This window comes from Spinacia oleracea, chromosome 1 (assembly GCF_020520425.1).
Source record: "Spinacia oleracea cultivar Varoflay chromosome 1, BTI_SOV_V1, whole genome shotgun sequence".
Classification (NCBI taxonomy): Eukaryota; Viridiplantae; Streptophyta; class Magnoliopsida; order Caryophyllales; family Amaranthaceae; genus Spinacia; species Spinacia oleracea.
The window spans coordinates 125911809-126042783 of NC_079487.1; the positions used below are offsets into that span (position 1 = coordinate 125911809).

Here is a 130975-nt window from a genome sequence, read left to right on the forward strand (position 1 = left end):
CATTATTATATATATGAGTCATAGGCACCCGTATTAGGGTAAGCCGTATCATTATATTCACAATTTTAATTTGTGCACCAATTTTTATTTTATTTTTATTTTTATATACAATCGTTTTTTTTCTATATATTATGTATTTTGCGTGTATTCGATTCCATAGAAGTATACTCCCTCCGTCCCTTAATACTCGCACCGGTTTGACCGTTGCGGAGAGTTTAAGACACTTGAATTGACTTATTAATTTAATGGATGTTACTACCTCCGTTTTAAAAAGATCTTTACAGTTACTATTTGCACGTACTCCAATGTAATATTTAATTATTAATATATCCAATTTCGTATGTGAAAAAATTATAAAAATTTGATATTCTGAAAATACATTCCGAGACCAATCTAACAAGATCTTACATATAACGTTTTGATGTATATAATGGTGAGAATTTACGATCAAAATTTTTATATTTTGGACACATTTTCCAAAGCGTAAAGAACTTTCTAAAATGGAGGTAGTAGTTGATAGTGGGGTATTTTTTTAATATAGTTAGTGGGAAATTGTAAGGGATGGGGAGTGGTGAGTGGGAGATGTGAATTTTTAAATGATTTTTTGTAGGGAGTAGGGGTGTAGGTGGGTTAAGTGTGAGAAATAATATAATATTGGTAAAGATTTCCATTTATAGAAGCGGTGTAAGTATCAAGGGACGGCTCGAAAAGGAAAGCGGTGCGAGTATTAAGGAACGGGGGGAGTATCAATTTGTAATAATTCATGCTCATTAAAATAGGGACAACCTTTTCACCAAAACTTATCCTTAAAACATACTCCGTTCATTTTTAGGATGTCCTTCACTACAGTCCAATGACCTGTGACCCTCACATGGTTCGGATACGATCAGGATTGGTATATATGTTCATCATTCTCAAACTATGGGAGTTTACAAAAGACGACTATGATTTAACCCAAAAAAACGACTATGATGACTCAAATGTTAACCTAAGTTCAAAAAATTCAGAAAAGTTAATATAATGTAAGTTCAAACAAAATAAATCGAATAGAATAAGGCCATCGTACGTGTATATGTATTACAATACTTTACAAAATCAGGGTGTGTTCTCTTTCAACTTATAAAACCTGAATTTATCTGAATTTATATGACATTATTTAACTGTATATAAGACTTTATAGGACCCTATAAGACCTTATTGAACCTTATTATAACTTGTTTAAGTTTATTAGATTATTTATACACTTCAAGCAATTAAAATGTTTATAATAGTTGATTGCAAATATTATTAACTATAAATTAATAAATTAAATTATTATTTATTTCTTATATTAATAATTATATCTTTATATTATTATTAATATAAATTATTACCCCATCTAATAATACTATATTTTTAAATCCGACCAAATTCGACCCGTTTGTAAGATACTTGCGATTAGCTCTTTGATAAACATAGTAATTAATACTAACATATTATCGATAATAATTAACCGTAATTTAAAAACCACGATTTTTTTTATATATTAATAAAAGTAGTATGATTTATTTAAGCTCCGTTCTATGAAACTTATATTGTTTGAACTTATATTATCTGAACTTAACTGAACTTATCTGAATTATTTTATCTGAAATAAACTTATTTGTATGTGAAAATGTCTGGAAAAAAACTTATTTTTTGTGAACTTATATTATCTGAAATTAACTGAACTTATTTGAACTTTACTGAATTTATGTGAAATAATTCAAAATAAGTCGAACAGAACATAGCCCTAATATAACAACGTAATAATAGTCAAATACCTCATCAAAAATAAATAAAAAATAATAGTCAAATATATAATAATAGTACGTACTAATAATCATAATATATTATATTTTATTTATTGGATCTTATAAGACTTTATTAGAACTTATAAAACTTTATTAGAATTTTTTAAAAGTAATTATTATTATATTTCTAGTAATATATATCATTATTGTTCTTCAATAAAATTCAGCTCAAAATAAGAGGTCTTACATTGTAGCAATAGACTAAGATGGATTTTGTGACAGGGCAAAGAAGTCCCAGAAGCAAGTTTCAAATTCAACATGATTCACGTACTACGAAGGCACCTTAGTTCAACACTACGTATACCGTATACATACACTTATTAGCAATAATTATAGAAACAAAATAACTTCCTTCAAATTGGGTACAGACTACAGAGTACATTTAAGGTGCATCCTTTCGTATTTTCTATAACGTCAATAATTTGAAAGGATATGCGCAGTATTACGTACTTCCTCCGTCTTTTAACACTCGCAACGTTTGTTAGTTTCACGTATGCCAATGCACAACTTTAATAATTTATATCTTAAATTCACTTTATGCAAAAATTATAAAAAGTTGATATTTTGAAAATACACATTGAGACGAATTTAACAAGATCTCACATGACTATGTTTTATCTTATATAAAAAGCATTAAGAATAGTTAAAGTAGATTATATGAATAGTGGCAAAAGTCTAAACGTTGCGAGTATTAAAAGACGGAAGAAGTAGTATATACTCCGTACTACATAAAAGCAAAGATCGATTGATAATAAATGGGATGGTGAGCAACAAAGGACGCAACCGATTTCTTTCTTAAATTAGTAAATAAGATGGAGACAGCATACCACATTTTTATCTAGCCTTTATATACTTCAATTTGATTACTTCGTATTTGATGTGAATTTTTGGCATTTTTGAAGCGACTTTTCTACTGGAACTTGAATATGATAGAGGTCAGTCCATGGAATCAGGCAAGGTACATTTTTGCTAGGTTAAACATTAACTTCAGATCGAGGATAATGTCATAATTTTAGGTCTAGTATGTACATCAGATCATGAAAAGAAATTATCTTATTACTAATTTCAGCAGTATAACAATACAAAAATGTATTTAGAAGAATAACCCTTATGTGAGTTTGAATTAATTGTCGCTCATTGAAGAAAGAGAGGAATGATTGACGTATAAGATGAGTTACTCCCTCCGTCCCAATATAATTTAGAGTGTTCATTTTCTGTTATAATCAAATACAATAGTTGCACTTATGACTTATGAGTCGAATATTAAAGATTTTATATATATTAGTTTGTTATAAATATATTGTATTGTGGATGCCCATTAGACCTTGACATCATTATCCTATATAATGTACATATGTGTACATATTATATTAATGGGAATAAGATGATAACCGCCAGTTTCTCTCTTCCTCTCTCCCCTTTCTCCCTACTTTCATAATACGTTATCAGCACCATTGCAAACCGCTGACGGAAATCAAAGATATTCAATAAGGAGAAAGATAACAACAAGAATTACAAACGAAAAACAAGGAAATTGTCTACATAATTTTTGATGTTAACATTGGAAACGAAAAACAAAGGGGAATACAATCACCAATTCAAATTAAGCGAAAACCGTCATTCGATGTGAGTATTATGTTTGAGATTTGCTTACATAATTACTTTGTTTTTGTTGAATTTGTATTATATTAATTGGATATTGGTGTTATATGATGTGGCGCTACTTTCTTGTTTCAATGACATCTATATATGTTTGAAGGAATTGGTATTCGTGATTTTATTATTATTACGGTTGCAATTGCAATTTGCAATTATTGATTATACTTTTATTTTCTTAACCGTTTTAATGTTTTAACAAATTGCTTCATATTTTCCTTTTTATTGTTTGTCACATCCTCGCATGCATACTGTTCGTTGTAAACCATGTTTAAGTTGTGAAGTAATTTAATGGTTTGATTTGTTTAGACCCCTTGTATTGCGTGTGAAATATTTGTTTTTATTCGTTACTAGAGTGAAGCAATTAAGGATATTGTTGTTTGTTTTTATGGAATTATCTTTGATTGTCGATGTTTGATTTGTTGACATAATTCCCCTCTTTTAATATTTTGTATGATTTAGACATGGTATTATTTTGGATGGTTTATATTATGAAAAATCCTGTTTACAAATTTGAAGAAATTGGTTTTAGACAACCATTGGTATATGGTTTTTTCTTGATCACCACCCTTGGAGGAAATAAGTGGTTATTTATGTTATCAAAGTCTAAGAATGTCGGTCTCTCATAATATAATGACAATAGATTATGAAGAGATATGTTTAGTGGGTAGATACGATTTCTCCCATAATAGTTAAGAACATAATATGGATCAAAATGATACATTGATGGTAAAAGTGGTACACGTATTGTTCATATTTCATTAATTTTTTTTATGAACACGTGTACAAGTTTATGATATTATTATTGTTAGGTTATGATACATATGACACTTACATAAATCATGCGGAAACAACCATTAACCCAGAAAACATATTATTTACACATAATCATTTAGCATAGTTTAGATGCATACTCTTTGTTGCGTGCCTTCCCTAGCTGCGCCCGAACCGAACAAGAACAAGTCTTTTAGGACTCCATGTGTCGTCCCTCCGTAGAAAGTCCACAGCACGTCCGGATCCGCCTTAAGATTGACCAACTAGAATCGCCCTTAAGGTACTCAGAAAATTCGGCACTTTTGGGGCAAGATGGGTGTTTGAATTTTCTCTCAAAAACTCACTTTTGAATACTTTGAAACTTGTATGTAAATTATGACCCCTAGGCCTTTATTTATAGAGTTATGGAAAAGGAATCGTAATCCTAGTAGGATGCGAATTAATTGGAATTAGAATTCTACATGAATTCTTAATCAATTTATCCAATAGGAATAGACATTTAATCATACACTGACTCTTGCAGATTCAGGAATCTCGCATGAGCTCAAACTCACACACACACGGCAGCCACAAGGGCTGCCCACGCATGCGAGCAGCAGCCCACGCAGCGCGGCCCACGCATGCGCGGCCTTGTGCGCGCTGGGCTGTGGCGTGCGTGCTTGCTGGGCGATGGCCTGGCTTCGTGCTGGGCCTTCGTCCGGCAGGCCTCGTCCGATGCTAATTCGTACGATACGCTTCCGATTAAATTTCCATTTCCGGAATCTATTTCCGATACGAACAATATTTAATATTTCCGATTCCGGAATTAATTTCCGTTTCGAACAAATATTTAATATTTCCGTTTCCGGAATTATTTTCCGATTCCGGTAATATTTCCGATTCTGACAATATTTCCGTTTCCGGCAATATTTCCGATTCTGGTAATATTTCCATTTCCAACAATATTTTCCGATACGTACCATGTTTCCGTTTCCGGCAACATCTACGACTTGGATAATATTCATATTTCCGATACGATCCATATTTCCGTTTCCGGCAATATCATCGTTTCCGGAGTATTCATTTCTTGCCTGTGACGATCTTAGCTCCCACTGAAACCAAGATCCGTCGGTTCCGAATATTCATAGATGGAGTATTTAATGCCATTAAATACTTGATCCGTTTACGTACTATTTGTGTGACCCTACGGGTTCAGTCAAGAGTAAGCTGTGGATTAATATCATTAATTCCACTTGAACTGAAGCGGCCTCTAGCTAGGCATTCAGCTCACTTGATCTCACTGAATTATTAACTTGTTAATTAATACTGAACCGCATTTATTAGACTTAACATAGAATGCATACTTGGACCAAGGGCATTATTTCCTTCAGTCTCCCACTTGTCCTTAGGGACAAGTGTGCATTTCCTAATTCCTTTGTCGCTCGATGCTTGCTCTTGAACATAAGGTAAGAGTTGTCATCCTTATTATGTCCAGAGGTGTTCCTCGGTTTCAGAGTTCAACTGATCAAATAAACAGATAATCATAGCCTATGATTCATCCGAGCACGGCCATGCATTTCACAGTTTCTAGCTCTCCGAGTGGCCTTGTACAACTTTTAAGCATCTCATCCCGATTTATGGGAGGACAATCCCAATCTTGCGATCTTGAGATTAGACTTCGTTTGATAGGTGATTACCTGAGCGTTGCCTTTATAGCCTCCTTTTACGGTGCGACGGTTGGTCAACGTCAAAGCAACCAGTTCTCAAACAAGTAATCTCAAATCACTCAGGTATTGAGGATTTAGTGTCTAATAATTTAATGAAATTTACTTATGACAGACTTTCATCTCTTACAGTAAAGTTTCATAGGTCTTGTCCGATACTAGTCTTCCCAAAGTAAGTATCTATGCAAATGATTATGACATTGCCATGTCCACATAGTTCAAGAAACAGAACTACTAGTCATCTTGCATTCTAATCGTCTAACGTTTTCTATGCGTCCAATTTTATAGAAAACTCCGACTAGGGACCATTTTCAACCTTTGACATTCAAGTTCACTTGATAGACATTTCTTAGTCACAGGACTGGTCCTGACAGTCTATCTTGAATATATCGTCAAGTTGAAGGGACTCATCATTTAATAAACCACAAATTAAATGGAAAAATGAATTCCTTTCATTTATTGTGAATGATTAACCAATAATGTTTTACAAAGATTTAAACTCTAAAACTTTAAAACATTAAACAGAGACATCAAAGCCATTCTCCAATATGCTTGATTCCCATAGCTGCAGTGTGCGAGTTGTGCTTCGCTTGCGGCAGAGGTTTAGTTAATGGATCTGATATGTTGTCATCAGTTCCAATTTTGCTTATCTCGACTTCTTTTCTTTCAACGAACTCTTGTAGAAGGTGAAATCTACGAAGTACATGCTTGACTCTCTGGTGGTGTCTAGGCTCTTTTGCCTGTGCAATAGCTCCGTTATTATCACAATACAGGGCTATTGGTCCTTTAATGGAGGGGACTACACCAAGTTCTCCTATGAACTTCCTTAGCCATATAGCTTCCTTTGCTGCTTCATGTGCAGCAATGTACTCCGCTTCAGTTGTAGAATCCGCAATGGTGCTTTGCTTAGCACTTTTCCAGCTTACTGCTCCTCCGTTGAGGCAGAAGACAAACCCAGACTGTGATCTGAAATCATCTTTGTCGGTTTGGAAACTTGCGTCCGTATAGCCTTTAACAATTAATTCATCATCTCCACCATAGACCAGGAAGTCATCTTTGTGCCTTTTCAGGTACTTCAGAATATTCTTGGCAGCAGTCCAATGCGCCTCTCCTGGGTCTGACTGGTATCTGCTCGTAGCACTGAGTGCGTACGCAACATCCGGGCGTGTACATATCATAGCATACATTATTGAACCAATCAATGATGCATATGGAATCCCATTCATTCGTCTACGCTCATCAAGTGTTTTTGGGCACTGAGTCTTGCTTAGAGTCATTCCATGAGACATGGGTAGGTAGCCTCGCTTGGAGTCCGCCATCTTGAACCTATCAAGCACCTTATTGATATAAGTGCTTTGACTAAGTCCAATCATCTTTTTAGATCTATCTCTGTAAATCTTGATGCCCAATATGTACTGTGCTTCTCCTAGATCCTTCATCGAAAAACATTTCCCAAGCCAAATCTTGACAGAGTTCAACATAGGAATGTCATTTCCGATAAGCAATATGTCGTCGACATATAATACTAGGAAAGCAATTTTGCTCCCACTGACCTTCTTGTATACACAAGATTCGTCCGCGTTCTTGATGAAACCAAAGTCACTGACTGCTTCATCAAAACGTATATTCCAGCTCCTGGATGCCTGCTTCAATCCGTAGATTGACTTCTTTAGCTTGCATACCTTTTTAGCATTCTTTGGATCCTCAAAACCTTCAGGCTGTGTCATAAACACAGTTTCTGTTAAAACGCCGTTTAAGAAAGCAGTTTTGACATCCATCTGCCATATTTCGTAATCGTAATATGCAGCGATTGCTAATATTATTCGAATAGACTTTAGCATTGCAACTGGTGAAAAGGTTTCATCGTAATCCACACCGTGGACTTGCCTGTAACCTTTCGCAACCAATCTAGCTTTGAAAACTTCAAGTTTCCCATCCTTGTCCTTTTTCAGTTTGAAAACCCATTTGCTTCCAATGGCTTGGTAGCCATCTGGCAAATCGACCAAATCCCATACTTGGTTTTCAGACATGGAGTCTAATTCAGATTGCATGGCTTCTTGCCACTGCTTGGAGCTAGGGCTCGTCATAGCTTGCTTGTAAGTCGCAGGTTCATCACTTTCAAGTAATAGAACGTCATAGCTCTCGTTCGTCAAAATACCTAAGTACCTTTCCGGTTGAGATCTATATCTTTGCGATCTACGCGGGGTAACATTTCTAGATTGACCATGATTCTCACCAGATTCTTCTAAAGATCTCTGAGTTTCATCCTGAATGTCATCTTGAGCATTCTCTAGAGTTTGTTGTTCGACTCGAATTTCTTCGAGGTCTACTTTTCTCCCACTTGTCATTTTGGAAATGTGATCTTTCTCCAAAAAGACACCATCTCGAGCAACAAACACTTTGTTCTCAGATGTATTGTAGAAGTAATACCCCTTTGTTTCCTTTGGATAGCCCACAAGGATACATTTGTCAGATTTTGGATGAAGTTTGTCTGAAATTAATCGTTTGACGTATACTTCACATCCCCAAATCTTAAGAAAAGACACATTTGGAGGCTTTCCAAACCATAATTCGTATGGAGTCTTTTCGACAGCTTTAGACGGAGCTCTATTTATAGTGAGTGCAGCTGTATTTAGTGCATGTCCCCAAAATTCTAATGGAAGTTCGGCCTGACCCATCATTGACCTGACCATGTCTAGCAAGGTTCTGTTCCTCCGTTCTGACACACCGTTCCATTGTGGTGTTCCAGGAGGAGTCAATTCTGATAGAATTCCACATTCTTTCAGATGGTCATCAAATTCATAGCTCAGATATTCACCGCCTCTATCAGACCGCAGTGCCTTGATCTTCTTGCCTAATTGATTCTCTACTTCACTCTGAAATTCCTTGAATTTGTCAAAGGATTCAGACTTATGCTTCATTAGGTAGACATAACCATACCTACTGAAGTCATCAGTGAAAGTGATAAAGTAGCTGAAACCACCTCTAGCATTTGTACTCATTGGTCCACATACATCTGTATGGATTAAACCCAATAGTTCATTTGCTCTTTCTCCAACTTTAGAGAAAGGTTGCTTTGTCATTTTGCCAAGTAAACATGATTCGCATTTACCATAATCCTCTAAGTCAAATGGTTCTAGAATTCCTTCCCTTTGAAGTCTTTCTAAGCGTTTCAAGTTTATATGGCCTAATCGACAATGCCACAGATAGGTGAGATCTGAATCATCCTTTTTGGCCTTTTTGGTATTTATGTTATATACTTGTTTGTCGTGATCTAATAAATAAAGTCCATTGACTAATCTAGCAGATCCATAAAACATCTCTTTAAAATAAAACGAACAACTATTGTCTTTTATTATAAAGGAAAATCCCTTAGCATCTAAGCAAGAAACTGAAATGATGTTTTTAGTAAGACTTGGAACATGGAAACATTCTTCCAGTTCCAAAACTAGCCCGGAGGGCAACGACAAATAGTAAGTTCCTACGGCTAATGCAGCAATCCGTGCTCCATTTCCCACTCGTAGGTCGACTTCTCCCTTGCTTAACTTTCTACTTCTTCTTAGTCCCTGTGGATTGGAACATAAGTGTGAGCCACAACCTGTATCTAATACCCAAGAAGTTGAATTAGCAAGTATACAGTCTATAACGAAAATACCTGAAGATGGAACGACTGTTCCGTTCTTCTGATCTTCCTTTAGCTTCAAGCAATCTCTCTTCCAATGCCCCTTCTTCTTGCAGTAGAAGCATTCGGATTCAGAAGTGGGTTGACTGACCTTCCTCTTTGCAGATTTGGCGCCAGTATGCTTAGTTGGGCTGGCCTTGTTGCCACCTTTCTTAGCATTCCTCTTCTTTCCAGATTTCTTGAACTTGCCCCCACGCACCATAAGCACATCCTGCTTATCACTTTTGAGCGTCTTTTCAGCGGTCTTCAGCATACCGTGAAGCTCAGTGAGCGTTTTGTCCAGACTATTCATACTGTAGTTCAGTTTGAACTGATCATACCCGCTATGAAGAGAATGGAGGATGGTGTCTATAGCCATTTCCTGAGAAAATTGCTGATCCAGCCGACTCATATTCTCAATGAGTCCAATCATTTTGAGAACATGTGGACTTACGGGCTCGCCTCTCTTAAGCTTGGTCTCAAGAATTTGCCTATGAGTCTCGAATCTTTCGACTCGAGCCAGATCTTGGAACATGTTCTTCAACTCACTGATGATTGTGAAAGCATCTGAGTTGATGAACGTTTTCTGCAGATCCGCACTCATGGTGGCGAGCATTAGACATTTCACATCCTTGTTGGCATCAATCCAACGATTGAGGGCTGCCTGAGTGATCCCGTCGCCTGGAGCTTCGGGCATCGCCTCATCTAGGACATACTCCTTTTCTTCCTGCATAAGAACTATTTGCAAGTTCCTTTGCCAGTCAAGGAAGTTTTTCCCGTTCAACTTCTCCTTTTCGAGAATTGATCGAATGTTGAATGAATTGTTGTTTGCCATATTAAAAACTACAATTGAAAAGAATAAACAAATAAATAACCATTCACAGTTTCTCTTAATAAACTTAAATTCTAGCATTCATGCATAATTCAATGTTTATTAAGCATTTTATTCAAGTTATGTGTTCCGGCAGGTGTGAATAAAATGATTCCAAGATCCTAAAATCATTGAAGAACTAAGCACAGTTTGTCGACTTAATCCTAGAACATCTTAGGTAAGCAAAAGCCTTTTGCTAATAGTCTAGAAACTATTCTTGGTTGATAGGTACGTCTAAGAACTTATTAGGTAAACCTATCGAATTTGCCACGACATAAAAGGACTCCTTACTTATATCGTTGAGTTTCACCAAAACTAACATGTACTCACAATTATTTGTGTACCTTGCCCCTTTAGGACCAATAAGTAACACCTCGCTGAGCGAAAACTATTACTAGATTGATGTAAAGGATATCCAAGCAAGTGTATATTTTGGCATGGCACCTTTTAACTCAATTTTTAAGTTTGGAACTTAAGGCTCTTACTATGTTGGTTAGATTTTAAGTGAACTAAAATCCTTAATCATGCAACATAATCAAGCTTTTGATCTCATGCATTTTAAGACATATTTAAAGCAATAAATAACTTAAAACATGCATAAGATATTTGTGATCTAGTATGGTCCGACTTCATCTTGAAGCTTTGACTTCAAAGTCCGTCTTGAAAATCTCCGTGGGAGGCACCATTTTCTTCAAATAGGATAAGTTATAACTAATTACAACTATTTGATGGTACGCAGACCATATTTGAATTGAAAAATAACTTTGGTGCTTTAGACCAATTACATTCAAATTAATGGTACGCAGACCATATTTTCTATCCTATTTGGGCCATACTAGTCACTTCATAACCTGCAAAACAGTACATATACAATATATACCATTCACCCATTCATTATCATGAATGGCCCACATAGCTGGTTAGTTAAAACACATTATGCATCACGTAAACATTTGCAGCAATTAATCAAGGTCACCAATAATCTACCAATTATTCAGTCCTTATTAATTCTAATCGAGTTGTTTTAACCTTAAGGATTTGTAGACCTAATCAAGAGTTTATGACTAAAAGCACTCCCACTCAAACCAATAAATTCATATGCTTTACTAATTTTAAACATAAAATTGTATTTCTAGTCTAACCGGAAACATACAAATTTAATTAAAATTTAAAGCTCATATAAATTTATAATTGAATCCAAAAATTTAATTTTAATTTCAGTCACATTTAAATTAATTTATGATTTTAATTTTAGTAAAATAATTAGAATAAATGCCATTTATTATAATTATAATATTCAAAATTAAAATCCAAGAAATTAATTCAAATTATTAATTTTAAAATCAATTAAAATTACGTGAACTGAAATTTTCAAATTAAACATTCAAAAACGATCTAATCGAAACGCAAACATCCTATGCGTTGCACGCCCATGGGCTGTACGCACACAGCCATTGCTGGCCATGTGCGCGCAGCCCATGCGCTCGTTGCATAGCTGCTGCTGTCCCATACGCAAGCCTCCGCACAGCGCCCACCGCACGCGAGCTATCGCTCGCAGCGCGCGCGCGTTACCGCGCTCGCTGGTGCGCGAGATCGCTCGCTGGTGCGCGCGAGCCATCGCTCGCTGGGGCGCTGCATCGCTCGCTGGTGCGCGCGAGCCATCGCTCGCTGGTGCGCGACATCGCTCGCTGGGCGGGCGACGTCGCGCGCTGTGCGCGCGAGTGATGCTGTGCGCAGCGCTCGTGGCACGCGAGCTTGCGCTCGCTGCGCACGAGGTTGCGCGCTGTTGTGCGAGGCAGCGCGCGCTGTGGCGCAGCTCGCTTGCTGCCCACACGCGACTGCCTTGGCTCGCCCCTCGCCCATGCCCATCCGTTCATTGCTCGTGGCACACGACACAAGGCAGGGCTGCTGCCTTGCGCTCGTGCACTACGCCCTTGCTCATTGCATTCGTGCCGCACGGGCGACGAGCTCCCTTGCTCGTCGTCGCATGCCCGCATTATACAACACCCCTTAAGGGTAACACGAAGCGTCCATTGCTTCGTGCGTGCAAGTTATTTGAACGAATCGCATAAAAATTTAAAATTTATATTTAAAATTAATGACAAATTAATAAATAATATTAATTTCATAATTTTAGGGCGAAAAATCGAAAATTTATTATCCAATTGATTTCCGATTGATATGGATTCAAGTCTAGGTCATAAAAATTTAAAATTTATCGTAAATTTACAATTTTTATGGTGGTTTTTAATCATAGGTTTCTAATTAAATTACAATTAATTATGAAAATCAAATTAATTCTAAATTATTCTAATTTTCAACAAATTAATCATAATTACAAATTAGATTGCATAATTAACAAGACTAGGCATTCAAACTTGTTAAACATATGCAGTAGGTCAATCAAAAATTCAAGATTTATCAACAAGAATCGCAAATATTTAATTTAACATCTTAAATTTACGAAATTTTGCATCCGAAAAACTAAAACCTTCGAAAAGTCATAGTTAGGCTTCGAATTTGAGAATTCTGGGTTCGGCAGAAAAATACTATTTTTGTCAAAATTTTAGAATGCCTTTTACATGCGGAATTGACACAAAAATCACTCAATTCGGATGAGTAATGAAGAAACTGCCGAAAAACTGCGTACATATAATTAAATAAACGCAATTTGCAATTAATTAACAATTACGAAAATTAATCACCCCTTTTAATTCTTGCAAATTTGTAATATTTAACCATGTTCATGCAATTTAGATTATGAAAATAATAAGGGGCTCGTGATACCACTGTTAGGTTATGATACATATGACACTTACATAAATCATGCGGAAACAACCATTAACCCAGAAAACATATTATTTACACATAATCATTTAGCATAGTTTAGATGCATACTCTTTGTTGCGTGCCTTCCCTAGCTGCGCCCGAACCGAACAAGAACAAGTCTTTTAGGACTCCAAGTGTCGTCCCTCCGTAGAAAGTCCACAGCACGTCCGGATCCGCCTTAAGATTGACCAACTAGAATCGCCCTTAAGGTACTCAGAAAATTCGGCACTTTTGGGGCAAGATGGGTGTTTGAATTTTCTCTCAAAAACTCACTTTTGAATACTTTGAAACTTGTATGTAAATTATGACCCCTAGGCCTTTATTTATAGAGTTATGGAAAAGGAATCGTAATCCTAGTAGGATGCGAATTAATTGGAATTAGAATTCTACATGAATTCTTAATCAATTTATCCAATAGGAATAGACATTTAATCATACACTGACTCTTGCAGATTCAGGAATCTCGCATGAGCTCAAACTCACACACACACGGCAGCCACAAGGGCTGCCCACGCATGCGAGCAGCAGCCCACGCAGCGCGGCCCACGCATGCGCGGCCTTGTGCGCGCTGGGCTGTGGCGTGCGTGCTTGCTGGGCGATGGCCTGGCTTCGTGCTGGGCCTTCGTCCGGCAGGCCTCGTCCGATGCTAATTCGTACGATACGCTTCCGATTAAATTTCCATTTCCGGAATCTATTTCCGATACGAACAATATTTAATATTTCCGATTCCGGAATTAATTTCCGTTTCGAACAAATATTTAATATTTCCGTTTCCGGAATTATTTTCCGATTCCGGTAATATTTCCGATTCTGACAATATTTCCGTTTCCGGCAATATTTCCGATTCTGGTAATATTTCCATTTCCAACAATATTTTCCGATACGTACCATGTTTCCGTTTCCGGCAACATCTACGACTTGGATAATATTCATATTTCCGATACGATCCATATTTCCGTTTCCGGCAATATCATCGTTTCCGGAGTATTCATTTCTTGCCTGTGACGATCTTAGCTCCCACTGAAACCAAGATCCGTCGGTTCCGAATATTCATAGATGGAGTATTTAATGCCATTAAATACTTGATCCGTTTACGTACTATTTGTGTGACCCTACGGGTTCAGTCAAGAGTAAGCTGTGGATTAATATCATTAATTCCACTTGAACTGAAGCGGCCTCTAGCTAGGCATTCAGCTCACTTGATCTCACTGAATTATTAACTTGTTAATTAATACTGAACCGCATTTATTAGACTTAACATAGAATGCATACTTGGACCAAGGGCATTATTTCCTTCAATTATACCATCCCGAAGATTAAGAAAAAAGAATATGTTTATTGAAATTGATATGTACCACAAAATTATAATGCATACTCCAGAAGAGTACAAGCTATATTTTAATAAGTTTGTTGGATTGTCTTGCCATTACAAATGAGACACCAGTTTGTGTCGTTATATCACATCACAATATGTCCAAATTATAGTATTTATAATTATAGTGATCACTTTGGTAAGATAACCAGCAGTTATCTAGTGAAATATTTTATATGATATTATATAAGTATATATGATGTGATAATTCAGGCCATCCGGGTTTAAGAACACCCGTCATGAGAATTTGAAAATTCTTGTTTAATAAAAGTTTATGTGCTGACACTCCCTCATATGTTGTATATATTCAAAGGCAAGACATAATGATGAGGTTGAGTTGTATTTCAATCGAATAGTTATAATGAATCGATTGAGAAAATAAATACAAGAGATATTAATTACTTTGAAAACTTGTATATTGATATTATAGGTGATTGAAAGTTCACCATGATAGTAACTGGCCTGAAGTTCACCAGAATGATAGTAGGTGACTTGAATATCACCAAGAAGTTTACAAATGTTTTGTGATTGATTTAAGTATTATAAATCTCTTGATTGGGGCAATCATATGTCAGCACGAAATGAGAAAATATGAAAAGAATACAACTGCATATTGCATCTACTCCCCATGATCAATGTTAATCTCCAGAAGAGAACGGAAGTATGAAACATTTATCAAAATACACGTTGAAAAGTGTATTATTAGTTGGTGAAAGATTTTATGCCCCATAATATATTGAAAATATTTTCCCAACTTAGGGGGAGACGAGCTAGAATAAGTTGGCAAATTTGAAGATAATATATTGATCCCCATATGAGTAAGTGTAAATGCCAACTGTATGTCCTCGAAGTATGTTTGGACATAAATATCTATGACTTGATTACATTAAATTGTTACATGTTCAGATGCATAAATGTGTATAATGGTCATAGTGCTCGATGTTACCATAATGATCTTGCCAATATTTATTTAAATCTTTGCACCTGAAGTGTAAATTATATATATGGTTCCAACATAATTAATGATGAATTATAGATTTATTTATATAAAAGGGCAAGATAATGCAGTTGATAATATTATTGAAAAGAAAGAAAACACTATTATATAGTGTATGAAACACCCTTGAAGTGGTATAGATATCTGAACTATAATAGATGACCCGTGAGAAAAGATGAATGGTACCTATTGAATAAGTATTCAGACATCATTGATGAATAGCATGCAAAGTATATGTTGAAATTTTTTGATGATACCGGTATATGATGGAACCGAAATATAATGCATATGCGAGAAATAATGAATTGAATAGGGGATTGTAAATTTATGTCTATTTTGATGTAGACATCATTATAATGATCAAATGAGCTCATGGACCTGAATTCCAACAAGTTATGGATTTGAAATATTCACACTGTACAATGTTTTGCATTTGAGTCTTACATTCATATACATGTGTAGTTAATAGGTAAATGCATCATGCATCATGCATCATTCATCATACATTTAGTTTGTTTTATGTTTTATTATGATATGATTTTCATTTATCCAGTTATATATGTTTCAAAACTATTATGATATCGTATATGAATATGCATCCAAAGAATGTTAAGACGGATTTGCAACTTTATGAATTTTATAAGAGGAGTTTCTTACTCCAATAGGCGAAGAGTTGCGAAAGAAGTATATATATAATGTTGATTTAATAACATGTTATGAATCGTGCAAATAAGAAAAGTTCCCGAAGAACTTATACATGATGTTATTAAACATCTATCCCTTTAAGTTTTACATATGAATGTCATAACATTGATCAAATATTATCTAAACTCTTGAAGAGTGTTTTTGAACTGTCGTCTCAACCAGTAGTTTGAGTACCTGAGAATTATGAAATATACATATTAGTTTATTCATGAAAGAATTCTTGTACTAATATAATTTGATTCATAACATAAGATAAGAGTATGTAATTTCCTTACAATGAGTTTTATTTCATGGTCCAGGAGAACCATAAATAACGGTATCAGTTATATTATACCTACTAGTTGGATGATGATATTGTTAACTATCATGTATTTCCATGAAAGTATGACAAAAGAAATTTTGGTCAAGATTATTAATTACTACTACTTATGACCTCCAGAAGAAGGTTTATATATGTCCAATATGAAAGGATACATTTTGTAATATTATGTACAAGAAAATATATTTATTTCACTTCAGGTATTACTTTCAAAAGTTTGGTGATATAAATACTCACCTAGCGCATACAAGTGAAGATTTGAAAATTCAAGTCAAATTGAGAAGAATCAACTTTCAAAGAGGTCCATGTTGCTGCATTTGAAAAGTTATCAACAGTATTAGATTCATTGAACTAGAAGATCTCAAGTGATGTATTCTTCAGGGGGAGAAAATACGCGTTGCACTCTTTTCCCCTTAACCATGGTTTTGTCCCATTGGGTTTTCCTTGTAAGGTTTTTAACGAGGCAACATCCCAAGCGTATTATGATGAGTGTTGTACTCTTTTCCTTCACTAGGGTTTTATCCCACAGGGTTTTCCTAGAAAGGTTTTTAATGAGGCATCATCTCATGTACATTACAGAGTCATTGTATTATTTTTGATAATGGACATCCAAGGGGGAGTGTTATAAATATATTGTATTGTGGATGTCCATTAGACCTTGACATCATTATCCTATATAATGTACGTATGTGTACATATTATATTAATGGGAATAAGATGATAACCGCCAATTTCTCTCTTCCTCTCTCCCCTTTCTCCTTACTTTCATAACATAGTTATAATATGCTCCGTGATATAAATAATTACACTTATGAGCATAATAGGCAAACTATTAAATAAATATTTATAGTATAATACAGAGAATAGTGGTACTTAATTATGAGCCTAATAATTACATCCTTATTTAATTTTGAATTAAACAATTAAGTGTCACGTATATAGATAACTAATTAGGTGTCATGTAGATATTTTATTTAATTACTAGTATAAACAACTCCATTCAAAATAAAATACTCTAATAATTATACATAAATAATTATACTCAACACCATGCAAAATCAAATACTCTAATAATTAAAAAATATCTAAAATAAAATTCAATCCAAACTCAAACACTAATTTAAAATAAAATTCTATCCAAAATCAAACACTAATCCAATATTAGAGCGCTACGTAGGAAATCTAATGGTTTTGGCCAATGAAAAGTAAGATTTCTAAATTATTTTTGAATTAAAAAAGTCGAGTGTCACGTAAACAAATAATTAAGTGGCATGTAGACACTACAAAAAATTGTACCATTTACGACGTGAAATCCCGTCGTTAAAGGCAATAATCGTTGATTAATAACGGGATTTCCTGTCGCGAACCCGTCATAAAAGGGGGCCGTCGTTAATGGAAAATCCCGTCGTTAAACCCGTCGTAAAAGACATTTGCGACGGTGGTTCCCGTCTTTGTTTGGTTGTTAGCCCCGTCGCAAAAGGCTTTTGCGACGGGATTTTGACCCGTCGTAATTAGGTCGTCGTTAGAGATACAAATTCTTGTAGTGAGATATTTTAATTAACTATTACTAATATATATACAAGTCAATCCAAAACCAAACACTCTAATAATTAAAAAATAAAATCTAAAATGAAATTCAATTCAATTCAAAATCAAACACTAATGTGACGTAGTATATATTATATAAAATATAGCAGTTGTAATAGCACTACAAGAAATTGTACTATTAATGACGGAAAATCCCGTCGCGAAAGACCAATAATCGTTGATTAACGACGGGATTTCCTGTCACGAGCCCGTCATAAAAAGGGGTCGTCGTTAATAGAAAATCCCGTCGTAAATCCGTCGTAATTCCGTCGTAAAAGACATTTACGACGGTTATTCCCGTCATTATTTGGTTGTTAGCCCCGTCGCAAAAGGCTTTTGCGACGAGATTTTTGACTCGTCGTAATTAGGTTGTCGTTAAAGATACAAATTATTGTAGTGTAGGAGTTTTATTTTAACTTAACAATTTAATAGAATATGAAACCATAGGACAAATTATTAGAATGCCATAGGAAATCATTAGGTTTCATCCAATGAAAATAAGATTTTTGATTTATTTTAAAGTTAATTGTGCCACATAGATATTTATTTAATTTAATTACTCATTCAACTATAACAATTAAAGAATAAATTTAAAAATAATAAAACTCTATGCACAAGAGTCTTCAATCCAAAATTAAACACTCTAATAATTAAAGAATAAATCTAAAATAAAATTCGATCCAAAATCAAATACTCTAAATTTAAATAATAAATCTAAAAAAAAAAGTCAAATTCAGTCACTATTAATTATCAAATCAATAAAATAATCAAACACTCTATTGATTTATGTCTATTGATTTATGTAATCTTCCTATCAAAAAATATATGTTTTTGTCATCCAATATTAATTTTCAAATCAATCAATAGAATAATCAAACACTCTATTAATTATGTATTCATCATCTTCCTATAAAAAAATCATTAACAAATAATCTATGAGATTATTAGGAAAGTAATTAAATGGTTATAATATTAAAATAATTGAAAATATATAAATTAGGTTATGAAAATAAATTACTCCAAAATGTAATAATTTTAAAAAGAAACTACAATATCACAAAAAAAAAAAAAAAAAACTATTCAAGAGGATTACCAAAAGATTGAATTTAAATTTGCACAGGAAATTATCACCTTAGTACTACCTCGATACTTCAATTCCATGTCTCCAACCATAGCTAAAATAGTTTTTTTTTTTAAAAAAGTAGAGTTTACTATTTAAAAAAAAGTAGAATTTGTATCATAATAAACTACAACTTCACAAGATATGATATACTACTGCGTAACAATGAGATCCACAATAGAAACTGAATTAAACAAATACTTAAATAGTTTAATTAAATGGACTTAGAAATAGATAAATTTATTTGCTATAAAAGTTTAATATATATGTATTTATCTGTTTTCCTGCCATAAGAAATGCACCCCAAAATTTGACATTGGGAACAAAAAATAGAAATAACTTTCTCTCTCTAACTTTCCTCTCCAGAAAAAACCCTCAACCTTCCTCCGAAACCCTAACCGCCGCCACCAAGAACGGCTCGCTGGTGGCTGGAGCTTGTTGCTCGCTCACGGTTGCCGGCGAGCCTACTCCTTCCGTTCATCTTTTTGTGTGGTTTTGTAGTAGATCGCTGGTTTTCACCGATAGGGGAGAAGAAGAGGAGCCAAGTTTCACTTGAAGAGAAGCTTTTCCCTCCTCTTAGTTTCCTCTCTTCTCGTCGGCCTTTGTAGTCATCGGAGTCGACAGTCAAACAAGAAAAGTTTAGCCACTCGTCGTTTGGGCTGGAGGATTGTTCGATCGAGTTTTCAACCATTGGTTCTTAATTCAGATCTATCCTAAACGCCGCCGCCGATAATATCACTAGTAGAAAAAACCCCTGTTGCAGCCCCCTTGTTGCAGCGTACAAGTATAAATACGCTTCAACAACCAGTCGGTCAACGCGGGTCAAACCCTTTAAAGGGTTATCGCAGCGTACATTTTAGTTGTTCGCAACAAATGCGTTTGTTGCAGCGTACAAAATAAAAGCCCGCAGCAACAACCCGAAGTTATTGCAGCGTACATGTTAATGCCCGCTGCAACAAGTCCGCGTTTCAAATTAAAATTTTTACTTTCCTAGTTGCAACGTACAAACCGCGCTCAAACGAGAAACGTACGTACGTTGTTCCTTCTCTGCTATAGCTCCAAGCCTTTTCCCTTAAACAAATATCCAAGGTCGCCGTCGAACTCAGCCCTGCGTCGCCGTCGAACCCAAGAGTTGCTCAGCCCTGCGTCGCTGTCTTGGTTCCGTTGGTTGCTCATCTCCCTGTCGCGTCGTGGTTCAGCCCTGCGTCGCTGTCTTGGTTCCGTGGTTCCGTGGTTCAGCCCTGCGTCGCTGTCTTGGTTCCGTGGTTCAGCATCTCCCCGTCGCGTCGTGGTTCCGGTGGTTGCTCGGCGTCGTGGTTCCGGTGGTTTCGGTATGGTGTGTTCAATTTCTATTTTCGTTTTTTATTTTCGTTTTCAGATTAGGGTTCAATTTTAGTTTTTGATTTTCGTTTTCAGATTAGGGTTCAATTTTAGGTTTATGATTGACAAAATCACATAGTTTTGAGTTCGATGATTTATGGGTTTCTTAGGGTTTGTTCAAATGATGTTTATGGGTTTTTAATCATTCATTACTTCATACAAAATCTTGATTTGTGCGAAATGTTGGATATTTAGGGTTTAGTTTAAGAATAGTATTGGAATTTTGGATGTTTTTGTTGTTTACGCTTGTGAAATGATGGAGAAGTTTTGAGTGGTCAAATGAGGGCTCTACAAGATTATAAGAAGGTGATTGTGTTTGAGTATAGTTTGTGTGAGTTGTTGACTTCTTTGTATGTTGCTATGGAGATTAAACTCGTTTTGCTGTCCTGCGCTTGTTATAAAAGGGAAGGTTTTGTGTTCCTGGGTTGTGATTCTCATTTATGGGGTTTGTGGAATGTCTTGTGAACTGGACAACTCCTCTTTCATTTGCCAGCATCAGCGTTACGAATTAGAATCTGTGTGCTTCATGTATTCCGTGGGTTTAGTCGAGATAACAATGTAATTTGATTAGGAACTGCATTGTGTCCTGAAGATTTAGGGTTGTGAGTCACGATTAAAGAAATTAAGTTAAGATGTATGTTTGCATTAAAGGTTTTTGTTGACTTCTTAATTTATATGTAGAGAATAAGTCAATCAGACATGTATGGCATGATTAATTTTCTAAAGTTAATGTAAACTTGTTTTCTTGCAGGCTATCACTTCTACTGGGACAAAGAAGGGCGAGTTGTTTTTGGCTGATGTCAGCACTAAGTTGACAAACAAGAATATTACCACCGATGTGAAAGTTGATACCAACTCCAATGTGAGTCACAAATCACAATGAGTCTTCTCCATATGTTAGATCATTACGAGATTGACAGGTTTGCTATTGTCAAATCAAATGCATTGAGTTTAAGTGGAGTGTTTTTTTTGTTTTGTTTTGTTTTGTTCTTTGAGTTTAAATGGAGTTTTTAGTTTTCCTTTCATTGAATGAGCTGAAAACTAGTGGAGTAAGTGATTGATTCTAATGTCTGATTTCAATGAAATTAAGATGACGGATAATTGGCTGGCTTTACTTCTGTGATTTTTTTTTTGAAAAAACACTCTGTAAATGGTGCTATGCTACTTTAGATCTCTTCATATGGGATGCACTCTATGAACTACTGTTTAGTTCAGCTATTTGATCCTGCCACTGATGTGTACTCTACTTACTTATTTGAGCATAAGCTGATCTCTAGAATCCCACTGTATTGCAAAAGACCCTTTAGTAATGAAATTGCTTACCATGTTAGATATACACCTATGCCTTTTTCCACCGCCAAGAAAAGTGAGTCAGTAAATTTTGTTTATACAGAGTATGATCTTGGTTATGCGTTTTACTATACTAGGTCCCTTACCAGAAATATACTCTCGTGGCTTTAGTAGTTCTGTTGAAATTGTGAGTCATTGAACCACCTGTCCAAATTGGTTAGTGCATGAGTCCTGAAAGGCAGAACTGCAGAAATATACTGAACTTTATAATGGATTAGTCGAATGGTTGTACACTTATTTTCTGAAGCTAAGTCGAACAATTAGACCTAAAGTTTTTTGCAAATCATGGTCAAGACAGGCAATGGGTTGTGAAAAGTTAAAATTGTAATTCATTATCCAATCAATCTTATATTCTGCTCCTCTTTATACTGAAGTGCATACTTGAGTAAGGAAATTGATATTCTGTTGTAGGTTTCTCTTAGTTAAAAATGCGTATCCTAGTTGTAGGATTATCTTGAAATCAGTGACTGAATGTGCATGATCAAATTCTGGTACTTCAGCACATAGACATGATTGTCATGAACCTAGATGACACTCTAGGTCAATGTTTGAGCATACTGGAAGTATTTATATAGGAATATCCTGCAAGTGATTTGTAATCGTCTGTGATATGAAATCTTTGGTTTCAAGATCCAAAGTATGGAAGTAAATCATCATGCATTTTTTTTAAAGGTATGAAAAATGGACAACACATGCTGATCTTAAGTTAAATATTGTGTTGCAGCTACAACTGTGTAAGATAATTTTCTTTCTGTTTATTAGTAAAATTATATTCAAGCATATGTTTTCGTTTTCAGATTAGGGTTCAATGTGTTCAATATTCTTGGTTCATCTCTGAAGGGATTTATTGCTCCTGAATTGGGTTTACTGACCAATTTACAAGAATTGTATGTTTGTATAATTAGTGAATTTGGTTTTGGTGAGTTTAAACTGATGGGATTAACTATTTTTTTTTTTTTTTCAGAATTCTTCATGGGAATCATCTGATTGGGATTATTTTGAAAGAAATTGGCTTATTGAATAACATTACGGCAATGGATGTTGGGGCAAAACAGTTTTCTGGGTCGATACCTCATGAAATAGGGAACTTGAGTAGCATCAAGAAGATGTATGCAATGCTTTGCCTACCCTAATATTAATGCTTCGTTCCGAGGATCCAGCTATTCACTATGAAGCGGTTAGTGCTTTACTGTTCTGCAGAATAAGCTGTGAAGCTGTGATTAATTCTATGTATAGATTGTCGTTGGTTGTTCACTTCATCACTTGCGCCGGTGTGTCAAGCTTTGCAGGTTGGTGTTATTGGGAATTTGGTCCACTCATCTCCTAGCATAAAGAAAGATGTTCTCCTAGCTGGTGCCTTGCAACCTGTCATTGGGCTGCTCAAGTATGTGAATTGAGTTTTCTGTTCAAAGTTTACTATACCCTTCCTGAGCATCTTATCATCTGTTTCATCTTGTCTACTTGATACAGCTCCTGCTGTTCTGAGAGCCAAAGAGAAGCAGCTTTACTCCTTGGGCAGTTTGCCTCGGCTGATTCAGATTCCAAGGTTTGTTCTCTAGTTGCAATTGGAAATGATACTTTCTGCACATTAGATTGCTTAGCTTTTATGGATAAAATTATCATGATGCTGTCACCAATGATAATTATGCAGGTACACATAGTCCAGCGAGGTGCTGTCCCACCTTTGATTGTGATGCTTCAGTCGCCAGATGCACAGCTTCGAGAAATGTCAGCTTTTGCTCTTGGAAGGTTGGCTCAGGTATGCTGCTTCTGTTGTTCTTATGCTTTACATTCGTTTCTCTTTGTAATAGTAGTCTTTTCTCTCCAGTGGTGGGCCTGTACGCTGTTTGTGATATTTCTTATTTGGTCACAGTGATCCATAATCTATGATGCTTTTGGACTAAAAAGAATCTTACTCTTATTTGTTTTGAAGGATTCACACAATCAAGCTGGTATAGTTCAATGTGGCGGTATCGTGCCATTGTTAAAACTTCTTGATTCAAAAAATGGTCCTCTACAGCACAATGCTGCATTTGCTTTATATGGTCTTGCAGACAATGAGGTATAGTTGGGAAATGGTAGATAATTTATCTGCTATTTAGTACGCTTGTGTTTTTTTTTTTATAAGTTTAATCAAAATCAGCTCATTAGGTTTCTGTGATAGGATAATGTTGCAGATCTTATTAAAATTGGTGGTGTTCAGAAGCTCGAAGAAGGGGATTTCATAGTTCAGGTATGATAATGCTTGTATTGAAGTTTTGTGTCCTTTGGTTCTGGGTTTCCATCTCTGTTTCTACTTCGTGTTTCAATTTTCCAATTTCACTTAAAGAGGAACTTTTTAATTGCGTCCTCATGAGTCATGACAGGACACACACTTGACACTATTATGGAAAATTTTATGCCTATAAATGAACTCTTTTATTATTCCTTCATTTTCCAACAATACAGCTTTAGGAGGGAGTGTGGCCTGCAAAGTGCTTTGCGTACTCAAAACACTACTTTTATAAAAGAGCAAATGATAAATATAGTTAGATACTGTTTCTTATTTAATAAAATTCCCGTAGAATAATAAAAATAGTAATGAAAATAAGAAACTTATAACAATTTGTATTTTAAATGGAGTGTTGTGACCTATTTTAATGTAAGATAATTTCTTATTACTTACAAAAGAAAAAGGATAAAATCCCATAGATGAAAGGTGAATGAAAGGTGTGCAACTTTACATGAGATGGGATAGGTCACTAGCCTGCGTCACTTCAATTGCTTTTCTCTCTCATTCTCTGCCTCCATGAGATATTTGAGGTCCATGCACATAACTTGAATCTCTTCACTATTCTTCCCGTGCTGCATTAATTGGTACGTTGTTCAACTTATGTTTCACTAAACATGATAGTAACAAGAGCTGTAGAGGGTCGATCATTTCTTTTTGTTCTTCTGTTAAACCATCATATCTATGTTGCATATCCAATCGCTTAGGAGTTAGGCCTCTTTAGACTCGCTTTTTCTTCTATACAAGCTTTTGGAAAACTACTCTCGCTTGAAATATTCTTCCTAGTTGGGGATAGTGTTTTTCATGCTTGGGTGTATGAAGTTTAAGAAATATTTAATCATAGCTGTTTCATTCTTCTAATTCAAATTTGAGTATTAAATATTTTGGGACTTGGGAGGTTACTCTATGATGGGCTTAAGTTCAGACTTGTAGAAGTTATAGTGATCCATGATGTTTTGACTCGTCACCTAGCCTTGACGTAGCCATGTGGAATAAAGTGTCATGATCACTCCAACCATCCACAATTATCATCTCCTTTTTCTTTCCAGCTAATATAAGTTGTCGTGTTACCCTCTCCACATCAGCCTTTTCTTGTTAGAGTAATGTCATTCATGATTTATTTTAACCAGGGATGTGACCACCTAAATTATGGCTAACAACAACTGCATACAATGACAACCCCCATCTGTGAAACGTTCTTGCAATTTCTTGATCTAAATGGTTCCTAGTATAATTATTTTCGCTCCCAACTTTAAAATAAAGAACCTAAGGACTCATTTAAAACTTATTACATGTTTAATATGCATAATTTTAACGATCTAAGACTCGTTCCAATCTATTTATGCACCTATAGGCTCATTGGGTCGTTATAGGTCATATTTAGGCTAAAATGACATTTTCGCTCCCAACTTTGAACTAAAGAACCTAAGGACTCATTTTAGACTATTAGGACATTGTCATTAGTTTCTTGAATGTTAAAATGTGATATTTAATTTGTATTTAATCTAATGTTTAATTTAAATTTCTGTTTTTGTAAAGGTCTACACTCCGAGGATTGCGCCTTATGCGAGGAATTTGATGTGGTTCGTGAGCAATGGGCTAAGTTTTTTACCAACAAGTATTTATTATTGGCTTTAGCGCGCTTGATCGAGTTGGTTTAGTTGTTATAGAATAAATTTTATATTAAAATGTATGTTTATGTTGAAATTGGAACTTATATTTAAATGTAATATGTGCACTTTGGTTTTGGGATATATAGTATACAAAACTCCAGTTGTTGTTTTTATAATTGTTATACAGGTTGCGTTATTCTATTATTGTTTTGACAGGTTTCTATATTTGGTGCAAGGCACTCTAGGTATCCCTAAACAAAATTAGAATTTTCCCGCCAAAAGTGCTTTTTTGCAGCGTACATATATGTTGTACGCTGCAACAAGGGAAAAAAATTTCGCAAAAATTCAGACTTGTTGCAGCGTACAAATAAATGTACGCTGCAAAAAATTGAGTAATTCAGACTTGTTGCAGCGTACAAATAAATGTACGCTGCAAAAAGTTGAGTCTTTTGCAGCGTACATATATTTGTACGCTGCAACAAGTCCAAAATTTTGCCAATTTTTTGGCACTTGTTGCAGCGTACATCTAAAAGCCCGCTGCAACAAATCACTTTTTGCAGCGAACATTGTACGCTGCAACAAGTTCAGACTTGTTGCAGGCCCCCCAGTTGCAGCATACGATGTACGCTGCAACAGGGGTCTAAAAGCCCGCTGCAATAGGGGTTTTTTCTACTAGTGTCTCGCCGGTAAAAGGTAAAAGTTTAGGGTTAGGGTTTCTATTTGGATTAGGAATTGCTAGTTGTAAGGTTGTGATTCGATTTGTAGGGGGTTTTGGTTTAAATTCGAAGTTTTTCTTAGTCGCCGCCGTCTTGTAATGTCGAAAAAACGCCAATCTTGACGGTAAAGGTAAAGACTTGGAGATGGGTTGACCAATTTCGTGTCCCTGAGGTTCTTGTCAGTGACTTGTTTCCTCTGTTTCTCCTCCCTGTTCGTGGGTTAGTGGTATCTTGTTTTAATTGTTAGGTTTTGATGTTTTGGTTTGTTGTGTTGATTTGTTGTGTTGTTTTAGGTATGAGCAACTGTAGTTTTAACATGATGCTTTGGATAGGTTTTGTTTGGGGTTCTCTTGTCATTGTTAATGTTAACCCTTGTGTGATTGTTGAATGTGGAATTTCCCTGTGGTTTCTGGGTTCAATTGGGGAAACTAAGAAGTTATTTTCAATTTGTAGATGGTGCGAGCATTGTGTGATTGCTCATAGTGTGGGCTGGTTAGTTGTGTTTGGGAAGTTCTTCAGTGGTTTTATTTTCCCAAACGATGAAACAATCAATGAAGTTAGTGAATGTGTAGTGTTTGTGTTAGGGGATTTAATGTTCTTTGAGTGCGAATTTGGGGATTGGTGTCTCAGGTGTTTGATTAGGGGTGGAGTTTTAGTTGAGAGAAAGGTTCAGTGTCTTTGGGTGTTGGTCTTGGGTATTGTTAGGATGTGGAGGTTAATCTTTGTTAATCTTCATTTTAGGTTAGCGTTGAGTGTTATTCTCGACGCTTTCAAAATCAGTTATTTGAACGTTGCTCCCCATTGTTTGGGGGTTCATAGTATGCTAAACGCGTTTCTTTTAGACGCTTGTGCGCAATGCACAAGGTCTCTACACCTAAACATTGTCTCTCTTTTGCTCTTTCCCTTTTACCCCAAGTTTTACAGGTTCTTAAAGGAGTCTCCTAGTGGTTGTCGGTCCACCATTATCAACATCTTTTATAAAGGAATCATGGATATAAGAAGTCTTGGCATGATAGCGCAATGTAGCTTGTGTAAACAAGACTTCGTTTACAATCAGGGGTTTCAACAAGAGAAGTCAGCTTCACCTTCAAAGTTCAAGCATCTGTTGTTTATTTGTGTGATTGTAATAGTTGTAATAGTCTTTAAAGGCCTTAGTGATATCTTAGTTAGTAATGTAGTTTGTAGGTTGTAGTTCTGTTGAACTTTTACTTTTTGTATGATTAAGCCTATGTCAACAAAAAAAAAAAGTTTAATATATATAATGGTACAAGATACCTAATAAAAATTCGTACATCACACGGGCTTAAAACTAGTTATTATATATATCAAAACATTATCATGTAGAATCTTATTTGATTTCTCGCTATTTATTTTCGAATGATCAGATTTTTTAACTTTTTCACATACAGAATTGGATATATAATTAGTTAAACATTGCATTATAGTCTGTGCCTATATAGTGAGAACTTATAGAAACGGAGGTATACATATCATTTATAAAAAGGAAAAAGGAAACAATGTCACTTTTAGAGAACACAAACTCTTATGTAAGGTCGGTGTACAATACATGTTGCAAAGTGGATGTAAAGTTACCTAAAAATGTTTAAAATTACCCCGATATAATATAAAATTTATTTTTATTTTAGTGATACAAACTTTCTCTTTAATAAAAGTATCCCTGCAAAGGTATCATGAGCGCAGAAAACTTATGTTAATAGAGCAGCCATTAATCTTATATACAACTAAACAAACTTTTAAGAAAGATAATATTATGACTATAAGACCAATTTGTCGTACTCCCATCTCCTTGCACATAGGTCATAGGGGTGACAATGGACCGGGTTTGGATCAAGTGAGACTCAATTTGTATCCATCCATGACATTTCATCCGTCATCCAACCCACCCATCACCATTAAATACTTCATCCACATCCAATCCATCCATCACCCACGGGTGATTCGGGTGGATCGGGTGTAAATCGGGTGAAATATATTTGAAGACATATAAAAACAACTCAACGTGACACATATTGAAATTAGGAATCATTAGGCCACGTATAGTACATATGAATTTTCTTTTTATAAGTAAAAACCATGGCATGACTTTTACAAAGCTTTATAATTATCAGTGTGTTATCCTAGTAAGGGAATGAAATACTTTATATTATGCTTATATCTAGTGTAGTTTTATTTACAATAATAAATATATTCACAAAGTAAATGATGATAATTAAATTAAATCTTACAACTAATGTAATAAGTTGATGGATCGGGAGACAGAGAAATGCTCTCGTAAGAACACTTTACTCCATAAGAACACTTCTCTCGGTAAGAACACTATCTGGTAATGGAATTTTTGTAATTTTTATGAACAAATAGAGAAAGAGAGAGAGAGAGAGACAGAAAGGCTCTCTTAAGAACACTTTACTCCATAAGAACACTTCTCTCGGTAAGAGCACTATCTGGTAATGGAATTTTTCGTAATTTTTATGAACAAATACCCCTAATTTAATTATTCTTTCACCCTATTTTCTTCATTATTTCCGGCGCTCTTTCTCTCTCTCTCTTCAAATCCCCTCTCTGTCTCCTTTTCGAACACCACCAACATTCGTCCATTGCCGCTCGTAGCCACCACCAACATCCGGCCATTGTCGGTTGTTGATTGTCGCTCCCCGTCGCTCGCTGATTATCGCTCGCCGCCACTCGTAGTCACCACCAGTCCACTAGCATCAAACGATTTTCCTCCTGCTTCCTGTTATTGACGCGAGCAATTATTATTTCTCGATTCAAAATCAATTTCAATCGGCAATTTCAATTTCAATCGGTAAATTCTATCCAACAATTCTCATTTCTCTATTTCTCAATTCGAAATCAATTTCAATCTCAAATTTTCAATCGATTGTTCGAAATCGAATCCCTGCTCGCGGTGGTTCTTTCGTTGCCGCTCGCAGCAATCCGGCGACGTCACGATTATCCGATCCTCCTCATTCCTCCTCCAATTCCTCAATCAGCACTTCTTAATTCGCCGGTTGCTGCTCGCGGTGGTTCGTTCCACAATTCAGGTGTTTAATCTGAATTATCTACCTTACTAGCTCGAACTTTGAAAATAAGTTAAGGAAAAATGATTCTGCTTAATACTGGAATCGGTTCAATTGACAGTGTGACTGATTCAATTGATTTTGCTTTACTACTGAAATAGGTTCAATTGACGGTGCCGTCGATTCAACTTATTCTGCTTTATTAATGTAATCGATTCAATTGACAGTGTAATAAATTGAACTAAATATTTTAAATTGTTCTACATACTGAAATCTGAATTTTTAGGTTAAAATATGGCAATTTGGTGATTTCGTGGAAAAATGTACTCGGATCTTGAAAATGCAAACATATTTTAATAAATTTAGAACAAGCTTGAATACATTTTAGAACATGCTTGAATAAAATTTGAACACTGTAGAATAAAGTTAGTACATGCTTGATTAAATTTAGGTCATATTTGAATAAATTTAGAACATGCTTGAATAAATTTAGAACATGCTTGAATAAATTTAGAACATGCTTCAATAAATTTAGAACATGATTTAATAAATTTATAACATGTTTAATAATTTTAGAACATGCTTGAATTAATTTAGATCATGGTTGAATAAATTTAGAACATGCTTGAATAAATTTAGAACATGGTTGAACAAATTTAGAACATCGTTGAATAAATTTAGAACATTCTTGAATAAATTTAGAACATGAGCTTGAAAATTTAGAACATGGTTGAATCAATTTAGAACATGGTTGAACAAATTTAGAACATGCTTGAATAGTTTTAGAACATGGTTGAACAAATTTTGAACATTGTTGAATAATTTTAAAACATGGTTAAACAAATTTGGAACATGCTTGAATAAATTTAGAACACTCAGAGTGTGAAAGTGTTCTGATTAGAAGTTACAGTCAATAATTTTGCATTTTAGACACATATTCCATTATTCCGATCTAAAGTGTAAAGAACTTTAATGCGGCTCTTTAATCGTCCCGTCATTAAAGTGTCTTAATATATTAACATTAAAAATCTATGAAACGTACCTATTACGGATTTACGAGTATCTCATGCATATGAAAATTTATTGTGACGTAATTGAAATACTTTGTCCGTTCTTTTTTAGATGACATAATTCTTTAGCCACGTTTGTCACCGCACAACTTCAAATATCAATATCTTAATTATAAATAGGAAAAAATTATATTGTATAGCTCATGACTGTTGGCATCTTTGGGTCTGCTCTTCTTCTCCTTTGGAGTCCTTCCTAGAAGGTTTGCAAAGGAGTTTGAGTGAGCTTGTTTAGGTTGTTTTTTGCTCTGATATTGATAATGGAAGCTTACTAATTTATCAAAAAGAAGGAAAAATTTATAAAAAATTGATATTTAAAAAATATCATTGAGACGAATCTAATAAGACTTCACATGACTATGTGTTTTCTTAAGTAGTTAAGTATAAATCACAAAAGAAAGTCAAAGAGCCTTGTGTGAATAGTGTTAAAATTAACTTGTGTCACCTAATAAGAAATGGAGGAAGTACCTAATTATAATTTCATTATTCAATAAATGTGAAAAAGCGAAAAAAACATACAATGACATGTTAATTGATACGATAATGAACATGAGATCTTGGCCTGAATTGAAGGCATGTGTGTTTATTTTATTTTATTTATAGTAATGCCAATTCATTAATAAAAAATCATACGACATTTACAAAGGAAATATGACTTTAACAAATACATAGAAAATTAAATCAAACAAATATTTCCGTTGTCATAATACGACCGTCAAGGAGATCTTGCAATGTGACGCATCTCTCGCTAATATCAGTAGAATACACATCCTTTCGAAAAGACAATCTAACGATCTCTTATTATAGTCGTGAGGATGATTTTCATATGATTTATCTTAACATATTAGATTAGAAAGAATTGATACCCTCTGCGATCTCCTACAAATTTTTACCAATGAACCAAGTTTACGGCCGGTAGTCCTTCAGATCTGCGATCCTGTACATTTAAAAAAAAAAAGTCTATGGCAAGGAGAAGAGAACAATCATTGTCTTTCCCTGACACCAGGAGTGAGCATTATTGTATATCTAAAAACAAAGCAAACCAAGAAAAATAACTACAGAATTAAAATTTGGGGTTTTTCAACGTTAAAAGTTGATGGGAGCCCCTTCAAAATTTTGAAATTCATTGATTAGAACTTAAAATAAAATCTATCATATACATGTCTGTTGAAAGACAATGATTGTAATTTGTATCGCAATTTTAGTGTATTCACCAAAAATATTACAAATTATTAAAGTTGCCCCAATTGAAATATGACTGTTTATCCGGTTCATGATAAGTTGATAACATAACAATTTAAACATGACTTCTTATCCGCAAGTATTTGTTTACACCGGTCCATGATAACATGACAATTTAAATATGACTGCTTATACGCAAGTATTTGTTTACAACTTTACATCGGTCCATGATAAAATGACAATTGACACATGCACTTGATTGCCATCATATCTTTACAATTATCTGGATTAAAATTAAAGTAACTGATTACTATACCAATCGAATTATAAGTTCAACATGTAGGAAATTCTATCCCGTGCACGACTTATTTACTATTTTATGCTTTTGTCTTGTTGTCTGGATTAAAATTAAAGTAACTACTCCGTAATTACTATACAAATCGAATTATATATAAGTCCAACATGTAGGAAATTCTATCCCACAATTGTGTACGACTTATTTACTATTTTATGTCATTGATTGATATTTGTGCTTGGTAAATCATTTTTATTTTCATACTAGAATTAAAGTCCGTACGATACACGGTTAAATTCAATTATGGAGTACTTTTTTTTGAGATTTTTTTTTCAACTTTTAACGGTAATAAACCTAGATGAATTTATATGAGAACTAAATACGTGTAGTCTTTTCATCACAATACTTAACTTATCATAGGATCGATTTGATAACATTTGTAATTTTTTTTTTTGTTAAGAGTAAAGTATATTAGAAAGCTCAAAAAACACACGCTATCTTTTATCTTTTTTTTTGTTTTTGTTTTTTTTGGTTCTACTACGAGGAGTTCCCACCGCCTTCGGCGAGTGGACTAATCTCCCGCGGGAGTTTGCATGGGTACCTCGATAGGCAGCATCCCTCCCAGTTGAGATTTTTTCCATTCCCAAGGCTCGAACCCGAGACCTTGGTTAAGGAGCAAGAGACCCTTAACCACTCATGCCAACCTCAATTGGTTTTTTTTTTTTTTTTTTTTTTTTTTTTTTTTTTTTTGTTAAGAGTAAAGTATATTTTTAAATGGGATAAGTATTTTTTTTTTTGTTGTTAAGAGTAAAGTATATTTTTAAATGGGATAAGTATTTTTTTCTCTTTTATCTTTTACAGAGTTTTATTTATCTTTTTTACTTCCTAGAAAAAGTTATCTCTTATATATGCTCTTAAAAAACTCCCCTATACATGTATATATTAGATTTGACATGGAAATCTTACTTGGCGCTTCGAAATCTCTTTTCAATTTTAGCCCACTTTTTCATTTGTTCATTCCAAAATTCGGAGATTTTTTTAGTCTAAATGATAAGTTTTGGATATAGTCTAATAAAAATTACCTTTTTATTCTTTTTTCTTTATACTTTACTTATAAAAATGTACCTTACACAATTCAAGGGATATAAAATTGAGTTTGGGATATAGTCTAATAAAAAGGTACTCTTTATTTTAGGTGATAGAAGCTTAGTTGTATGAGTTTAATTGATAAGTGAGTATCATACGGTGATAGAAGCTTAATTGATATGTATGATACTCACTTATCAATTAAAGCTTCAATATTCAATTATAATTATTATGAGCTTCTGTATGGTACAATCAAGGATATTATTTTTGCTAGTTTGCTCATTTTTAGAGTTATGGATGAGCAATTGACATTAGTTGTATCTAGGGATGACAACGGGTAGGATTCGTACCGGATCCTCAGGAATCCAGGTCCAGATTCGTTTTTTAGGCAAGGATCCAGATCCTAGCTATCTGGATCCGTTGGGTAATGAAATTGAGGATCCAAATCCAGATCCTACAGATCTTGGTCCAAAACGGATCCTAACTTTTTTTCATCAAACGACCCTAATTTCATTTTAACCTTAAAACATAGTTTAATAAAACTTCAATGACAACGCTATTTGTCCATACAAGCATTCACTAAAATCAAATTTGACAAATCCAACATAAATAATATTAAAAGTTAAACAAACTTTAATAATACTACAATTATTAAGTCTTTATTTTTATATTTTTTTTTTTTATATAAACGGGTAAACGAATCCAGATCCGGGTAATGACTTAGGACCCGATCCAGATCCATTTTTAAAATCAAGGATCCATATCCTACCCGGATCCATCGGGTCCAAAAATTGAGGATCCAAATCCGCTGAAAACGGATCTGGATCCACAGATCCGGGTCGGGTCCATTACCCACTGCCATCCCTAATTGTATCTTGCAACTCACATTAACGCATAAAATTCACATGAGAATCATTTTTCATAAAGCATATCATATTATATCATACTTGAAGCAATAACCTAATTAATTCAACATTTTTAAACATTTACGTCTATATATATATAAAGGGTATGATATCATAAATGTTTAATTCAAAGATAAGGTGATAAAATGTGAAAACTAAATGTGTAAGTATGTAAATTTTATTGATACAAATGAAATGTATAAGTATATAATTAACTTTTCTTAATGCAAATGATGTATAAGTATAATATACTCCTCCCAACAATTACAATAATTTTACATAATTAATTTTAAGTAGTAAAAAAGTTAAAGATCCATGCATCACACGAGCTTAAATCAATGAAACTATAATACTTTCATTATAAAAAAAATTAAAAAAACGAAACTCGTACATCGCACGAATTTAACATATTTATCTCGATCCAATTTATCTCATTATTTATCAATTAAAAATAAAATTAATATTTGATTATGTAACTGGACAATCCTACGAACTCTCTGAACAATTCGAGAACAAATAGCAAACCAGAACGCGATGATCGTTTTCGTTTCAATTTTAAATAATACTCCGTAACCGCAAACAAGAAACAACTATGTAAGTATTATCAATGGAATATCAATAATATTCCGATAGCACAAAGAAAAACGAAGAACATATGAAAATTGTAAGAGAAACTAAGAGACATATTTCATGGGATCTGCTTAATGAAAATCAAGCAATCAATTTTAAGAGGTGAATAGGTGATGGAACTAACATAGCAGTTTATGGCCAACTAACGACGACTAAAGATTACAATTGCGTTTTTTTTTTGGTGAACGAGTTAGCTAGTTTCTAACTAATGAACAATGATGTCAATTCTCGAATCCTATTAGTTCTATTAACCACGTACCAAACTGAACAACAAATAAAAACAAAGTGCAATTAACCCGAAAAACAACAAGGCTATTGAAATGAGCTATTGGTAACTAATGAATTGGACTAATTAAGAAGTCGAAAAGACTAATGAACTAAGAGGAAAATGAGGGGAATGGCAAGACAGCATTTAAACCAATGAAATAAATGAGACTGAAAAAGATGGGTAAAGGAAATTTATAATTCAATTTTTAAACCTGGTTAATTAGTTTGGTTACCGGCTTTTCGGGTCTATTAACACTACAAGAATTTGTATCTTTAACGACAACCTAATAAGGACTGGTCAAAAATTCCGTCGTAAAAGGCTTTTGCGACGAGGATAACAACCAAACAACGACGGGAACAACCGTCGCAAATGTCTTTTACGACGGGTTAACGACGGGATTTTCCATTAACGACCGCTCCCTTTTATGACGGGTTCACGACTGGAAATCCCGTCGTTAATCTATGATTATTGGCTTTTAGCGACGGGATTTCCCGTCGTTAATAGTACAATTTCTTGTAGTGTAACCGCATGTTCGGTCCTGGTTTTTAAAAATGCAAAAAGATCAATCCTAACCTTAATTTTCCGGTTCGACTTTTTCAGTTTTTGGGTTCGATTTTGGTTTTCCGGAATTTGCACGGCCCGTTGGTCGTCATGCCATGTCGGACTGGTGCACAACTCGTCCTACCTGCCAATGCTGCCATGTTGGGCAGGATCCTGCCATGTAAACGGGCTTCCTTACTAATTTTAAGATTTGTTGTTAATTGCTTAAAAATAAGTGTACCGGCGTGTGGGCCGACCCCAACCCATCATGCTTGTGATATGTTACCTAAATGATAATGCACGACCCGTGGCCAATCATCGTGCCTCCGGTGTCGTGTCAGGTTTATAACGGACTTGTATCGTGCTGGACCAATTCGTGCTTGGCTCGGGCAGCACGCATGTTGGCCTGGCCCATGCCTGGCTCTAACCTTAGGCCGGGAGTGTTGTTTAATGATCGGCCTAAATAGTATATTTTGCTCAACTATGATACAAAAGTTAAAAATAGTGTAGTAGTTTACTCTTCAACAATGTATTGGTATAATGGTTTAAATTGAAGGCATGTATGCGACAGAAAAGGTTCGAACCACTCATCACCTTGTAATCTATAAAAAAATCTTGCTATCCATTTTTGAACTCATGACCTCTTATATGTAAGTGTAAAGTATTAACCATCACTCCAACAACAAGACTATGACTCTAAAACAATTAAAAAAGAGAAAATTCATACTTATAAATGCATAAACATTTAATACCCAAATTTATGTATTTTAATAATAATTTATGGTAACAAAAAGTTTCTTAATTTTTATTCATTTACTAATAGAATCATTTATCTTTTCTAGAAATATATTTAGATCTAACATAAAACCATGAAATTAACAGAGAAAAGAATAGGGAAAAATAATTTTACGCTTTCTTTTAGCTAATCAAATGTGTTTTTTTTTCTCAAAATTGTATTTCGGCTTTGTAACTCAATATACAAATATAACTTAAATTTTCTTACAAGTCATACATAAAGTAGGTACAAAAATAAAAAATTTACACAAAATAATGCAAAATTACTCAAAAAATTAGTTCAACAGTAGTTGATTAACCAATTTTATATTTCATTTATGGCTCTTGCAATAACAAAAATATAGTACGTAAAAGTCAAAATATTATAATGGCAAGTTAAACGAGAGATTACTGCTAAAAATGAGTCTCTGTGTTCAATGAGTTATAAAAAATGACAAAAGTTCCCATTTTTATTTACTAAGACTCTTTCTCCAATAGAGGCTCATTTTTAAAACTCTCTTCCCCTTGTGACTCTATGAGACCCTTTTTCAGCCCTCATTGGAGGTCTTTAGAGGTCGGCTAATTAACGGTGTTGCTCTAGTAGTAATAATTAACTTTTTTATATAGGCGATGTGTTCTTATAATTTAAAAATATACGCACAATAATACTTAACTAGTGTGTGGCCCGGGCGATGCCCCGGTTGCTACATTGAATAACAAAAAGTTTTAGCTTTTTCTTGAGCTCAATATTTGACCTAAATACTTGTATTCTATAGAATGAAAAATATCCGTTAAGTTCGTCAACTACACAGGCACGCTAAGTCATTTATCATGGCAAGTAAGTTTTCAATCATATCATCTTACAATTTGTATAATTCGTTTTCTCGTGGAACTAAGTGCGTCAAATTAATAAACACCAAAATAGATATAAATGCAGCTATATAAGGAAATCCTATAGTTGATTCTTATGAGACTTATGATATCAGGTTTCTTCATGGTTGTCATAATACTTTATTTTTTTTTCCTTTTCAAAATAGTCCATAGAAATTAAAAAGTCACATAAAAATTTATTTGTTTTAGATTTCATGTGAATATTTATTTATAAATTAATGTGAAGAGATAAACCACAATTGGTGGTTGGTTAAGATGGTAATGAGAATTATCACCCAAACTGGAGGTCTGGTGTTCGAACCTCATTGTATTAATTTTTGGTTGTCCATTACATAATACTTGGTAAGTGGATGATGTGGCGTGAGGAGAGTACTACGTGACACATATACATTTTCCACAACGCCTTTTAATATATTAGTATAGATTGGTGAATTGCTTGTTGCTCTTTTTATTAATATTTTCTTGCAGTTTTAATGTTTACTGATTTTGGTGAACGTCTTTTAAATTAATTCCCTTTTATGTTGTAACATAAAATGTTTTTGTTGAATTTATTTTATTTTTCTGATTCACATAAGAGTGAAATAGACAATCACTTTTTTAAAGCTGCATTAGACTTTTCTTTTTATATATCATAGATAATTACATCAATTATTTTTTCTTATATATTTATTTACTTTAAAACAAGAAAAATTGCATGTCATGTAATCTTTCTCTAAGAGCAACTCAAATTGTGAGCTATAAGGTGGTGTAGTTAAGTTTGTCACATCAAATTTGTAGCTACAATTGATTTAAGCTACAAAGTTTTACATTGGTTGACTGCAATACCTTGTAGCTCCCAATAATATTTAATTTATTTATTTGATCCAAAATAAATTATTCAATATCCAACAAGATTTTGAGTTACCTGCTTAAAATAGCTACAAGATTTTGATAGTTTTTTATGTCATTGATGTACCAATGTTTGGCTCACAAAAAATAAAAATACATGAGCATGTCTTTTTTTTAACCATTTCAAAATTCAAAATTAAAAACATTTAACATTCTTAGTCAACTTCCCGGTTCATCAATAATTGTTATATTGCTTATGTAAAAAAAAAAAAAATGTTCTATTACCCCTTCAACTTTTATGCCAAAATATCCTATTATTTAATTAATCACTAGTCTATACCTAGTAGTATCTAAAAAAAAAAATCATATATGATTGATGACATGTGTCATCCTCGTCTTTCATCCATATATTTTTTTTAACTTTTGCTACTAGGTATTTACAGCTTCATCAACATCTCTTCCACTTTGTCTTCCTCGTTCAATATCAATTTACCATTTAATTCATCTATACATTCAACCTCTTCCACTCCATCGATCTCCCTCTTTAACACTCAATATTAATTCACTATCTACTTTATACTTCATTTGTTCTTATTTACATGACACAATTGGACTTTTGGGAACTATCCACACAAGCTTCTTTGACTTTCTTTTGTGATTTATATTTAAGAAAAAATATAGTTGTTTGGTGTCTTGATAGATTGGTCTCAATAATTAGTTTTTAAATATCAATTTTTTTTAATTTTTTCTTATCCATAATTAAAGATACGGATTTTTCACGAAATACCCCCGAGTTTTAAGTTTATTCACCAAATACCTCACCAAATACCCTTGAGGTTTCATTTTCTCGCATGACTTAACCTTGCCGTTAAGTGGCTGTTAGAAACTTTATTTCACAAGATACCCCTGTATTTCAAAAAACTTTATTTCACCATGGTTTCATATGTTTTCACCATATGCCCCTATGTTTTCTGATGATTTCACCATATGCCCCTGCTTTGAACCAGAACCTCCAGGGCAGCCCTTTGCTGTGAACCAGAACCACCATTTCCCCCCTTTCCGGCAATTAAGAAGTTTTCATTACTAAAATCAATAGGTTGCTGAACAACATCACAACTTATCTGATATCCTCATATATAACAGTATGCAATATGGATATCCAAAAAAATAAATCAGTAAACTGAATTCATCCAGGGCACCATTGTACCATACCCACATGAGATAATTAACATCAACCAAATGACATTACAACAATTAATAGGACTTGACATTGAAACAAGAAAGAGCGAATTGAGCTTCCGCTACCTATGAGAAGGCGAAGTGGCAACTGGGCTACTAACACCCGAAGACTTGAGACTAACACAGTAACACTAGCACTACCCTCCTCTTCAAAAACCGATGAACTCGAAGCAACAGCTGATTGTTTGTTCTCCAAACAACACTCCTCCGCTTTCAAATCACCTTCTGCCATCTTGATTTCTACTACTCCGTAGTACAAATTGAAAAAATCACGCATCCTAATTGCAATCACCCACCTAATTTAATTAACCACAAAAATTAAACTCAATAGTTAAAGACATACTTAGTATAAAACTAGAAAACATGATACAAAAATTAACAAATCAAAAAATGGAGTAGTGTGCACTAACATACAAGCCAAGGTTAAGGCTAACATACAAGCTGAGAAATTTAGCAGCTAACATACAAGCTGATAAATGGAGTAGTGTGCCTGCCTAGTGTGAAGTTGTGAACTAACATACAAGCTGAGAAATTTAGCAGCCACAACAAATGGAGTAAAGGCTAAGGTTAACGATATTACCAAAATCTACAAGATTGCAATTTAACAATGTTTACATGAGCAATTGGTAACAAAATGATCTCTAAAGCCCCATAAACAGAGAAATTTATTGTTTTGATTCAGAAGCCAGAAAACAAAAATGGAAAACATAATATCCTCATCAAAGCATTCTGAGATCAGCAATACAAACTTTCTGATCTCAAATTCTCTGAGATCTCAGTTTCCCAGCGATCACCATTCTCATAAACCCTAAAATCAAATTCCTCTAATCTCAATTTAACTATGCATAATCAACACAAATAAAACACGGATCTTAGCTTCATTTACCAGATCAAAACCAAAAACCCAGCAAAAATCAACCAGAAAAAACCTTGAATTCCTCAAAGGAACACGAAAACTTTGATTTTGCAACGTATTTAAATGCAATCAAACGAATTATTAATAAAAAAAGAGGGGAAGAAATCCATCAAATTTGTAAGGAAAGTCGTATAATTACACAACTAAATGACTTAGTCATCAAAATGCAGCAACCAAGCAAATGAACACAAAATCATAACCAACAATAAAATCGAAAGGAAAAAAATGCGGGACTCAAAGAAAAAGAGGAGATTGTAACCTTTTAGCGCGCTTCGGGTCGATGAGAGCAAGTTCAGCGACTCTCTCCTATGAATTTGTTCTTCCATGCATCCCCACTTTTCTCTCTCCTCCATTTCCACCACCGACCCTCCTCTCTCCTCCACCTTCGCCGCCACCGTCGAACGACAGTCCGTCAAAAAAATCAGCGTCAACGGACAAGCTTCGAAGGTGCGGGGTGACATGAGCTTGGTTCGCCGCCCTAGAAGAGATAGAGGACCGATTGTCGCCGCTAGATTCGTCCGACTTGGAGGAATCAACGGCCATGGAGAGGGAAGTGGCTGCAGGCGCACCTCCTTGAGGAGGAGGAATGTCAATTGGAACAGGGTATAATGGTAAAAGCACACTAACGCCTAGTTAACGCCGTTAGCCTCCAAGGGTCATTAAGGGTATCTAATGCACAAAAATGAAACCTCAAGGGTGTGTGGTGAATTACTGAAACAACGAGGGTAATTGGTGAATAAACTTAAACCTCGAGGGTATCTCATGAAAAATCCGTTAAAGATATTAATGTTTGAAATCGTGAATTGACAAACGTGACTAATATTGTGTCAATGTAAATAAGAACAAATGAAGTACTTTTTTAAACTTTCAAATTTCACCTCTATATAAATCATTCCCACTAAAATCACAAATCATTAATAAAATTAGCACTTTAAAATACGGCTTAACAATCACTGTATAATTGGCAGTTTATTGAATTGGCTCAAAAGCTAATTTATTAAAAATATATAACGCGGATCACACGGGCTACAAGTTACTTGGGCTACAAGTTACTGTGTTTTAATAAATGCAAACTTGATCAAGAATGAACATGCATATGCATCCCTTTCTATATAAATAGCCAACGACCAGATCTTCCAACGTCCATCACCTAACAAACCAAAAGTAAGACAACAAAAATACATAAAATTAATAATATTGCAAAATGAGCACCATGGTGAAAGAATCCACAACTATATGCCCAGACGAGCAAACTCCAAACGGGAGTCTTTGGCTGTCAAGCCTAGACTTAATCACACGGTCACCATACACCCACACTCACGTCTTGTTCGTCTATGAACCCAACAAGAATCTCGACACTAACCCGACCCCATTTTTCGATACAAACCTTTTAAAACAAACACTAAGTAAAGCCCTTGTGGCGTTCTACCCTATGGCAGGACGCCTTAAAACCAACAACAAAACCGGTCGAATAGAGATCGATTGTAATGCCAAAGGGGCCATATTTTTCGAAGTTGAGACGACACATGTGTTGTCCGATTTCGGAAACTTTAACCCGACTCCGGAACTACGAAAGGTTGTGTTTCCTACATACGGGTACGCGGGTGGGTTATCGTCGTTCCCACTACTAATGGTGCAGCTTACAAGGTTTAAATGTGGTGGGATAAGCCTTGGGTTTGTGCAGCATCATCATGTAGCTGATGGAGCTTCTCATGTGCATTTTATTAACTCTTGGGCAAGGCTAACTAAAGGACTTGACCTTAATGTTATGCCCTTTCATGATCGGTATAGTTGTTTTGCGCCGCGTGACCCGCCTCAAATTAAGTACCAGCATTTGGAGTATGAGCCACCTTTGCCACCCTCAGTACCTAAGGCGTTGTCAGGTTAGCTAGTCATATCTTATTATATTTTTGCTTTTTTCATTTTGCTTGGACCAATATTTACAGGAAAGTTAAGATAGTTTTCTCTTAAAACTATATTCCAACTTACCTAAAGAAATACAACAATAACAACAACAATAAAGTTTTAGTCCTAAAATGATTTGAAGTCGGCTAACATGAATCGTCATAGGAGATCGTCATTGTGACCAATAACACCAGAAAGGAGCGGGAAAATTTTGTGTTATATTTCTTCTTGACAAGAATCGAACATGGGTCTACACGTACAATAAGAGTAGATGTTATAATAGCATAATAGTGACCATCGTAGCAAGGGAAAATTTATTAACTAGGTAAGCATCAAAATCTTCATTAGTCTGAGTTCGTTGACATATGCTACAACATTATCTGGTATGCGAATGGTTTCTCAATACACATGCATGGCGAGATGTAAATTTTTCAAAATGAGTCAATACATGCTTGATAATTGACACCATTCATTAGCAATTGGATCTTCCAGGGATATCGTGTTTACACTGCAAAATATTAATAATCAATAAGTTATCACCGGCCCTTAATGAAAATATGACGAATATTATGGTCAATAGCTAACAAAAGATCGTTGCGGAGAGCTGTTGCTTATGCGAATCGGAGAAAATATGCCAAGATTGTATGTACTAATAACAACATTTTTACCCAAGTGATCTCTAACAACAATACATGCAGGTTGATCGATTCGTTACGAACAGAACCATCAAAGTTAACTATTAAAAATAAAATTAGTCGGTAAAAAAGTTGACTATTAAAAATAAAATTAGTCGATTCATTACGAACATGTAATTTTCCGACTAAAAAAGTAGTCGGTAAATTTATCTTTTAAATTTTTTTAAAAAAAACTGAAACCAGTAACTGGCCATTCCATTTAACAGTTTCCATTTGACAATCTTCAATTTCAAACCGAACAAAAATGCAAATTTTTTAATCAGAACAAAAATGTAACCACTTTTCATATTATTAATCCAGGAAAAAAAAAACCAGACTTACATCTTCAAGAGTTATTATGGAGTGTAAGGATTAAAAAATAATAATACTTGTACCAACAACTTAGATCTAATAAAAAAATTATAATATACTTTTTTTTGTTAAGCAGGTATATATATATATATATATATATATATATATATATATATATATATATATATATATATATATATATATATATATATATATATATATATATATATATATATATATATATATATATATATATATATATATATATATATATATCATGGAATAACCTCCCACCGATCAGACAGACAATGGCCTACAACTGATCCAGTGATCCACTTGATCTAATTATTAGACAAGATTTTGTTGGAGCTCCTTACTTTAAAGATTTTCTTGAGATCTTCAATCGCCTACAGCCACATAAAAAAATAAAATTCAGAAATATCAAATTAAAAAAACGAAAATTTAATAAGATAAAACGAAATCAGATTAAAAAACGAAAATTAAATAAGAAAAACGAAAATCAAATTAAAAAAACGAAAATCAAAATAAAAAAACGAAAATCAAATTAATTGGTACATTGCATTAAATAATATATCGATTTTTAAGTTAATTTAATTTAATGTCATAAAATAATCAACTTTTTAATTAATTAAATTTGATGATGCGTTATGGAGGGTATTTTAGACTATTTATAGGAGGCTACCAAAAGGGCATTTACGAAAATGAGTTCTAGAGTTCCCTTATACAATAGAGATTAGGCCAATTGTCTTAATTCTTTTACAATTTTATTTTTAGTAAAATTAATGCCTTTTTTGTAAAAGTAATAATTAGCCATTTGAAAAAGCAAAAGGTCTTACACGCGCAAGATGTACAATAAATTTACTATACACCACAATAACTTTTACACAACTTTTTGTAACTTTTACCCACTTTTACAGCACAATATTTTGATAGAATGTATCAATTGCTTTTGCAATTTTTTATTTAAACAAAAAAAATAAGTGGTACCTGAATTATTTGATGAGTGATAAGTTTTTTTAAAAAAAAACATCTTAAGATTAGTTTTCAACTTAGTTTATTGATAATTAATCTTAAGATTAGTTTTCAACTTAGTTTATTGATAATTAAAAGTTCGAAATTGACTTCAAAGTTGTTAAACATCCCTTAATTATTAGTCAAAGCGAAAATGATAAAGGTCGCAACATGCGACCTTTAAGCCGTGTCACAATGATGACATGGCATGCTTATGTGCCATGATTTAAATTGAAAATTAAAATATTTAACTTATATTATCTATTATACATGTTATAAAAAAAAGGTAGGAAAATCTTAATATTCTAATTTATTTCCTTCTTCATAGCGACTACCTTATTTACATATATTCATAGTAGAAATATTGCATTGATAGTAAAAAATATTATGATGACGCGTAGCCTACGTGGCGCCTATATGTACCAATTAAACTGCGACAACTAAATGTTGTCGCAACTTGCATCCTTTATCATCGCCCGAGTCAAAGAATGTACATAGCACTTACTTAATTTCTCTTAAAAATTTTAGATTTTGAAGGATTTTAAAAATTCTTATTTTATTTATTTATTCAGGTGATACAACTCCAACAATAGAAGGTTTATTTAAATTTACTAGAGAACAAATCAACATCCTAAGGTTACAAGCAATGTCTCAAGAAGTGACTAACTATAGATCAAGCACTTTCGAGGTGCTAGCCGGACACGCATGGCGCGCCTTATGCAAGGCTCGTGGATTATCTGACGATCAAGACGTAAAACTGTACATGCCAAGCAACGGACGCTCAAGAATGAAGGATCCAGCATTGCCACAAGGCTATTGCGGCAATGTGATTTTCTTCACGGCTTGCATGGCGAAGGCGGGCGATGTCATAAACAAGCCACTTTCGTACACAGTGCGCACGGTTCACCAAGCGGTCAAAAGAGTGAAAACCGACGAGTATTTAAGATCGGCGATAGATCACCTAGAATCTCAACCCGATCTAAGCGATCTCTATCGTGGGGCACATACATTTACAAGTCCAAATTTTACCATAAATTCTTGGGCAACTATACCCTTTAATGAGTGCGATTTTGGATGGGGTGGGCCCAAGTATGTTCGCCACGGTGGCATTAAGTACGAGGGTCAATCCTATCTGTTAGCAAGTGAGAATGGGGATGGAAGCATTTCATTGGCGATTAAGCTTTACACGGTTCATATGGGTTTGTTTCGAAACTATTTGTATGATTTCTAGTCAATTTATTATAATTAATGTTGGTTTTCAATTTGTGTCATAGATTATTGTCATTTTATTGTGCCATAACAGTTGTGTAATGGTTGGTGTTGACGAAGTAAATTTGATTATTTAGCATGCCAAAGTAACAAAGTAACCTCCAAAAAGTCAAAATCACTTCATATCAAAGTAACGTATGGAGTTTTTTTTTTTTTTTTGGACTGAGGTGTGTGGATTTTTTTTTCTTTTTTTTTTGACAAAAAGACATACAAAACAAAAGTAAGAGGAAAAAACAAAAACAAAAAAAACCTAGAAAGCTTAAAATTGATGTCTTAGAACATGACACCTACGAGCAGGAACTGTCCTATGGAGTTAAATTTAAGTCAAGTGAGAAGATACTTGATTTGGTTATAGGTCTTGTTGGTTGAATTTTTGTCATAAAATAGGGCTTACTGTGGAAGTAAATTAAGAAAGACTATACTCCCCCGTTCTTAAATATTAGTCACCTTAATTTTGACTTTTTCATTCTTTTTAACTCAATTTTGAAACGTAAATATCTCAAAATATGTACGTTAAATAATTATAAAAATTTGATATTCTTAAACAACACATTGAGACGGAAAAAACAAGATCACACATGAATATATTTTGAAATACATATTGGAAAGAAATGAGAAAATTCTTTTCAATAGTGATAGTGACAAGATTCCAAAAGTGACTAATACCTGAGAACAAAAGGAGTATTTGATTTCACTTCGGATCATCCACTTCTATGCTAGATTCGGGTCTGCGCCATTTTGAGCTTGAGTCGATCGATTTTGGGTCATAGTTCTAATTTGAGTCGACTCAATTTAGGTCAGCTCAATTTTATCTTTTCAAATAACCGTGGTTACTTAAATTAAGTTTTTTATCATTTTTGGTTGAAATGTCAAATTATCACTTCTGAAGCCGTGATTTGTTAAGTTTTTCCCTATCTATGCTCGATGTTCAATGGTCTTACAATTAAATAAGTGTTAGACGAGGTGCCTTCGAATTATGAATCCCCGCAACACTTTTATCTGTCTCTAGTCATTTCATCATCACTGGCTTTCGAATTGCTAATCCACGTTAAAATCATCATGTTTGAACTCATCAATGAGAATTTGGGGTTGCCTTTTCCCCCTCTTAGCTTAGCTTCTTCAACAAATTTAGGGTGCATCTTCTCTAGTTCTTCCTTTTACGTGTATACATGGGAGGAGAAAATGGGAAAGAAATCACTAATTAGCTTACAAAATACTCTTAGATGCATGATACACTTGCGTGCATCTAACATTTTTTTTAATGGCTTCTGGGCAAAGGAGGAATTAATAGACTAAAGACTTAACGCATATACTCCGTACTCTGTAATAGACTAATAGGTTAATCTAATTGTCAGAATTCTTTTTTATATCATTAGCTACGGCTACTGGACTTGTGTAGTATACTAGTGGGCCAGTGGCCTAGTGGGTTCATATAAGGCCCAATTAGTTACTTTCCCATAATTGACGTATTTGTTCAGTAATTAAATACGCCCATGTTAGTGTTACAAACATAGGTTGTGTGGTTATCTATCGCTTTGTTTATATTAATTAATTAAAGGCAAATGTTATAGGAAGCCCAATAAGCATTGATCCTAGATTCCTTGAAAGTTTAAATAAGCATTGATTATAGAAATTCACTAATTATATGTATATTCCTAAGGGGGTGTATGTAACAAAATCCTTCTAATTATTATAACTGTCATCAAAAAATTACTATAAAAACTAATATAAAACGGTCTTATGTATAAAATCAATTTATTACCAAAATACTTCCTCCGTCCCTTATTGTTTGCTCCATGTTCTAAAAATATTTTATTAAGAATTGGGGGTTTGTAAGAATTGAGAATGACAAAAGTGGTGGACAGTTTTGCTTTGTATGTGAAAGTGAAATTGTGGTTCCATGTTCATTTTTAGTAATTGGACAATTTTATTTTGGGTTGGGGGGGGGGGGGGGACCAAAATAGCAAATCGGAGAAATAAAAAAGGATGAATTAAGAGAGTTATTATAATTTTTAATCAAATAGTTACGCATTGGGATGATATAGTTATGTTCTATTAATTACACTTACAATAAAATAGTTATTTTTATAATCACATAGTTACAGTATCTATCCTAATTGTAACATTTTGTCTATCATATATTTATGTTTTTTTAAAAGTTGACATTAGTGGTTTTATTCGTATAACAAGTAATTAAAAAAAAAAAAAAAAAGTACTCTACACACTGTTCTCTTTATTTAGAATCTTCAACTGATAAGGGGTAATGAATCATTCTCCGATGTATATTTACCAGCGCATCCATTTAGAATGATGTATATCCATCAGTAAAGATGTTTTGCATATCCGGATCCCTATCATTAAATGGTAATCTGATTTTCTTATCTTATTAAAAATTAAAATTAAAAACATGTTCAATAGATTTTCGAGTTTTCCACAACCAGTGTACAATGCCTCATGTCAAGAGAATGACTTAAGAGTTGGTGTATTTGCCATCAAAAGTGGGGTTAAAAGCACTTAGACATATAAATCATCAACGTCAAAATTGTTATCTACTAGTACTACGTATATTATTGACATTGTTGGTTTAGGTTGAACGTAGTATTTGAACTTTGGTTTAAAGCAGACAGTATATACATTCATTTTTAGACTACATACATAATCTTGAAGTTGTTATTTTGACATGTTAAAACTGAATCACTATTTCTCGTCCGCTTAATCGGCTTGTGCCAATATCTATCATAAAATTTGAAAATTTTACTACATACTTTCGTAATTAGATATTTTCTTACGTTGAAATTAAATTTCACACACGACTCAAGTTTTCAACAGCTAAAATTTTGAAAAATATTGCAGATCCTTTCTAGTCAAAAGTTAATTAAATACTTTAAATCATACAAATTAATCGAGTTAAACAGAAGTATGCTTAGATTAACTAAATAATACTTTAAATAATACCAATGATGTCTTGGCCTAGTGGTTAAGACTGAGGGCCTGTATAATAGGTCTCAGGTTCGAATCCCCCCGCCCCCATTTGTAATTTATATTGCCCTTGTGGCTCATTCGCACCAAAAAAAAAAAAAAATTAACTAAATAACGACAACGCCGTTAGTAACATCCAAGTATATTCAATAAACAAGTCAAATTCGAAAGTTACATGCACGTGGTATAACCAACATTTTTGTATGGCTCATTTAGCTCATATCCTCTCCACCCAATACACTTTTATAATTAGATTTTGTTCTCTTCATCTTAATTATATTTATTGAGACAAGACAGAAACAAATCAAGAATGGCAAAAAGTACTTGCAGAAAACATTCATATCAAGCAAGACCAGAAAAATTCAGAATAAACTAAATCAGAAATCAGACAAGACTTTACCATAAACTAGAAAAATTAAACCATACCAAGTGAAGAGTACAGAATCTAAGTTTAGGAGTTTTACGTGAAAAAAAATTGTATTTGGCATATTTTCCCTTTTACCAAGTGCTCATTCATCCGATTATGTTCTCAGGATCGAGGGTAATTTTTTTCTCTTTTGGAAAACCTAAAATGAGCCAAAATGATCAACTAAGAATATCCAAGTTTACGCGATTCTATTATTGTAAGGTCATGCATCTTTTTGGAACAATTTCCACCTTAAGTGATGGAAGATATCAAATGTCCCAAAAAAATATTTCTTTTTAAAAATTCTAAATTTTTGGTAAACGTCAATTTTTTTTTTTTTAAAAAAAAATCAGCACAAAATCGCCAAATTAATTAGTGGCCAATTAAGTTGACCATTTGTGAGTTAACGAACCATGGTATCACCAATAGGATTGCCGATTTTGCTAGTAAAGTCGGCAATTCAATTGGAGATTTTGCTAGTGTAGTGGTGATTTGTTAACAAACCAGAAGTTATATATGTACACAGGCCCGGCCCAATCGATATGGAGGCCCTGTGCTGAAAAAAAAACTTTAAAAAAAAATTTCTATAAAAAAAATTAATAACCAGTATAATTATGATGAAGATGTTTTACCAATAAAAATTACTGCTGTGATTTATACGGAGTATTTCAAAAAAAAGTTAAAATTATTGATAAAAATTGAAAACAGTGGATGAAGGGAATCGTCTGCTCTTGCATGGGGTGACGAGAATCTAGAAAAACAAAGAAAAGGTAGAGATAAAGTAGTGAAGTACAAATATCACACCCCACTTGTTTACACGTGTAGTTTGGGTTTTGGGTTCCATTCAGTTTTTCTCACGAATTTGGAGGCCCTTTGAAAGATGAGGCCCTGTGCTGAGTCCCATTTGGGCTTGTACATGGCCGGGCCTGTATGTACACACTTGTACTGAGTACTAGACCTGTTCAACGGGCCGGAGGCCTAATAAAAGCCCGTATCCAACCCGTTTGATAACGGGCTCAACCCTTTAATTTTATAAAAGGGCTGGGCTGTTAGAGGGCTTGACTATTAATGGATTATTAAAGGGTTCAGTTGGGCCCTAAGAGGGCTTAAGTAGGGTTATGTTTTATAAAGTCTGTCAGTTTGTGTTTTAAAAGAAAAAATCCTATCACCCTCCCTTGCTCCTCTCTCTCTCCTCCTGACCGATGGTGCAGGTTTCTTACCAATTCAAGGTTGCTGGTTAAATCTACACAGTGATACGCTGGTTAATAACCAAGGTTACCTTGTAGGTAGCCATTGCTGTCACCCTTCCTCCTCGAGCACCAGCCTTTAGCCCAAACATGACCTGGCAACGTTGGTAGGGAGTGCTCCCATCATAGGTGGGGTTGTGGCTTTCTTACCAAGGTTGTTGCTGCTGCCGCCATGAATTTTTTTGGAAATGGATTAGATGAGATTTTTTTTTTTTGTTTAAATGAGAAGAGTTACTTGAATCAATTAGAGAATTGAAGTCATGAGTGTTTACCTATATACTGAATTGAACGAAATCGACGATCACACTGTTTTTTTAATAATTTTAAAACGGGTTGGCCCGGCCCGTTTAAAATCTTTATGCAACCCGGCCCAGCCCGGACCATTTTATTTCGGCCTGGCCCTAACCCGGCCCGTTGAACAGGTCTACTGAGTACACCAAATTAGGAACTTTAGGAAATAGGTCAGAGAACTTTGACATATTTTATCATTTTAGCCGTAAATTGTTCTAATTTTTTTGAGGAAGTCCAAATACATGTCTGGCATGTATTTGCAAAAACATGCCAACCCCAAATAAAAAGATAAATGTAAATGTTAAATATTTTTGGGGGGAAATGTATAACGGAATTGTAAATTTGTAAAACGGGGTGGTGATTTGGCATTGCTGAGTTGGTATTGGTATTACAAAAATGGTATTGGTATTACAAAAATGGTACTAAACTTTTTTTAAATGGTACTCGTTTTGTACTAAATTTTATAAAGTGGTATTAATATCACAAAAATGGTGCTAAATATTTTAAAATGGTATTCATAGGATCCAAGTTGGCAAACGGGGTTGACTATTCAACAATTTCAAAATGGCTGGGAAATTACAAACAAGCCCATGGCATGTATTTCATAATACATGCATGGCTGCGATTTTGACGCCCTCAATTTTTTTGTCCGGAAAATATATTTCCTCCATTCTACAAATATAGCATCATGTTGATTTTTACACCATTTACGTTGTGCCTTTGACCATCTTTTATAATATATACATAAGAAAATATGCAATCATGTTGAATTTTGTTAGATTTGTATCAATATTTACTTTCTGAATATCAAATTTTATAATTTTTACTTATAATTCGAAAGATTAAGAGCCAACATTACGTGTAGAAAAACGTAAAGTCAACATAATATAATATTTAAGTAACGAAAAAAGTACGATAAAATCATAACCAGAAAGCGTACCAACATGATTGCAAAAGCAAAATATTATTGCCACCACTAATCAAATTTAGGCAAACCTTTCATCTTCCAATTAGATCAAACCAAATGTTAGATAAGGCTAATGAATTGTAACATCTATGTCCAACAAACTTCATTGCTATGGGCATTCGGTGATAGGAACTACACTTTCTTTCAAGGCTGTATAACTTCAAATTAAATAAACAAAAAGTTAGAACGAGGCGAATTAAGGATCATGCATACGAAAAGTGTATCGTACATTCGTACTCCTATAATAATTACTGAATTATACATCCGAGAGTATCGTCCAAATAGTACTCCCCAAGAAAAACACAGCAAATACAAAACAAAGCGTGCACGACATAAATACGCTAGATAACATAAAATAACATGTGAAACGACAGACGTAACATACAAAATTATTTTTTAAAAAAAAAAAGAATAACATAGCATAACTGCCAAAATTATAAGCATAAGTAGCCTTAAAATGAAGAAAATTTACAGCAACGCTTCATTTTCATTTTGAAACTCTCTCCTATCCACTTTCTCACTTCACAACTATCACAAATCGCCATTTTAAAGACTTTAAAGTTTTCTCTCTCCTCTTCATTTACATTTCTTAAAACTCTCCTCCCCCATTTACGTTTCTCCCCGCAATTTTGAAGATTTCTGAAGTAAAATGGAAGAAAAACAGTCTGAAAAACATCTAGAAAACAAGAAATTCAAAAATATAAGGTGAGTAATATTAATTTCTAAATAATTATGTAGTTTCTTCCTAATTTTTGTTCATATTTTTGAATTTTTTTACTTATAAACCCTCATTTTTTGAGCTTGTTTTCCTTTTTAGTTGTACAATTGTAGTTTTGTATAACTTGAAGACGGTGACACAATTGCATCCTGAATTAAAATTCAGTTCGTAATTTTCGTCAATTTATAAGCTAATCTGTTTTCATAATTTTATACTACGTTTGTTATTTTTTACATAATATATGTTACTTTATCTTGTACTTATGTTATTTTATTGTATATTCGATGATAGTATGATACCTAGGGTTTATCTTGTACTTATGTTACTTTATCTTGTACTTTCTCCATTTTCTTTCTCTTCAACCTTGGGATACCTTCCTCCCTGTACTGCCTACCAGTGGCACCTTTGATACGGGCCTGGGCCGCGCCAATCATGAAGAAAGAGAGCCAACTTAACAAGTTCAAATGAGGTTCCACCTTAAAATCATATGACAATAAGGGGAGTATCCTCTTATCCTTATTAAGTGATTAACTCTCACCTCTTTTCTCAATGTGGGACACTCACGTGTATTATTTGTGAAGGCTTGCTTCAACACGGTCTGTTGACTTCCTGTGTAGGCAAATATGAAGTTCACATAATTGAATGTCCTTCAAACAAAATTCTTGATATTGTTGATAAACTAGAACAAGATTAGTACACATACTGACTTCATTGTGAAGACTTGTTTCTTACCTATTATGAGTCTTACTAATATACATGTACACGACAATGTCCAAAGTCTAACTAGTTAAGCAACAAACCAGAGATAAGAATACAGAAAAGATGACAAAACTAGCAAGTAGTAAGCTAGTACATTCTAGTGTATAGAATTGTGTTATCTTTCCACACATATATACTCCCGCTTAGATAGTTACATGGGCGAGTATATCCTTAAACCAATATAATGTACTTCTTGCTAGCGACCCTTTTCTGTAAACTAAGTCTAGGACCACCATGCAATACTCTTGCTGGACTCAACCAAAGGCTTCAAAGCTAAGAAGAAGAACAACAGTTGCTTCAATTCGGGGAATAGGGTTGGGACTACAAAAGTTGTTGAGTAGGACACTCACTAGAACAAGTCTGTTTCAGAACATGTAAAAGATCAAAGTTTGCGCGACAAAATAATTCTATAGTAGCACCATGAACCGACCCCTATGACTTCAGCTATTGTAAAAGCCATATGCAATTACTCAATTAGGATTAGATATAGTAGGTGCATTAGCCTTAGGGTGCGTCATGGCACTAAAGTCATATCAGTTTTAGACCTTAGGGAAAGATAATTATAATTAACTAAAATGTCTTATTCCATTGTATGTTGCCTTACTCTAATACAGCTACGAATATAATAACAACATCAATTATATGACTCGAATACACTGTTAGCCCATACTCCGATACTCTTTGTCTGTGTTCATTATTAAGCTTACAACTCTTTTCAGAATTTAGTTTTTATTATCCAAGCGTGGATCGTACTATTCTACCAGTTCTACAACACTTGCTCCAATTTTATTATTTTACCAGCCAAAGAGGATATGTGACAATACTCTTCCTCCCTGTTTATCATTTGAACAATCAAATACATCTACTATAACCAAATTAAGCATGTTAGTATGTGGAACAGGGAAGATTTTACCAACCTGTAACATTCTTTACACTTCTGTGATATTCCTCAAACATCACTTTTCAAACCTGATAAAGGATAACCAAAAGAAAACAACATTGTTGAAACGACTGCAAGGAATAACAAAAAGCACCATAATCTTAAACAGGACAGCTAGGTCAAATTAACCATTCTGAGATTAAAAGGTCAATCTGAAAAATGTTATTTTCATGTCACTTACCTCAGGTATCTAGAAGATAAGCTCCCTTATCATAAAAATCAACCCCTAACCTCCTTTCTTCCCCACCCTATTACTACATCATCTCATTGCAACTTGGTGAAACATATTGCTCCTTTAGTAGTTCAATATTCTAAAATAGGTTGCTATAGAGATAATTAACCAGTGCTTATGAAACAAGAAGCAATATTATAAACTCCATTACAAGACGGTTAGCATGCTTCACGTGGCGTTAGTCAGCATGATTAGGGTTAATCCCCACCCCTCGCCCTGATTTCATCACTTTTAGGAATCATGAGATCAATCTATAGCTTTCAACACGTACTATTCTGAAATCAACCAAAATAAGTGGTACATGTTCTAAATGATTCTTAATTTAAACACACAATAATAAAATTAGTCTGGGTCCCTAAGCTGACCTAATTTGAAACTCAAGTTGTTTAAGTTAAATTGTAAATGGGTAAGATCAATATGGTATTGTGGTCCTGGTTATTCCACAAAGATGGTTTTGTATTAAATTATTAGTGTGAGGCAAAGGATCTTGTGCTCTTTGGTGACATGACTACGCTTGTTTCACAATTGGCATTCTTTTAAAAGCTAAATCAAATAGTATATATTATAAAAATCAAATCAAATCAAATCTAACCTAAAAACATATCCTTGCTACATGGTTTATTTAGTCAGATTATTATTAATGACTAGATTAAAGTCTCAACCGCCGAGTGGTATACTTGTTCATGAATCATGACCCCAATTCAATCTACGCAGATTTGTACACCTAATGACCAAATATCTAAGTTAAAACATGGACGTTGACAAACAACTAAGTACTCTTTGATCTATCCTGTATGCGTTTACTCCAATACTTGGGATTATTCTACTCCGTAATAGACACCAGGATGTATCCAAAATAGCACTCGTAATGGCTTAAAATGTCCAACCCCTAAGAATGTTTTATCATTGTTGGCATGACGACTAGCCAATGTTGCTTCATACAAGTATGGAGTATTTCTTCATAAGTGAGCTGCTGTTGTTAGATGGTCTAATCGAAGGTACCGCAAGTTGTTTAATAGTTTAATACATGTTTCATTGAATATGATCTCATTCTTAATTTTATGTAGTCTTCAAATATGCACCAAACCTAACCACTCACCCTAGGAAAATTATAAACGAAGAAGCTACTAAAGTTGAACTTACCAAAAGATACCAGTTTAGTAGTTTACACCTTATCCTTAACAAGCGAAGAAGAACCGATGGCTGGACTTTTCCAATGTAAAAAAGACCATAACTTTCAAAACTTTGCAACAAAAAGTAAAAGAATGAAATGACAATTTAGGGTGTGTCCTCTCACCGTTAAAAAATAAGTTTCAAGTCTAATAAGTTAGATAGCCTTTAATAACGTTCAATCAAGTAAGACTGTAAGAGTTTAAATCAGATCTTATAAGTGTACTCTATTACGCAATTACATGTCAAATAAGTTCAAATCAAGTCTTATAAGATTAGATAAATTTGGATAACTTTAGATATACTCGGAGAAATAAGTTTATGTTTCATCCGAGGAAGAAAACACTTTGACACTAAACAGACAACTATAAAAAGGTGAAAATGGATGGACCCATAATATGGGTTAGTGCTATGTGCGCCTTGCTAAGTTGGACTGAGTTCCCCGTACAATATCGTATTGCTTACATTCTCAATAGTATCTTGTGAAACCCCACTATTTTTATTTATTTTGATGAACTTTCTACTTTATTCAAATGCATTTTATATTTTTATCCCTTAACATAACTTACTTAATTTCACGTCTTTAAAAACACGTTATGTTGTAATCTCTTACCCACCCATCAAGCACACCTTTTTACCTCTAAAACTTTGAAGAAGAAAACCAAATATGGGACTTCTTCAATATCCGCTACCTTGCCATCTAGGAGAAGAAAACCAATCTAACTCTCATGGTTGTCGATCTGGGTACTCTTCCTCGTCGTCTTCATCCTCTCTCACGTCACAACTAAGTCTCCAATCCCTCCCTTCTCTCTCAATATCCCAACAACTTGATCAGAAAACTAACACTACCATGCACCACCAGTGTATTTCCACCCTCAAAGGCCACACCTCCTATGTCTTCTCCCTTGTCCTCTCCGGAAAATATCTATATAGCGGTTCCTCGAACGATGAAATCCGGGTTTGGCCTAGGGAACTTACCATGAATAATCAGAGTCCAGCTGAAATTAATAGCAATAATATTGTTGCTACTACAAATGGAGCAGTAAAGTCCTTGGTGGCTTTGGAGGACAAGCTGTTTAGTGCACATCAAGACCATAAAATCCGGGTCTGGAAGATTGATAGCAATAAGGAAAGCCACCATAAGAGGTACAAATGTATAGCTACTCTTCCCACAATGAACGACCGTTTCCTAAGGCTGTTATCTGCTAAAAACTATGTACAGGTACGACGTCATAAGTCATGTACCTGGGTCCATCATGTTGACACTGTCTCAGCACTTTCCTTATCAAGTGATGGATCCCTCTTATACTCTGCCTCATGGGATCGGACCTTCAAGGTATGGCGTACCTCCAATTTCAAGTGTTTGGAATCAATTCCTAAGGCTCATGATGATGCCATTAATGCTCTCGAGTTATCTAAAGATGGATATGTCTACACCGGATCAGCTGACAGGAAAATCAAGGTGTGGAAGAGACACAAGGGAGAGCGAAAGCATTCGTTGGTGGCAACTTTAGAGAAGCACAAGTCCGCTGTCAATGCATTGGCTCTTAGTAGTGATGGGTCTGTGCTTTATTCTGGAGCATGTGATCGCTCGATTGTAGTGTGGGAAAGAGAATCTAATGGTGGTGGGAATATGGTGGTGGTGGGAGCACTTAGAGGCCATAGCAAGGCCATTTTGTGCTTGGCTGTGGTGTCTGATCTGCTGTTCAGTGGCTCAGCTGATAAGACTATCAGGATATGGAAGAAGTCAGGTATTGACAAGAAATATGTTTGTTTGGCAGTCTTAGAGGGACATATGAAACCTGTTAAGTGCTTAACTGCAACTGTTGATCCAAACAGTAGTACTGATTCTGGCACTTCTTATTTAGTGTATAGTGGTAGTTTAGATTGTGATATTAAGATGTGGAAAATTTGGGTTCCTTTTCAGTGAGATTTCCCATGTTTTATGTTGTTTTTGTAGCATTTCGTAAAATGTAAATAGAAGAGTGAGCAATACATAACTGATTTTTTTATGGACATAGTCCCTTGGAGTCGGCCTTGTGCAGAACACTTCTTTCAATCCTTCGCCCTTCCTCTCAGTTCATGAGTTCATCCGAGGATTTCTACCTAGTACCTACTGCCATATAATCGGTGCATTTTTGTCATTCTTAAGCATCTACAGTCTCGGATTTGAGGTAGCTACCTCATCGGGCAAACAAAGCAGGAACAAATCAAAAGTAAATTTAACGGTCACAGAAAAATTGCTACCTAGGAGATATACTGGAGAAATTTACCTATGAAAGTTGCAAAAAGAACTCCCAGCTTCCTTGAGTAAATGTAACAGTAACTTCATGGGCAATGGGCAAACCAAACCTAAATGTCTGAAGAACAAACTCCTAATCTTGATAACAAGAACTCATTCCCTGTTACAAAGAGAGAGTGTCTGTGTTACAACTAACTTTTAGATAGGCTAAGACAATATCTACCCTCGGCAGTAAAGCATAATATTGACCCCCCGGAAATGGCAGTTAGACAGAGAAGCCTTATGTCCCAATTCTCTCTGTAACATAGCATTCAACTGACTACAGATAAGGGACCTATACACATATCAAAAGCACAAATGTAGGATTCAGTATTAAGGAAAGAAGGCAGGATCATGTTCATGGATTTAGTTCTGAGCCGCAGAGTAAACATAGCAGCAAGCAGAACAAAGAGACAGGAGAAACTTCAAGTAAAAAGCTATTTCTTCCTTAAAACCAAAAAGATAGATATGCAAAGTAAAATAGAAAATGAACTTAATCTCCCATGGGAAGTAAAGTTAAATTCTTCACTACATACGAGTACGGAGTATGAAACTATGCAAGTCTTTTTCTTAAAGAAAAAATGGGACGTTAAGGTTTAACTACCTGTCTACACTACAAGAACCGTTTAATTTTAGAACTCAATATTCCATCATAATTTGCAAATGAAGACTGCTTAAAAATTTAAGTAGTTTTCTTTTCTCTAACTATCCTTATTGTATTATATAATCCAAAGACATAGAATGCGCGATACAAAAAAGAATGGCTCTCCGAGAATATCTATTTAAGAAGGAGAACAAGCAACAAAGATTATATGAAAATTAGTACTTCAAACTTCAGTTTACTATACTAAATTAATGCAACTAGTCAAGAAGGTAGGTAAAAGTCATTTCTTAGTCCTGTAAACCATTATATTAAATCCATTCCTTAAGAACGTTACAAAGACATGGCCTAAGGAGACACGAAAAAGGGAATCCTTAATCTGATTTTCCCTCATTGTTTAAGGTTATAACTTTTCTACAACAGGAACAGCACTAAGACAAGGATCAAGGAGACAAATGAAGGTTCAAGATAATCCTAGATTCCCCTTAATGGTGAATAAAGAAAGACAAGAACCTTCTAAGCAGATTTCACGCAACCCTGCCACGTTGAAGAGCGGCAGCAAGAAGGAAGGTAAAAAGGAAAAACAGAAGAAGGTGCTGCAATCACCCAGCCCTTTTGACTCCCAGAATACTCTGCATCTAGATTAATTATGATGTTCAGTGCTCTAATTAATATAAATAAAAACGTCACAAATGGAGAAACCAAACGAGTAAAATCTTGCAGCAACAATGCAAGATTATAATGACATAAAACAGCACCCAATAGACAAAAAGAGAGAAGGAAAGGATAGCACTACTGACTGGTATCTTCTAGAAGTATTTCAATTCGATAATATTATTCTTGAACATGATGGTAGGAAAAGGCTCTTAGAATCGCAGTCATCCCCCAACAAATTTACCCACATGACGCTACCAAAAATGTAGTTTGCTTTAAATAGTTTTATTATATCTCAAACTGAAATGCAAGGTGAGAGTACAAACATATCAGACATCATATCTAAAATCATATACGAAACAGTACTAGATCAATCTAGCATATCTGCATATGTAAGAAAACTATTATGTTGAAATTGTAAATTTTGTCTTGTGTTGTGTTGTATTATGTAAGCACAACTGACTTCTATTGGCTATTTCCAAAAGCTAAAAGATCATCCAACTTGGAATTGGAAAATTATAGGCATTACTTTTAATTTTTAATAATTTCCACTTCCAAAAATGAATCTTTTATAATGGCTAAATACGGAGTAAGCCTTTATTTCTTAATGTATCTTTAATAATTTGCTGAACAATCCTTTCTTGCTCAGAATATAAGACTTATTATAATATAACAGCGAAAACTGCAGTGTGCTAGGTGACATAAGAACAGCAAAAACTGCAGTGTGCTAGCTGACATAAGAACAGGAAAATCCGCAAGAATACTCTGTTTACTATTGGAAGCAAATTAGCAATGAATTAAGTTAGTTGGGCCATTTGCAACTGAAATAGGTACAAACTCAGTGTTAAATGTTGCTGTTACTTATAGTCACAATTATATACCAACATTAAAATGCATTACATATTCGCACAACAGACTTAATTGCTTTTACACTGGTAGTATAATTTACGGGAACAGATTAATAGGGATGAAGATCAGAAAACACCCACAACAAGAACGGTTCGAGTCAAATTCTAAAAACTGGAAAAATTTCCCCAATTTAGAAAACCATAAGCAACTGCTGTTGGGAAACTAGGAATAGCACCTAAGAGCATCTCCAATGGTTAGCTAGTTTATGATGTATCACGTCACTTTTTTAAGCTACTTCTTTTCTAGCTATGATGTACTCCAATGGTTAAACACAACTTTTTCCTAATTTTATTAATTTCAGAATTTTTCTATCGGTTTTCCTCCCTCTAGAAAAATTTCAAGCTAATTAGCTTTGTTGAGCCAATTTGCTTCAATAAGCTAGAACCCCTTTTTTACTCCAATGGTTGGCAAATAGCTTGAAAAAAATATATAATTGCAAGCAAGTCCCTATTAGTAACCATTGGAGATGCTCTAACCACCACATTTCCACATGTACAGGTGTTCACAAAGAGCAGGAAATCAACCCCAAGCAAGTAGGATAATATTGATTTGTACTTTTACAAAGAAAAGCATACCATAGTAATGGGGATGAATTAGACTGTCATTGAAAAATCAACATCACCTTGCCTTCAAGCAACTCACTCACAATGCCTGAAAATCAAACTACACACATAGGGCAGCAAGTTAAAATTAGGATAATCGGTAGAACATAAGAGAGAGGATGTTATTAAGAAATCCATTCCTAGGAAAGAAAAAAAATGAATAAAAGACCAACAAAATCAAAGGACCTTCGTCCAGAATCATAGTAACATACTAACATTGTCCAATTCCCAAACTAGTGATACCACATACTGATAATGGTCAATCATTAAACAAAAGTGATAAGTTTTGGCCTAATTTCTAATTGTCTAGGGCTAATCAACAAAAAGGGCTAATCAACAGAAGTTTTGATACAATTCTAGGGCTAATCAACAAAAAGGGGAAACGATCAAACTTCTAATTGTGTTTACGAATAACCCCAAAATAAAATAAACAAATCAACTTCTTAACCCTTAATTCGAGCATAAAAAAGAGATTACTTTGCGATAATCAGAAATCTTTAAGGCATAAAATCGAGAGACGATAAGCGTATAAGTCGAATGAAATTACGTAAGACTGGACGTAGAACACTCAATTGCGAGATACGAATCAACAAATTACGCAAAAAAAACGTAAATCAGCAAAAACTAAAAGGCGAAATTAAATTAGGCGAACAAATATCACATAAGTAGCATAAAGTTCTGCAGAATTGAAGAACTATAAACTTACAGATTTGAATTTATTGATTTAATTAAAAAAAAGTATCGGAGTTGCTTAGGGTGTGAAAGCTGAGTGAGAAACTGAGAACTGTGAAAGTGTCGCAATTGGCGGGAATTCGTGAAACAAGATGGCTCTGTAATTGGGCTGGACTTGCAAATTGCAATGTGTGGGAAACGGAAGAATTGAGACTTGTGACTGGCCCATCATCTAGTGACGGGCTGAAGGATGTCTCATTTGAGACTTGGGTTGGGTTGGGAACTTGGATGGCACTTATAAATCACCTTTCGTAGTGGGATTATTTTCGAATTACAGTGAAATCTATAATATCCAATCTAAATTACGAGATATTTAAAGTTATTGTCAAAAAACTGAACCATTCAACTTGTATGAAGTACGAATACAAAAGAGAGTTGTTAATAGACTCAAATTAGTTGGGTTGTTTTTTTGAAATGTCCTACAGTACTTATAAATTTACAACCAAGTTCATTTCTATTACGTAATACAGTCGGTTATTACTAGAAGTTACATACCACTTGATGAAAGGGTAATGTACCTTATAAATAAACATCAATATTGGTATATTTTAATCCTAAAATTATTTTTATAAAGGAAAATTTGTCATAAATGACCTTTTAAAACACAAAAATTGTGAGAAAGGACATTTTTAAAAAAAAGTTGTGAAACAAGGCCCAAATTGGATTTTTTGTTGTCAATCAGGACTAAATGTGATTTTCCGGTAGTCAACCACTGCTTCTGGCATTGACTGGCGCGTGACAAGCACGTGGTTGACTTTTTTTAAAAACTTCCCTCCAAATTTATCAATCCACAAACGCTTACATAAAATATTTTATTCATTTTATTCATCAAACCACAAATGCTTACATAAAGTTTTCAATAAACTAAAACAACTCCGCTTACATAAAGTTTTCAATAAACTAAAACATAAATTTGGAGGGAAGATTTTTTTTATAAAAAAAAAAAAAATCGTAAAATGTCCACCACGTGCTTGTCACGCGCCAGTCAACGCCGGAAAGCAGTGGTTGACTACCGGAAAATCACATTTGGTCCTGATTGACAACAAAAAAGACCAATTTGAGCCTTGTTTCACATCTTTTTAAAAAAAAAGTCCTTTCTCACAATTTTTGTGTTTTAAAAGGTCATTTCTGACAAATTTTCCTTTTATAAAATATCAACTGAGTACTTGACCATTGATAGACAAGGGTTTGTTGGCCTTAACTCAGTTGACCCAGCAATGAATTCATTACGGGTGCAATTAATTATGCCCATTGTTGCCCCTGATTATGAACTTATGAGTCCATAATCATTGCAGATTTGCAGTGCGTGACCTACATGATATTTTTAATACAATTTGATTGTCATTCTTTAATGTAAATTAATTTTGGCAAACTTATAAATACTTTGGAGCCTTGGAGGCAAAAGTTCAAGAATACATGTTGTAAGTTTATGGCATCACTAATTATTCTATTATTTTTATCATGGAAGGTTGGATTTTATTTACCTGTTTTTCACTTATGCTTTTAAACTAAGCTAAATTAGTTTTGAACTTTTAATAGTTTATTTCGTTATTTTTTATAAAGGGGGTTTTATATAATGATGAAACAAACTATCAAAACTAATTTTTTCAGAAAAATTGGAAATAATGTGAACATGATGTGTCCTAAATGAGTCTTCTATGAGATCAATGGAAATCCAAATGTGTAGGACATTATGCTACAACTTTCTTTCTTCGTTTTCTTGAATATTTGTATATCTTGGGCCTCCTAGAAGAATCTATAGGTAAACTTTTAAATCCTCAAAGACTTCTTTTATTTTGCTAAAAGCAGATATGTTCTTACAATTTCTTCTAGTAAACTATCCTTTTAAGATGAGATAATGATTACTGCACGATTTTGGTTTAATTAAAGAAAACCATTAAATTAAAATAACATAAACAGCTTTTCCTAGTTGATAAGCTTTAATTTTGTAAAGGTCAAATGTAAAAGATAAAGTGAATAGTAAATCTTTGTTAAAAAAGGAGTAATTTGTTACTCCGTATTTTGTACACAAAATAAGGCCTGGATTTTTTTAAAAACTTATAGAAATTTTGACTCTTTAAATTTTCCCAATAAGGATCTTTGTATTCCCAATAGATGTAACTTTACTTTTGCTAATAATCATCTTGGTGAAAAGAAAAAACATACACCTTAAATAAGACGGATACGTATGCAGATCAATAGATAAATTATAAAACGGAAATAAAATTATCATAAAATGATCAAAAGGCACCTTAAAATAAAATAAAATTCATTTTTTTCTTATTTACGGGTGTTAAAATTCACTCCCCTTATAAATCACTCTATCAACATATGAATGTACTCTTTAACCATATTGCCCTTTTGATAATTAAATTTACTCCTCGAAGCTTTTGAAAATAAAAATAACAATTGTATGGCCATTGTAGCAGAAATTCTAACCCTCTTTATACTTCTTCGGCTTGGAGTAACTTTATCGTAGGTGTCTTCTTCCATCCTCCTTACAGTTCACACCTCCGGTCAATCCGCTATTATATTCAGATAGTAGTACTCCTCTGTCCCAATTTGTTTACCGTATGTTTTATTTTAATCAATTCTTAAAAAACTGCCTTTTTTTTTTTTATAGTAATAGATCATTATGTACCCCACTTACATAGTTACATATACTCATAAAAGTTTAAAAGACTACTCCGTATTTTATTTCATTTTCTTGTAAAATTTTAGCCCAAACCTTAATAAAGCAAATTTGTCTATACTAGACAAACATTCAAATAAGGACGAGGGAGTAATAAGCTAAGTAACTGCTTGAAATTAAAGTATTGTTCAATTTTGCAAACATTTGAGTCCTTACGGTTGTTGTCCTGCGTACATAAATTATTTATTTAAATTTAGGTGAACCAGCCACAATATAATACAAAGTATAAATGGAGGAGGAGAATTTCTAACTCGTGATCGATGTAGTACTCAAACCCTTTTTATCAACCACTAGGTCAATATTTCGACATGCTATATTTTCTGGCGTGCATAGAGCCACCGGATGCAAGACGATAGATAATGTATAAATTAAAAGATTTGATCACAGGTTTTGAGTATCACCCCCTCTAAACTCTACCAAGTAAACTAGTTGACATCCACACTTCCACGTACTACGAATTGCAGTTATAAATCTCCATTCCACAAAAATCCGTTCAATTTTTGCTCATTTGATCAAACTTTCAATTCTCACTTGAAATATTTAAAATATAAACCCAAAAAATACACTACATACATAGGTTTAGGTGTACCAATAAACGAAATTTGTAGTAATCCAAAATTCAAAAGTAAGCACATGAAGTAAAAGATAATGAAATAGACATTTTGACCTTTTTCCATATTTGCTCACCAATAAGGGCAATAACAAACTAACATTATATAGTAGTGATCTTCAAACGCACTATCAACAAAAAAGAGTCTCACTAGTCATTTCATTACCTTTTAATGGCTTAAATTTTGACATCAAAAATAGTTCATTTTCTACAACAGTTTATAGTAATATTCTCATTTCTGATAATACAAAGAAACAAAACAAATTAGGAGCACGATTATATAGTGATATAAAGATAAATTTTGTTTTGAAAATAATATAATTATTTATGTTAGTGGATCATCCTATTTATATTTGAACAAGAAATTTACAATTCAAAATGCTTCATTCGGTGGGAGTGGAAATTTGAACCCCTCCAAATGGTGTTGTGATTTTTATATTTTGCTATTTATATGAAGCACCAATAATTAAGGGAGTAAGTGAGATTGTTTTTCTCAAGGAGAGCTAGTCACACCGTAGACAGAATTTTATCTCGAGTTATAATTATCATTCTGTTACTTAAACCAACTAGACTAGATGATGAGTATCAAGTTTATGATTTTACTAAATAGAACAACCAAATAAATTTAGACAACAAACACTACAAGGATTTGTATCTTTAACGACAACTTATTTACGACGGGTCAAAAATTCCGTCGTAAAAAGCTTTTACGACGGGGCTAACAACCAAACAAAGACGGGAACAACCGTCGCAAATGTCTTTTATTACGGGGTTAACGACGGTATTTTCCATTAACGACGGCCCCTTTTTATGACGGGTTCGTGACAGGAAATCCCGTCTTTAATCAACAATTATTGGCTTTTGGCGACGGGATTTCCCGTCGTTAATGGTACAATTTTTTGTAGTGAAAAGTGACGTAAACACACTAGAAATTTTCCATAATTTTAATGTTACTTTCTTTAGCACACTATTTTATTTTCTCCCAAATAAATTTAACAATCATGCATGTGAAGTAATATTTTTATTAAGAAAATCGTATTTCACATGTAACAATCTAAGAGTCGTCCGGATCAATAACTACTTGTCTAATTAATTTGTTGTATTACTTGTAATCCCATTTTTTGTACTAACGACGTAACTGCTTTGTCGTATGATCATGTCATATCGCCAGGTATACGTACTATCGTGTCTGCAGGTCAAGACATGTCGTCTATAAAGGTCGTGACTTGAAACAAGCGACCGACGACAAGGAGTAAGCGACCAGGAACTAGGTTAAGGTTATGGATCAAGATCCAAGGCTCAACGCCGCCAATAGAGTTGATCAGGTCAAGGAAGCATACAACGACTAATTAAGTTGTTATGGACGGGCGGAAGACGTGGAGGAGTTGGCCACCCAGGGATTCACCTAACTGATATATCTATTGCCCTACTACTATAAGGGGCAAAGCCAAACACAGCAAGACTGTGAAGTACTGACCCTAAAACATCACGTGCGAGAGTCCCAAATTCATAAAAGATAAGAGAGCTAATCTATTACTATATACTAAAACAGACACCAGAAATGACACATGTCAATTCCTGGTGTAAAATTTTCCCGCCTAAAATATTTTCCAAAAATATATATCTTTTTGTTTTATTTTTATTCTCTACTTTTTTGTAAACTATCTTTGTATGGAAAAAAGGTTAATAAATTATGGAAATAATAGATATCACGTAATAAATGGAGAGAGAGAGAGTGCCTAGAGAGAGAAATAGTAACCCCAATCAATGGACAGTAGTTAACCGGAGAAAACCTAGAACCACCACCGCCGTTGCCCAAAAAACATGTTTCATCAATTTCCTACCTGTAAACACCTGCCGGCAAGACCTCCACTACCTATTCTGCCGATATGGAGAAATTGATTACATTCAATTACCGGCTATCTCCCGTCCTCACCGGCGGCACCGCTTCGCTTTCGTCAAGTTCAAAGCCAATCTAAGCGCCGCCAATGCAATTAGAGGAGTAGATGGAAGGATAATAGGCAATAATCGAGTCCGAATTCATCCTGCGAAGCGAGATAAGGTGTCCCCGGTTTTATCACCCCCAATCACCAACCATCACCCACAACCAAAATCAGCCCAGAAAACACCTACCAACAAGAATGCCCAATTATCAACAAGAGACCACAGATCTTACAAGGAAGCATCACTCAACCAAATCAAAAACCAAACCCAACCCCCAGACAACACATCCTCTAAAACAAACCCAAAAACACACCAGAACCGAAAACCGGACCAAAAATCACAGGAAATCCCCCCCAATGAATCATCACCCCAACCAGACTGTTACAAATTTGTCCCGTGTCTTGCGAGAAGAATGAGTTCCCGCATACTGGGGGAACAAGTCGAAAAAACAAGAGATGAACTGGTAGTTAAGGAGATAAATGGTGAAGAATATATCACTATCAAAGGCTCAAAATCTACAGAAAATGCAGAACTGTTCAAAAGAAGTGTCATTGCAACGGCCAACTCTTCACTTTCATCGGACAATATACTCGAACATATACTCGCAGAGGGAGTATCCTGTCTAACAATCAAGCCAATGGGGGGTATGCTACACCTACTCTCCTTTGAAACTAATGAAGACAAAAAAGCGATGATCGAAAGTGAATGGCTTAACAGGTGGTTCATGGACATCCGAAATATCAATGAAGTAAGTGCATCAAAATGGAGAGAAGCAAAAGTCAAGATATACGGAGTGCCGTTGAGTGGCTGGAGTTATGACAATTTCTATAACATTGGTTGCATATTTGGCAGAATCATATCAGTTGAATACTCAAATTTTAACTGTGCACGAGTCACAATATTAACCGACTGCCTTTTCTCAATCAACTGCAAACTAGCAATTGAAATTGCAGAGCATAATCACATTGTCTGCGTCACGGAAGAATGCCAACACCCAGTGGTTGCAACGCAGCCATCACCTCCAACCACCATCTCCTCGGATGAAAATGACGACGCGTACAACCCACTACAGCCGAACCAAAGCCCACACAGTCCCCAAGAATCCCAAATCAAATCCTCTGAATCACCAGCCATAATTGCTACCACTGTAAATGCTTTCCCTTCCCAAAACAGAAGTATTGGGAACCAATATACAGCCCACTTGGAACCCTCTACCAAGTTAGTCAAATCCTCCCCCCTTCAGCCAATCAAACACACAATAGACACACCTCAACCAACAACCCAACTCTCGCCAGCCCAATCAAAATTAGGGCCAACCAAACTCCCTCAACCGAATCAGTCCACCCAAAAAGACCTCACCCGAAAAGAAACAACCTCGCCCATTTCAATATCCAACAAGTTTGGACCTCTCAACAGGTCCAGTAGAACCACACAGTCATCCTCCCTCTCATCTGGACCACTATTCCCCCCAGGATTCGAGGACAACATCCCTCACAATATCAAGAAATCCCACACAGCAAAAAGAGCCAAGAAAGCTCTCAAAAAAGCACATCGGCAACCAAAGACCTCTCATCCCAAACCTCCGCCATCAATAATAATACCCCTCCTAACCAGCCAAGCCAACCCCCACCCCACCACAATATCTGCTGCTGATGTGCTTGCCCTTGCAAACCAATTGGGGCTCAGATATGATGGGTCAACAAGCAATCTGCAGGGCCGAATTGAGGCAATCTTAAAGCGCCAAGCTGAAGATTGGCACGCTGCATAATACGATCAATTACCCTCTCATTTCTTAATTGGATAATAATGTTTGTTTTATCATGGAACATTCGTGGACTAGGGGCAAAAGTCAAGAGAAGTTCAATCCGCAGAATAAACAAACACTCCCCTTTCTTTGTGTTTATTCAGGAGACAAAAATAGAGAACTTCAATGCCAGATTGTTGAACTCAATTTGGAAAGAGGCAAAACTACAATGGGTCGCATCCCCATCTCATGGTAATTCTGGAGGTTTGCTGGCAATATGGGACACTAAATTCTTCTCTCTCAACCACTCATGTTGTGAGAAACACTGGATTGCACTATCCGGAGAAATCCAATCATTATCATTCAAATGTACTCTCATCAGTATCTATAACCCATGTACAACCATGGACAGAGCAGAAGTTTGGCGTGCCATAAAAGACTTCCAAAACTCCTCCAACCTGCCATGTTTCCTGATTGGAGATTTCAATGAAGTCCTTGACTGTGAGGATCGAGGCAGCCAACATATCTCCCCTAACGGTTCAAGTGACTTCAGGAACTTCCTGCAAGAGATGCAACTGCTAGAAATCCCTTCAGCAAATGGGAACTTTACATGGTTTAGAGGACAGTCAAAGAGCAAGCTTGATCGTCTGTTTGTGACGGCTCAATGGATTACAACCTTCCCTTCCCTGAAGGTCGTACTGCTTAGAAGAACAATATCAGATCATTGTCCACTCCTTGTCCACTCTCATAAAAAGAATTGGGGACCTAGACCCTTTCGTTTCCTCAACTGCTGGCTCTCCCACCCAGATTGTGCAAAAACCATTAAAGAGGCATGGGAAATATCTAGGAATTTGTCGATTGTGGATAAACTAAAAAATATTAAAACACAATTGAAGAGCTGGAATGCCTCTGAATTCGGCCAAATAGATGGAAAAATCAATGCCCTGGAAAACCGAATACATGAAATTGATCGAACTGCAGATGACAGACCTCTACAGGACACAGAAATACATGAACGGAAATCTGCTCAGTTGGAGTTATGGAGCTGGCTAAAAAGAAGGGAGTCCTACTGGGCCCAAAACTCTCGTGCAAAGTGGCTTAAGGAAGGGGATAAAAACACAAAATATTTCCATACAGTGGCAACACTGAGGAAGCGAAAAAATAGCATTGACAGAATTTCGTTTGGAAACAATACTATTGAAGATCCTATTGCCATCAAATCTGAAGCAGTAAATTTTTTTGAGAAGATATTTAAAGAAGAGCACCGTCAAAGGCCAGTCTTTCATGGGCTTAAATTTAATTCCCTGACCACCACACAAGCTGAACAATTGGTTGAGAAATTCTCGCTAGATGAAATTGATGATGCGGTGGCTTCATGTGATGGATCAAAATCCCCTGGACCCGACGGGTTTAACTTTAGATTCATCAAAAGCTCATGGGAGGTGATAAAAGCTGATGTGTACGAGCTAGTTCGAGAATTCTGGGAATCCTCACGTCTACCACGCGGCTGCAATACAGCGTTTATAGCCCTTATTCCAAAAAAAGCAAATGCGACTGACTTCAAAGATTACCGCCCTATTAGCATGGTAGGATGCGTGTACAAAATAATCTCTAAGATCCTTGCTCGCCGACTTCAAAGAGTCATGGATTCCCTTATAGGGACACAACAATCCTCATTCATTAAAGGAAGGCAAATCCTCGACGGAGCCCTAATAGCCAGTGAAATAATAGACTCATGCAAAAGGAATAAAACAAAAGCAACCATCTTAAAGCTCGATTTCCACAAGGCTTTCGATAGTATTTCATGGGGATACCTAGATTGGGTGCTTGAGCAAATGAACTTTCCCTCCCAGTGGAGACAATGGATCCGTTCTTGCATAATGACAGCCTCGGCATCAATTCTTATCAATGGTTCTCCGACACACGTATTCAAACTTCAAAGAGGGCTTCGCCAAGGCGACCCACTCTCCCCGTTTCTCTTCACTCTTGCGGTTGAACCATTGAATTTGCTGTTCCATAAAGCTATCTCACTTGATTTATGGCAGGGTATCGAAATTTGCAGGAACGGGCCGAAAGTATCACACTTACAATATGCAGATGATACTATAATGTTTCTCCCACCAGACTTGCACTCTCTGCTAAATGTCAAGAAGGCTCTCATATTATTCCAACTCTCCTCAGGGTTGCAAATAAACTTCCATAAGAGCTCAATCTATGGAATCAATGTAGACCCATCTTGGCTACAGGGTGCTGCCAACGCACTACTCTGTAAAATCGGGACCCTCCCGTTCATCTACTTAGGCCTCCCAATTGGTGGCAACCCTTCGAGGATTAAAACGTGGGATCCTATTATAGACCGAATGAACAAGAAACTGGCGACATGGAAAGGAAGCCTTCTCTCCCTTGGAGGTCGGGCAACTCTCATCAAAGCCTCACTCTCAAGTCTCCCTTTGTACTACATGTCTATCTTCTTGACTCCAAAGGGGGTTATTGATAAGCTACAAAGACTACAAAGGCGGTTTTTCTGGTCCGGGAATGTGGATAAAAACCGTCTTCCCCCGGCTGCGTGGCACCTAATTGAACTCCCCAAGAACCTAGGGGGTTTAAGTGTAGGAAATTTACAGCACAAAAACCTTGCTCTACTTGCAAAATGGATATGGAGATTCTTGACAGACAATCAACCCCTATGGCGGAAATTAGTCCAAGAGAAATACAAATATGGGCCACTCTTCTCCACCCTTGACCTTCGAATTCCCCCTCATGGTGGCCCATGGAAGAACATATGTGCAGCTTTACTTTCCAATCCACAAACAAAAGCACTTCTCATCTCCAGGATAAGAAAGAGAATTGGAAATGGGATGAACTCTCTCTTTTGGCACGACATTTGGCTAGGTGACGTACCCCTCAAGACAATCTGCCCCCGCCTGTTTCGATTAAGTAGTGCAAAAAATTCCATGGTAGCCTCCTTATGTTTCTGGGATGGGTTGAAATGGAACTGGACTCTTGAATGGAATCGTCTTCTTAGACCGCAGGATTCGCACGAACTAAATCGACTACATCAATTGCTTGAACCAGTATGTCTCTCCTTGAATTATAAAGATGAATTCATATGGACTCCACATAAGAAAGGTGTCTTTTCCGTCAAGTCCTTCAACACGGAACTAGCAAAGAACGACGTTCATGGTCCTCAAAGACTCATAATAGGGCTGTGGAGGAACCTAGTGCCGTACCGCATTGAAATTTTCTCATGGCTTGCCCTTCTTGGGAAGCTCAACACCAAAGACAAGCTAATACGGCTTGGTATCTTGGAACCATCCGATGGTCTATGCGCTCTCTGCAACGCTGCTTTAGAATCATGTGACCACATATTCCTTCATTGCCCTATGGCCCGGACTATGTGGGTCTGGTGGCTCAATATATGGGACCTCCAATGGTGCTCACCGAAATCGACTTTCGATGCTTTCCATCAGTGGCAGCCTCCAAGGAAGGGGATTTTTTTCAAGAAAGTGTGGGGTGCAAGCTTCCTCATAATAATATGGACCCTTTGGAGAGAACGAAATAGTAGATGCTTTGAAAACATTGCTTGCTCACAATCACAACTTCAGAACCTTGTGCTCATGAGATTGGGCTGGTGGATCAAGGGATGGGGTGATCCATTTCCCTATGGTCCAAGTGAGATAACAAGGAACCCCCTTTGTCTTGATTGGAAGCAGAGTATGCCAGCAAAATCAAAGGCAGGTCATTGCCGAGAAACCCCTGTATGGACAGCTCCCTCTCACTCATCTCTCAAATGGAACGTGGACGCTTCATTAAAGATCAAAGAATCAAAATCCGCCATTGGAGGAGTGCTCCGTAATCATAATGGAAAATTCTTGTGCCTCTTCTCAAGCCCAATACCATACATGGAAATAAATCACGAGGAGATACTAGCAATACATAGGGCAATCAAAATCTCTTCTACCCTTGACTGGTGCGCTCATAGTCACCTCATAGTGGAATCAGATTCGGCAAACGCAGTAAAATGGTGCAACGGTGAAAATGATGGTCCATGGAATCTCATGTTTATCATCAACTTCATCCGAAATGCAATGACACAAAGAAAGGGGATCGAAATAGTGTACAAAGGCCGTGAAACAAACGTGGTGGCAGACACAATGGCGAAACAAGGCCTCACTAGAAGGGATGAGTTCATCGCATGGCTCTAATGGGCTTCATCTATTAAAACAATGTAATTGTTGATGCCTCTGATTCAAGTCAGGCAGCCAAAGTAGCATACTAGTATTGCCTTGAACATCAATAAAATAGCACCAAATTATCAAAAAAAAAAAAAAAAAATTTGGTATTTACTACCTTAAAAATACACCACTTTTTGTATTTACTACCTTATGAAATTTTTATTTTAAATTACTACCTTAAAGTTCCAATTTTTTTTCATTTACTACCACTTTACAGTTTTCTCATTTTAAAACTGGGATATTTCTTTCGTTTCTTAACTGTTTAAAGTGATTCAAAGTTCATTATTTTCCTTTTTCTATAAGGATTTAATTGAGAACGACATTTCAAAATAATTCGTTTGGTGATTCATAAATATTTTAAAGTTTTAAAGATAATATTTAATATGTTTAACCTTTTACAAAATGTTAAAAGCAAGATCCCTATGGAATCGTTACACATAAACGAGAAGAATGGGCTTTGAATCACTTAAAATGATTAAGAAACGAATGAGATATCTCAATTTTAAAATGAGAAAACCGTAAAGTGGTAGTGATTGCAAAAAAAATCATACTTTAAGGTAGTAATTTATAATAAAAATTTCATAAGGTAGTAAATACAAAAGTGGTGTATTTTTAAGGTAGTAAATACCAAAAAATCCAATATTTTTTGATAATATTTTATTCAAATCGGTATTATAGTAATGAAAAATATATTAACTCGATATGTCGATCAAATTAGCATATTACACATATATAAAATGCATATTAGATAAATAAATTTAAATGAGTATGCTGAGATTTTTTATAATTATGCAGTAGTTTGGGATATTTAGTTAAATATTTTGTAAAAATAATTATCATAATCCGTGCGTGCACGGGATCTAATCTAGTCATTTAATAAGGCCAATGGGGTACTCCCCTTATTGTCATATTGGTTTTAAAGTAGAACCTCCTACGGTCTTGTTAAGTGGACTATCTCTCATGGTAACGGGCACGCCCCAGGCCTGTATTTAACAAAAACACATGTTCACTCAAGCATCAAAGCATTCGAGCATAACAAAGTTTTCTTTATTCAATTGCTTAGTTAGTGTCGACTCAAGCCAAAGATCGCCTTTAGACGAAATTTGACATAAACATTACTCGTATTAGATAATCCATAAATTAAAAGCTATTTTATACAACTAAGATTTTGTTTACTCTGCATTGAGACGTAATAATTATAGCACGTGCATGAGTGCCACAGTTGATGCTAGATGCTTTTACGACAAGAAAAGAAAGTCAAGCTAATTAACATCAAATGTAAAGCTCTCCTTTATTTTATTTTTCATTTTCCATGAATATAAAGCATGTATCTAGATGAATTTAACAAGATGTACCTGACTTTATATGTACAGATTACATAAATAATTAAAGGCCGGAATTATGTAAATAATCCGAATATTATACGGAGTATATTGTAAAATTAAAAACTCTTTAATAACTGAAAACGGATGAAGTATTACGTTATAACTTATACGTACTGTTATTGATCGATTCCTCGAGCAAGAAGAACAATGATCGAACAGTGTATTATGTATATACATGAACATCTGAAATACTGTTACAACACGGATATAACAAAAAATGAGATTCTCGGGAATAAATTTCGACCTAAACGACAATGTCAAATTAACTTTGTTGCAAAATTAAAGCTATGCATGATTTCCCTTATATCGAATCAAACATGAATTGATGTTACCAGATCTGCCTTTTCATTCATATTTATTTTTATTATATGGGATGACCAATTCAATATACGTTCGATCTGAACCCACCGATAATACTACGGTACAAAGTACTCTGTATATTTCAAATGTCAGTTTTGTTGTATAAGTGCAAATTAAACCACGAGGACAAGTTATCTAATCCCGAACTCCGCTCCATTAATTACCAGAGAGTTAGAGAGGATATATACTTCATCGGTTAATTTCTTAAAATATAACTAGCTTTTGAGCCTGTTCAAAGAACGGGCGGTTGTATATTGGTTGTTCAGATGTCTTTTGAAGTTTTAATTAATGAGTACTTGTGATTTTTGGTAACATATGAATTAAACAGAGGTGTAATTTTAAGGTTGGAAAAATATAAAAATTATAATGATGAATAAATATTGGATGTTAAAGTGGTGGAGTGGAATAGACTAATAAGTATAGTAGACTATTAATAACTTGATGTTGAATAAGGAAAATGGAGTGGAAGAGGCATTATAAGTTGTAAAACATAGAAACAATAAAAAAAAATTGAAAAAAAACAAAAACAAAATGATGGATTAAAGGAGAGATGCCACATGGCTAATAATAACCTATGGTAAAAATTATAATGATGAATAAATATTGAATGTTAAAGTGGTGGAGTGAAAAAAACTAATGAGTATAGTAGACTATTAATAACTTGATGTTGAATAAGAAAAATGGAGTGGAAGAGGCATTATAAGTTGTAAAACATAGAAACAATAAAGAAAAATTGAAAAAAAAAAATAAAAAAAAAAATGATCAATGAAAGGAGAGATGCCACATAACTTCTAATAATGAGATGCCACATGACTTCTAATAATCTATGGTTTTCCTTTTTAAATACTAGGTATAAATATGTACTCTGTATCATTTTAACAAAATACACTATTGACATATTGACTTTGACCAAAATTAAATCGAGGGATATATATATTGTGTACGATGAGAAATGAACCTGTGCATTAGAGCATCTCCAATGGTTGTAGCTAGGGACTAGCTTGAAATTTAAAAAAGTTTCAAGCTAATAGCTAGACCATTGGAGTGAAGATAATAAATTAGCTTGGCCAAGCAAATTAGCTTAAACAAGCTAAATTGCTTGACAACTAGCTCCCAAATTTGCCAAATAAATAATTGACAAGTGGAACAAGTAGGACCAATTTAAATAACAAGCTATTTGCTAACCATTGGAGCATAAATTAGCTAGACAATAAAATAGCTTGAAATCTTATGTGACATAACAAGCTAATTGTCAAACTAGCTTACCATTAGAGATGCTCTTAGGGAGGAACAAAACAATCAATAAAGCAAAGTCATTTCCTAATCAACGTAACTTTGACTGGTAAATTTTGGTGAACTTCCATAGCTTTGTCGGCACTATATTTTAACTTTGTTACATGCATGAGACATTTGACATAGAAGAGTTTTCCATAAAGAACAAAATGACACAATAAAAGTATAAAAATACCCAGTGTTTATATATGAACGTCTCGACTTGCGTACGAAATTTCAATATATATAATATATATAGCGAATTGAATGATATGTGTGTTTTTTATAAAAAAATCTTACGTAGTATATACTTAAGTGATGCAATAATATTGAAACACATGAAATATGTTTATTGGATAATGGGGATTCAAAGAATTTTTGTGTGTTTTCAACTGATCGAAACAGTAGTAACATATTGTTGCTATAGTTGATAGTGAGGTTGATAAGTTACTATATATGACAAGTGTATCTCTTAAATAAATACGGACGGAAAAGACAAGTGTATCTCTTAAATAAATACGGAGGGAGTACAAGTTAAGTTTTGGCCCCCCTATATATAATTTCTGGTTCCGCCCCTGGTCATAGCCTAAGAGTCTAGACCACGTGCCAGCATCATGCATGCATGACGGTGATGTTGATGCATGACATGTGGCGTGCCTTGATTTTGTGCATAAGCTTAATTTCGCTCAATTTAACCTGATTAATTAATTTATTGTGTTATATAGTGCCTTATCGTATTACGGCCCAGAACGGGGGAAGTGTTATTTGACGAATGACGACTCTACTAAAATCAAAGATGGAAAAGTTAGCATGTACTCGTAGTACTCCGTAGTGAGAATGACAAACGAGGCTTGGGTGTATTCCAAAAAGATAATTACTTTATCCGTTTCGAAAATATCGCACCATTTGTTTTTTACACTATTCACACTACGACTTTGGACATTTGTTGTGATTTATACGTAAGAAAATTTTAGTCATGTAAGGTCATGTTAGATTCGTATCGATATATATTATCTGAATATTATTTTTATATAATTTTTACTTGCACACGATTTGATATATTAAGAGTCAAACTAATGATTAGATGAGTAAAAGTCAACCATGTTGCAATATTTTCGGAACGGAGGAAGTATGTCCAATTTGCCCCATCTAATATCCAGGAGAGAGAAATATCGTACGGAGTACTAGGTAAGCTTATATAGTCACGCAATACTTAGTGATATTTTCCATTTTTATTTCTTTCTCTTTCTCAAAATATTCAAAACCCTTTCAACATTTATCATCATCAAATTTCCTGCACCAAACAATCATCATGTCTTCTTCCTTCTTCCTCATCTCATCATCATTACACCTTCCTTCTTACTTCTACTTTTGTCAACCCTCTTCCTCTTTTATTATCTCCTTCTTCCCTTCCTTCAAAAGTAGAAGGAAAAAAAAAAGAAAAAAGAAAAAAAAAAGTGTTTAAAAGTCATGGAGAAAATTAAAGCATGAGTAGATGTATCTATATATGTCCTTCTTATTGAAGAAGTCGAAGTCGAAGCCGAAGACGAGGACGACGATGAAGAAACCCTAGCTAGCTAGCTAGCTAATTAAGCTGACTAGCTAGCTATAAGTATATATCATTTCATGGTAAGCCCTAATTACGGCGCGCCGCTTAATTATTAGCTTGCTTGTTTGATTGATTATTGGTTTCTTCACTCATCTTTGAGAGCTAGTTAGATCCATCTCTTATGATTGATTGGGGAATTGAAGCATCACGGTCCGAATCGAAGATTCATTTTTATTTTCTTGCTTTTGTTATGTTATAGATCTAATATTTCCTACAAGCTAGAATATCATATATGGAGTAATATAGTATAGTGTAGTATATATAGTATAGTTCTATTTTGGGTTTGCTTCATTTTATTTTAATTTCTTTGAGATATTATATATATGAAGCATAATATAAGACAATTAATTAAATTAAACTAAATTTTGTATGATCCGTGCGTTTTGTTTAATTTCAAGTTGGTGTTGTTGTATTAATAGTGTACTACGTAGGTTAGTTGGTGTATTAATGGATTTAATTACTACATTGGGTGCAAGGTTGTAGGAAGCATGCAGATTGAATTTGATTACTATATTTATGAAAGATTTGACAATGACAATAAATATTTATTCTCCCAAACAAGGAAATTCCTCTTGTACTTTGGAGTAGATGCATTTCTAATTTTGTGAAATTATGAAATAACAGTAAGTACTTCATATATTTTTTAATCAGTAAATTAAATACGCATTTGAAGGGGAACCTAAGCTCCTTTTTTCTTACCTTTATAAAAAAAAAAAAAAAAAAATACGCAATCTAAGGCCGGATTATACGTAGTATGAATTTATACCATGAGATTAATCTAAAACGCCATCTTATATTCGATCATCCCCTTTCATACAAAGTATATACATGCATTATTCACAAAATCACAACAGTTGATTTAAGAAATAGATTGTTAATAATTACTCCGTGTTCTTTTGAGAAAAAATAAGGATTTCGAATTTGATTGACTGTGGTTTGATTGATTCTATACCATCAAAATTGCTTTTCATACTTCTTATAACATATTATTGATATTAAATAACATCATGTAGTAGTATGTGAGTATATGTCATATCCATCAAATTAAGTACGTAAAGCTAGGAAAAAGAAAAGGAGATTGAAAAAAGGACAAATTAATTTCACATGAATCTAGTAGATTCCTTTTTTGTTGCACAAAAGCATAATGTTATTAGGATTTAGGATGTTTTTGTAGTACGGATGGGCAAGCTAGGTAATAAGTTGATGGCTAAAGTTCTATTGATCATTCAAATTCGAATCATGGGTGACAATATTTCAGGGAAGTTTCAAAAAAGATGACTTTTTTAGAAGTAAAATGTTTCTCTTTTCATGCATTATATTTCTAGGTAATTGATCTTGGTCTTGGACGACTGATGGGATAACTCACTTTGTGTATTCATAATTGTCTGTTACTTTAGCCCTTTTGCCTCCTTTGCACTTCTTTGAAAAACTACCCGGCCCGAACGGCCCTCACTCTTTATCTAGGTCGTCCAAAGTAATCTGTTGAATTTGTGAATTGAAGAGGAAAGAAGAAAGCAAGAACAGAGAAGGGAAGCCATTGACGAGCTTGGAGCTCGTGGCTTAGAGAGAGAGAGAGTGAGAGTCTACATTTTATTAATTGTGTAATTGAAATGTAAAATAGTACAAACTACTGTATTTATACTAGGTAGTTACAAGTTAGTTACAAGCTAGTTATAACCTGATGTTCTATACTCCAATACCCCCCCTCAAACTGGAGATGGTGATAAACATCTTCAGTTTGAAAGCTTCAAAACAGACTCTTCATTAACTCTGCACCAAGAACTCCTCATGAACAAGCATAGATGCAGGCCACTTTTGTTGCTGTTGTACCAACTGCTCATATCAATCTACAACTTCCAATATTGCCTTGAAGAAATGAGCCTCAATGGGTCTCATCAAAAGAATGATCACAATGGATCAATGAAAACTGACCTCTTTGGGTCACAAAACTGACCTCTTTGGGTCTCAAAACTGACCTCTTTGGGTCTCAAAATTGACCTGCTTTTACAGGTTCTGATTCTCCAGATCTGTTGCTGGGAAAAATGAACAAAATTGACCTGATTATACAGGTACTGAACTCCAAATCTGTTGCAGGAAAGAAATGTTGAATCGTGCCAACATTCAAAAGAAAAGGAAAACATCAACCCAAAACAATGGCAACAAAACATGCCAACAATCAACAACCAAGCTTCATTTTCTGCAATACTAGTGCTGAATTCCTATATTGCTCACACCATTCTCCAGGAGCAACTGTAAGCTTTTAAACCCTCAAAATCCACAATTCCAAAACTGAATCAAATCTGATAACGCAAATGCAGCCTGGGATCATGTTTACACGGTCCTAACTGGTTAACAGACTCTGAGGCTGGGTTTTATGGTAAAGAAGCTCCAAAAGATTTCAACTCCTAACTACATTCCCAGAAAAGAATCCCAATATTTATGTAACTCTATTTGGTTTAAAATGGTCACTGCACCAAAACCTTTTCTAACACATTCATCAAAGAAAATGAACTCAAATCTCTCGAATCCATCTGAAGGTCGAAACAATTTCATAAAAAAAAAACTCAGTCTAGTTCTCACATAAGAACCATCAACAATAAAAATGTAATTGGACAGAAGAATTTTGGAATTAAACCCCAGCTTTTCTGTCAAAACCTTCAAGAAACGTCTTCAGTAAACCCAAGAACTACCCAGATCAAACATTAACCAAGAATTACTCACAAACACCAGAAATTCAAGTGAAGAAAAGAAATAAGGATCAAAAGAAATCTCAGAATTGCATAATTCGTCGCTCCACCAAATTGATTGAACAAGAATCATTCTAACAATTCTCAAATTCACAAAACATCATCGGCAGCAACAACAATTACCCAACAACAACTCAAATTGCGGCGATAAACTGAGATGATTCCAAAAAAAAAAATGACGAACCAGCATCAATAATTTCGGAAAGAGAGAGAGGGGTTTTAAGTATTACCAATCACATCATCGACAGAGGAAGCCAAGAAATCAGACCACAATCCCCAGTAAAAATGAGAGCAGCGAATACGGAAACAAACTCAAGACCACCGAGGAACACGGAGACGCAAATTGCTTCAAGAATCTATCAGCAATGCCAGATTCTTGTAAATCCTTCAAGAACCCTAGAATTTGGGGAATCCAGAATCAACAATTATTTGATTCAAGATTCGAAATGAACAATCATTGAATGGAATCAGAAGAAATCAGGGTAAATTGAATCCCTAATTCGTCGAATTTTGACCGAATTCGAGAAAATTTGGGGGGAAAAAAAAAAATTTGATGGGTTGAATTGAACGAAAATTTTGTGCGGAAGTGAAGAGCAAGGATCGTCCCGCTCTGATACCATGTTGAATTTGTGAATTGAAGAGGAAAGAAGAAAGCAAGAACAGAGAAGGGAAGCCATTGACGAGCTTGGAGCTCGTGGCTTAGAGAGAGAGAGAGTGAGAGTCTACATTTTATTAATTGTGTAATTGAAATGTAAAATAGTACAAACTACTGTATTTATACTAGGTAGTTACAAGTTAGTTACAAGCTAGTTATAACCTGATGTTCTATACTCCAATATAATCATATCTGAGAGTGAATTCAAGAGTCTACGTATTACGTACAAATCCTTCCTTATTATGTACTAAATACGTGGAGTACCTAAAAATCATCAAAAATTGAGAGTGGATTCAGCCACTACAAGAAATTGTATTATTAACGACGGAAAATCCCGTCGTTAAAGGTCAATAATCGTTGTTAATGTCGGGATTTCCTGTCGCGAACCCGTCATAAAAAGGGGTCGTCGTTAATGAAAAATTTTGTCGTTAATCCGTCGTAAAAGACATTTGCGACGGTTGTTCCCGTCTTTGTTTGGTTGTTATTCCCGTCGTAAAAGGCTTTTGCGACGGGATTTTTGACCTGTCGTAATTAGGTTGTCATTAAAGATACAAATTCTTGTAGCCCTCTCTTTAGTTACGTTCGTTGCTCAGAGTATATAGCCAAGCTAGCTAGATATAGTGCAACTTTGTTCCGGTGATCAGGTGATGAAAGCTAGCTTCTTTTAGTTTGAGCACGTGAAAAATAGGAAATCAATCGAAGCTAAGGATTGTGTTTAATTTGTGATTGCATTTGCATATATAGGGGTGAGGACGTGAGGTGATAGTGTACTACAGTGAGCTAGCATGCAAGCATTTGTCAACAAAGATCAAACTAGCTAAAATGAATTATTTGTATATTTTTCTTTGAATCAAAAAGAGGTATTCCTTCATCAAAACTACGATTGTTAATTGGGAAAATCTTACACTGTGGGATGTCTCTCGCTCGCTCATGTCGTTTGAATAGCAGCGATTTCGAAGATACGGTCTAACGATTTATTGTACCCCGATGATAATTTTCATCTGATTCATCTAAGTCAATTTGAAAAAAAAATGAAACCATTGCGATCTCATATAATTATTTATCAACGAACCAACTTCAGGATGATACTCACCAAAAATATACGGAGTGCTAATTAAACCCCAAAATACTCAATTAATTAATCCCACCATATGAGAACTTACTATACTCAAACAATGTAGTTTTATTGACTCTAAAACATCAATTATTAAAACAAAAGGGTCGACCTAAAAAACATTTGATATTTATAAACCTAGGTCGGTTTTTATATTGTTGTATACTCCGTCTTTGGCTAGTGGCTACTATCGTACATACAACTGGTAGTGGTTGTTAATCATGTGCGTTTTATTGTTCTCTTTGCACCTGATAAAAAGAACAAGTACATAATGTCGATTCTACATGTACTTAATTACTCCATCCGCCCCTTATTTTTTTATTGCATTTTCTGGGTCCTATGAATTCTCGTTAACCTATACTTCGCAAAAAATAATGTAGTTACGTGAGGTATTGTAAAACTCGGTTCAATGTATAGGTTTTTGGAAAAACACGACAACTTAGACACGCTAAATTGAGTAAAATTAGACTAAGACACGACTGCACGACCCAACCTGGCCGAGCCTAACCCTATTTTGGAATTTTTGGCACGGCCTCGGACCGATGCAAGTGGGCTTTACGTGGACCAAGCATGTTCAAGTCCTCAACCCGTGTGCTCGACTAATAGCCTAACCCGACCAGGCCTACAACCATATTTAAAACCTCCCAATGAGTCTAACATGTACAGGCCCAATGCCAGACTCACTACAAGAATTTGTATCTTTAATGACAACCTAATAATGACGGGTCAAAAATCCCGTTACAAAAGGCTTTTGCGACGAGATCACGAGACTAACCAAATAAAGATGGGAACACCCATCGCAAATATGTTTTACAACGGATTAACGACGAATTTGTTCATTAACAACGGCCACCTTTTATAACGGGTCCGCGACAGAAAATCATACCGTTAAACAAAGATTATTAACTTTTAATGACGAAATTTCCTATCATTTATAATACAATTTATTGCAGTGTCCTTATCTATACAACATTTAACAAAAAAAAAAAAACGATCATACGGAGGACCCAAATGACTTTAATTTACTGTAAGAGACAAAGTAGCTTAATTCTTGACTTTATCTGCAAAGGCAACGAAAGTGTCGATAGGTACCACAGGAATTTCAGTGCATCACTTGAATCTCTCATTACATATAGGCTTGTGTATGATATACTCCGTACTCCGTAGTCGATATGGGCTTGTGTATATACTCTGTACTCCGTAGATTTAATTTTTCATAGCCCAATTTATCTTCTCTATTACATACTCCCTCCGTCCCGAAATACTCGACCTGGTTTGACCGGCACAGAGTTTAAGGGATTTAAATTGACTTATTTAATTTAATAGATAGTAGTTGATAGTGGGGTATTATTTTAATGTAGTTAGTGGGAGGTGGGTTAAGAGGTGGGGTTGGTGGAGAGTAGGGGTTGAATTTTTAATTATTTTTTGTATGGAGTAGGGGGTAGGTGGGTTAATATGAGTGGAGTGAGAAATAATATAATATTGTTAGAATATTTCCATTTTTAGAAACAGGTCAAGTATTAAGGGACGACCCGATAAGGAAAACAAGTCAAGTATTCCGGGACGGAGGGAGTAAGCTAAGAAGGGAGGGTTATTTTCGTAATCACGCTTTTGGTGTCCCCATATAAAATACTAAAATACCCTTCGTATTTCACACTTACCTATTGTTGTAAATCTGATTATTTATTATTTTAAAAAACTGATTAATTAGTTTTTTTTCCGGAAAATAATTACCTATATTAGCTATATAATCTTTGATTTTATTATATAAATCAATCACGGCAAATAATAACCTATGTTAGCTATATAAAATCTTTGATTTTATTATGTAAATCAATCACGGCAAATAATCCCCCAACATTCCAAAATAAACAGAAAATGTAATACTCAAACTATCTTCTAAACCAACTCGATGTTATTAGTTGAGCTGTTAAATTGAGTCTGCGTTGTATCACACAATAATTATACAGGGTTAATATGTCTACGCAGATTAAATGTGTAAAAAGGTTATTGTGATTACTTTGCTTATTATTGGATTGCTATCGGATTGATTAATACTCAAATTGCCTTGCTAAACCATCTCGGTGTTATAGGACTGCATCAATGTCTTTTTTTTCCCCCTAAATAATAAAATGGATTCATTAATTAAAACAGTGTGTCTCATGTGTGACCAGTCACACCATCAACTTGATGGTGTGACGCGCGCAGCTAATATGAAAAAAGTTAATGACGGGTGTTACTTGACTTTCTATGTTGGTGTTACTTATACAGTTATACAGTTATACATTTTATTCGCTGTTACTTTTCTTGTTTTAGTACAGTTTCTTGAATTTCATGTTAGAGGTTCCTTGTGTAGACTGATGTTACTTGATTTTATATGCTCATGTTACTTGATTTTCTATGCTCATGTTACTTGATTTTCTATGCCGGTGTTACTTATACATTGTATTCGTTGTTACTTTTCTTGTTTTATTGCAGTTTCATGTTAGAGGTTACTTGTATATAGACCGTGTTACTTGATTTTCTATGATAATGTTACGTATACGTTGTATTCGCGGTTATTTTCTGGTTTTACTACAATTTCTTGTTCGAGGTTCCTTATATATATAGACTAGTGTTACTTGACTCTTTTTGTCGATGTTACTTTTAGTTATTGTAGTTTCTTCAATTTCATGTTAGAGGTTCCTTGTATAGACGGGTATTACTTGACTTTCTTTGCTGGTGTTATTTATGCATTATATCATTTGTTACTTTTCTTGTTTTATTGCATTTTCTTCAATTTCAGGTTACAAGTTTTTTGTATATACTGATGTTACTTTATTTTCTGGGCTTTAAACATATTGGGCTTATTTATAAGTGTGAACATACCACACTATCAAGTTAATGGTGTGGCTAGTCGCATTTAAGATTTGAGGTAATTAAAAAAAGTCATACATCTTTTCCAAACAAATTCCTTTCCCTCAAGAAAACCTCAATTCCTTTCCCTCAAGAAAAAAACAAAACCTTACCTCAAAAAAAGAAAAAAGAAAAAAACAAAACCTCAATGCCCGGTTCAGTCCAAAATCAAAGTTGTAAAGTCCATACGTTAATTAATATCATGGGCCTACATAGAATTTCACGAAGGCCCATCACATTACCTTCTCTCCCACTAAGGGCCCAAGGCCCCAAGGTCCCCAACTCTCCCCCCCACCCTCTCTCTCTCTCAACATTTTGCTTCCCACCTTTAAACTCTTTCAGAAAAGCTGCAAAATATAAACCCTAATTTCCGAAATCAAACCCCATTTTTAATATCTTTCATGTTTCTGCCAAATCAATCACCTTCTTCATTCTTCTCGTTCCTTGTTGTTCGAAATTTTAATGTTCAATTCATTATTTAAATATTCTGTTTCGCCAGCTATTGAATCACAAAAAAAAATATTAGTGCTAATTTTTTCGGAGTTTTTGGGAGTTTGTCTTTGAGAATCTCCAATGTCGGAAAGTACAAGGTCTGGTTTTACCGTTACCCTTGGGCGCGGTGGTCGGGTACATTTTCTTCGAACTCCTAACCCCCCCCCCCCCCCCCCCCCTATTTTTTAGGGTTTTAGTGATTGTTGATTTTCCCATTGTTTTAAGTTGTGAGCATGATGATTATGTCTGGAAATGAGTAGTTTCGAAGTGGAAAAAATGAAAATTTAAAGATATGGGGAAAATGATTATCTGGGCAACTATTTAAAATGGTTTAATAATTGGGAAATGCTTGTCGTCAGAAATAATGTTGGATATTTGGTGTTTACAGATTTGTTAGTAGGCGTTTTATTGTTTTGATTAATGAGTATGAGTTAATGTAGGTGGTGAAGAAGGCAGGTGGTTTACCAGAGGAGGGGTTTCATAATGATCGAGTGATGACAAGAAGTAAACGCTCGATCAGAGATAGACTAGGTGGAAATTCTGATGATAGACATCACCCGTACAGCAAGCGGTGCGTTACCTTACCCCTGATCTCAGTAGATGTATTTGAGCTCACTATTTTTGGTTTAGGCTCTTTGAGCTCACTATTGTTGGTTTAGGCTCTATACATAATTACATATATAACTAGTAATGTTAGTTGATAGCTATTGCATCGAAATTTCATCCTGAATTCAATATGAACTTTGCTGCTTCCGCTGTTCAGCTTTTAGAATCAACCTACCCCTTTGAATTTCTATTGTTTAGTTCAATATTTGATTTCTCGAACATGCATATATTACATATAATCTACCCCATTGGGGTTCATAGTAAATTCTATTTCCACTAGTATTAAGTAGTATAGTCATCTGATTTACTAAGGTCTTCGTTCCTGGGTTGGCAGTTAATATCCTATGTTTATCATTCTCAGGCAACGTGGGGAGGGTTTTGGCACGAGTAGCGTAAATGGTAATGAGCTTTTCTGAGCATTACAGTGTTCTACTTTTCTACATTTCAGAGCTTATTGTCCTGTTTCTGACCATGTTGCCTTTGGAACACAAAAGATATGCATCTACGTAAGGACGATCTTCGATTTAAGTTGATGCAAAAAAATACAAGCCGGCAATCTCAGAACAGTGATTCACATGGTAACATTGATCTCCGAGATAAACTTTCGAGTAGGACCTCTCGGCAGTCAGTAGATAATAAGGCCATCCGTCCTCCTGAATCTGCTGTTACTACACGACACCCTTTGGTTGAACCAAGGAATACTGGGTTACCTAGGTACCCCATTCTCGAACCCAGGGATGCCAGCATATTAGGGAGATATCCTTCCTCGAGAAACCCTAGTGAGTTGTCTGTGGTTAACCCTGGCCGAGCTTATTCTTCCTGGACTTTGGACAATTTGAGACGAAGGTCTCCAGAGAAGCTTTATCACTCTTCTGCTTGTAGGGTGCTCTCTCCTGAAAGAAGTAGGGAAGATTTGCAGAGAAGGCCAATCAGGGGGCCATATGATGATGGGAGAAGTTCATGTATGAGAGTTAGTCCACCAAGACCTGTCACTTCTTCATCCTTTGTGATAAAATCTTCTCTATCTGCTGCTCCTGTAAAGTCTTCTGTACCACTTCCTCCACATTATGCTCAAGCAAGTGGAATTATTCACAAGATCCCATCCACGGTATGAGTTCCATTCTTTTGTACCTTTATAATAAAAATGTCATTATGAATTTGGCAGCGAGGAGCTTGCAATTTTTGTATATATGCTTCCATTCTTACAGTCAAACTGACGGGATATTCATTAAAGTTATGGGGGTGTTTGGTTAGGAGAGGTTTGAGGGAAAAAGAGCTTTTTGGAGTGAGTTAGAGGTTTGACCATTAGAAAAAGCTAATTGGGAGTGTTTGGTTAGGAGAGGATTGAAAGAGAGTTTTGGAGTGAAAAAGCTAATTTTGAAAAAACTCAATATAGTAGCTTTTTGCAATTAGAGGTTTGTGAAAGTGGATGAAAATGATTATTTTGTCCTACTATTGCCTATAATTACAACAACTATTAACCTTGTTACCCTACATATTTTTCTCCTAAACACATTACTCACACCTTTTTTTTCATTTCACCCTATTTACTAGATTCGTTTTTTGTTGTAATAAATTTTATATTAGTACTTTGAACCAATTGAACTATATTGTAATAATGCTTAAAATATCATTAGTAATATTTCTCTATTGAAAAATATATATTATTGAATATTTTAAATTAAGAATATCTTTTTTTTTCAAAAAATAAAATTATTTTATCTAGTCAATGTTTATTAGAAAAATATAAAGAGAAAAAAAAATTAACACGATAAACTATTTGTCTAATATTAATAAGAAACAAAGTATGTCATGTCCTTAATGGTCATTTTACATATTAAACAGCTAACAGCTATCATCTAATTCACCAAACACTGCAAACAGCTAATCGCTAACAGCTAGTCAAACCAGTTATCAGCTAACAACTCCTAACCAAACAGGGCCTATATTTTGGTTAATGTTATTAATATTTCTGTAGAAATGTTATAAAATGCAAGTAAGGAAGTTCCTATGACACCTGTACGAGTCTTTGGTGTTAATTTTGTTATGCAAATGTAGATATTGTTACTCTCTCTTGACCCATGATGTAACTAAATGGTCATGGTTTTTCAATTAGTAGGTCACCAGTTGAAGCTTTGTCATTTTTCAATAACTATTAATGATGGTTAGCTCATAACTTGTGTAAATAAGGTTGCCGTTGATCTAGGGAGTGAAATGCATGCTACTTTTGACTTAATATTTTCATGTTAAAACTTAATAACACTCGTGTTCGGCAACCAAAGTTATGAGCCTTTTTTATGAGTGCAGAGCTAATATTAAGTTAGCCTTTTGTTTTGGGCACATAGTACTCATTTTTCTGGTGTCTCATTTTTTTATTAGCATGAGGCTTATAACGAGTTAGACCTGTTTGTTATCACTGGGATGAATTTATAAATATACTTGATGGCTGGCTGCTTTTTTTTTCTCCTTTCTGACACTGTACCTACCACTGACCAAAGATTTAGGCTACCTGAGTACCCACTATGTGGTAATACTACTTTCAGAAGTTGGTGATGTGTGATTCAACTTATGGACTGTGTTGTCCTTACTCCGGTTATTGACCATCATAACCTTTGCAGGTTGATGAATATCCCTCTGTCGAAAGCTTCTTGCAGTCTCTAGGGTTGGACAAGTACGCCATTTTTTTCAAGGCTGAGGAGGTCTGTATTCCTCATATTTGGCTGCTTTGTCACTCCAGTCTTTTTCAAGAATACGGGATAGTTGTAGTATAGAAGTTTATTTTGCTTCAGACTAGCAGATTCTATACTTGTTTAGGAAAATGATTGTGCTTCTGTAAGTAAGCTTAAAACCTGGCAACTACTACTCTGACATGAAACAATTCCTTTGTCTTCCTCCTTTTTTATTCAGAGTTTTCAATATTACGTATGTTTTCTTTCACCTCATGGGTTATAGGGTGGTTTAGATGCATCTATGAAGCAATATTACCAAGACTTTTCATATCTTTTGGCCATTTATGCTTTGATACAAACTCATAATACTGTTAGCCTTTCGTACACAAAAGCGAGAAGATATTACGTCATTCTATGTTAATGGTACAGAATTTTTAGAAAGGGCGGAATACTTCCATGCTAGCCATTGAGTTATTATAAACCATTAAAACATTTTTCTTCTCAGCATCCTTAGTACCCGTAAGAATTTGCAGCATCTGGAAAAAATAGCTTTTTACAAGGGCTGGTTGTAGGTAATCTAGCTTATAAAAATCCACCCCCCCCCCCCCCCCCCCCCCCACCCCACCCCCAAGTGCAGAGAGTCTGTTGAAATAAAAATATACAGCTACCTAGTATATTTTAATATGGCAAGTGAATTGAAAATGCGTGATGGAGAAAGCATTATATCCCTTGGGTAGTTATGTACCAAAAACCCTTGCGACCTTAGTGTTTGACACCATTCCTTTTACTTGGATTACATATGTATCTATCAGTTTCAAACAGAAGCATAAATTACATAACTCTGCATATGTATTGAATCCTCTTTTCTGTGTCTGAGTAAGAATGTATCTTTTTGTGCTACTTTGACATTGGTATTACAGAGGATCTCAATCTTATGTGCTCAATCTTCTTCTAACCTGGATTTCTCATGGTGTTTGTGTTTGTGTTTGTTCTTAATTGTTCCTCGCAGATTGACAAGAATGCTTTGAAGCAATTAGGTGACACTGACTTGAAAGAGTTGGGCATACCGATGGTAATTTGCAAAGCTCCCTGTATTTTGTATTTTTCCCCCTTTGCTGTTGTCCGTAGATTTCTTAAAAAGATCCTCACTTATCACCATCACATTAATGTCAATTGTCTCATAGATTTCTTTTGCAAGTTGCTGATCTTTCAGTTACAATATACTAAAGAACAACAATGAATTGTGGAATCTTTTGTGTCGGATGATATTTATCAATTGCATAGTTCCGTGTATGCACCAGTAAAATCTTCTTCTGCCATGCTACCTAATTTGTGCCTTTGAAGACCTGTCGTTATTTTCCTTCTTTTATGGTTTTTGTGTATGATGGTTTCTGGTATTTATTGAGTTTTAAAATGAAGTATTTTCCCCGTCACTCATAGTCCATGAATTACGAGCTACTCCCTCAGTCCCACATATCAGGTATATATTGGCAAATGGAACCGAGATTAAGGAGGGAGAAAAAAGTATGCCCTATAACTTCGAGAAAAGGTGGAGTGGAAAATCTTACACGGAAGGGAATGTATGTATTAGTACGGCCAACCGTTTTTGGTAAATAAATACGTTAGTTTTGGGTACTGGTTTTGCATGTGGACTTCAAGTCGATGTAGTCATCTTATTTTCGTACTCAGGGTTTTGCATCAACTCTGGGACCTGGAAATACTTGAATCCCTCGTATATACTACTATTCTTCCTTTTCTTTTGGTTTTGTTTAACGTCTTGTCCCTGTTAAATTCATAACCGCTTTCTGTGAAGGAATTGGGAAAGCTGGTCTTTCCATGAGGGCATGCTTGGATTGGGGGGGGGGGGGGGGGTAATGGTATCAAGGGGGTAATAAACTAAAAAAATAAGGTAATTGAACGTGGTGGTGAGGGAATGAAGTGGTGGCAAAGAGAGTAAGCTAGTGTTAGTAAGAAGAAAAGAAAAGGAAAGGGGAAATAGTTACCCTCATTATAGGGGTAATGGTTACCCATCATACCACTAGGGTGATTATTACCCTCATTTAAGGGGTAATATCTTCCCCTTCCTCCCTTTTCCTCACAACACCACCACTTTTCATTATTATACCACCAGACCACCCTCTTTGCAACCACCCCAATTCATCTTGATTTTCCTTGTATTAAGGTGGTTTGACTTTTATTACCCCCTTAATCCATTACACCCAATCCAAGCATGCCCTAAATGTGCAATTTTGGATCTGTTCTCCTCAGCTTTAACTTGCTTATATTTCTTTTGGCTGAATGAATGGAACTTCTTTTTGCTAAACTTTATATTTGTTGCAGTTTTGCTTAGATTTACTTATTATCTTTTAGTTGTACTTTACTTATTTCTGCGAAAATTCATTTAGTTTGCCGAACTTAACTTTTTATGCTGAGACTTTATTTTGATAAGTTGGGAAGTACAGACCCTAGTTGACTTGTTTCATAGTCTTAATTTTAGCAGTCACAAGACTCACACCAACATTTCAAAAGAATCTTGTGGACTGTTTATGGATGCTATGTCTGTAAAGAATGCATCCCTAATCAAATGGAAGCATAATTTTTCTTGATATTTTGATTTCCACCCTTGCTATATGAGTTGCCGATGTTGGGCAGAATGCATGTATTTTTGTTACTGGAGGCAAGTTAGCCCAGGTCTTTTGTATACTGTGTTTGGACAAGGACTTGAAGGAACAGAAAGGGAGGAAGAGTTACAGATCCATTTTCCGTCTTCTAGGCATGGGTGGGGTGAAGGGAAGGAACAAAACTGAAGCCATCTTATTTTGTTTGCCTTTAATGATTCCAAATTGTTTCCTTTATGCTCTTTATTATGGTCTCCTGGTTCTGAAAATGACAACAGCTATAGTAGACAATGAGCTTATTTCTTAGGCTTCACTTTGTGATTGATGGTGATCATTCTTTTGCAGGGGCCTAGAAAGAAGATTCTCCAATCTCTTGCGCCTCGTTCTAGACGGCTTCCATAACAGTACCGACAGTTTGAAAGAAAACCAGTTGCAAATTCTTGTTTGGCATGTATTCAACTGCAAGTTTCTCCACAATGGTACTCTTAGTCATTGTTACACCTTGGGTTGATCATATAGGCCCCTTACGCTGTTATCAAATTTATCTACTTCAACTGTTGATAAATCATGCATGTTGTGTGGGGAAGTTGAGTAGTTGATGTATGTATGATAATTGAAATTTTTTGCCATGATTTTGCAATTGAGCCTGGAAATTGAGAAGGCAAGGATTGTTTGACTTTTAGCTCTTAGTTTAGCATTGGTCATGATTCATCCATATGCATTAAGCTTTTGGTATAGGCTGATTATTCCATATGCATTGAGCTTTTGGTATAGGTTGATTATTCCATATGCATTAAGCATTTAAGCTTTGGTATAGGTTGATTGTTCTGGATATGTGGGTAGATGATGATTGCTACTCCCGTATTTTTTTGTCCAAGCCGGTCAAGCCATCTTCACTGTTTTGATAGTTGTGATGTGAGGCGACTTGAGCTCGAGTTCCCAAGCCCCAAACTCGACCTCGACTCTACTTGAAAACTCGTGAGCTATAAATTTTGACTTTAGTTTCACAAGCTTGAATATTTTAAACTCGACTTGCATCTCGACTTGAGCTAAGCTCACTAGAGTTATCTTTTTTACCGGATCGACTTAGCTTCCGAGTTGTGTTGTCTCGTTAGTAAACTTGGTTATTGGATAGTGGTAGGGTTTTTATTCGGCATGGCCTTTATTAGACATAGTCAATATGGGTCAAATTTATAATACAATAATTTTGAAAACTGATACTCCCTCCGTCCCAGATTAGTTGTTACACTTTCCTTTTTCGCCCGTCCCAGATTAGTTGTTACACTTCTAAATTAGGAATGACCCCACAATTATTATATTGTCTTTTTCTTCCTACTGATTTTTTTGTCCCCACACCCTCTCTCATTCAATTAAAAAAATACTTCACTAACTCCTATCAGATCTACTTTTTCAATAAAATAACAATTGATAATCAAACAACCACATATCACCTAAAATTTTGTGCAAACGTAAGTGTAACAACTAATGTGGGCCGGAGAGAGTATAATCTATGATATAGAAAATTATATGAATAACTTCGTATTCTCTTGTATTCGCATACGACTTTTTTTTCATTTTTCCTTGTTTGTTTGCTGGATCAGTCTCACTATCGGCCCTCTATTGACCCGTGAACTGTTTTGACTCGCTCATTATTAACCTGTTAAAATTGACCCTTTCGTTACCCGATCCACTTTTGACTCGTACTGACCCTGACCCGATCTGCCCAATAACTAGGTCTAATCATTAGGACCCACATGAAAGCTCCTAGTTGTGATGATCGCCTGATCTGACTGGGGAAAGAGGAATTTACACCAGAAAACTAGAAATAAGTATGTGGGGAAAATGGTTGGTAAGAACCTTTTTTCCTTAGGCTTCTTCAACGTCAATCAATTGTACCTTCAATAATCAATAGTTTGTGAGACTTTTACGAGTCGCATAAAGCCATAAACGTATTGTTTTAGGTATCTGAAGCTCTTTATCTGTGGAAATTGGTATTGTTTCTGAAATATGAATATGGCGAGGCTGCTCCTAAATTTTGAATGTTTGACTCTTAACTTTCGATACTTCAAGAAGCCAAAATGAATCCTAATTAGTGGGAAGGGGAGATCAGATGGTGGATATTGATGAGAAAAATAGGGGGGATTTTGAAAAGATAATATATGAGTCATTGATTTTTCATTCATTGGTTGATATTGCTCAAACTCTAACTTGTAGCAGTGCGTCTCATGTGTGACCAGTCACACCATCAACTTGATGGTGTGACGCGCGCAACTAATATGGAGAAAGTTATAGAATAGTGTTACTTGACTTCTATGCTGGTGTTACTTATACATTGTATTCGTCGTTACTTTTTTTTTTTTTTTTTTTACTGCAGTTTCTTGAATTTCATGTTAGACCTGAGGTTGCTTGTATAGACGAGTGTTACTTGATACTCTATGCTGGTGTTACTTATACATTGTATTCGTCGTTATTTTTCTTATTTTATTGCAGTTTCATGTAAAAGGTTCCTTGTATAGACTAGTGTTACTTGACTTTCTATGATGATGTTATTTGTACATTGTATTCGCTGTTATTTTCTTGTGTTTACTACATTTTCTTGAATTTCATGTTCGAGGTTCCTTGTATAGACTATAGACTGGTGTTACTTGATCTTTTATGCTGATGTTACTTTTAGTTATTGCATTTTCTTCAATTTCATGTTAGAGGCTCCTTGTATAAACTAGTGTTATTTGAATTACTATGCTGATGTTACTTATACCTTGTATTCGCGGTTACTTTTTTTGTTTTATTGCAGTTTCATGTAAGAGGTTCCTTGTATAGACTAGTGTTACTTGACTTTCTATGATGATGTTACTTGTACGTTGTATTCGCTGTTATTTTCTTGTGTTTACTACATTTTCTTGAATTTCATGTTCGAGGTTCTTTGAATAGACTGGTGTTACTTGACCTTTTATGCTGATGTTACTTTTAGTTATTGCATTTTCTTCAATTTCATGTTAGAGGTTCCTTGTATAAATTGTTATTACTTGAATTTCTATGATGATGTTACTTATACCTTGTATTCACGGTTACTTTTTTTGTTTTACTGTGTTTCCTTCAATTTCATGTTAGAGTTTCTTTGTATATACTGATGTTACTTTATTTCTATGTTGATGTTACTTTACTTTCTATACTGATATTACTTTATTTTCTATATTGATGTTACTTTATACTTTCTATACTGATGTTACTTTATTTTCTATATGTTAGAGTTTCTTTGTATATACTGATGTTACTTTATTTTCTATGTTGATGTTACTTTATTTTCTATAGTGATGTCACTTTATTTTCTATGCCGATGTTACTTTATTTTAAGCCTTTAAACGCGTTGGGTTTATTTATAAGTGTGAACATGTCACACCATCAAGTTGATGGTGTGGCTGGTCTCATATAAGACTTGAGGAACTTGTAGAGTTATTTTAGAACTCTAGAGGATCCAAAACCTAATTTTATAACGTATAAGTGTGTCAAAATCAATATCTGTCCAAATGTATGGAATAAATTGTTTCACTATGTCAACAATGTAGCCATTTAGGACTTTCTTTTACAAAGCATAAGGTTGCATGTTTGAATTTGGTTGTCAAAATGTATGAATCTCAACATGCTTATTTGAACTGACTATTTATCACACTAAGTTGTGTCTCTAAAAAGAAATTGAAATTATTTTGTGTTCCACTGGTTTGCCACCAATTTAGATTCCAGATTAAGTCAACACATCATCTTAACTTTCTGTCCAAGCTAGTAGCAAACATCTATATGCCCAGCCCAAGGGGATATGTTTGTGTAGGACAATTGCAACATTTTACTTTTCACACTTGTCAATGCATGTCTTGAACAATTAATATATTTGATTACCGATAAATAAATTATAAAAAATTGATTTTCGCAAAATGTTTATATTAAGACGAATCTTACAAGATCCCACATGAATATATTTTTCCTAAAGTATAGATTATCAAAAATAAACAAAATAGATTATGTGAATAGTGCAAAAAACAAAGTGTTATAAGGTTGTAACTATTTTGAAGCGGAGGAAATATTTTACGGGGAAAAACAAAAAGTAACCACATAAGATACTACGAAATAACAGGTAAGTTGTTGACTGATTTTCCATGAGAAACAAATCGAAAAGATACTATAAGTTAACCTTGTGGCTATATTCGACGTATTTTAACTGAACTTAACTCAAATTATTTTATCTAGAAAAAAAACTATTTTGTCCGAAATAAACTATTTTTGAGTGAAAATGTATGGATTTTTTTTTCCACTAAACTTATTAAAACTTATTAGAACTTAATTGGACTTATTTTTTCTGAAATAACTCAAAATAAATCAAACAGAACATAACCTAATAAGAGCACTTGCTATTGCACAAGCAAATTTACAGGGATAATTATTACAATTAAGCACCGTTTTCATTTCTCAAATATGCGCATATCCCAGGTATAAACTAAGGTGTGTGTGTGTTGGTTCACTGTGATTTAATTCCTAGGAATATAAGATGATTGTAGTCTCTCTTTAATTATCTTTCAACAAGCTCTACATTCATGCACAACGTTTTGCACTTTTGTTCTTCGATCTGATACATACTTAACTATTCTATCGATGACTAGCAAGACTGGCCTATTCGGAATCACCGTGGTTGGTTTCAAGAAATTTGAATAGGAGGAATCACGAATCCAAAATTTACCACTCAAATAAGCATGTTGATTTTGAAACTAACAACAAAAGAACAGGGGTCGTTTCCTCCCTTGCAGATGAAATTATGATTAAACATAATAACGTTTTAGTTTAAAAAAATATTTTTATCTCTATGTCAGTAGTTCACATTACTAGTTCAAATTACCTTTATGTGAGGCTGATATCCGCATGATAATATAATTTCTATTTCTGCATTAAAAAATTACTAGTTTAAATTACATTATTGACGTGACTATTAATTCCGTCAAAAGAAAGCAACTAACATGACATACGCACCTCGCGAATTAGATGATTCTATAGTTATCTTGGAACTATAGAGGAATCATAATGGACCATTATAATCCTTTTCTAAATGAAGATAAATTAAACACGGAACAATGAACTCAATGTCTAATCAAACCAAATGTGTGTTAGGTTTTAAGAATAAAAGGTCACAAATTAAACACAAGAGCTACTTCCTAATGGTTAGGTTAAATCAAATATTTAACTTAATTTTGTGTCTAATCATGTTACTATTATGTGGTGTTAGATACCTATAAGTCACCAATTTGTTCGGCTGATAAGAATGTGTATGTTAGGGATATGATATGACTCTTTTCTTTTATTTGGGAAAAACATTATAATAAGTACTGCGTATATGATCTTAATTATCTACTCATGTATTTCTCTTTTCAAGTATTAACCTACGTAGCTAGATTAAGTAGTCAGAGACATGTACTGGTTTAGTAGGATTCCTTTTTCTTTTTACCAATAAAAAAAACTATTCGTATATGTAATTGCTGAACTAAAATTTCATATGTACATCCTTCTCAATTTAAATATATTTATCAAACGGGAGATAATATATTTTCATTGATCCAACCATCTGGCTTGGTGAAAGAATATTGAATAATTACACTAACTTCTTTTTCGCTCTAAGGGTTATTTGAAAAATTCTCTTAGATGCTCAATTTTTTAGTATAAACCATCATTATTTAAGAACGCCGCCTTTTTCCTGTTACTATTATGTGTTAAGAATAAAGTTATATTTCATTGTCAGATGTACGCAATTTTATTTTCAAGGAAAAACATCAATGCTCAGAGACCAAACAAGGTAGAACCTATTGCCAAAAAAAGAAGAAAAGTGGCATGGTAATTAACGTTATGGTTTCTATAAGTCTATAACCCTCAACTTTCACAGTTAAGATTTAAGAATCTCATTGATAAGACAAACTCTAGCTTAATTTCTTGATGTCCAACTTTGTAGTTCAATTCTTACCTTAAAATTCCTATCTACATGTGTAGAATTCAAAACTAGCGAAGTCATTGTTTTAGCTTGTATTGTCTTACATGGACATGCAACCAATCAAATTGCACCACTTTTTGGTTCTTTATTTGTGGTAGAAGAAGTTTCAAAAGACAAATCCTGCAAACCCTACATTAAGGAGTAGCGATTTTAATTAAGGTGGAACGTTTGTGGATAACTTTTAACTAATTTTGATTGATTGTCTATGTTAAGAAAGTGAGTTTTAAAGAGTATAGCAATTATTAGTAAAAATTATATACCGAGTACTTTTATTTTATACGTATTACAAACTTTTAATTAAAATCGACATATGAATATAAGACTACCCTTACACTTTATGGTAAAATAGCAGCTAACTATATAATTAGAGTGTTACAATATATATTGTCAAATATATTAACGAATTAATATAACATTCAATTCTTGTTGATAGATATAGTTCGGGGTAAACAATTCTAAATTTTGTGTCAATAGTTATGATTTTCTTGTTAATATTAGGGTTTTATGAGTATTGGAGTGGTATACCTAAAATTTACTTTTATATACGTCTTACAATATTACTTATCGTACACCCGTCTTGCACTACAAAAAATTGTACCATTAACGACGAAAAATCCCGTCGTTAAAGGCAATAATCATTGATTAATGACGGGATTTTCTGTCGCGAACCCGTCACAAAAGGGGCCCGTCGTTAATGGAAAATCCCATCGTTAACCCGTCGTAAAAGACATTTGCGACGGTCGGTTCCGTCTTTGTTCGGTAGTTAGTCCCGTCGCAAAAGGCTCGGAATTTTTGATCCGTCGTAATCAGGTTGTCGTTAAAGATACAAGTTCTTGTAGTGTTATTTAAAAATGTGTGAAAGAGAGCTAGTAAAGTGGGCTATTTTTTCACCTATTTTTTATTGGTTACTCCATCTTTGGAAAAAAAAACTAGCCAACGTACATATAAGTCGGTCAGCAGTGTAGTGCTATCTGCACTCATATATATATGTCGATTATTGGATATGCATGCACTCATAAAATACTAATAACCGATGTCAAATAAAATAAAATAATATTAATAAATAATACAATTAAGTAAGTTTTTCATCATTACATTACATTAATTTCATATTTTTTTTCCATGGACGACTATATACTATACGCCGTGATCGCCTGCTTGAGAATCTAGACCAAATAAATCAACTTTCATGGAGTTTTACTTGCTTTTTCTTGCTTATGTACCGGCCACTTCTATTACTCCATATTTGTATTATTTTAAAAGTACTCTTTGTTTGGTAGACGACTAGACGATAGTAAGTGACAACTAAATTGCTAAGTAACGCATGAAAACAAGTGAATTATGATAGCGTGTAAAACTAATCTTGGGGTTTCAACCATAAGCTTAACCTTATTGTTGAGTTGGTCCTTTGACATGGTATCATAGCCAGCGTGCGTAGCGCAAAGGTTGCGGGTTCAAATATCATCCACCCCTCCTTTTAAAGTGGAATATTTTGCGCTGGTTATGAATATACCTATGCTGCATCCACACTTCAAGCCCAAAGGGCTTTCCTGTGAGGGGGCGTGATAGAGTATAAAACTAATCTTGGGGTTTCAACCATAAGCTTAATCTTTTGGTTGAGTTGGTCCTCTGACAAATTAGACCGTGTAAATCAGAATCAAAGATAATTTCATCCTAGCTAATGTCAAGATTAACGAGAAATACCCTACAAAACTAGCACTCTCTTCCAGTTATTTCAGTGTTTTCAGTTAGCTTTACGAATCAATCAAATTTATTACGAGTGGAGGAGGGTAAAGAAATTTCATCCCCCCAAAAAAAAAAAGCGAGGTCAGGCCAAACTATATATTACCACGTACTAGGTCGGATGACCGTACCTTATTTAATTAGTTCATTCATTTAATTTCCACACAATTAAAAAATTTGTATGGAAATTTATATGAAGAAAATTGTACGTACATGATTTTATTGTAAAGTACATTCCATGTAAATTTACATATAAACAACCTCATCGTATTGTTACATTGCACTCGTACTACATATATATATTATCGTCATTAATTTATTATTGCTTATCAAATTCAGGTTTATGCTTTAACGGTTTCACTCATTTTAATTTTCTAATTTCCATGTAAGTACATACGTGATACGTGGCATCTATTGGATGGCTGATGACATGTAATGCTTTCATAGCAAATATTCCTCTTGCAAGTATCCAAGTCTATGCATGATGAAAGCAAGAATATATGATAAGTAAGAACATCGTTGCTTCATTGTCCCCATCTCTTTTAAACAATAACCAATCATGCAACTCAAACTTTATATTTTATTGGTTAATTAAGATTTTTTTGAATTAATTATATAATCTCATTTCAATAGGTTAAGGAACCTAATTTAGATATTTTTCTTTGTAATTATACAGGTGTTTGGTTCATTAGTGATGATTATGATTATTGTCAGTCTATTTATAACCAAGTCAAAATATCCACGTTCTTTGAGGTTAATTAGATTGCAATGGACTAAATCAACATGATCAATTGTATATGAAGTATAACGTATATCATCAGATAAATCGCCTCAAAATGCCGTGACACATTCTAAAATGAGTATTCCCTGAGTTGTATATACTCGTAAAGAAGAATTCATAGCCTATATACCACATACTTTTGTATCTTTTATGACATGTTTAGTACGGAGTAGATAGTAATATATAAATGACAGTTTTTACAATTAATTTTGAATTTATGGTGTATTTTTTGCCAGCTCAGACATGGCTTACTTGGCCAAATGATACATTGAGAGTCAATATTATTAACTCTACGATGTATTTTTGTCAGAAAAGTTTCATGACAATGTTTGATATGGTACCTCCATTTTCGTAAATATAATTATTTCTAAATTTTCATTAATTATTATATATACTCTTTAGAGAGAACACTATTGAATGGTAACGAAAATTTATTATAAAAAAACTAACGATAGATGAAGTTCATTAACATTGAAGTTTATATAAGAGTCTATTCCTTACAAGATTATTTCGAATTACTCCGTACAAATCCATGCAATTTTTTTTTTGAAGGTAAGATTAGGGATGTTAGTGGGGCGGGTTTTGTGGGAGATCCGCCCCGCATCCGCCCCAAGTAGGCGGGGATGGAGGTAAGTTTGGCGGGTGATGGGGCGGGGATGGGTACAGAAATCGTACCCGCCATGGGTGATGGGGCGGGTGTGGATTTTTTGTTGAACCCGCCCCATCCCCACTCGCCCCGCTTCATACCCGTCATGGGTGATGGGGTGAGTTTGTATTATGTGCATGTTTAGGTGATAATATGAATTTAGGTGAGAATTTTAAGTTTTTTGTTTAGATTTTTTTTGTTATGACGGGTATTTTTTCGATTATATGTGTCTCTTTAGTCGTAAGGTTTTTGTTTTCTAAAGTTAACTTTCATTATTTCGTACTTATGGATAATGTTTGCTTAATAAGAAAAATTAGGCGGATATTGGCGTGGGTATGGGGCGGGGATAAGACGGGGATGGATACCCAGTTGGGTGGTGGGGCGGGGATAAATTTTAGTTTATACCCGTTGGGGCGGGGATGGGGATGAAAATTTTAGGTGGGGATGGGGATGGAGGGACATACATCCGCATCCGCCCCGCCCCATTGACATCCCTATGTAAGATGAAGGATCCTACAACACTGGTACCTCGCACAGGTATTTCCAGCCAGTTTTGCAGGTCAGAGTCATTGGAAATGAGGGGGGATAATAGGGGAAATCCTCAATCCCAAAGAGCCCCTAGTGGGATTTGATCCCATAACCTTGAGGTTATGAGGCCAAATCTTTACCACTAGGCCAAGCCTTGCTTGGTGAATTGTTGCAATATTAAAAGTGTAAAAATTATGTATGGTAGAGTTACTAGTTTTCTATGTACGCGATGCGTGTTTGTAATTTAAAAATGCGCAAACAATAATATTTATTTGGTTAGTTACTTAATTTTTCCCTTTTTATTGATACTTTTTTTTAGTTCAAATATTTGGTGATTTTAGAAAATACATCTTTTGAATTAATTCCATTTTATATTTCAATTTTATTTGGTAAGCAAGAGTAAATAATATATTGCTTAAAATCCATTTAAAAGTGGACTGAAACGAATAGATGCACCATCCTCGAGGAAGTGACCCAACTTCTAGGAAGGGTTGTATCAAGCTTTAAGGATCAAAAAACAACCAAATCACAACAACTACGCTATCCCTCTACTTCGAGGAACACATTGTTTTTAAATTTTAGTAAGGATAAATAGACAATCACTATTACGCATTTACGTCGCCTCGATCGTTCCCTTATATAATAGAAATATAGGTGATAGTTATTGTAAACATATTTAGATCATCTTTAGTATTGATGACTAAACAGAAAAGGGAAATGAAGATTTGTGGAGGTGCAAAAACTTGACCTTTTTTTTTTTTTTTTACTGAATTGCCTTTTTAAAACAGTAACAAATCATTTGAGTACAAATATTCCATCCTAATAATAAAATACGCTTAATATGACAAAGTTCAATGTTTCTTAAAGTATATAAATATCACATGATCTTTGCTTATAAAAGTACTATAAGTTTAACCTGGTCAATTTTGGTACACAATTTATGTGACAAGAATTGTCTAGAGGAAAGGTATTTAAATTCAAAGAAAATGGAAGTTTGAGTTGGATTTAAATTGTGGGGTTATCTATTTAATTAATATCTTCTAGTTTAAAATGCAAAATTTTGAGATTAGATTAGATCAAATCAATCAACCAACCCACCCACCTTAATCCAAATAATAATCCCCTATTAAAAATAATAAAATAAATAAAATAAAATAAAACAAAAGATAAACCCCTAATATTCTTCCACATGTCAAGATTTATAATGAAACTGCTCAATGACAACATATACACTGTTCTAATTTGGAATTCTTCTCCCAAAAAGAAGAAAGCAATTTGAATATGATTGAAAAGATCAGATGAAGGAGATAGGAAGAGGAGGAAGTATAAATCAATATTTGATATGTATTTCACAAATACATATCACCCACTAAATGATAAAATAGGGATAAGATAAACGTTAAAAGACAAAATTAATTATTATTTTTAAAATGACATCCTTTTTTGGAAAATGGCATTGGTTTTTGAAAAATTGCATCTATTTTTCCAAAATGGCATTTGTTCTTTGAAAAATGATACCTGCTTTCATTTTTGTCTTATCTCTATTTTGTCGTTTAGTGGGCTGATATGTATCTTGAAATACATATCAGATATTGGTCTCCCCGCCTTCTAGGGAGAGAGGGGAAAAAAGAAATTAACACTTACTACAGAGTAATACATTTTACAGCGATATGCATAAGAAATATAGATATTCATTATATTCATGTACGGAGTAGGTCTTTTTGAAATGTTCTAAATCTTAGAGTTTATTGTTCTCTAACAAATCATATTCTATTTTATTTATACATATACCTCATTGTTTATGGAATAATACACGCAATTGCTCTATCTTAATTTCTCCTCTCTATTTCATAACAATTTATGCTTTTTTTTTTGAAAATGGACATTTCAATAAAAAAAAATTAATAAAAAAAGTGGGAATTGATGAGTATGGGAAACCTATTGGTGGACTCTTTCCACCAATCAAAAGATCATATCAAGAGAGACAATAGAATAAACAACATGATCTTAATATTTTAGTTTGTTTTCTCATGTCCTTAATAAAGCTAAAACTAAAAGTGGGGTCCAAACTAGAACAACTGTCCAACAAAAACTACTTTGTTTTAATTTCAATAATAATAATAGTTGATGACTTGATTCACCTATAAACATATGCTTTTTTTTTTTATGATATAATTACATAATAGTATATTTTATTATATTATATGGGTTTTGCCTGCTCTAAGAAGATATGCTGAGATCTTAATGAAGACCTTCTAAGTTTAAATTAATTGATTAATTAAAAGTGTACTTCTATATAATTAATATGCTTACATCATTGCCCACTTCTTAATATTCCTTGTTCTAGCAACTACTCTTCTCTTCCAAGAGCTTTTCTCATCAAAATGGTCAAGAATTTAAGTTATATTAACATTTTTAAGTGCCTCTACTTTATCTATATAAAGAAAAAAAAAATGGAGTAATATATAATTAATTCCCACCTGAAGACATATTATAGTGTGTCAGCTTTATAACTTAGGGTTGTGAACATAATAGTTTGACTACAATTGAAAAATAGTTTAATTTGATCTGAACCAACTTAAAAACTGAGTTATTCATAACAAACTTGAATTCATAAAATTTGACAAAACCTGTTTGAAAGGTTTAATTCCCAAACATTATTTTATTTGTTCCAAAACCCTAATTGCTCGAAATAAAAAGATCAAAGCTACGCGAAATTGATATATACGTACGTAACAAACTTGATTTCGTTCGAAATACTGATAATTAGACTTGTATAGCCTTATGGTTTGATAATTACAAAGAAGATTCATCTAGTGCTGAATAATCACACCTTCTACAGAAGCATAGGTTATAATAATGCATCAATTTGGAACCTGTAGTGGATGGGACTAAAGACCAAATTAAAGTAGGGTGATTAATTAAGTTAATTGCATTTATTAAGTTGAGATTTATAATATAATAAGCTTTTTGGTAGATGACATTATATTATATATCATGACTCCACTAGCTTGTTAGTTGGTCAAGATTATTATATTATTAATATAATTAATTATATTTTAATTACATTGTTAAGTACAGTATGCTAGATTTGTTACAGACCAACAGGAAACCTTAAACTATAAACCAGGGTGATTACATCCCCTTTCTTTCTTTGACTTTCATATATTTAAACTAATTAATTAAGATTAATATAATATACGTCTGAATCTTCTCTCTCACAATTTTTTGTCTCATTTACGTGTTAATCTTTTTTATTGGTTGATGATATTTGTGCAGTGGTCAGTCATCAACCACTTTTGTTTTCATAATCTGTATCTAAAAGTACATTAGTATCGACTAATAGGATCGGAGAAAGTGGCACATAAGTGATACACGACGAATTATGGGATAAAAGATTCAGACTGATTACCATTCTCACATTTTTAAACATGGAATAATATATAGCTTATAATTATCAATTCAAAATTATAATGCTTATCTACCATAATTCTTATCATTAGTTTAAACAAAACTGAATCTCTTTTGATAGTGAAAGTTAGAGGTGTATCTAGTATTATACACAAAAGTTTCTAAATTTTTTCATTTAATTAAAAAAAAAAATACCATTTTGCATGCATACATGAGCTTCCCTTATTATGACTTTTTTAACCCCTCGATCCCACCTTCCCTCCATCCCTTTATTTAAAATTGACCTTTGCTGTTCATGATAATTAAACTTAGCTAGCTAACTACAGGAAGGTGTGTGTTTGCTTGTGATGCAACGCATCGTCCGAATCGCCTTCTTAAGTACTACTATATAAGGAAGGAGAGGCCAAAGGACAATCACCAAAGTAGACAAAACACAAAATACTCCAATCAAACTTTCCTTTCTTACTCTTCTTCATCTTTAACACCCAAAAAAAAAAAAATTTTTTTTTTTTTACATGGAGAGTAGTCCATATTGTGTAGAAAAGAAGATGAAATTGTTCGGGTTTGAGGTTGATCTCGATCTTTACAAAAATCCTGAAAACATCATCAATGAACAAGAAGAAAGCACAAATTCATCCAATACGGTCTCTTCTGGTTCCAAGAAAGAAAAGGTTGATAACGAAAGGAGTTCTTCCGTAAATAATAATAATAACAACAACAACAACAACAACAATAACAACTTTATCGAGGTAGATGTGGTGGGAAAGAAATTCGAGTGTCAATATTGTTACAAAGAATTCGCAAACTCACAAGCATTAGGCGGCCATCAAAATGCTCATAAAAAGGAGAGGATGAAGAAGAAGAGGCTTCAACTACAAGCTAGAAAAGCCAGTATTAACTTCTATCTTCAACCTTACCAACAACAACAATACTCGAAAAATAATAACAACATTAGTGGTTATTATTCTTCGGGTTCTTCTTCTGGTGGCGGTGGCGGTGGCGGTGTTGGTGGTGGTGCTCTATGGTACTTTGATCCTTCTTATAATAATTATTATGCACCTACAGAAAATAATTATGAAGAATCTCAGATTAGTTTCGGTCCGTTCGATCATCATCGTCGTAATCCGACAACGACAACGGGTTTCGAGCAGTTCACGGTGACACACGGTGGTGGAAGGTGCATTTCAGAAAGTAGTCCTACTACAAGTGTTGTCGTGAAACCTTATCCTTTACCTGTTACGAAACAAATAGGTTGTAAATCTTTAGATCTTCAATTAGGGCTTAGTTTAGATTCTAATCATGTTGTTTTTAAAAGCACTCCTAGATAATTATCATATTAATTCATATACTTAATTCAGTTTTTTCAAAGAATTGGTTTTTTTTTTTTTTTTTGGGAATTCATATGAATTTTTTGAATTCTTTTTGGCAAACATATAAATGAAATTATACTCATATACTCCGTAATTATATTATTATTACTATTATTGTTACTCCATATTATTTTAAGTGCATTATTATTGATAATGGATGGTTGATTAGAAGGCAAGGCTTGTATTTTTATGATAAATTAAATTTAGTGATTACATATAATATGTGTAGTGTATAGTATTATATGTAACAAGGAATCCAATGATTTTAATCAGCTTGCTCAACCACCAAGCTAATTTCGTTATACACAATGAATAAACTACATAGTTGGTTTAGTTTGCACCCTTAATTAGCTTCAATTCAATTAATTATTATTATAATGTTTGTCAGGAGTTATTTTTGATAATTTGATTCATCATTATTAAGATTGCGCATACCTTACGTTGTTGATCAATACTAATACAAGTAATACTACGGAGTATTACACTTACACTGTATTGTACTAATTAATAGATTGATAAGTGTGTACTCCGTACTACGTAGTAGTACGAAGTATAAAAAAAGAAGCTATTATTCTAAAATACAATGAAAAAAAGAGATGACTAACATGAAATATATGGAAGGGGTCGATAGCATCCTTTTACATAGACATCTTCCTAAGACCTTCATTATATTCCCTCCGTATTTTGGTTAAACAGTGGTTGTTTTACTGCCGTGATTCCTTATAAGTTATAATTAAGCCACAAGATATATATAATTAAGGTCATTTTCCTAGAGCGGCCCTAGCTTAATAATACATGCATACACCCTTCTATATACTGCGCGCTAGCTATACTTCGTAAGTCGTAACGTATATTGGGATCCGGACACCTCTAGGTAAACTTGTCTACCTACGCAGTTAATCGGTTATGCAGGTTGGGCTTTTGGAAACGAGAAAGACAAATTCTCACCTCAAGAACGGAATTCATGATCTTAAGGTCATAAGGTGAAACTCTAACTTTATCAATATATTATGTCAAAAGTTCAAAACCGGAGTACTACGTAAGTACGCAATACGGAGTATATATCTTGGTGATTACTCCCTTCGTCCCTTTATACTTGCACCGCTTTCTTTTTCGGGTCGTCCCTTAATACTTGCACCGCTTCTATAAATGGAAATTTATACCAATATTATACTACCTCCGTTCCTAAATGATCTTTACGGTTACTATTTGCACGGTAATTAAGGAATTTTGGTGAACATGTGATGGTGGAGTAACAAATGGAAAATAAGTGGCTATAAATTGTCCAACAATATGAGTGGGTGAAAACTAATATTAAAGTATTGTGAGTGGGTAAGTTATGGTGGGCCAAATAAGAGTAAAAATGGAATAAAGTAGGAGTGTAAAGAACTTTCAGGAACGGACTAAAACGGAAAGCGTAAAGAACTTTTAGGAACGGAGGTAGTATTATTTCTCACACTTACTTACTAACCCCACCTACACATTTATTCCCTACAAAAAAAATCATTTAAAAATTCACACCCCTAGTCACAACTCCCCACCTCTTACACATTTCCCACTAACTATATTAAAAAAATATTCCACTATCAACTAACACCCATTAAATTAATAAGTCAATTCAAATGTCTTAAATTCCGCACTGGTCAAACCGGTGCGAGTATTAAAGGACGGAGGGAGTACTAGCTACTTCGTACTTCGTAGTACGTACATGTTATATTTTGGTGGCATACAAACATAAGAAAGATCAAATTGTTCTTAGGAGTAATTTGTTAGACATTACAGTATATTCAAGCTACCTAACATTTATGCGGCAATGTTTCCTTTGGTGCAAATTCATATTCGTCAATGTAATGTGCCTCCATAGTGTATTATTTAATAGTTAAACATACTTTACGGCTAAAATTAAAAATGGTTTTGTAATGAAATCTATAATGAGAGATATTTTGTATCAAATTGTGCGACAAGGTGATGAAAGTAATTTAAGTAGCCAATAGTCAGAATATGGATCTTAATTCTTAACAAAGATCAGAATCAATTGACATTTAGAATACCACCTCTTCAAGGACAATTAATTCACAAATAGTATTAGTGCCTCTTCTTGTGAGCCATAAAACAAAGTTAATCCATTGTCTTCTTTGAAGATTCCTACTTAATTAATTACGTACTATCACTAATTAATTAAGAAATGAACTACGACTACTAGCCTAGCAATTAAACATTATATATAAATGTAGTTTCAACAAGTGATTTTATCTTTGTATATATCGCATGACTGCTTATTAATTATATTGTTTTTCTCATACAATTTTAAAATTCAATTCAACAATATGTAAGGGAGGCGAGGGGCGCGGGCATAGCCTCGCGTTTATTATTTATGATTGCATAAATAGTAAGTGTAATTAAAATCCGAAAAAAAGAAAGGAGATATAAGATTGTGTTACGTGTTTTGGTATATGAGATCTGACAGTATACACGCGTACGTTATTTCATATTATTGTTTGGTTCAACCTTCCACAGTGGGATCTATCGATCAACATATATGATGTTATAGTTTCAAAACAGAATCTAAATTCTGAAATTCCAGTTAATTAAAATGACAGTTTTAGGCTCACTTTTATTCTTGCGATCTTAATTATGAGAAATAATTGAGATTGTACTATATGTCGTATGGTATTGTAGGTGTTAGTATAACTGGTTTTGTCATGGGCGTCGCTAAAAACATAGTTCAAAACAGCAATCGGAAGAGATATATTTGAAACCGATTGAATCTCTACAATCTCATGATACTCCAAATCTTTCTTGATCCAAAAATTAATAAGATATTAATCTTACAGGAGAGTATAAGGCGATAAACATGCAGTCATCAAGAATCTCATAAACTTATATGATGATCAAAGCTTAATTAATTATTAATTAGTCCATATATTAGGCCATGTTCTGTTTGACTTATTTTGACTTATTTAATTTCAAACAAAATAAGCCCAGATAAATTTAGATAAGTTCAGATATTATAAGTTCATAAAAAATAAGTTTTTTTCAGACAATTTTCACACACAAATAAATTTATATATTCCAGATAAAACAAGTTCAGTTAAGTTTAGATAAGTTCAGATAATATAATTTCCGTCAAAATAAGTTGAATAGAACGAAAATTTTATTCTAGAATATAAGAGCAACTTCAATGGATGCTTATAGGGACTAATTTCCAAGCTAATTTCCTTCCTAGACAGCGCTAACTTAGGACATATGCAACAAATAGCTTGAGTCTGGATTTTTAAGAGTTTTAATAAAACTGTTGAATTTTGGAAAGATAATATATGAGCCATTCATTTTATGTTCAATTGTTGATATGTTCAAACTTTACCTTGTAGAGTTATACTAAAACTCTAGAGGATCCAAAAACAGAATCATGTAGCTTAAAAAGTTGATGTGTCATCCCAAACTATAATTAATATGATCGATTTAGCCAACAATTCGAATTACTCTAATATGGACTAAATCTAAAATTTGACTGGTCAACAAAATTACACACATAATCAAATTCAATTACAACGTACGTATAACAAATTAAGACGTCTTCTACGATTCTATCTATAATAAGTTGATAAATGATAAATAATGAAGCTAATTAATCGACTCAATCAAATGCTACACACCTGCAATATAATTGCACACCACCACTTCCTTTTTCTAGTATTTAACACCCATTATCATTGCTGGAATCACATGCTTACTACTTCAAATTCGAATAACTTTCACTTGGCTTTACTTGCACTACAAGAAAACGGTAATTTCAGTCGGTATAAGCCCGGATTCTTATAGAATTGTTCATCAGTTTTCATTGCATACTAGATAAGTTATATTATACCAAGTTGAGAACAAGAGTCTGACCATATATAATTGTAGCAGAGTTTCAACCTAAAATTAATTGGTGATAAGTGAAGTTATGTTTTTTTTTTTTTTTTTTCTGATACTGATGAGTCTTTTTTTTTTTTTTTTTTTGAATTTTTGAGACTCAAGCATCGATCCAATGGTGAGACTCTTGAAAAGTAATTTATTTATAAGTAACTTTCCTTTGTAGAGAAAAAGAACCCTTTTGAGAAGAGTTATAAAAATAAGAACTGTTGGTCATTTTTTATAACTCGTCCAATCAAAAGCTTTTCTTTATTAACAACATTTTTCTCCTTTTAAGCCCTTACTTGATCCCATTAGAGCTGATGTTAACTTTAATTTGGTCATTCTAAAATGGGTGATGATAAAGGTCACAAGTTGCGACAACATTTAGTTGTCGCAATTTTACGTGTCGTAGTTTAATTGGTACATATATGCGCCATGTAGGTTATGCGTCAGCGAAATATTTTTACTATGAAAATTTGTAAATAAGGTAGTCGATATAAAGAAGGAAACAAATTAGAATATTAAGATTTTCTTACATTTTTTTGTAACATATATAATATGTTATATAAGTAAAATATTTTAATTTCCTATTTAAATCATGACACATAAGCATGTCATGTCATCATTGTGACACGACTTAAAGGTCGCATGTTGCGACCTTTATCATTTTCGTTCTAAAATATCACGCGTACGTACTACTGTTAATTTCGGAATAATAAAACTACATGATCTACGCTATTAATTTTGTACTTTGATTCCGTTCTGATAAGCCGATAAGGTTGTCGACTTTAAGAAACTCATTTGAAAATTCAATTTGGTAATTGTGGCATAAAATTTTCTTAATTTAGTAGGTGGTAAGCAGTCAACTAATTAAATATATATGAGGTTAAATTAATGTGGATAAATTTTTTAAATATTTAATAATTAAGCTGAGATACGAAATTAATCAAAGATTATTTTATAGTAATCCTATTCTTGGTATTACTTAAAAACAGCCACGAAAAGTTTTAAAAATATTATGCTAGTATGGAATATATACAACCATAATTATTTACATAGTTATATACACTAATAGAAAAAGACAAAGGCTAAGAACCAATCACAGTTTCCATGTCAAGTTCAACTTGAATTATTGATGATTTTAAGGTACTTCACTTACAAAATATGCTACAATAATAATGACGTCGTTGATAATAGTTTTATGGTGGCCGGAAATAAGGGTATCAATTTGTGTAAACGGGTGGAGTCTAGGTTAACCTAAGATGAGTTGGCTTCTGACGAGTCAATTTACCTTATCGAATTAGGAAGGTTCCTTTATAAAAAATAAAAACAAAGTAATTTCTTTTTTGGGATTGTGGAGAGGGGATCGTTACATGATTGAGTTAAACTAGTGTAACGTAAAACATAAAACATAAAAGCTGAGAAATAAAAATGTACTCCAACTTTGAGAAATCTATCTCCATATCACAAAATAATGATTCAAAATCTCCATTAGACTTTAAACGTGAGAAATTAGTAGACATGACTCCATAAGCACTGCACCCCGAAATGGAACTAAACTACTCTATGTCTCTATCCAACAGATTACTGAACGATAAAGTAGACTGCTAATTAACCAAACTAGACTAACCAAATTCGATAACAAAACGCAAAAGCCAGGCCCAGGCACAAATTAAAGGCCCATAGGAGTAATTGTTAGTATGTTTTAAGTGTTTAAGCATTGGGATGGTAGGAATGAAGCTTTAATGCGTTTTATTTAGCTGATTTTCACTTGTTTAAATTTAATTGGATTTATTTAAACAAACTTTCTAAACTAAGATTTTATTTCAGTTATAACTTGAAATGAGTAACTCTTATCAATCCTAATATGATGGCAATGTACTCCGTTTTCATACTTCAACAATCACATCATACACTTAGGTTATGTTTAGTTCAACTGAATTTGACTGAAATTATTTTATCTGAACTTATCTAAACTTATTTTTTTTTTACTTACTCCGTATTTTTGCTGAAAATTACTTATTTGTATGTTAAATTGTCTGGTAAAAAAATGAATTTTATTGAACTTATTAAACTTATATTAACATGTACGAATTATCTAAACTTTTTTGATGAAATAAGTTGAGACTTATTGTACACAAAATTTCAATCATAACTATTAGGCCAAGATCTCATTGGTAGCCGATGTGATCGTTGTCACTAAGAACACTGAGTGACATTCAAATTATGGTAGTGGTCCCACAACCCCAAATATGTACTAATTCATTCACAAATTACAAAACATTTTGAAAACAAGAAGCTCTTAATTTGTTACAACGAAAGTGAGAAATATATATATATGCAAATAAAGAACACATAGATTTAACGTGATTTACTAACAATGTGTTAGTTATGTCCACGAGCAAAGGAGAGGGAAATTTATTGATCTTGAGGAGTACAAATTATTTAATACAACTAGGTTATGACCTACAAAGTTTATATAGTAATCTCTAGAATTATAAGGAAAAACCCAGAAAACCATACCCAAGATTAACTGACACTATACGTTTAATTTTGCCAAAATATTCATAAAACATACAATAACATACTACTATAACAGATCTATATTCGCACCCCAAAAAATAATACGGAGTAATATTATTTTATTATTTATTAAAAACATAAATAAAAAATATATTCATGTTCTTTTTTACTTAAGCAGATGTTCTTTTAATTATATATTAGTGTTCTTAAGGTGCAACATGCTCATTGTACACCATGATCAACCTTCTAAATTGCATCTAAAGTCCTTCAATGTCTTTACTTTTTGTGTACTATTATAAGATTAATGTTTTTAATATTAATATATTATGAGTTGTAGTACATGTTTTTTTTGAAAATTTTGATGCATATATGATATATGGGGCGCATCAAAAGCTATTTTGTTCACAAAAATAACACATTAACCAAGATCATGATATACATCATATGGTTGATTGCTAGTAATATTGTTTTCCTTGTTATAAAACATTTACTACATATTTCATAGGCATTATAACTTTCTTTGGTTGTACGCATATTCTTGTAAAATACATCTATATTTTTCCGGTTTTTTTCCTTGTACCATTTGAATTGGGCTCAAAAGATTAAGAAAAATCGTAAACATCAAAGTTATCCACATTTTTATTGACGGGGTTTAAAGTTATCCACATGATAACAACAAAAGAGAGGTAAAATGTTAGTAATAATGGTTCATGTGACATGTGAGTAAGGTAATTAAAGTGGTTATTTAGTGTGTGAACACACCAAAAAGTATGTAGCCGCGACCATGTGATCTGATAAGTTTATTACACCAACTATTAATGAGCAACTTTCCTAAAGGAAAAATGGTGCACTTAAAAAAACAATAGAAATAGTTAATAAACTATCAGATCACATGTGACGTAATCCATTCCTTATACGTTTGATAAAGTATTAAGGGCGGTTTAAATTAAGTAAGTATCAGACACTTTGATAAAAAAATACAAGGAGTTAAAAAAATACAAGGAGTTAAAAAAAGGAAAATTTGTCAAATACAACCTACTAAAGTTTTCTATTTTGCCAATTACAACCTCAAATTTCTATTTTTGTCAATTACAACCTGAAACTTATACATCCATTTTAAATTACAACCCGAAATTATTTTTCGGCAAAAATCACCGGAAGATGATGTCATAATGTTATTAAAAAAATATAGTTACATATTTTCTGTAAAAAAATTAAATCGATAAATGAAAATAAAAAAAATATATTAATAATCGATTTTTTTATTTTTTGTACTCCATACTTTTTTTTTTAATAACGTTATGACATCATTTTCCGGTGACTTTTGCTGGAAAATGGTTTCGGTTGTAATTTAAAATAGATGTACAAGTTTAAGGTTGTAATTGGCAAAATTAAAAATTTGGGGAAGTGATAAATCCAAGGAAAATTTTACTTCTGCCAAGGAAATCCACAATTTTTTAAAGCTGATTTCCTTGGAATAAGTGAAATTATTCCTTGGATTTATCATTTCCCAAAATTTGAGGTTGTAATCGGCAAATAGAGAACTTTATTAGGTTGTATTTAACAAAATTGTCTTAAAAAAATACCATAAAGGAGAAAAAGTTGAAAAGAGTTGTTAATTGTTTGGTTTTGTTATGAAGTGCAGAAAGTAACACATCAAAATTGACCCTCATCATTTCTCTCAACTCTATCGTATATCTCCTTCACGAGTTCCTTGCTTCTCTCAAGGTTAGTTCTTTCTTATTTTCTCTCTTGATAAATTACAATCCTTAATTTTGTTAAACTATGTCATTCGATCACATTTTCAATTCTTCGCATGTTGCTTGCTCATTAGATATGTTGATTCGATGATTACTTGGTTTCTGGTTGATTTCGGAGGTTAATTGGGGATAAATTCTTTGCTGATTTGGCTTAAATTTATTGAATTTTGTGTGGTTAGGGTTTTCAATTTTTTGATTTTGATACAACGATGCACACCCCCAATTTAGGGTTTTTGCGTTGAGTCTTTTAGATGACTGATTGATTCGCTTGTGGGATTTACATCGATTATTGCGGTATGATTTTGTCTGAATTGTGCAATTTGATAAAATTGGTATGAGGAATTTGATATCTTTTCTGAAAATTCAAATTTAGGAGTACATATGTTTGTAATTTTATGGTTATAATTGTTTGTTATGGAGCAAGCATTATTTGAAAAAGAATTGTGATTCTAATTGATAAATGAAAACGAGGGGAGCTTTAGCCGAGCTGAAACTTATTTATCCGAAGCCATTATTCCTGAGTGAGAGGTCAATAACGGTTTGTTCTTCTTTTGAGCAAGATGATTTACTGGTCTTATGGTTTCTTTTTAAGTTGAATATTTATGCCTGGCAGAGTCAAAGTTGAATCGGTTTCCTTACACCCTTAGTTCAGCTGAAAGAAATTATGGGATTATCATTTGCCTTGATTGCTTAGTTTTACATGTAAGTTTATAAGAGCATCTACACTCGGTTGTGTTAATCCCTTAGTCTCAGCTAGATGCAAATGATGTCTTATTATCATTACTATTTTCAGTTAGATGGAAACGTTGCCTTTTATCATTATTATTCAGAGACATTTAGCATGTTTGTGTACTACTTAACCTTTTTATCTTAGGTTTTTACAGAACTGTAATATAGATAAAAGGTTATGTCCATGCTTTTTGTAGAAATTTGCAATGCGGTGGTATGAGCTTCATTTGGCGCATAAAACTTAATTAGCTTTTCAAAAATCCAGTTTAGAAAATTTCAAATACCAAGCTTAAATTTTGCAAGCAATAGTTATCGTATTTATACTATATGCAATTAGATTAAATATTGTTAACATGCCCATAAAGCTAAGGTTAAAATGACCTTTGCACACTTGTTTATTTTTAGGGTTGTAAAAGTTTGATAATTCGACTTATGAAGTTGTGGTGACAAGTGAAATTAAGGTTGCTTGTTTGGAGAGGAATAGGCTATTGAAGCCACATTAAGTAAGCTCGGTTTCCTTTGATCCACTACCTTTGCTATCAAGGGAGCTACAGATTGGCAGTGGTTCTAATCAAATGATACTTCTGCAGTCTCAGTCAAAGTATCTTCTCCAACTCCTCACAAATCGCCTTCAAAAGTAAGTTGTAACTGTTCTTAGACTTCTTCCCTTTATTTCAAATGCTATCTTCAGCAATATCAGTACTTCCTAGACATATATGAGCTATTGATTTATCCTCTGCATTGATCAGTATTTTCTATTTTTATGAGTTGAATGCTTACTCTTCCGTAACCTAATCGAAATTGTGAGATGGTGCTTGGGTATCTGGATGTGAGATGATGTAAATTGTCCACAACACGTAGAACTGTGCAAAGATAGCTGATTGCCCCGTTTGGTTGCTCACTCGTAATTTATCAATGTCGCAGAGTTTGGAAAAGACCAGTAGTTTTCCCATGACTGAGCTGGTAGCAGCCAGTTTTATGTTACAATTGGCTAGGGAATGAAAAGCAGGGACTAAACCTACTACTCCCTTGAGGAACTCTAAGTCTCAAGTGGATTGCGTCCAAAGTGGACGCAAGTGACTCTTATTGTACTCATTAATTTGGTATTAGTACTGAGACTGGTGTGGTATTGGTATACCAATACACTGCTAAGGAATACCAATACGAGTCAGCCTTATTGGCACTGACATATTATGTGTTAGGTACTAAAAGTGGTTTTATTGGGGTGACTTGTGTCCAATTGGTGACAAGCCAATTGACGTTTAGTAATCCTCCTACTCCCCCCCCCCCCCCCCCCCCCCCCCCCCCCCCCCCCGGTACCATTTTGTTTGACCCATAGGTGTGTAGTTGCTTTTTTAGTTTTTGGTTGGGTGGAGTTGATGAGAGAGAAACTTAGTGGGGCCAAATGTAGTAAATGTGGGAGTAAAGTAGTGGACGCTCATGGTTACTTGTAGTATGTGGCGAACTCAAAGGGACAACCAAAAAAGGAAAGTGGAGGAAACTTAAAGGGACAGATGGAGTATATGTTTTCCATGTAAATTGAACATTATGGCTTCTGCTAGTTTCTTCTCTTACAATATTCCTTCATGATGTCTGACCTTACTTTTGTGGTGTGTTACAGTCTTGACAAAGGAGTTGAACTGGACTGCCAATGGATTGAGTTTGATGACGTGCGATTCAACGTCCAGGTGATTTTCATTACAGTTTATTGGCCTTACTTGTTTGGATAGAAAATAAATCCGACAAAGACAAGTATCAAATTATCCGTCTATTGTGAAGTATCTTACCAGTTGGTAAAGAATATTTTTGGTTTATAAATGTTTGCGGTTCCACCATTTGATCTGTACTGTCTTTGCAGACTTCTGTGAAGAACTCTCACATCTTGCTGCTGTCTCTGTCATTACCAACACCACCTGCTGGAGCATTGTTTGTTGGAGGACTGCCTTATGGAGCCATAGAAGCTATAAAAGCTGCATATGGAACAGTGGTGCAAATTCTTGATCCTCCAAAAGACGGTTTTAATCTCACACTGAAGCTGAATTTCTCAAAGCTTTCTCCAGATGAAGGTCTTACGAGTTCTTCTTTCTAAGGTCATCATGATTTTGCTGTGACTAGTTGAATCATATGGTCTCAATCATTGCATTGTCTGAAAATCGTTTACGCGTTGATCTGCATAATTTAAATGATGACTTCTTCATTGTTTTCCTGAAAGTGCCTCATCCACAATAGGAATCAGGGTTTTAACTCCGTAAAAAGCCCGAAGGGGTTGTTAATGTAAAGAAAGTTGAAAAGAAAGAAATATTCACATGTTTTCCTAATTTATATTAGCTGCTTCTATTCACAATTTACGTAACAATACTTGCGTAAGGTTCTTAAATATCAATGCAACTTCAACTCCATTTTGGGCTAGTTAAACTTTAGGAATTGTTTCTTGTTATTTCTTGGTAGTAAAGGAGTACCTTTTTAGGACGATCTGTGTGCCCCTTTGCATTTACTTTGATGTTACAGGATAGTTGAGAAAATTTACATTTCTGTAGCTTTTTTGCAGTTAGTATGTAGTTGTTCTTGCAAGTTTCACTATCCCTAGGTTCCTAAAGGCTTGTTAGGAGAGATAGAGGACACTGGTTATGTTCTGTTCCTAATAACCTATTCACCTTATAGAACTTGACGTAGATGATATTATAAATTAATATAGTTATTAGATTGTAGTTGATATTAGTGGTGTAGCCTACATGCAATGTCCTTGTGTGCAGAAACTTAAAATATGTCCTTAATATTATCAATCTGTTTTAGTGTCTTTGTTTTCTATTATGAGCTCGAGATGCATACACACCTATCTCTATGTTTACAATGGGTAGTTGCGGTACTCTAGCTGAAGGAATCCTCAAGCTCAACATTGTATGGTGATTGATCTACTGGTTTTTTCTATTGTACTCTACAGCCACACCTAACTCACTGACTGTGGTAAATTATCTTTATATTGAGGAGACGGTCGGGGTCTGAATTTAGTCAAGTGTTGTCATGGTTTGGGTCTGATCCAGGGCAATCCGATACTTTATTGAAAAAAGTAACTTGGATGATGTGAATCCGATACACTAGAAACCACTCTATGTATTGGATACTGCCAAGAGAAAGCCTTTTGTAGATGCTTGATTTATCTATGGTGTGGCCCAAAGTTGAAGGATTCTTCTTTCCTTTCCTCCAATTTCAGACTCACCACAAAGTAAGAGATGTTTAGGCTTTTAGGTTTCTAGCTTTTAGGAAAATCAATGAAGGATATGATTAATCTGGCCTGTTGTATACAATATGGCCAGTCCCAGACAGGTCAGCTGATACTTATCCGCTACCTGCGGATGACCACTTGTAAGTAAGCTCTCAGAACGACTTTATCTTCAACTCAAATCACCTTCAACCATTATGTAGAGAAGTTGTTATGACCCTCCAATGGTTACTTGTGAGAAAAACAATCCTCGTTCCATTCTCATCTCAAATTTTCTATCCCCCTAAAACTTTATAATATTGTTTTAAGTCTCCAAATTCAATCATAGCCCATTCAATTATTTATAAACTTAGCGGAACAATTAGTATAGAGCCAAATGTAAGGAATTCATCCCAGAAATCTCCTCGCAAGTGGATCAAGATGAAAATTGCCGTATCAGAAATTATTTTAACGGTGACACCTGGTGTAGTTAATGTTCTCATATAACCTATCCACGAAAAGAATGGAAGGAATTCATAGTGATTACTTAGCACCCTACTTGCGTTCCATACTTCCATCTTTTAGTAATGGCCTAATGGGATACATACCAATAAGCAAGCTTCCAGTTTCTTTGGTTTACACTCCCCCTGTTTTAGTTGGCTTTGTAAGGTCAATTAATTTATTTTTTTCAAAAATATTCTTTGCAAGTTTTGTTCCGACTGTTCATGCAATTATTTTTATAATTTGTGTATTTGAACAAATTTGTTCTCAAAGGCTTTAAAATGTTAATTAGAACAAAACTCCGTAATTGTGGAATAGAGGAGTGTTTATCAACTACTTTTTCGAACAAATTATCCCTCAATAACTACTTTTTGGAATAAATTAATTTTTATGAAGTATATGTTACATGTATTGTGCGTGAAATTAATTATAGGTTATGTTATTGGAGTGAGTGCTCGATGTCAAATCAAGTTATAACCAGAATAGAATTGCAAAATCTGATATTTGTTGTGCCATGCCGTACCAATTGTGACAATTTTATAAAAGGCAATACTCATATGTGTGTAATAGTCTTGGAAGTGTGCATTTTTAGTTTTGGGTAAGTAATGTTTGGATATGTTTTTAAAGCCTTTTATAAGTTAAAATCCTTGTAGTCTAACTCGCTAGATATTTTGATATCTACACCATTGAGAATGTTATCCTGCTTGCATAATTATGTTGATTACCGTAAAAGTGAATAATTGTTTAACACGCTCCGTCTTAATTTCCATGGAAAGATGTTTAGAGTTCAGTCAAATGTGAACTTTTACCATCAATTACTTGGCTGAAACTATTTTCTCCTCCCATCTTGGATTTTTTGTTTGTTTTATGATATCTTCTTAGTGTCACTCTTGTAACAGTTGTATTCTTGTGATTTTCAGACACTAGACAGGCTCTGTTGATGAAGGTTGCCTCTGTTAGGGAAGTGGTACTTGGTGCACCTTTAAGGGTGATCCTAAAACATCTGGCTTCGAGGTCACTTGCTCCCAATATGGATCAATTAGTTTCTATAGTGCACCGGCCTAATGAATCATTCTTTCTTATACCTCAGGTTCAAGTTCTTTTTTGTTGTTTCTTTTTTCCAATTTTTATTTTAATAGCAAGTTGATATTTGAGCCAAATTGAATTTTTACATTTCTTGTGTTGGCCAGTCTGTACAGCCAAATATCTTAGCAACTAAATTTTCATTTACATGTAGTCCATTACAGATTTTCTGATTATAACTTTATTAAGGAAATTTTTTCATGGCAGATCGAAAAAGTGACGGTCATATATCCCATGAGATTTAAGGATTCCACAGATACATGTTTAGCAACTTCTTTTCTGCAGGTATAGCATTTCGTTTGTTATTTTCTGGCTAGTTTGAACAATTGGATGATTGTTGTGATTGGTATCTTGAAGCCTATAATATTTGTTTTGTTCCATCCTGATTATACTTGGTGTTTGAGACGTCATGCTCTTACAGTTGTGTTGTTGACAATTGTCCTTGTGCATCTGTCCCTCTTGATGATGTTATTTACCTTTTTTTTTTATAATTATGTTCAGGAATTCGTAGAAGCACGGCGTACTGCTAGTGCTGGACTAAATAATGCTCCTTCTTGCCAATGGTCACCATCAGCACCTCAAGAACTTGAGGGAATTCCTGCAAAAGAGTTATCTGCAAATGCTGGCTTTGTTTCCTTTGGTAAAGCCACAGTAGCTGCATACATGTGTCCTGTTACTCCTGTACTTGTCCTTTTATCTAACTGCATATCTTTTTAATGCTCAGTCATTTTCCCACGTCATGTCGACAGCAAGAAGCTAGATAGAACGGTTTGGAATTTGTCAACCTTTCATGCATATGTTAGTTACCACGTCAAGGTGATGTTCCTCAAGTCCACCTTTATCTCGTTTATCCCCCTAGATTACACTGCTTTATTGTAATTTAATGGCAAATTTAAAGTTGATAGTTACCAAGCTGTTGCTATCTGTGACAGCAGGAGGATACATCTGAGAAGTCCTATAATGCCTTGGTCACGACCTCAATTTAACATTTATACATGGGTAGAAATTGTCTTGTTAGAATCCTTTATTACTCCCTAAAAAACAAAAAAGTATTACTAAGAAATGTTATTCTCTGGCTTGGATTGGTAGACTTTTGAAGCTTCATTTGATACCTAAGGTGAGATGTAGAATTCTACAAAATGATGCATATCAACCTAAACCGATGATCTGAGAATACAATATAGCTGACTAGCTGAGTGATCTTGTCCTACAGATGCCAGACTAACTGAATCTGACTACCAAACTGGACAGTTTTCATTTTTTTTTGTTCAATTATACCTTTTGAAACTCCGTTTCTCAGTTGACTTTGATTTTGTTTCATTTAGTAACCTGCCTTAAAGGAACTTGACTTGCATCTAACTTGAAATTTGCACATTTATGTTACCAGTGCTCTGAAGGATTCATGCATACTCGAATGAGGCGCCGTGTGGAATCTTTGATTGAGGTACTTTTTATATAAACTGTGGTATTCCTTTAACTTGTCTTGTCCCAACTGTGATTCTATGAATTTCATTGCATTGTTTCTTATGGAGTACGGAGTATAATTTTTTAGGCTATTATACTGCTTCATGTGCCCCAGAGTCTAATGTGCTAAATTTTTTTGAAGTTTGACATGGTGTACAAAGATATTGTAGTATCTATGTTACCAGGACCTTGAAAAGACATATCAGAAAGCAGTTTTTAAAACGTGTCAGTTTTTGAATACTTTTCGAAAACTTTCTATCGTTTTGGTCCAAAATGAGCAGGTGAAGGTCCATAGTAAACACTCATTTTGGAGTGTCAAGAATATGACAGACGCACATGAGGTGAAACAAAGAGTCTGAGTAACATATGGTAGTGAACTAGCATTGCATACTGCCAAGCAATTTCTCCTGCAAATCTAACACCTAGGTTGAGGCAAAAAGGTGTTGGTGCATGAAGCCTTGCCTATGCAAGTGCGTTGCTCATGAATAACCCATAAATACTTTTGAAGTTACTGTCTTGTGAACATGAATACTTTTTCCTTATTTACTTTGTCTCTTTCTAGACAACGGCTAAAGAAAGTCATCAATCATGTTTAGTTGTTCTCTCCAGCATGCATTGTAACAGACTCTGAACTTTTTGCGTCTCTTCAGGCACTTGATCGTGCCAAATCAGATCAGGATAAGACAAAGAAAGCAGGGACTAAAACATCCTTTAAGCGGCTGGTAATCTTAAGCTGCTCCTTTTCTCTGTATAATGATAGTATTAGCTAATATCAACTGTGCCGTAACCATTTGATGTCCATTTTTTATTAGAGCATAAAGGATTCTAGAAGCAATTCAAATTCAAGGGCTTCAGCTAGTTGGAAATAATTTTGTTGATTGTGGAGGTAATCTTGGAATCTTTCAACTCTACACATTTGCATTGAATTGCTTCAGCTCCAGCTTTTTACAAATTGTGCCTGGCACATTCAATTACACGTGGTCGCTCAACTCTAAAGAAGGGTGCTATTTTTTTCGCTTTCCGCCCTGGTTATCTTGTACAAATTTCGTACCCGTGGAGATGTAAGCTGAGCGAAGTCCAATCCCACCATTTTTCGTAGTCTTGAAGTTAGGTATTCTTTGCCATTTAACTTGTAGTTCACACTAGTTGAGATTAGAATTCCTTTATCATGTAATGGTAGTTGGTGTTATTGTTTCCTGTTTCTGGTAACTTTGAAAGGTGTTTGTACTTTGTAGCGTCTGATGTATGGCATTATGGTTCCTTTTATGCACATGAATACCCTCTGTCCGTAAAACTTGGAGCTTATATGTGAACCTAAACCGTTTATGGTTTGGTTGATGGGTTTTTTACATGATTCAGATATAAAATGCTTAGCTTTTGTACATAGGGGAATTCCTCTGATATCAAGTCGTTGTTAATGAAAAATATCAGTGAAATTGATGTTTGATTGCTTATCTGTTGCCGCCGGTCGGATGTTCTTTGTAAATCTTGATAATTACAGGGCTTGTTAGGATGGAGCTAAGCCAATAACAAGGGTATTTTAGTCACTCAAACGTAATTGGGTTAGATTATATGGACTGACCCAAACACACACAAGTACATGAAACTTAAAATTACGAATACTTATGTTGAGAAGCTACTTTGGCCAAACAAAGCAACTTATGAATATTAACTTATTTAGCATTATAAGTTGTTGACTTTCTAGTTTCAGCTAATGTTAAGGATCCAAACTAATTACCTACTACGTAATAGGCTAATAGTAATGACTTGTTACAAAAAGAACGAGGTTGATTTACCTAATAGTAATTACTTGTTAGAAAATGAACGGGGTTGATTTATCTTAAAGTAACCATAAGTTAAAAATAAAATAAAAAGTACATTCGAAAAATAATCTGTAGTGGCATCTTGCTAGTATAACAAATGAGTATGATTAGTATATAATTATTTTGTTAATTTTTCAGTAATTAATTAGTTTGGTTTCAGCTTAGAGACAAAGTAGCAGTGGATTAGGTATTCAGTTAGTGTCATAAAATGTCAGAGGTTGCAAGGAACCCCCTCATGCTCTTTATTTAAGGAAAGGTCTTCTGCTACTTACTGTGTTTATGCTAAAAACATACTGATTAACAATTAATTAAAATCAGATTTGTAAGGAAAGTCTGCAGATTAGTTGTTCCACCAAAAAACAAGTTAATTAATTAATTATATTGTCTTTCACCTTTAAAAGAAATGCACAATACTGTTTGTATTTACTACTACATTTTCAAATTTTTGTATACATCTGTTTGTATTACTGGACCATACATTTCACAATTTTAACTCTAGCTTTGTTTTCCATTTATTTCAAATAAAATATTTTAAAATAGATATTTTTGTTTTCCTTGGGTGAATTATACTCCATCAATCATCAAGCTAGCTTCATCCTCACCTTTCTCCAGAATAAACCTCATAGAGGGCGTTTGGTTTACAAACTGGTATGGGGTTGGAATCAAGAATGATAAGGTGGTATGGGTTTGGAACTTGATTCTCTATACCACGTGTTTGGTTCGATTTAGCAATAAATTTTTTTCCTTTTGTTTGATACCTGGATTAAAGGTATGAGCCATACACACCTCTCCTCCTAGGTTTCTAAGCCCCACACCTTGAGAGCTTGAGGCCGGTATGGGTTTAAAACTCTTAAAATTTTCAACCAAACACATGGTATGAGTTTAGATCATTCTAAACTCATGCCTCATACTTAGAAACCGCGAACCAAACACCTCCTTACTTTTTTTACTATACAACCGATTATACTACCGCATAATAAAACTAAGATACTTCAATTCATCAATCATCAAGCTTCATTATCTTTTCAACGACGTATAATATACTGAGTGGTTACTAACTTACAACCAACACTATCAAGGGCCTATCAAGGCTACATGTTGCTCAATTTTTTCTTTCTTACACTTCTTCATCTTATAGCAAGTTAGGTTATATATCCACATGCATGCTACAACCGATTACATCATGTACAAGGTAGAGTCGGTTGATCATTTATAACTGTTAGAGAATTGAATAATACTCGTATATTATCCTTATATGTTTAGGATATATTTTTCCGATTACATCATGTACAAGGTAGAGTCGGTTGATCATTTATAACTGTTAGAGAATTGAATAATACTCGTATATTATCCTTATATGTTTAGGATATATTTTTATGTACTCCGTAAATATTACTCTGTATCATATACTTCTATAAACAAGTTCCTAAAACAGTGAGCATTGTCGTACATAGTTCATTTCTTTCTTATAAAGTGGATTTGAGTGAGATACATAGATTAAAATAGCTAGGGTACGTAAAAACTATAAGGTGGTTCTCAATGTGAAACGTAAAGGCTCAAAACACCTCATTCTATGTTATAAGAGGTACATTGTGTGGAAGATAAAAAAAAAAGTTTCAGGACTCCGTAATCACATACTAATACATAATCACAGTAAAGATACACATATCAGTATTAAAGAAAAATCTTAAACATTTACTTTCTTATCAAACAACACAAATCTACACTTGTTCTTACTCATTTATACGTCCACAACATTGAACAAAGACAATAATTACTACCACTAACTTAGAAGCAAACCATATAGTAAAAAATAAAAAACATAATGATATCCTAATTAGGGATCATGTGATAATGTGATGTATACTCAAAATCCAATAAATACAAGCTACAGTATATGAATTGAAAACCAAGTTTCCTTTGCCAGTCTGATTTCAAACATAGTGATTATGATTTCAATGCCCTACCTTTTCTGCTTTGATTGTGGCAATAATCAACCTCTTCTCTCTCTCTTTTATTTCATTGATATATGTGAAAGACTCCCCTACTCCACTTCTTAATCACATTACAATTAAACTACATACTCATTTATTCACATGGGGTCCTAAATGTTTAATTTTTATTTTCTTTATCAAATAATGGTGGACATAGTCCTGAATTGTTTTACTTCCACGAAGTTATTAGAAGTTAGCTAGGTAATTAATAAATATTTTGCGTTACTCTCAACCGGAGTTGAACCAAAAAGTTATTTTTAATCAAAACGAGTTACTTCACCATCAGATTATGTTGTCACCAAAATATACGGAGTACGTAGTACATCATTAGTTAATGTGTGCTGAATATTTCAGCTTCCACTCCACGTGGAACAAATACATAACCAATCATTGCAAGTAGACTGCCTAAAACATTGAGGACATCAACTCTTGGATGCAACAGTCTCAGCCGGTCCTTGGCTTTCCTCGGCACATAATCTGCCTCTATGACCAACTTGACCTCAAACAACCGCTTCCTAGCTGTCTTTGGAACTCCCTGCATTTTTCATAAAGATTAGATAACCATATCGTGGTTGTGTTTCTGTTATTGATGCTCTCCACAATTATTTTGCAGTCTGAAATGAAAATAAATTTTGCCACAACCGGAAAGTTTATTTTAAATAGTTTACCTATTTTTTAATCAATATTTTTTCGTTGATGTTTTCTAAAAAAAAAAAAAAAATCGGAACTTTGGTGGTGCCGAGACTCCCTCTCGTCTATATAAGTTCGATCAACCCCTGGCTAATGTGGCTATAAATATTAGTTTGGCTTTATGTAGAGTTGTGAGGAAGTTAGAATTTTAGTATATAATGGAAATTTGAAAAGTTGTTTAGTTGACATGAACGTAGAATGTATAAATTTTCAATGAATAAAAGAATTTCAGCATTTGGTTGCTTAATCTTTAAATTCTCTTAAGTAAGTAGAATGTAAGTGTCATTACTCATTTTATGGAATTTACACCACTTAAGCGTTATAAGAATGGAAAACAAGTTGTATGAGTTAGGGTACATCAGGCAGGTCATATTCGAATGAATTATGGTCATATTGATTTTCAGTTTAAGTCGGTGTGGTTTGTTTTGTGTCATGTCATAAATATTCAATTTTATTTCCAATAAGAATAAGCTAACCATGACAAAATCATCATTACTCCGTATTAGACATGTTATTTAATAGGTGAAAATTGAGTCAAGTGACTTTGGATTTTGAGTTGGGTAGTTAAAGTCAAGTAATTGGTTACGAGTCAGCTTAGTTGTGTTCTTCAGACCTTTTATTTATTTTTAAACAAATAATTTAAGTTAAATATTAAAGTTCGATTAGCAACTATTAAAAACAAATAATTTAAGTTAAATATTAAAGTTCGATTAGCAACTATTATAAAACTTGTGTTTATATAAGCGGAGATACGTTAAGATATGAGGTATGAATTAAGAACTAAGATAAAATAAGTTAAGATAAATTTAGACCATAATGGTTTAGGTAAATTAAGAAAATAAACCCTTAGCGGTGTGAATGTCAGAATTTTCTTTTGAAATTTTCTTGTCCTTATTTTTCTTTTCAAATTGATAGTTAGAGATGTTATTAAAGGTAGAAATCATATCTTCTGCAACATATTTTATCGACTCTACTCGAGTTGGGCGTATATTAGGCAACAAAATCGTTCAACATATGTATGAGTAATTTCAAGTTTATTTACAGTCAACTCATAGTTGAATGTATAATAAATCGACATATTACGATTAAATAATACCCTAGACTAGCTGATTATCAGGCGAGTTGATTTAAGTAGGTCAATTATAATTAGAGTTATAATCCAGTTATCTAATACAGTAAGTGGCGATACAAGTATAAATTTTAAGACGAGCACAATTAATCTGATTATAAAGCATAGTCGATATAATTTTTATTTACTCAGTTAGAAATAAAGAAAAGTACGAACAAACTAGATTTGGTGGTACCGTGACCCTCTTACAATCGGTTAGCTACAATTAGAGGGTGTCAAATCGGGTCATGAGATGGATTATGGGTTGACCACAATTCGGGTTTGTTTGGTTCGGGTCAAAAAATTTCGGAAACAGATCGTTTGGGTCGGGTCTATTTAATTTCGGGTCAATGGTCATACTTGTTACGAGTGGAGTTCAGATCGGGTGAAATAGATATCGGGTAGAGTCTAGTCGATTACAAATCGAATTCAGATCCTGAAAATTCCGGGTCAAACCAATTCGATTAGTGTTGAAAACATGTGTTTTTTCGGGTCGGGTCAGCTTCTGACAGCTGTAGGCCAATGGCTACCATATCACGAGTGATTCGGTATCCTATGCCTATGCGGCGCATTCTGGTGACAATAAAATAGCATCAAGTTCAATTTTTAAAAATTTGAATGAACCATTTTTAATTTTTTCAACTTTTTAAAAACTTTACCAGCATTTCCACACTCATTCTCTCACCCTTCTATTTCTGAGCTAAGTTCTAACTGAGTGATGACCTACACATGAACTTGTTGAAATTTCACCCAATTTCAGTTTCTCTAATTCCCCTAATTTTTCGAACAACAAAACTTACTATTCAAAAATCAAATCTTTCACCATTTTAATCATTTATTTGATTAAAAAAAAAGTTAATTATTCAAGGTTTAGTATCTCACTAAATCTGGGATGTTTGTTATTATAATTATGTCGGAAGATAGATTTCTTTTTCTGAAGAATAGTGTTGATTTTTAGGGTTTTGTTGTTGTTGGTGTTGTTGTTGTTGTTGTTGTTGTTGTTGGAGGAGAGAGAATTTCCCAAATCGATTACGAAAATGCCGGCAGCTCAGAAATCAAAGCCGGAAAGAGTTAATTCCGGGAAGAAGCAAGAACAACAACCACCCCAAGAACCACCGCAGCTCCGGCGAGACATTTATGAAGTTCTCGGCGTTCCTCACAACTCTACCGATCAAGAAATCAAATCCGCCTATCGCAAATTAGCCCTCAAGTATGTTCCTTATTATTACTCCATTATTTTGAAGTTTAATTAGTTATTTAATTGAATGTATTTAATTTTATTTATCCGGATTTGTGGGTTTTAATTGTCATTTATTGTTTGGGGTTATCTATTGTTGAGATGGGATTTGTCATATTGTGCGGGCTTTGATTTAATTTTTGTTTGAATTTCGGTTGGCAAGTGGAGATAATTAATGTAGTTTTGGAAGTAATATGGTGCTAATGCTTAGGAATGAGCTTAGTGTTTGCGGGAATGTAGTGAAGAAGGGGTTTTGTTGGAGAAATGGAGGATAATTTGTGGAATTCTGGTATCTGCAAAATACAAGTGCAGAAGTGTTCCAGTGAAGGATTAGAAACTCGAAAGTGGTACTTAATTTGGGAAATGGAAATTAGTCGTAAGGCATTGGGTGATTCGGGTGCTTTAAGCAGGAGTGAAGTGGCTTGTAGTTCATATTGTGAGTGTCTTGCAATCTTTTTCCAGTTGGGTTTCAAAAGTTAATTGATACATGACCTGCTTCTAGAAGCATGTACTTGGGACGGCTTGTGTATAGGCTAATTGAAGATTTACAGCGTGTATTGTGGCTCTTCTGTGTCACCGACCTACCAGTTTTGATGACATCGTGGGTTAGAAAGGGAAATAAAGGTTGGTTCTTTCAATTGGATGGGTTTTCATCTTCAATGTATATTGGCAGAACTCAAGGTGCAATTTTGTTATCTGTTCTTTTGCTTTTCATGGAAGACAACTAGACAAGACAATAGCTTAAAGTTGTTTATTTATGTCCTTCATGGAGGAAATAATATCAAGGATCTTCTTATAAGCGACAGGGCTAGAGTTCAACAAGGGGAGCGCTCATGATATGTGCAATGACTTCACATGCTTGGATTCTTGAATATGTTTGTTGGCTTCTTCAAAGTAGATTTTTTAAGCTGAAAATCTTTTAAGAGGCTTACACAAAGGAAGTGGACTTAAAAAACCTTGAGAAGGGATTTATATTTAGTTCTTCAAAAGTACTTTGAAACTGTCATTGACTCATTGCTGGTTGTGGAAGGAGAGGCATCTTACATTGAGGTTGTAAATGATGAGATTGAGAGGGCTAATCAAGCCTGTCTGTTGCTATAATGTTGCGAAAAATCATATCACCGCCGCAAAGCCCACTTGGAAGGTTTGCTGAATATTGATAAGATCTGCTGGTTGTCAGAATCTGATTTTACTATAGAAAACTATGATTGGGACAAAAAAGTAGGGCAAGGTGTTAATTTAAACTTTGGGCTATGCACATCTGATTATGTTGCTTGGATGGTCAACCAATCAGATCCAAATATGCATAGATATGCTACGAATGTCTTAGTTGTAACTTACTATGAGAGAGTTACTCATGATATCACATTTCATGTCTATACTACTATTAGAACCAGCGCATTGAAGAATGAGAGTAATCATGTCTGAAACTACACACTAGATGTATAACTTAGCTGATAGTTTAACATATTGTAGCGTTTTTAGTAATTTATGTGCTGGACTTATTGATTTTTGCATCAAAATGCCATTTATCTTCTATATGTTCTCTTGCGAGGAATGGGAATGATACTGCTGTAATTCTACTTGTCCCTCGCCTGTTTTGTCAATGTTATGTTAGGTGAGTCTACTGGATAAATCTATCTAGTGTCATTTTTGTGTGGCTGTAACTTCACAGCTGTAACTTCCTAAGCATATTGGATGAACAAGTAGCACATATCCTATAAATCTATCATTCCACATTACTGTTCAATTATTAGAATCTCTCTCCTAAAACCTCTCTCAATTTCCATTTCCAATTCATCTACTTCTGGCCGCTTTTACTGTTTACTGGTTGGCTATCAGGGCTAAGTTCGAAGTCTCGTGAATTCCTGTTACGGAAGTGCATCGTACACCAGTAACACCACTCTCTAATTTACAAACACACTCCCTATCAAACAGTTGTTATCTATGATTATAATGATTATATTATAATTATTACAAATTAATTAGATTATTGTTTCAATTTTTAAGGTATCATCCTGACAAGAATGCAAATGATCCTAAGGCTTCGGATATGTTCAAAGAGGTCACATTCTCATACAACATACTATCTGATCCTGAGAAAAGACGCCAGTATGACGCAGCTGGTTTTGAGGTCAGCAACTTCATTCGCATGTTATGTTTATTTCTATGTGTTTTGTTCTTTCAAGTGACACAACTTTTAAATCCCATGCATATGTTTTTGCCTTTGATTTTCCATTTCATATCCTTCTAAGTTGGTTGAATATGTTGTATTTTGCAAACTAGGCTGTTGAATCTGAAAATCAAGAACTTGAGCTCGATCTTTCAAGTCTGGGAACTGTAAATACAATGTTTGCGGCGCTATTTAGCAAACTTGGTGTGCCCATCAAGACCACAGTCTCGGCAACAGTGTTGGAAGAGGCATTAAATGGTAGGGTATCTATCTCACCTCTTCCACTGGGCCAGCCTATATTTAGAAAGGTAGAATTTAACTGCGTCAAGTATCTCTCCCTGTTATCTTTTTCTTTTTATGGTATATTGAATTCCAACTTGGTTTACAGGTAGAAAAGCAATCTGCCCATTTTTACTCTGTATCAATAACTGAAGAGGAGGCGCGGGGTGGACTTGTCTGCCGTGTGCAATCATCTGATAAAAGCAAATTTAAGGTTTGTGCTATACATTATTTCCTTTTCACTTCTAAGGCTTACTATTCCAGCCCAGTGACAGGGCTTGAACTACTGAGCTTGAAATCCTATGCAATGCCTAGCTGGTCTGTGAGGCCTTGAGCTACTGTGCTTCTATGACGCTGTCTTTGCTAGTGGGATGTATATGACAGTGGGCATAAGAATTACAAATGCTTTTGTACAACTTGGCATTGGTGTTCTCGAGTCTAGACATTAGTTAATCAAAACAAGACCGGTGAGGTTTTGAACTACTATGCTTGTATCATACTGCCTGGCTAGTGGATTGTATTGATAGCGGACATGAGAAGTAGTCGTCAACTTTTCACCTGGGGAAATATGTGGATGCTTTCTTACTACTTGCCATAAAAGTTTCAGAGTGTAGAGTATAACTTAATAAGCCTTGGATATGATCTTCCTTTTCTAGTGATTTCCATGTTATAGTTGACATGAAAAGTGATGGTTGATCGTTGTGTAGGGAAGTATGTGAATGCTTTCATGCAACCTGGACTATAGACAACACTAAACCAAAACAAAGGAGTGGTGATGCTTTGACCAAGTCAGGCTGAGGCTTTTAAGTCTTAAACTGCAGTAATTTGTGCTTTCTAGTTTCTAGACTGGAGATTTATGTAGGCCTCTCTTCTTTGATTTTTGCCTTCTTCTTACTCGTTCACGTGTTTCTTCTCTAATTGCTTTTTTTTTGGTCTTAAGTCTATTAAGATTGCCTGATGTTTTAGATGCACCAGTTATTCACAAACTTTATTCAATCATCGAAACTTTCTGAAAACCAGTTTTTAGATGTTCAAATGTGAAATACTGATGTGAGGCGGCTATTTGCATGCTGTTAATAGAATCTCTAAGTTCTGAATTTTAAATACAGCTTAGCATCTGTCATGTGGACATCTGATACACCGAGTAATCATAATACTGAATTAATCACAGTAATGGTAGAAATCAAAGATCAGAGCTTTTAAAGTTAGTGATTTGTATTTGTATGAGTTACTCTTTATTGTATATTATTTAGAAGTTAATTTAGTGACCT

General features: G+C 34.3%; 6 protein-coding genes and 2 long non-coding RNA genes across 17 annotated transcripts in view; 7 read left to right on the plus strand and 1 right to left on the minus strand.

The window, feature by feature from the left end:
* Positions 1-41490: 41490 nt before the first annotated feature.
* Positions 41491-45582, plus strand: LOC110782847 (anthranilate N-benzoyltransferase protein 2-like). The gene is made up of 2 exons (XM_021987093.2): positions 41491-42296; positions 44909-45582. The coding sequence occupies exons 1-2, from the start codon at positions 41618-41620 to the stop codon at positions 45565-45567; spliced, it is 1338 nt and encodes a 445-aa protein (XP_021842785.2). The 5' UTR covers positions 41491-41617; the 3' UTR covers positions 45568-45582.
* A 5895-nt stretch (positions 45583-51477) lies between these two features.
* LOC110782878 (uncharacterized) lies at positions 51478-52974 on the plus strand. Its single transcript, XR_002531989.2, has 2 exons — positions 51478-52200; positions 52611-52974. It is a non-coding gene; the product is annotated as an uncharacterized lncRNA (long non-coding RNA).
* LOC110782877 (uncharacterized) lies at positions 52385-61261 on the minus strand. 6 transcript variants are annotated; one of them, XR_002531988.2, is made up of 6 exons: positions 61068-61261; positions 60335-60422; positions 57588-57716; positions 57316-57430; positions 53890-53941; positions 52385-52822 (listed from the first exon to the last, which is right to left on the minus strand). It is a non-coding gene; the product is annotated as an uncharacterized lncRNA (long non-coding RNA). The 6 variants fall into 6 exon arrangements; XR_008918689.1 differs by lacking the exon at positions 52385-52822 and adding an exon at positions 52857-53332 and having other exon boundaries at positions 57316-57427; XR_002531987.2 differs by lacking the exon at positions 52385-52822 and adding an exon at positions 52857-53332.
* On the plus strand, positions 55045-57330 carry LOC110782876 (protein JINGUBANG-like). Its single transcript, XM_021987119.2, has one exon. The coding sequence runs from the start codon at positions 55982-55984 to the stop codon at positions 57242-57244; it is 1263 nt and encodes a 420-aa protein (XP_021842811.2). The 5' UTR covers positions 55045-55981; the 3' UTR covers positions 57245-57330.
* Positions 61262-84600: 23339 nt separating the features above from the next.
* On the plus strand, positions 84601-91422 carry LOC110782879 (uncharacterized). 2 transcript variants are annotated; one of them, XM_021987121.2, is made up of 7 exons: positions 84601-84982; positions 85288-85418; positions 85815-85852; positions 85948-86561; positions 88072-88152; positions 89132-89194; positions 91086-91422. In XM_021987121.2, exons 1-7 carry the CDS (start codon positions 84929-84931, stop codon positions 91140-91142), a joined length of 1038 nt encoding a protein of 345 aa, XP_021842813.1. In that variant the 5' UTR covers positions 84601-84928; the 3' UTR covers positions 91143-91422. The 2 variants fall into 2 exon arrangements, with proteins under 2 accessions (XP_021842813.1, XP_056682643.1); XM_056826665.1 differs by lacking the exon at positions 88072-88152 and having other exon boundaries at positions 84649-84982.
* A 12741-nt stretch (positions 91423-104163) lies between these two features.
* LOC110782848 (zinc finger protein 8) lies at positions 104164-105348 on the plus strand. The gene has a single exon (XM_021987095.2). It carries the CDS (start codon positions 104390-104392, stop codon positions 105200-105202), a length of 813 nt encoding a protein of 270 aa, XP_021842787.2. The 5' UTR covers positions 104164-104389; the 3' UTR covers positions 105203-105348.
* Positions 105349-113252: 7904 nt separating this feature from the next.
* Positions 113253-121749, plus strand: LOC110782880 (actin-related protein 2/3 complex subunit 2A). 4 transcript variants are annotated; one of them, XM_021987122.2, is made up of 11 exons: positions 113253-113392; positions 114559-114790; positions 115775-115841; positions 116012-116219; positions 118774-118943; positions 119144-119221; positions 119438-119576; positions 119661-119752; positions 120324-120380; positions 121051-121122; positions 121213-121749. In XM_021987122.2, the coding sequence occupies exons 2-11, from the start codon at positions 114729-114731 to the stop codon at positions 121267-121269; spliced, it is 1002 nt and encodes a 333-aa protein (XP_021842814.1). In that variant the 5' UTR covers positions 113253-113392; positions 114559-114728; the 3' UTR covers positions 121270-121749. The 4 variants fall into 4 exon arrangements, with proteins under 4 accessions (XP_021842814.1, XP_021842816.1, XP_056682651.1 ...); XM_021987124.2 differs by having other exon boundaries at positions 113283-113392; positions 114615-114790; XM_056826673.1 differs by lacking the exon at positions 113253-113392 and adding an exon at positions 113399-114126.
* A 4882-nt stretch (positions 121750-126631) lies between these two features.
* LOC110782881 (chaperone protein dnaJ 16) overlaps positions 126632-130975 on the plus strand; it is a 7608-nt gene continuing 3264 nt past the window's right edge. The window contains exons 1-4 of the mRNA XM_021987125.2: positions 126632-127225; positions 129263-129386; positions 129539-129733; positions 129814-129918. Of these exons, the coding sequence (XP_021842817.1) occupies positions 127053-127225; positions 129263-129386; positions 129539-129733; positions 129814-129918 (597 nt within the window). The 5' untranslated portion in view covers positions 126632-127052. The remainder of the gene's footprint in view (positions 127226-129262; positions 129387-129538; positions 129734-129813; positions 129919-130975) is intronic.

Bases quoted from the DNA above. Each gene is read 5' to 3' on its own strand.
- LOC110782847 (XM_021987093.2), top strand. From the start codon at position 41,618: ATGAGCACCATGGTGAAAGAATCCACAACTATATGCCCAGACGAGCAA. The intron at 42,297-44,908 runs GTTAGCTAGTCA...TTATTTATTCAG, and splicing joins AGTACCTAAGGCGTTGTCAG to GTGATACAACTCCAACAATA.
- LOC110782876 (XM_021987119.2), top strand. From the start codon at position 55,982: ATGGGACTTCTTCAATATCCGCTACCTTGCCATCTAGGAGAAGAAAAC.
- LOC110782879 (XM_021987121.2), top strand. From the start codon at position 84,929: ATGTCGGAAAGTACAAGGTCTGGTTTTACCGTTACCCTTGGGCGCGGT. The intron at 84,983-85,287 runs GTACATTTTCTT...GAGTTAATGTAG, and splicing joins CCCTTGGGCGCGGTGGTCGG to GTGGTGAAGAAGGCAGGTGG. The intron at 85,853-85,947 runs GTAATGAGCTTT...GGAACACAAAAG, and splicing joins TGGCACGAGTAGCGTAAATG to ATATGCATCTACGTAAGGAC.
- LOC110782848 (XM_021987095.2), top strand. From the start codon at position 104,390: ATGGAGAGTAGTCCATATTGTGTAGAAAAGAAGATGAAATTGTTCGGG.
- LOC110782880 (XM_021987122.2), top strand. From the start codon at position 114,729: ATGATACTTCTGCAGTCTCAGTCAAAGTATCTTCTCCAACTCCTCACA. The intron at 115,842-116,011 runs GTGATTTTCATT...CTGTCTTTGCAG, and splicing joins ACGTGCGATTCAACGTCCAG to ACTTCTGTGAAGAACTCTCA. The intron at 119,222-119,437 runs GTATAGCATTTC...AATTATGTTCAG, and splicing joins TAGCAACTTCTTTTCTGCAG to GAATTCGTAGAAGCACGGCG.